Source organism: Mchenga conophoros, linkage group LG6 (assembly GCF_057382185.1).
Source record: "Mchenga conophoros isolate Kocher_MC1m ecotype Shallow Benthic linkage group LG6, M_conophoros_male_GT1.1, whole genome shotgun sequence".
NCBI classification, from domain to species: domain Eukaryota; kingdom Metazoa; phylum Chordata; class Actinopteri; order Cichliformes; family Cichlidae; genus Mchenga; species Mchenga conophoros.
In genome coordinates this window covers 40313822-40458000 of record NC_140531.1, presented here as the reverse complement: position 1 = coordinate 40458000, position 144179 = coordinate 40313822, and the positions used below count along the sequence as shown (strand labels likewise).

Here is a 144179-nt window from a genome sequence, read left to right as displayed (position 1 = left end):
GTGATTTGGGACTGTAAGTGGAGGCTGCTGCACTCTGCATACTTTTTTTTTTTTTTGCACTTTCAGCACCAATCCAGTCCGTTTCTGGCTTTGCCTGTTCTTTGTAATCCTTTGCTGGTGGGGAAGTCTACTGTATTTCTCTCTTTTTTCATGCACAAAGCGCATATTTGCATTCTATGACATTATGCTAATTTCATAGCAAGCCACAGCTCAATGTTCAATACACAAAAACAGAATTTGTCAGAGAAGCCAGCACTGGGTCTTTCTGTTGCACAGTTTGAAGGCTCCATGCCGTGAGCGAGAGAGAGATAGACAGAGTGGGCATTCATCCTCTCAACATCCACAGCCTTAATTAGAAGCCTAATTACACAGGGAAATGGAAAGCCAGGGGAGAAAAGAAGGAGGGATGGAAGAGGCAGAGAGAGGAAAGATGGCGAGGAGGTGGTGGTGGCGGGGGTTCATGCTTCAGAATGGCAGTGCTGAAGCACGCCCTCTAACTCCCCCAGCACCGCCGCCGCCACACTTTTCATCTGCACCATGTGACCTGCAAGGGGACCAAAAACATAACAGCTGCAGAGGCTGCTGAGGCGGGCCCCCATGCCTGAGTCAACCTTCTCGGTTCCCAGTTCTACCTCCAAAATACCTCCGCCGCAGACTTTGATGCTGCTAAATGCTCTCGGTGTGTCGCAGGTGTTCTGAGATGCATATTGCAGCTTCATTTTATCAGGAATTTCTTATTGCTTACTTTATGTGGACGCAGTCAGATTCCTGAGTGAATTCAACTGTTTAAAAATGTTTTAAAATGTTTTTGTTTGTTTCTTTGTTTATTTCAGTTTTTATTATAATATGGAGAATATTTTTCTCAGGACAAGATTTCTGAAGATCAGAACCCAAACACAACAGTGTATGAAGGCAGCGATCTCACAGTCATGTAGACCCCCAAAGTCTACATGACTGTGAGGTGAAAGTCTAAATATCAATCACATTATGATTGACATACAAACTGTATGTGCAAAATCCAAGTCTGGAGAGGATCAGCAAAAGAGAACAGGCATCAAAGACACTGGACACGGCACTGATGCACTGATGCAACCCAGCCAGTGCAGAGTTTGAAATGCACTAGCTGAGTTGCAAAGCTGCTTGCAAAGACACCAGCTGAAGCAGCTTAACTGATGTAGAGGGTTATAAGCTGAGCCACTGGTTTTTGCAAGCTGACTCAAATCAGCTGATCTGCATTTTCAGTCTTAATGTGTCTAAGGTTTTGATGAGAACCTTTCAAACCACTAAACCCCAGCAGAAATTTCTGTTTGTGGAGGCCACAGAATTGCAAAATACATCTGCCACAACCTTTAGTGAACATTTTTCATGGGAACTATTTTCCCCCGTATAAAATCTTAGTGTCAAAACTGTCCAGAAAGGGAAGTCTGGACTTTCTGGTCTAAAATATTTCAAAAACCACTCCTTCAGTGTTATGTGCACCACATCCTCCCTCAGCTTTAAAGAAGAATCACATATACCCCAAATCCAACCTGACAGTGCAAATAGTTTCAATTAGAGTTTTAAAGTTTTAAGATGTCAGCCTTTTAATTTTTTTAAATCACAAAACCAATGGGTAGCTCCAAAACCTCAGCGAGAAATTTATAGACTAACCTTCCCCCTCCCTCCGTGAATCGCTACCTTATCATGACGGAGAGGTTTGTGTGTCCCAGGGATCCCAGGGGCTATGTTGTTGGGGGGGCTTTTTGCTCCCTGGTAGGGTCTCCCATGGCAAATTGGTCCTGGGTGAGGGACCAGACAAAGAGCAATTCAAAAACCTCTATGTGTGAAAGACCTAGTGGACAGTTCACCCAGCCTGGGATAGGGTTACCAGGGAGGAGCCAGGCCCAGGGAGGGTGCTCGAGGGTGAGTGCCTGGTGGCCTGGCTGGGCACAGCCCGAAAAAGGGACGTGGGCCTACCCTCCTTGCAGGAGGCACTGTAGGGATCGTGTGAAATGTGTGCTGGACAGCGACCAATCAAACCAATCCTCAACGACCAAGACTAGCCATTGGAACATGGAACGTCACCTCTCTGGTGGGGAAGCTGCCTTACTGAGTGCGTGAGGTGGGGAAGGCACCAGACGGGTACAGTTGGGTTTACCTCAACGCACAGCTTGGGCTCTGGAACCAGTCTTGTGCGGGATCTCCAGGCGTATGTTCTGGACACTTGGGTGAAGAGAAGAGTTGAGCTGTCAACTGATCACCATCTGGTGGTGAGCTGTCTGCGAGATCCTCAACTCTCACCCACCGGTACATGTTCCGTAGAGGAAGCAGAGTGTAAGGCCACTGAGGCAGCTAAACAACTCCCTGGTGGCAGGGCTCCTCGTGTGGATGAAGTTCTCTCTGAGTTCCTGAAGGCTATGGATGCTGTCTTGACTGACACACCTCTACCATTTTGCGTGGAGATCAGAGGCGGTACCTCTGGATTGGCAGACCGGGGTGGTGGTTCCCATCTTCAAGAAAGTTATCTATACAAAGTTATCAAAAAAGTCCCTGTGATGCAAAATTCTCTGACAAGAACTATTCCACAACAGTAGAACAAAGGTTTTCTTTTACTGTGATGTTGTGGAAAGGCATTAGTGACAGGGGGTTATTGGGTGAAGCTGGTCTGGGATGGACACTTTGAACAATCTGCTGTATTTAGAACATTTTATCTTCTATCAGAGAGTTTGTTCTGACAAGGAAATGAAGCCATTACACTCAAGCAGACTTCACTGACAAAAACAGTAATTTTGCCTGACAAAACAGGGGCTGTTGTTCATCTGCTGCTGCCCATTTCAGTTTGTTAGTTTGTGTTATTATCTGGCTTTGGTGTTTTATTGGTTTTAGTTTGGATCAGAACCACAGACTTTACGTAACACAGACGTAGCTTAGAAGAGAAGTAAGCCAGATGTTTAAGTGTCTCACCTGCATTCATTTTATAGACCATAAGAGGGAGCTACCCATGAAAGGACTTCCTGCACTGTAGGATTCAATATGAAAACATCGTTCTAACTCGACCTCAATAAACTCTTCCCTGAGACGTTTATGGGCTCAGGCACTCATTTCAGGTCATATTCACATGGCTACCTCCATCTTTTATACCATCTGTGATGGTGAATTGCAAAAGTTACAGAAAGGAGATCAGCAACTTTTCAGCAGGGAGAGAGTGATTTCTTCATTGTTTTCATTCATTAAATAACTCTGTCAGCAACATTGTCTCCCGGTCATGATATTGTGGCAAAAAACTGAACCGTGGACAAAAAAAAAAGTCAGAATATAAATAAAGGAAGCAATTCATGCGTCTTTGTTTTTTAATCCAACATTTAAATTGAGAACTAATGCCATTACTCCGTTCTCCATTCTCAATTCCCGTTTTCTTACATACAAAGCCAACTGTGTTCATCTTTATGTAAATTCTGTCTCATTGGTTGCACGATGACGGTTTTCTGGACTTTCACAACCATCACCAGCAAGGTGTGAGACCTGTGATATGAGAAGTTTAGCTTCCTGTTAGAGCTCAGTAGAATGTCATCCATGTGGTGTTTCTTTTGTTGGTGTTTGCAAACAGATTCTTGAACACACAATTAATCTTTTATCACTAGAACCCTTACTTCAGTGTCTCGGTGAAGTTAAATCTTGGATGGCCTCTAACTTCCTTAACTTCAATGAGAACAAAACCGAAGTGATAATTTTTGGACCAAGCGGCTATCCCAGCACCTCTAATTTTAACCTGCACAGTCTTGAGCCTTTTGTCAAATCGCATGCCAGAAATTTGGGGGTTATATTTGACAGCAATTTCACCTTTGAAAAACAAATTAGCTCAGTCGTACAGCGGTTCTTCTTCAAACTGAGGCTTTTATCTAAGGTGAGATCATTTTTATCTTTTAAAAACTTTGAACGGGCGATTCATGATTTTATTACATCCCAGCTGGACTATTGTAACTCCTTATACAGCCAGACCTGCCTGACAAGGCTGCAGTTGGTCCAGAATGCTGCAGCTCATCTTCTGACACGTACTAAAAGATGTGAACACATTTCCCCGGTGCTCGCCTCTCTTCATTGGCTCCCTGTCCGCTTCAGAATTAACTTTAAAATTTTATTGTTGACTTACAAAGCCCTGAATGGACAGGCTCCCGGGTATTTGTCTGACCTCTTGCAGACTTATACCCCCCTTATATCTCTTAGATCAAGTGATCTTTTGCTTTTAGCCGTACCAAGGTCGAGGCTGGTTCACAGAGGCGATCGAGCATTTGCAGTCGTAGCACCTAAGCTGTGGAATAATTTACCCCTACACATCAGACAGGCTCCTACTGTCAATCTTTTTAAATCTTATCTTAAAACGCATTTTTATTTACTGGCTTTTAATACAGCATGAGAGTTATTTGTTAATTCATATTTGGTGTTTGCTATCAATACTCTAAGTTATTTTATTATGTATGCTGTACATATCTTGTACAGCACTTTGGTCAACGCTCCTGTTGTAATTAAATGTGCTATATAAATAATTAAACCATTAAACCATCTTGTTAAACCAGGTGTGGGGAACTCCAGGCCCCAAGGGCCGGTGTCCTGCAAGTTTCAGATGTGTCCTTGATCCAACACAGCTTATTTAAATGGCCAAATTACCTCCTCAACATGTCTTGTTCTCCAGAGGCCTGGTAATCATTTGATTCAGGTGTGTTGACCCAGAATGATGTCGAAAACGTGCAGGACACCGGCCATTGGGGCCTGGAGTTCCCCACCCCTGTGTTAGTCTAACAAGGACGTCCAGGCACACTGATCCAGCAGTGAAACTATGTCCCAGTATTGGCATGACTTTTATTTTGGAGCCAGTTTGCTACATAGATTAGACACTGAGAAAATACCACCGGCTAACAGTCACTGGAGTCACTGCTGGAGCAGCGCAGTGCCTCTGTCCTTCCTTAAAGGCCAGAAAGCCCCTTGAGATTAAAATGTCTTTTTCAAAGAGGCACACCATTACAATGTTACAAACTGTATCAATATCTCAAAATGTCACTTGTTTTTTTTCCTGCAAACAAACTACTGTTCAAAGTATCTACTCATACTACAACATGCATATGAAGCATTTGCTGTATGTTTCTAATTGTGTACAATGGTGCACGTACAGGAAATGACAGGCCACAGCAGATGAGAGAGTGTAAATAGCTGCATGTTTCCCATACATGACTGCAAAGAGCAGAAAGACTCTTCTTAAACTGGTTGACCCAGCGGGCTCCTGATCCTGCACTAGCTACTGCTGACATGTCCTTGAACAAGACGCTATACTCCTGCTAACTCCTGCTCAGCGGATGACCCTGCACTTTGACCTCAGGGTACCAAAAACAGCACAGCTACATCCAAAAAGCATGTTCCACTATACCACATGAAAACACCGCAGTAGTGTGAATATTTCAATAATACATCAGCAGAAAGGTGAAGAGGCTGCTGTTTGTTTTCACGCTGCGCTCTCACACTTCCCATTAGTGTAAATAAAAAGGTGGCAATAGCTCGAACTAGCAGATGAAAACATGAATGTTTTGCTCGACTTTTTTTCCCGCCACTCCACCTGCTGTCCTGCATCTCGAAATCATCGAGGCTAAGGGGATAATCAGGGCTGAGGTATGTGGTAGGTGGGGGTTGTCCATCCATCTTATGGATATATACTGTATATATCCCAGTCACCTTCTGCAGCCAGTAACGCCCACAGACCAGAAAGCAAAAGCCAGAGCCGGTCCTATGGAAGTCAAGCAGGTGAATCACAGAGAATGCATGTGTATAAGTGGTCATGTGGCGTGTGGACAGATGGATGGGCATATAGATTAGATGTGTGGGCTTTAAGTGTGTGTGAGTGTTTATGCATGTTCCTGATGGGCACGAGTGTTCGCCGAGTACCTTTGTTTTGTTTATATGGTCCATTTAAGTGTGTGTGTGCCTGTGTGTTCATCTTAATGCAGTGTGTGTGAAACAGCTGACAGGTTCAAATTTAAAACGTGACAGTGAGTGTGTGGGAGAAGAGATGAAGGCCAAGTGGCCTGCCAATCCAGGCAGCTGCCGTTCACACTCAAATCACAGAAATCACTCTTAACATGATCCATCTACTCCGAGAAAAATGCGTCCATCTCATGGATCGCCGTGGCTTCTTAAAGATTAGCTGCATATAGTGTTTGTATTAAAACTGCAAAACAGAAGAACATAATTCTGGTTTACATTACTACAACTCTTGTTTCCAGTCCAAAGAGGAAGATTAAATCATCCATTAAATCATTTTAGAATATAAGATGTTTATGTTTGTTTAGTATAAACCGAGGGCCGTGGGAGCAAATTTCAAATTCCTGTGTACGATCTGTGCATTTGGTTTTTGAGCCTTGAGCCTCGCTGTGCTGTATTCTGTATTTAACAGTTACTGAGTGTCTGGTTTTTTACCTTTTCCTGTTTTGTATCTTACTGTGGAACTCTGTAAAGTAGTGTTTGCTCTGATTGGTCTGATTGCTCCTAATGAACCAGCAAACCTTACCTTGAAAACTTTGTCTGGAAAACTTTAATCACAGATAAATGTAGTGGAGAAATTCAGCCTTAGGCGAGTCTCTGCATACTTAAAATACCTACAGATATTTAAAAATGAAACATTATGTTAATGAAAACATATAATGTTCAGTCCTTTTTTGAGCATCTGTGGTACCGTTATGGATTCGCTCACCACTTCCCTCCACTCGTTCTGATTTTACTAAATACAAACACTGACTTACTGATAGCACTTCATTATTTCTAATATAGACATCCAATAATATCATTGAAGTGAATTATTTTAATCATGTGGAGAAAAGCTAATATGCAACCGCCCTAAATGCCACTTAGGGTTAGACTATCCGGCCTTTGATGGAGTCAAATTTCCAGCTTGAATTAATGTTTCGGTCCACACCAGTCTGCAATGCCCACTATCGTAGCAGGGACATCCAACACCTGGCCCACGATCCAAAAGGGGCCCAGTAAATGGTCTGCTAGTTACAAAAACTGCAAACACTGAGGCCTTTTCATCCTGTTTTACAGCAGGAAGGTTTGCGCTGCAGGTCACTAAGAACGGATTATAACCTGAGGCTGTCCAGGTTATAATCCACCAGTTCTGAAGACCTGACATCACTAATGGCCTTCGCTACTTCACCAAAACTAAGGTTGGGTATTTTTTAAATGACACAAACCACCTGAATGTGGAAAATGTGGGATGTATTGGTGAAAGGGACATCTCAGGCTGTTCATCAGTTTTATGAAGATGAAGGTTTTCTGAATGTACTTTGCATTAAATTAAAGAGAAACAATTTGCAGCTCTGAGTTTCACATTCGTGGTATGCGATAGGTTTACCTGTCCAGCCTACTTAAGACCAAACTGGGTTGTTTTTGGTCCACAACCTAAAGTGAGTCTAACACCTCTGGATTAAAGAAACCATAGAGAGAACACTGAGGACGTGGAATAAATGAAGACATGCGTTATCTGACTCATGTTTGATTCTGGGCGAGTGTTTTGTTCTGTTGGGAACATGCCTTCTCCTTGGGATGTTTGTCTGCGGAACAAAACTGGGATTACACACGAGGGCTGATTTTAACTAGTCCTCTGTCTCCCGGTTTAATTACAGAGAAGCCCATAGGGACACAACTTCACACTGCGTTTACAACACTGGTAAAGATAAAGCAGCTTTTTCTGCAGTTCTGAAGAGCCTTGCTTACAGCTTCACAACAACTTAAAAGTTTATAACAGCAAATTAGGTAACTACAAGAAGCTAGTTTCAGGTCTTGAATACATGCAACAGTGCGTAAAACAGTGCATTTAACAGTTCACAGCGGTAGTTTTACAGCTCGATTCGCCCATGTGTCTTCGAGACACTTGCCCGCAAAGGCGCGTCGCTCCAGTCCTTGTAAACGTCTGTAATAGCAGCGGGTGGGCCGAGCTGGAACAGCTACAGCGGCAGCGTCATTAAGTTACAGAGGGGAGGGCGTGATATGATGCAATTTTATTCATTAGTGGTCTGATGGATGTTCAGCTGCCTGTGATTAGGAGGGGTAAACAGCAGCTGTTCGCTGGAGTGAAAGTTGTTCCGCCAGGGAAGGTCATAACTCTGTCCACACTGGGAAACCAGAGGCTGCAGCTCAGAGCAGGAAACAGCTGATTCACGGGCAGAAAGACGAGCGCAACTCCACGACTGAGCTCACGACCAGATTCCATCATTGAGTGATTTAGCAACCACAGCATGAGTTACTACAGCAGGTATTTTTATTTGATAAAAAATAAATAAAACTATAAAACGTTCGCTGTCAATCTGAACACTGCCTGCTGCAGCTGAGTCGACAGGTGTCGTTCTCTCTGCAAACAGCTTAAAGGTTTGGAACGAATCCTGATAAAACTTTGTTGGGATGCAGAGTGGGGTCGGAGCGTTCGCTATTGGAATGATCTCCCTCTTCACATTATCTACATCAGTGGTGGTTTTTAAATCCAGATTAAAAGCTCATTTTTATTCCCTTTGACTCAGTGGGTAACTGACACTGTTATTTTTTTGTTATCTATTTATTTTATTTATTATTCTTACTGTATTTTTTATATTTCTACTGTACAGCACTTTGGTCAGCCATGTGTTGATTTTTAAAGTGCTATATAAATAAATGACGGTATGGTGTGGATGCAAAGTGGGGTGGTGTTAAAATCAATGTCAACTTAATGATTTATTGGTCAAACATTGACAAAAAGCATCATGACCATTATTCTTAAGTGTGGTGTGTGTTATCAACATACAGCAAGCACCGTAGGAAGAATTACATCTGAAGGTCAAAGTGATAATAAAATAATCTATATATGATAATATAAAACATGTTGGTATGAAAGACTAATTTGACTATGACTTTGTTTTGTGCATTAAAGAAAGAGGTTTAAAAAGGTTTAAATATGTCATCTGAATACATTTACACAGTTTCTGAATAAGGAAAAATAAAGTTTTTAGCTGATATTTATTACTAAGCAAAGAACAAAGAATAAAAATAAAATTCTATTATTCCACGTACGGCCCAGAGAGTGAGCGGCTGTGGCGCCATTTTTAAAATAAATAAATAAAACCGTCTCTGGGCTGTGGCTGTAGTGAGAATGATGGAGAGCTGTGTGAAAGATGTGCATGTCATTTTTAACATTATACTTTTTTTTTATTTTGTCATTTTCCACTTCTAATGAGCTGGACTTGCAATTTTAAATAGTGCTTTTTTGGTAAATGGTACTCTTTTACACTCACATTGATTCATATAGTGCTTTAAAAACTTTTTACCAGCAGTCACTTAACATTGTGTGAAAAGAGCCACAGATAAACTTCAGATCTTAGAGCTAAATTAGTTTATTATGGAGACGAGATCCTGAGATCAGCTTGCTCCTTGGTTGTGATTATTAATTTTGATCCAGCCCTGGTGGAGTCAACACCTACAGCATCAGGAACCACTCTGAGGGACTAATTTAGGAGGGGCTCAGAGTAGAGCCTCCACACTGAAAGGAACCAGCTGAAGTGGTTCTGGCGTCTCTCTAGGACTCCCCCCTCCCCCCCTGCAGAGAGAGAGAGACAGGGCCTGGCATTTGTGCTGAACCTGCACAGACTCACATTTGAAGCAGAAACGGATGGATGGATTTAGTAATGGTTGAAGCATTTACTTTTTAAACCTAAAAGAATAAACTTTTTAACTGTATAACAACATCCATCTTTTATTTGTTGCTAAATTATTTTTTTAAAGTGCTAAAAAAAAATCATCCAGTTTCAACTGATTTCAACATAAAAGGAAAGCGCTGATGAAGGAGAACTTGAGTTCTTCCGACAGGTCTGCGGGTCTGATCAAAGCTCTCAGATCTCTGCAGTTCTGCAGGGATTTTGAGCTTCATCTGATGATAGAAAGGCTGAACTGTGCCCTAAAGTTCCCACACACGCTCACGTTGCAGCCCAAAGAAAAAGGTCTCTGACGGAGGTCCCGGAGGGAAGTCGGGCAGGTTGGTGGTTCAAGCAGACGGAGCAAGAGGCCGAGGATCTGATGCCTCTAAGGACGAAGCAGCAGATGGTTGATGAGGAAGCTGCTTGCCATGCATTAACAGTCATCCAGGTGCACAGACAGAGAAAAGAGGCAAGAGTGACGCCTTTCATTTCTTCTGCTCAGGCACTCAATGTATGCATAAGCAGTGCAGTCTGTTCAGAAGTCATTATATTCTTCTATTCATGAGTAGGCAGGAGCTGAGATACAGGATTACAGACTCTCTCAGGTTAGAAGAATATATTCATTGTGACAGAGACGGTATGGCTGCTCGGGTGAGGATACCGACAGCTTTACATGCAGGAAGAGCGCTTTCATGATCAAAAGAGCCAGAGCTTTTTCGATTAGCGTTTAGCCAAATGTCATTTTAGAAAAAGTAAAAAACAAGTGATTTTTTTTAAATCACACTGCTTATTTGTCCAAACAATAACCCAAACCGTATAAAACTGTATCATATCTATATGTTCCAGCTGTGCTTCTAGATGCAAATGCAATGCTTGTACAAACACTTGTGAAGGAACATGTCCTCCTAAAGAACCGACTGAAATTTAGGATGATTCCATTTCAACAAGTGACACTTTTTCCCTCCTAGATGTTCTATAATCAGATACAGCTGCATTAGCTGTAAGTACAAGACTATTGCACAGTGGGAGGGTTTAAAAAATAAAAAAAAAGACACTCAACCACAGAGTGCGAGGCAATGTAAATTTAGAGAGCGGGGTCGCCGACTTGTGAGGCACATCGTGCACAGAAGTCACAACAGTCAGCTGACTCTGTAGCTGCAGAGCTCCAAACCTCCTCTGGCATTAACATCAGAATAAAAACTGTGCACCAGGAGCTTCATAGCGTGGGTGTCCACAGTCGAGCAGCTGGTGTCGGTATAATGAGGCACAGTACTTTTGTTTATATACTGTATTTTGCATGCAAGAATTGCACTAGTTATTAAAAGGGTTACATTACTGCAGTGGCATGAAAATGTTAGTTTTCCGATGAAATGCAGTGGAGTGCAGGTTTAAGGATAAATGAATCTTTTTAGGTGCTTTTTTCAATTCAGGGCCAAACTAGACTGAATGTGTGTTTTCTGTGATAAGCTGACCAAGATGCTAGCTGTAGCTTAGCTTAAATGATTTGATATCAAGGATGCATTCCCAAGCTTTTCCAACTTTGCTACAGGAATGTCCTCCACACAGGAGTGACGTCACTCAATGTTCCAGCATCCGAGTTCTGAGACAAATGGAACACAACAACAATCTTCTACTAATGAATTTCCTGTCACTGATTAATTCATTAAGTTAGTCTAGCAACATGTTGTGTATTATAATGCAGTTTAACGTTTTCATTTTGAACCAAGCACGGCTGACTGTTTAGTCTAGCCTAATAATGAATCGTGTAATCTGCTACCAATTCATTTTCTGTCAAACGACGACTACTTTTAAATTTGCACTCCAGCTTATAAAAAAAGCATAAAGTTCAAGGTTTTAGTTAATTATGAGAAGAACACTCAAGTTCCTTCCTTTTTAAAAATTTAGACATAGAACTCATTACTGATCACTCTGATTGGATTTAATATTCTCACCTCAACGGCTGGCAGCAGATGGCCCCGCCCCTCCCTGAGCCTGGTTCTCCCGGAGGTTTCTTCCAGCTAAACAGGAGTTTTTTTCCCCCACTGTCGCCAAGGTGCTTGTTCATAGGAGGTTGTTTGAGTGTTGGGATTTTCTCTGGATTACTGTAGGGCCTTTATTTTACACTATAAAGCACATTGAGGCGACTGTTGTTGTGGTTTAGAGCTATATAAATAAAACTGGTTGAATTGAATCTTTTAACAAAATCTGTTGATCGACTGATCAAATCCTGCTAAGCAGGTAGCAGCTGCACTTACAGTATTGTGTAGATATTGACAGAAACTTGGGAGCCTATGACCTTAATCCATTATGTTTCTCTAAATTAGATGTTAGCAACTAACGTACAAACATACAGTGAACAGAAAACATCAACACCAGTGTTCACCAGAACACGATACTGGCTGCAGTCAGAACTGGAAGATTTTTGTGAATGGCATGTTCTGCAGAACAGAAGCATAAAAACAAGTTAAGCCAGACTCTGGCAAACACGCTTGCCACAGTCACAAAGGAACAGAACTGGTCAAAACATCTTAAGAAGTTCTCTGTAATCGCACGTCAAAACAAGGCTAGGGGAAAAAATTCAATTCAATTAGTAACACAAGCAACACACAAAAAAAGAGTTTCAAGAGAAAGAACTGGGACAATGTGGGATTTTAATTCATGCCAGCTGGGAGGGAACTTTTCCTATTTTCCACTGTGCGAAGGTTTCATTTGGCTCAATGGTTGTTTTTCAAAGGGCAAACAGCCATCCTGAAACCAGAATAGACGTGTGAAGACGCGATGTTTTGGGTTCAGTAAAGACTATGATACGTCACATCTGACAGCAAACCTGTCGCCGTCCTCGAGGTTACATAAAGGACATGCTGACCTTATTTTGTGGCTCAACAAAGACACACGAGCTGATTCCTACAGGCAGGATGACCAAAGCAATCATATTACCCTTTAATTTGTCAGATTTGTTTTTTCGCATTCATGGAGACACTCCACGGAGTCTATAAGCTGAAGATAAAAATAAAATCTTGTACACATACAGCAGGACTGGGTGCACAGGAACTCGTCTCTTATCAAGTAATTATCAAGTATAGAACAGAAGTTAATAAACTACATGTCAATGACTGTGGTATGGGGAAGTACTGCATGTTATTGAGATATACATTGCACACTGAAATGTGTGTTGCACTGTTTAAATATACTAGTCTGAGGAAAATGAGAAAAATGTGGGGATAAATACATTTCTGGCTCTGAGCTTTTTCTTTTTCCATGTGGGCACCTGCTGCCCTCCAGCATGACGGAGGACTGATGCTTTTAGCAACGAGAGGCTGTAACAAATTCAAGAGTGCAAGTTTAAAGGTAAAGTGTGTAAAATCTGGCTGTTGAATGCAGCCCTTAAATGAACTCAAGGCTCGACCTGCAGTTTGACTTTACTTTAAACCTTGATTTTATTAACCAACGACATCTCTACAAATATTTTTAGTCACGCTCTGTTGGCTTTAACTTCAGACTGTATATAACTGAGGATGACATGTCAAAAAACGCAGAGCTCAAATATGGCAGAAATGGGCACTGCCATCTTGCATTGGTGATAATGTATGATGCAATCGAGGCCCCGCCTCCTGCCCGGCACATATGTGAACACACACACGATTCAACTCCCTCACAGCCCATATTAAAGGTGTACTATTACCAAATATGAGTGCAACATTTCTTGCTTCACTTTTGTTGCATCAGATGTGATGCAAGTTATTTTTGAGAGCTTTACAACAGAGTCAGAAACAGCAACGTCCCTGATGATGGAGACAGAGAATCAACTTTCTCTGATCCAAAGAGCCCAAAACTTATATTGACCTTATAGACTGGGGTGTGCTTTTCCTGTGGGAGTTTCTTAATGGTTTAAGAGCATACGTGCAAAAAAGTAGGTTTGCAAAAATAATATTGCCTGTGCCTGTATTATATGCCAAGAACACATATTTGTGTGTTGATTGATTTTCAGAACAAATCTGTCCTGGTTTGAAAAGGGAAGCTGATTCTTTCTAACAGCCAGCAGGGGGCGACTGCTGGTGTTGCAAAAACAGGTCTGATTATACAGAAGTCTGTGAAAAGTCTGATCAGTTTCAGGTCTTATTGAATAAGGTGTTATGAATATTTTGGAAATGATGGTCCCATCCGTAGTAAAATATGTAATAAAAACATAATAAAAGTGTGTCTGTGGTGTTAGTGAAAAGTAGCAACCATGGTTTAAATAAAAGTCCTATTTAAATGAAACCAAGAAGAAAAAAAGAAGTTTGTGTGGAAACAAAAGTTGCAGCTTTGTGAAAACACTCGCTCCATCTGAAGCTAAAGGGAGAGGTGAGTTTATCACCACCACGACAAACACACATTAACGATGTAAACATTCAGCACTTTCACAAAAACTGCACTTCAAGCCTTTAAAGTTTATAGGAAACGCCTTGTTTAGCTTTTGTCATCCAGGCGGTTTTGAAGCAGTTGACCAAGTACACTTCTCCTTAATCAAAACAGGAAACTGCTAAGAGTCGAGAGTGTTGCACAAACGACGGAGTCTTTCATTTCAATTTCCCGCAAAAGAGAAAGCGAGTAAAGCCACCGAGAGCGCATGGGAGCTCAAATATGCAGAGCTCATAGTTTGAGGACTAGATCTAAATATAAGTTATGAATAAAATCTCTCATTAAAATATATTTAATTCTCCTATAAAACCAATAACGACGCTTGGTTTTCCGTCTCCCTGCAAACTGCCAAGAGCAATAATTCTATTTCACAATCCTCACCACCGCAGCCAGGCTAAAACATAAATTACTTTGACAAATATTTTTCCAACAACCTCAGTAGCCATATGTAGAACTGAGCTCCGGTGGCAGGGCAGGAGCATGACTTAATCGCTGATGGAGATTCCAACAGGGAGCAGAAACCCAGAGGACTTGGATGGACTAAGAATATACAGTGATCTCTCAGACCTCTTTGGGGTGAACTCTGCAGGGCAAGCCTTGCAGCTTACAACGCATAAAGCACAGGTGATACAGCCTCTTTTCATGTATGATATGCGATCAGACGACCGTACTCTGTACTAATCTTTTCTCTCTGCAGTCAAGTCGTCCTATTAAAAGCCCGGCTTGGTAACATGACCCATGTGGAGCAGTCATTTCAGTCACTCTTGTTATTCCAGCAGGCAGCTGTTGTATGTTCCTCCTCAGCTTGATTCCCCAAATCCGAAGCCCCCTCTTCCCACCTCTTCCCCACAGCCCCATGAGCTGGCATGCTGCGGGGTCGGCTTATTTTGTAAAGACAAACACTTAGGAGCTGATCTGTCGAGCGACAGGCAGACATGATTTGGCAAACAAAAGCGAGCGGCAGTAGCTCAGAGCCAGTTTAACAGACTCGTGTTGGGATTGTAAGTGACATTTACGCTGCCCTCTGGGATTGGTTGCGATCAAGGCGCTCGATAAGAGGTTTCCTGTGCTAGCCCAGCCTTATTCTTGATTTGATGCGGGAACCATTTGACCCTGCTTTTCAGAGCGTTACGTAGTACGTAGAAACTTTGAACCCGTGTGGCCTCATCCTCCCTTATTGTGTGAAACCCTGATTGAGAATGACACACCAGCTGGTCACCGCACTCGCACACGGGGAGATTATCATTGCTCCGACTCTGTCACACACTCACTCGTTCCCTTCGTACCCTTCAAAGTGGGCCTACTAGTAGCTCACACACACACAGTCCAGTTTTAGCTACCTATGTGATCGTATCTCCTTGTCTACAGCTTCTGTCAGAGCTCATAAAGAGAGAAGGAACCGGGCCAGAGTAAACACGGCACGGTTTAAGAGAGAGGCCAACCTTCAGCTTTGATGAAGAGGTGAGAACAACAACAAGTATCACTTTACTCATGCAGCTCAATAAACATGGAAAAATCTGTCTTGGTGGTGCATGAGGATTATAACAAATGTGCAAATGATTAGAAGCATTTTAAGGGGTTCAGTTACGGGGCAAAGGTGAAAAAATAGTTTGGGAAATATGACTATTCTCCTTCCTGCCAAGAGCTGGATGAGAAGACGGACGCCAAGGCACTATGTCCACACGATAAATATGAAGCAGCAGCCAGCGGTGATTAGCTCCAGCGGTTCATTCATGTGGAGGAGTTTCTGTGTTTCATACAAAAAATATCCCATTGACACAAGCTCGTCAGAATAAAAGAAGAGAAGAAGAACAAGAGCACGTCGAAGCAGCAAGCAACAACATATCCCAGAGTCCTGTTGGCCAGTCGACGTCAAACTGCTTTTCTCTGCGTCGACACAACAATCTGAGGTTATTAATATTTCACACAGGAAGAGTTTTTCCTGAAGGTTTGCTGCAGTTTTCCTGTTTCAAGAAACTGCATCAGTGTGTGTTTATATTTAGTTTAAACGATGTAAACATGATCATTTTACGCAGTAACTATTTTGTGTGATGCATGAAAATTATCGAATCTATTATCTGTACCATTAGTGATTTTGTTCACCTCTGACAGCGACTGATCTGCTTCTCTTTTTTTTACCCTCCTTTCATTGTAGCACCATCAAGGTCATTTCATTGTACTTTGAATGAATGGATGATTGAATGAATGCCTCACTGACATTCAGTAATCATGCATTTCTGCATCTACTCTGGGAAGCTAAACGCAAAGAAATTCTTCTCAGGCGAGAAGCCATTTAGTACCATTTGACTGTGTTTGAATTTAAAGTGTCACTGTCAATAAATGGCAAACAGAGCAAGCCCCGCCCCCCCCCCAGTAAATAAAAAAAATATAACAGGCTGAAAACCTTGAATCCCAATGAATGAATGAAGCTTCATGTTTTCCGGATGTGCCCGTCTCTTGAGCTTTGAGGACACGTTCTGCCATTCTGAACCCATAAAATGCCAAATCTTAGAAAATTTCCTAGAAACGTCTCTGTCGACCCAAGCATTAGTATATTTTATCACAATATATATTGTTATTGCTTAGTTTACAGCTAATAAAACATGTTTGCATGTTTGTGTATTAAAATATAATTCAATTGAATTGGAGTTCACTGCCTCTCCCGAGTATTTATGCGACTGCTGCATATTGTGTGCGGATTTGCTCCTTTTTCCTTTTAAAAGCATCACGTTCATGTCCGTCATTGTTCCACTTCATCAGCGTTTCCTTTTTGGCACCGCAGTTCGCCAGTGTTTGGAATAATAGGCATAATTATTCGAGTGCCATCTTTTCTCTGACATTATAAGTCATTTTGCTTTTTCTAATTCACCTGCAATTAGGGCCGCGTTGGAGCTCTTTATTTGTTCCTCATTTTGATGAAAGCACAATACATTTTAAATATACTGTACATGCAATTGCATTATGAAGGCCTGGTTTGCTGCAGCTGTAGGAGCTGATGTAACACTGGGCACAGACGCTGCAAACGCTGAACGCACACCACCAGAAGCCTTGAGGAAGAAAAAGAGGGATTAGATGAAGAAGACTTTTTTTATATCAGAGGCATGTATGCAATCGCTTCCTCTTTTAGCCCCCAACCCCCATCTAACACTCACACTGTGCTCCATCTACATGACAGAGGACTTCCCCTGAGGTGACCTCTGCAGCAAACTCATCACTAATGTGTTCTGACAATCAGCTCCAAGAAAGTGCTAACAGAACAATGTAATGGTTAAAACCAGCCCGGCTCTCATTCATACCTCAGCACTTTAACCTCAGCGCTCTAACCTGGCTGACTTTTGTGAGGACAAACAGAAGATGACATCGGACAAGCCGTGGCTGCGTGGGCTTGTGAGCCACAGATAAGTTCAGGGCGCTCTCATTGGTTTAAAAAGACTTTGTGGGAGGGGCATAATGATGAGAAAAATTGAGGTTGACCAGAAAACATGTTGAAACAACATCTGAAACTTGTGACTTGGAAGGATAAACGGAAGAAGATTGCATTTAAAAGAAAATTACAAACTTCTGATAAACTGTATAACAAAAGTGATCAGAGCCACAGACTGTATGTAAAAAAATATCTAGTCATCGCAACATCACTCTGATGGTCACCTGCCTCCATTATTAGAGTCAGAAGTGTTTTTCTTTATTTTTAAACACTTTTTTAATTTCTCAAGTGTGCAGCTGTAAATGCTTTCATACACTTGAGGATAAAAGCTGCAGCTTAAACACTAAACACTAGTTTAAACACTAGTGAATGATTTATTCATGCTTTCTAAAACTATACAGCTGGAAATCTTTAAGATTTTTGATGCAGGATTTTTTGTGTAAGAATAGATAAGATGAGGAAATCTGGTGCATTACACAAAAAAATGAACGGAAAGGGAAGCATGAACTCACACAAACAGGTCATTTTGTTGTCATGCAATCGAGGAAAGTTTAAATCTGCAGCACATTTCACTTTTTGTGCAACACAAAAGATTCTTGTAGAAGAATTACAGCAGAGGGAAGTAATGGAATCACCACCACACAGTCACCAAAATGTCTTTTCCCTCTGTTGTTAATTCTCTGCTTCTCTTTGACCTCTTCCCTTTACACTCTGTGGTGATGGAGGGAGCAAATGAGGCACAGACTTGCTACCCAGCTGCAGTGTTGACCCTCTGGGTAAGACAGGAAGGTCTCTGGCCTGTTACCCACATGCAGCACTACCAGGTTCGTGCCAAGCACAGAGCCGGGGGTGGGCCACGCTGACGTGCTGCCATTCACCCACTGGGACCAATCTTCAGCTTCTACGCTCGCCCTGGTTTGACTGTTGAAGCCACCTACGTCACTCGAACTCGGGTGCTATATTTAACCACGTGTCTTTCCTAAGGCATATCAGTCTGTGGGCCTTTTTTGACATTTGCAGCAACATCAGTTAAAGTTGTGCAGTCTCTAATATAATAAAGTGACGTATGCGTGAATGACTTTTATCTTTCGCAAATTAAGATATAAAAATGTGAAAAGGCCACTTCCAGGATTCAAATTCTGCTCTTTGTTTTAAGTGAGAACGCGGGCAGCTGAAATGCATAAATCCATCCATCTCTGCTGCACTGACCTGTCTACAAACCAACAAACAGCAATGAGATACCAGCACAGGGCAGGATGAGATGTGGAAGCTGACATCTTTGATATGCATCACACACAGCTGTTATCACAACTAAGCTAAGAAGAACATGTCATCAGTCTTAGGCCATGATTCAGCAGGTACCACCATTGTGCAGGCACAGGAAAAACGTGCAGACTACATGCATCAAACTTGACGCCTGACCTGTGTGTAACCTTTGCCTGATACACAGTTAAGACTGCAGTTAACTGATAAAACTGCTGAAATTACAGTGTCCATGCGCCTCAGGCGAACCACACAGACACTCATCAGGAAAGAGAGAAGCCAGGAGGAAACTTAGATGAACTCTGAAGAAACTCAAGTCAGGAAGTAAAAACACAGCAAGTCACGAAGAAAAATAAAAGAAGCCTTCAAAATAAAACAGGAAGTAAATGAAAGACAAAAATAAAGACAAAGGGAAACAAGGGAACAAAAGCTAGAATAACAACAAAGGAAAAACTAAACTCATGACAGATACTAGTGTAACAGTGTTTTTGTGATATTATTCCACTTGCCACAAATATCAGTGTAATGGGGAAACAGCGCCCCCCCTCTCGGTGTGGCTGGTTAGGTGTGGCTGGCTGCAGTAATCGCTGCCAGTCTGCCGTAGCCATACGAGAGGTGAGTTGTATTGTTCCGCACACAATATAGCTAAGTAGTACAGACACATAAAACATGTTTGATTAGCTGACGAGCACTGAGTGTAATAAGTGCTTAGTGGACACATGTCCAATACCAGTTTTATGTACTTTTCATTTGTTTATTAATGTGTGAAACTATATGCTAAAGCGGAATGCTAATAGGGTTGCCAACTCCCTGAAAAATAAATAAGGGACACCTCGTGGCCAGGGCCGGGCAACCCAGTTGTCTTCACCCTTCCCAGTGTGGTAGCTCTTTTTTTTGTGTGTGAAATTATTTTTTAACCATTTGACTTGAATTTGATTTAAGCAGATGCATATTCTTTGTGATATGACCATATAGGAAACAAATGATCATTTAGCCATTTATTTTTAGCTCAAAATGACAACATTAACACAATAAAACAGGTCTCTTTCTTAAACAGAAGCCTGTCATGCTTAACTTTTGAGAATATAAGTAAATCTTTCTTTAAAAGAACTCTGTCCTGCTTAACTTAAAATAATAGAAAATAATAGAAAGCAATAGAACGAAAATCATTCTTGTAACTGTGCACATTTAGTGCATTTAGTACAACTGGCTTCAGTTGAGGTATTATTTCAGCTTTTCTAATGCTAATCAGCTGCTCCTGTTTGTAAACCCACTTGTTCCCATGATTACGCATCTTAACTCATCATCATTATTCATCTATGTATTACTTTTATGTATTAGTCATCTATTTGTTGTAATCATCTATCCTTGCAGTCGTTTATTACACAAAATAAATTATATTATCACACTTCTGGCCACATAGCGCTGATATTCACTGCACATGCCCATATTAACCTTAACCAGAGGGTTTAAAAACAACAAACCAATGTTTACATACCATATCTGCTTCTGCCGTGGCCTGGTGGACAAGAAATTGGTTAAGGGTTCCCCGAGCTTTCACGCCCCTCATGTTCTTCATGTGCCCACCACTAGAAGCATGCCTATGGAAAAAGTGCGCCGGCACACAGTGCAGTGCGTTTTATAGGTGTTATCGTGCACTTTTCCAGCCAGGTGTTTTCCTTTTCCCAGTCCTCCCTGTACTTTTGCAGCCTTTTTTTCTTTTCTTTCTCTGAGCAACAAACATTGCTGCTCTAATGCTGGGCTCACACTGTGCGATTTTTGGCCCATTTTGAGAAGATTTTTGAGTCGTGCGACCGATTTGGTGATCGGCCCGATTTTGGCCTTCATCGTGCATCGTGTAGTATACGTGGGGTAACGAGAAGCGATTAACACCTCGAGCAGCTCCCGATCATCAATCGCTCGTGAGGGTGTCGCCACAGCCGCTCACACTGCACATGCGCAAACACGTAAACGTCGGTGAAAAAGACGGCGCAGCACGGCTGTGCAGCGTGTGATCTGGACACAAGCGATGGAGGCACAACTTGTAGAACTTTGGAAAGCTCATCCGAGCCTTTTCGATGTGGCATCACAAAATTATCACGACCACAACAACCGTGAAAATAGTTGGATTTACACTGCTGCTCATTCACAGCTGCCTGATCATGTTTTTCATTAGCAATTTAGCAAAGTTGATGGTGGTGGTGTGTCTGTGTGAGTGAGAGACAGAGAGCGACAGATTTTCTGTTATAACCTTCATTTTATGGACGCACAGTGTGAGCACTCAGGTCGCATCAGAGCATCGGGCGGTATAGTGTGAGACCTGCATCGTGACCTACCAACTTCTAACCCCTGCGAGTCAATCGTGCAGTTTGAGCAGGAGCTGAATAACGCGACTGAAAAAATCGCACAGTGTCTGCCCAGCTTTAGGTGTACTGTCGTCCGAGACTTGCACCGCAGTGTCGGCGTTTGTTCCCCTGTTGGCCATGCTTCTTGTTGTGGTCATCTGTTGTCTTCCGGTATTTTCTCCGCAAGCGACCTTTCCTCGACCAATGAGATGAGCGGTAATCTGAATTGTTATACTCGAATTGTCATAAGTGTGCTGTCAGCTCATTGGTCACAAAGCAGGAGAGGGGCTGGGAATTATGTTTTCAAACAAAGCGTTAATTCCATTAACATTTATAGACTACTTTTGATTCTCACTGTATTACGGGACAAAGTGCGTCCCTTATTAGCTCAATACGGGACGTGTACTTTTGTTTCGAAATACGGGACGATTCCGTATTTTAAGGGACGGTTGGCAACCCTAAATGCTAATGAGATGTTCTGCCGTAGTGTGCTGTGCGGAGTGGTGTATGGCGAGCCTGTGCACTGATAATACACCGTTGTTTCCATTCAGGAAATAAAGTGGCAACGATCGATCAGAGACTCCTTGTCTTTTTAAAAACACAACACAACGCAGAGTCGAGGAGTCTGTTTGGGCCGAACTGTTGCAGCGGGATGAAGCAGAAACCGGTTACACTGGTGCCGTGACCCCAGCTCCTGCAATCCTGCAACCGCAACGGGGGCCGTCTACTTCCTGGAAGGTGGAAAAGTCGCGGGAGACTGGCTTTGCTTAGTCCCGCCATTTTCTGCGTTCTTTAGAGACATCGGGGCGGGGCTCTGTGCTTTCTTTCTTTTTTTTGGAGAGTTAACAAAAAAAAAAAAAAAAAAAGGAGGGATACATTGCCATGGCAGATTTTCCCAGTTTTGGCAGGGGAAGGGGGGCAGTTGGTTTTACCCCTCTGCATTCATATGGCAGAGGCAGATCAAGGTTGCTGACAGCCCCAGTTTCCTCCACACCTAAGCCTGTCCTTGCTGAGTTAAATGAAAACCCTATTGTTGGGAACTGTGATGATCTACAAAATACTAGATCAGAAACCAGTCCCACAAAAGAGAACCTTTATGCAGAGATTGCAACGCAAATTGGGTTTTCTATTGGGGAAAGCATTGCCTCTTGTCTTGAATCTCGGCTGGGCTCTGGAGTGGGAAACAGTGTTGTTGGGTCTGCCAATAATGTGTTATCTGAACCCTCACTATTGAATGTGATTGTAAAGTCTGATGTTAAAGAACCTGTGTGTTTTAGAGGGGATGGCTGTGATACATGCAGTGTTCAGGAATGGGAGGAAATGATGATGACTTTTTTTAAGAGAAGAGGGGTACCAGTTGCTGAACAAGCTGATGATGTGCTAAGTAAACTGCTGGGGAGGGCACGAGAAATAGTCAAGGTGGGCATACGTAGTAAGCCATCTGTGTGTCTTGAGAGGGGCCCAGAGCCCATTTTTGAGATCTTAAAGCAGCACTTCAGTGACACTGCCTGTTCAAGCATGCCTTTAGCTGACTTTTATGCAACACTACCCAACTCAGGTGAAACACCGTTTGATTACTGGCTCAGGTTGAACAGAGCCATGGAGGTGACTGAAGACTGTCTGAAGAGACAAAATAAGTCCTTTGCATATCTGACAAAAGAGCTGACTGCTATGTTTATCCGCCACTGTCCAGACTCAGAACTGTCTCTTATTTTCAAGTGCAAGCCCCTGCAGCAGTGGACGGTTGCTGATGTGCACGAGAAATTGCTGGAGCATGGCAAGGACCGGAAGTGCACCCCTCAGTTTAGTGCAGTCAGTGCCTTGAGTTTTCAGCAACAGGAGGTGAGTCCTAATGTGCAGCAGGCGACAGGCAACAGTAAGTGTATTACACCATCACCAACCTCAACATCACTTACCGACCTTCATGCAAAACCACCTACTGATCGTCTTGATCATGTGATAGCCCTGTTAGAGAAAGTCCTGGAGGGACAGCCTCAACAAGCAAAGCTGCCTGCTAAGGATGATGTAAGGGCTCCCCGGAACCAAACACACAAAATTGTGCCTTGCGTGATTTGTGGTGACACTGAACACTCTACTAGGGCTGCCACAAACGATTATTTTGATAGTCGACTAGTCACCGATTATTTTTGTGATTAGTCGACTAATCAGATCATCATCCATTAGACGTAAAACTACAGCTTATTGCACCAGCAGCATCTGCTCTTATATAACTATCATTAGCTTACAGCTTTAAGTGTTTAAGGTCTGTGCTAACTAAAAATAAAGACAAGATGATAGTTTATTAAATTTTAATGAAATTTGCAGATTGTTTCGGTGAAGTTTAATAAACTCCTTGCTATCTAAAATATAACAGGACACTGGAGTATATTCTGGAGCATCTCACACTTCTGATAATCAGCTGTCTGCTTGACGTTTATTCAGCTGTGCAAAAACTATAACTTTAATCTCAGACAAACTGATTTACTCAGGAACAAATAAAATACTAAAAAAAAGCCAAACAATAACATTTTAAGTTATCTAAGTGACTCATATATATTTAACCTGAGTAGCGAAAGACGGCGGTGGGTTTGAAAACGATTTGCGGGGAGTCCGGTGTTCTCACGGCGCTAGTGACCTAGCCCCCGGCTCGCTAACGAGCTAGTGGGTAACAGATGTCTCCGAAAACGTCGGAGCGCTTTTGAAAATATGTGGTGTCCTGATAAACTGAGCAGATATTTGAGGTTTACACAGCTACATTCTCGCCTGAAAATATGTTAAACGTTTATTTTGTGACCCAGAAAGAATAATAAGAGTAACATTAAAACTAACTAGCTGCCGCCATTGTTGGAAACTGCGCTGGGCCGCGCTATGAATTCTGGGACACAGCTGCTTCTTCTTCTTCTTCTTCTTCTTCGGGGTTTAACGGTAGCTGACATCCTTGTACATGCAATGCTGCCATCTTCTGTTTCAGTCCGTTATTACACTCTTAAATCCTGCCACTTATTCCTGCGTCTTTTGTGATCTTACAAAGCTTCAAACGACGCGTCGACTATTAAATCAGTCGTCGACGATTTTGATAGTCGACGTAATCGTGACTAGTCGACAAATCGTGGCAGCCCTACACTCTACGTATCACCACTGTAGAGCCCATCGGCTATGTTTCATCTGCCATGCTGGCGACCACACACGGGCTCAATGCCCCAGGGCCGTGTCTGTCAGAGTGAGGGGGCCTGACTCAGCCACCCAGCAGCTGGGAAACTAGATGGCCTACATGTGGAGGGGGCAAGTGTTAGGCCTGAAATCGCCCCCAAAGAGGATGATTTTGATGATTTAGAATCTGTATTACACACTGTTTGTGAGGAGTGCCAGCTAGGCCGGAGACCCATTCTTCAGAACACACACAGACTAAAACAGCATGATGAGCTGTTCTATGAAAATGTGACCCTGGGTGGCAAAGTGTCTGTTAAAGCCATGCTTGACAGTGGCTCTATGGCCTGCACCCTCAGCACCAATATGATGCCCCAACTATTACATCATGCAGTGCTGCAGACCCCCACCTTGCAACCCACGGATGTCGTCCTGATTGGCTGTGGTGGTTCGAGGACAGTTCCATCAGGTGTGTGTGACATTACAGTGGAGATATATGGCTGTAAAGTTGTTGTGCCAATGTTGGTGATTGCAGGGCAGAATGAGGACCTCATTTTGGGCAGTAACCTAATGAGGTATCTGAGTAATCGCCTGAGGGAAGAGGGACATTTAGGAGAGGAATGCAGCAAGACTCTGAGTGCAGAAGAACAGCTTAATAAAAATCTGCTGAGTTCAATGTCAGGAGTGGTGGCCCCAGGGCATGTTGGTGATAAGATCGGAACTGTCAATCTAAAGAGAGCTGTAACATTAGAGCCCTTGACAGAACACCTTGTTTGGGGCAGGCTGCAGCTAATGAACAATGGGGAAGTGGGCAGTGCTGTCGTTGTAGAGCCCACCGGGTCAAGGTCTGGACCGAGGTCAGTTATGGTTGGGAGAACTGTAGCGCATCTAAACAGTGATGGGTGGCTCCCTGTGAAAGTGCTGAACCCCTTTGACAAGCCGATAACACTGAAACGGAACATGAAGTTGGCTGACGTGTCCCCCTGTGCAGCAGTGGAGAACTTCAGCCCCACTGGCTCCTACTTGCAACAGAACATGCAACGGTCTACTGGCCCAGCTTGGTGCCATGATGAGCAGAGTCTAGTCACTGATGTTTCCACTTTGCCAGATGTTTCACCCTCACAGGAGGTGACAAGTGGTTGTAGCCCCCTACATGCAGTGCTGCAAAATCTGGGGCTGTCTGATATCGACATTGATTCATGTGCAGTTTCGCCGGCTGGCAAAGAAAAACTGGTTGGCCTTATAGCCCAGTTTGAGTCTGAGTCTATCTTCTCGAGAGACAAGCTGGATTGTGGCAAGGCTAACGGCTGCCTACATCGAATTCGAGTTGTGGACGACAAGCCATTCCGGTTGCCATGCCGACGTGTGTCACCAACTCATTATGAAAAACTAAGACAGGCTCTGAATGACATGGAGGAACGAGAAATAATTCGGAAGTCTTGCAGTGAGTTTGCATCACCCCTGGTCTTAGTTTGGAAGAAATCCGGTGAGTTGAGAATCTGTAATGACTTTCGCTGGCTTAATGCTAGAACTGTCAAAGATGCTCACCCACTCCCACATCCGGCTGACGCACTGGCTGCTTTGGGAGGGAACGGATTGTTCTCCACAATGGACTTGACTTCGGGTTATTATAATGTGGAGGTGCATGAGGAGGACCGTAAGTACACGGGATTTACGTCTCCATTTGGATTGTACGAATATAATCGTATGCCACAAGGACTGTGCAATAGTCCAGCCACCTTCATGAGGATGATGCTAGGCATTTTTGGGGATCAGAACTTCCTCAGTGTGCTGTGTTATCTTGACGATGTTCTGGTTTTTGCCCCGACAGAAGAATTGGCACTGGAGCGCTTGCATATGGTGTTCCAGAGACTCCAGGTTCACAACCTTAAGTTGGCTCCAAAGAAGTGCCATTTTCTGAGACAGTCTGTGAAATTCCTGGGGCACATTGTAAATGCTGATGGGATACAGTCAGACCCTGACAAAATAGCATCCATTACATCCCTTACAGAGGCAGACCTTATGGAAGAGGGTTCGAGTGTCCCATCCCAACAGAAGGTCCGCTCATTTTTGGGGATGGTAATGTTCTACCAACAATTTATTGAGAACTGCTCATCCATCGCAAAACCTCTGTTTCGGCTGACATCTGGGGATAAAGGCCCTCGTGGTTCACGGCGAAAGCACCGGCTGGTGCGTAAAAAGCTGTGTGAGGAGGACTGGACGGATGAATGCAGGGCAGCTTTCAATGAGCTGAAGCAGGCCTTGTTGGATCGAGTGCTCCTGGCCCATCCTAATTTTGAGGAGCCCTTTTTGCTCTCTGTTGATGCCTCCAGCAGTGGCCTTGGTGCCGTGTTGTCGCAAGTTCCTTCTGGAGCTTCTACATCAAGACCGATCGCCTTTGCCAGTAAGACACTCAATCATGCACAGTCCAAGTACCCAGCGCATAGGCTGGAGTTCTTTGCATTGAAGTGGGCGGTGTGCGACAAGTTCCATCACTGGTTGAGGGGTCATCAGTTTACCGTATGGACGGATAATAACCCTCTCACCTACATACTTTCTAAGCCAAGACTGGATGCATGTGAGCAGAGGTGGATCGCAAAGCTAGCGCCTTTTCAGTTTGACATAGTAGCTCAATGTTTTTAAGAGCAGTGGAAGAGAAAGAGATTTATGACATAGTTAGAGGACTTAAGAACAAAACCAGTACAGACTGGAATGATATTGATATGGTAACGGTAAAGACAGTTATTGATGGTATCGTAAAACCATTAAAATATATATTCAACTTGTCGTTTCAAAAAGGAGTTTTTCCACAAAAAATGAAAGTTGCTAAAGTTATTCCCATTTACAAAACCGGTGAAAGACATCATTTTACAAACTATAGACCAGTGTCAATACTCTCCCAGTTCTCTAAGATACTGGAAAAACTCTTCATAAAAAGATTTGATAGTTTTGTGGAAAAATATGAATTAATGACAGATAGTCAGTATGGGTTCAGAAGCAACAGATCAACAGCTTTGGCACTGATAGATTTAATGGAAAAGATAACGGAATGTATGGATAATAAGAGGTATGCGCTCGGAGTTTTCTTAGATCTAAAGAAGGCGTTTGATACTGTAATTCATGAAATTCTATTAAAAAAACTGGAAAAGTACGGGTTTAGGGGAGTGGTTTTGGAATGGTTAAAAAGCTATGTAGGGAATAGGCAACAATATGTACAAATAAATGAATATAAATCTAATTTGATGGATATAGCTTGTGGAGTACCTCAAGGTTCAGTACTGGGTCCAAAAATGTTTATTATGTACTTAAATGATATCTGCAGAGTATCGGAGATTTTAAAGTTTGTAATATTTGCAGATGACACAAATATACTGTGTTCAGGTGTGGAGTTGCCACAGGTTTTGGGGATGATCACACAGGAATTAACGATATTAAAGAAGTGGTTTGATATAAATAAATTATCATTGAATCTAGATAAAACCAAATTTATGTTGTTTGGAAACCAAAAGAAAAACATCGAAGTAGAAATATGTGTTGACAATGTATATTTAGAAAGAGTAAATGAAATAAAATTTCTTGGGGTGATCATTGACCACAAGCTCTGTTGGAAGCCACACATTACTTATGTTCGGGGGAAATTGGCACGGGGCATTGCCATCCTGGGGAAAGCAAAGCATATGTTGGATCAGAAAGCACTGCACATTTTATACTGTGCTTTACTACTGCCATATATGAGCTACTGTGTAGAGGTCTGGGGAAACACATACAAAAGTAATACACAAACAATAACTATAATACAGAAAAGGGCCATTAGATTAATAAATAATGTAGGGTACAGGGACCATACAAATGCACTCTTTGTCAAAATGCAAGCTATTAAATTCCAAGACTTGGTGAAGCTTAAAACAGCGCAAATAATGTATAAAGTCAGAAATAAATTGCTTCCCAAAGAAATCTGTAAATTGTTCATAGAAAGAGAAGGTGGGTATAACTTAAGAGGGAAATGGAATTTAAAAATACAAAGTGCTAGAACAACTTTAAGAACTATGTCTATCTCAATTGCAGGAGTTAAATTATGGAACAGTCTAACAGAAGAAATAAAAGACAGTCAAAACATAAAACAGTTTAAAGTAAAATATAAAAACCTAATTTTAAATAAGTATAAGAATGAAGAAAACGGGGTTAACCCAGGACGGTAATGTTGCTGGTAATGGTGTTGCGGTTCTTTTTTGTTTTTTTGTTTTGTTTTGGTTTGTTGTTTTTCCATAACTTGTGTATCTGCAAATATACACATTCTGTATTTTTCATATGAAAGAAACTATACTGACTCTGAACCCTTCTCGCATGATGACCTAGTGGGACACCAGCGGCGTGATGATGTGCTATGCAGAGTGATCTCCTATGTGGAAAGGGGACGGAGACCCTCGAAGAGGGAGCGGGCAAGTGAACCGGTTGATACGAAGAGATTTCTAAGGGCTTGGGACAAGTTAACTGTGAGGGATGGTGTGCTGTATCGAGTCTCCAAGAATCCCGTCTCAAAGACAAAGACTTATCTGTATGTTGTTCCGCCAACCTTGCGGCTCGCTGTACTGAAAGGCGTCCACGATGAAGCCGGTCACCAGGGACAACAAAGAACACTTTATCTGGCCAGGCATAGATTCTACTGGCCTGGTATGGCCAAGCATGTGTCAGAGTATGTACGGTGCTGCAGAAGGTGTGTTGTTAGCAAGTCGCCTGAGCCAGAGGCGAGAGCACCTTTGGAGAATATCAGAACATCAGAGCCCCTTGAACTGGTCTGCATAGATTTTTGGTCTGCGGAGGATTCAGCGAACAAATCCGTGGATGTGCTTGTGGTCACAGACCACTTTACTAAGATGGCTCAGGCCTTTCTATGCCCCAATCAGTCTGCTAAGGCGGTGGCACACCAACTCTGGCATAACTACTTCTGCATCTACTGCTTTCCGAAACGCCTTCACTCTGATCAAGGAGCTAATTTTGAGAGTGTGCTCATTGCCGAGCTATTGAATGTGGCAGGTGTCCAGAAGTCCCACACGACCCCATACCATCCGATGGGAAACGGCTCCTGCGAGAGGATGAACCGTACCTTGGGCAACATGATTCGTGCATTACCCCAAGAGCCAAGCAAAGGTGGCCTGAGGCACTGAAAGCTCTCACATTCGCCTATAACTGCACAGTCCATGAGACAAATGGCTATGCGCCATTTCTGCTGATGTTTGGCAGAGTGCCAAGACTGCCGATCGATGTGATCTTTGGCTCTGTTATTGAGCACCAAGACATCATGAACTATGATCGATATGTCCAGACATTGAGGAGGGACCTCAAAGAAGCCATGGATTTGGCGCAGGAGGTGGCACGCAAAAATTTGAAGCGTCACACGGACCTCTACAACCGGAAAGTGCGGGGAGCCCCAGTAGCGATTGGTGATCGCGTCCTTTTGGCCAACAAAAAGGGACGTGGCAAAAGAAAACTTGCTGATCGCTGGGAGAGTGTTGTCTATACAGTTTTTGACAAAAATGATGAGAGTCACACCTTTAAGCTGATGGATGATTCCACAGGGCAAGTGAAAGTTGTGCATCGCAACCTGATAATGCCAGTGAACTTCCTCCCTCTCAGTGGTGTTTCAGTTCAGGATGATGGAGATGAGCTTTCTGAGTCTGGCTCGCTGATGGTTGGATGCGACGGAGAAGCTGTCTGCAACTCATCAGTGGGCACGGCTGAATACAGGACGAGAGCTTGGGTGTCTGACTTACCGTCTGCAGTGTCCAGCGACTCGCTGATGACAGAGGTTACTCAACCAGAAGGCAGCATGGTGGATCGAGAGCTTGCCTGTACCAGTGTTCCCCCTGTTGACACTGAGGAGCAGGTAGATGCCACCTCTGGTGGTCAACATTCTGACCTGCTTATGTCTGTGGCCCTAGTTGCAGCCTCCTCTGTTTCCGAGTTGGCAGCCATTACTGACAGTGACCAGGACAATGAAGCTACGATTGAGGGTCATGTCTCAACCACAGTTGTTCCACCCAACGCAGACCCGATTGATGTTAGCAGGATGGTGGGGACCCGTGCTAGATCGAGAGTGGGACGGTTACTTAAGCCTGTTTCCAGGTTGATTGAAATGATGCATCAGAGACCTGTTAAAGTGTAAATATTGTTGATAACTGTGAGTTGATTCTATTGTTGTTGAAGTGGGACTTTGATCTTTAGAATTGAAACTGATTATTTGTCGTTGATTTTTCTGTGTCGGAGTGGCGTACAGTTATGATGTGATGAAATATGTAACTGGCATATTTTGTTCTTTTTTGGAAGGGGTCTGGCCAACTTCTTCTTCTACTTCCTTTGGGGATAGTCCTCTGACTGAATTTTCTTTGTGACTGTACGACCTGGTATTCCTGAACAGATTTATCACATGTTGATAGCTATAGATTAGCTATTGGATTTTTTTATCTTGTTCTTTTTTTTGAGGATTATTGGGTTTTTGTCCTCTGTTTGTGTTATGGTGATTGGTGTACCTGATTTTTTTTTAAGGGTGTTTTTTTTGTTTGTGGTGTTTGTTTATTTGAATGTGCAAGTGGAATTCAGCAGGGGGGAATGTAACAGTGTTTATGTGGTATTATTCCACTTGCCACAAATATCAGTGTAATGGGGAAACAGCGCCCCCCCTCTCGGTGTGGCTGGTTAGGTGTGGCTGGCTGCAGTAATCGCTGCCAGTCTGCCGTAGCCATACGAGAGGTGAGTTGTATTGTTCCGCACACAATATAGCTAAGTAGTACAGACACATAAAACATGTTTGATTAGCTGACGAGCACTGAGTGTAATAAGTGCTTAGTGGACACATGTCCAACACCAGTTTTATGTACTTTTCATTTGTTTATTAATGTGTGAAACTATATGCTAAAGCGGAATGCTAATGAGATGTTCTGCCGTAGTGTGCTGTGCGGAGTGGTGTGTGGCGAGCCATTTGCACTGATACAACACAGTTGTTTCCATTCAGGTACATCACTTGTTGTTGCTGTTATTTTATTGTATATTAAAAATTGTAATATTGCTGCAGTAATCGCTGCCAGTCTGCCGTAGCCATACGAGAGTGTGCTGTGCGGAGTGGTGTGTGGCGAGCCATTTGCACTGATACAGCACCGTTGTTTCCATTCAGGAAATAAAGTGGCAACGATCGATCAGAGACTCCTTGTCTTTTTAAAAACACAACACAACGCAGAGTCGAGGAGTCTGTTTGGGCCGAACTGTTGCAGCGGGATGAAGCAGAAACCGGTTACACTAGGACGTGGGACAGAGGGAAGGGGTGAAAGTGCACTTGTGCCCCTATAATGCATACTGTGCAGCCAAACACAAAGACATGCTTATGGTACACACACATCAGGGAGCTTATTTCCTACTTCCAGCATGAAGAGAACGAATGCAGAATCACACCAGCAGGAGAGCCTCGTTCACATACAGCGATGAATGATTTAGCCTGCTGTAATTGGTGACCATGAGTTTATCGTATAAGCTGAAGAGGCAAAAAACAGAATCCACTCATAACACGTGCCTGGATCTTTTTACAATGCATCGCAGTCAATGCATCTGACCATCACCGATACCTGAGGCCATCCTCCATCAGCTCAACTGTAGCAGTGACCAGAACAGCTGACGAATTCAAATATCTAGCGCTGGCTAGAGAATTGGCTGTGTTAAAGGTTCCTACAGGTACATAACAAACACTAAAACTAGCTGATACACGACTCAATATAACACGGTGGGCGACGGCGGCGCAGCGTGGGCCGCCACAGCCATCGTACGAACACAGGTAAGAGAATGTGCTCTTTGTTTTCGCCTGTTGGAACCCACCCAGCACATCCTTTCATCTTTCATCCATCCATTTCTTTATAAAATCACTCTTGAACAAGCTCAAGAAGACAGCATCAGTTTCTATGGCAACACATAAGTGCCCAAAATTGCCCCTTTCACTCTGGGATTTCTCTGACACTTTGACAGCTGGCTGGTGTTTTTGATTATCTAAAAACATATTAGGAGGCCGGACGCGTGTTTGTGCGTGCGTTTCGTATGAGGCCTATTCTGAAGCACATCGGCTGTCAGCAGATAAACCCAGTTATTAGGCCTGAGTCCGCTTGTGTCACACTCCACATCAGATGAACTGCTACACACAGAAATTAGTCAACTGGCGTGCCACCTCCGTACCCCTCCAGGCAAGCATCTGCTAGCACATTTCTGATTAACAGTTAGAGATCAGGGAGGACTAAAACTGCAATAAAAATAGGCTAAAAGGGAGGGCGGGGCCATAAAAGATCATGATACTCGCTCCTCTCTTTGTTTGTGTTAAAGACCAGTCTCTCACGGGCCAACAAAAGCCCTCTGATGACAGAAAGGCAAACAAATAGCACTGTCAGGGGAGAGAGATGAAGACTGAAGTGATGTCTATCCAGCGCTGGTACCCCACTCACCAGTCATTCTGATAGAACTGTGAGTTCTTCTTGGAAGAGAGTGAAGTTTGACGTCCCTCCCATTGTCACGCTGACAATGGGGGTGAGGTCACATAAGAGCAGGAGGAAACAGCTGGAAAACACTGGAAGTAATGCAGTAAGAAAAGGGGAGCTAACACAGAGAGCTGTATGAAAAAAAGAGCTTCACTACACTAAAAGTGACTCATTCACACAGATTGGAACCTGTGAAATGACTGGTTGGGACAAACAACCACAAAAACACTTTCTTATCAGGGAGTGAGACACAAGGGGCAATCAGGTGGAAAACCCCCTAACCCACGATGGCAGGCTCACTTCGCGGCAGTGGGCTGGGGTTTCTGTCAAACGTGAAAGTACAATCTGACATTTTTCAGAGAGGGGAAGCCAGACGGTAATGGTGTCTACTAGTTGTTTGGTTTGCGAGACTTTCAAGATGTCACCGGAATGAAACTCCCGACATCTCGACCGTAGGCTCTGGGAGGCGTTGGAGCGAGGCGGCGTTCAAAGGAAGCAAACAGGTGCCGTTTACCTAAATGATGTCTCTCTTCACCAAGGTACAATACCCACAACGCATGTGTGCAGGCGTATCCTGTGACAAGGCCTGTCTTTGTGTTTAGAAAGGCAGCCCCCGACAATAGAGAGAGGGGAACTCCCTCTGAGTAAACTGAGGTTAGAAACATGAAACCTGCAGCAGGCAATTTCCATCAGCCGCGACCATCCTGTGATTGGCATCAAACGGGCACAGTGATTTACATATAGGTACTATACAACAACACAGTCTGAGGCCAGCTCATGAAACAGTCATGATATCTAATGTGTCATGTCGTTTGTGCTGAGTCCATGTACACAAAGTGAATCCAGTTTTAAATGGTGAAAAAGTCAACATCGGCAGGCTGGAGGTTTTTGTGCTGGAGCAGCAAGAACATGATACCAGGATTTCCAACTAAGACATAATGCAAAAATACTAAAGTACCATTTATGATACAACTGGGTAAAAAAAACGAAACTATTGAGAGGACTTCTTTATATAGATTAGAACAATGAAATACAACGTCATTAATAACGGAGAATAATAAAGTTCTGTCAGACTCAAAATCAAGCTCTTTATGATAACTCACACAGGACTGAGAGGACATGAGGGCAGTCTCGGTGAATCTGGTGAAAGGACATGAGAGTAGGAAATTACAACATATATATATAAAATGCAACAATTCTGTTTAGCCTTCATAAGAAAACTCTACAGTTGAAGAAATAAGCGTACACCCTAAAAGTTAAAAACTACTGCTAATCCATTATCTAGGAAAATAAAACAGTGAATATGTCACAGCGATGAGGAGCGCCAAGCAATTAATCATGTCATTATGATCCAACGTTTGGATGAAAAGCTCAGGTTCTGGCACTCGTGTGGTGTTACTTTGACACACACAATCAACTTTTGCACTGTTATTGACCAATGACAAGCGCCTACAGCAACAGCACGCCCTGAAAAACGTGCGCATTATGTCTTCTGAGGATAAGACACCCCGCCACTGTGGCAAAAATGTTTGGGAACAGCTCAAGAAAAAAAAAGATCCCAACATGCTTCTCAAATTCAAACACAATTTGATCAAAGCTTCACTGGTTAACGCAAAGAAACTAAACCTCGTGAATGTTACATAGCGGCAACTCGCAAAGAATTATTCTTAATATTTAAACCATCATCAATACAATCAATACAATCCAGTAGGACTGTATTAAACTGATGAGGACTTGTGACCTGACTGCTTGGACCTATTCTGCCTGTATAAAGGCAACCTACGTGCTATTAGACAGGTGGTTTTAATCTCGTGGTCAACTAATCTATTCCTGGCCTCAGAGCTCTTTATTCATCGGAAATATAAGTTTAAAAATCACATTTGACACACTGTTGGAGTCTTCAATCAGTTTCTTCGACAGCATGAACACAGGAGGTGTAGCTTACTTTATATGCCGTGCTGTAAATAGTCACTGCGTCTTCCTTTTAAAGTAATCAGGGGCCCTTTTTAAAAGTGAAACAAAATATTTATGACGACTGACAAACACGAACCAGCTCAAAGATGTGCAGGTTGTGATAGTTGGGCTGTGGTTGATCCGTATCAAACGGTGCTCGAGAAACAGCCTTGATGTCGCACACGTTTAGATGAAGCATGCCTAAAACATCATGCAAAAGCTACTGCGTCAAACAAACCATCACAGAAACTGTTTAGCCCCTTTTCCACTCATGAACTCGCCTCTTTCTCGTCAAAGCATCTGAAGATAAATTCACATCATAAACCTTCTTGACACGGCGTCTGCTTCTCACTTTCACAGTGTCAGTGTGAGGCAGCCACCATCTGAGTAAAGAATCACACCTCTGGTTTGTCACCACACAGATCATGCCGGCCGGCTCCTCTTCACATACAGGTCAGCTGTGCTTACTAGTGCTTTATGCTGGAAGTTTCTTTCCATTGAGTTACTGAAAAGGTGACAGATTGCCTTAAAGTGTGCAAAATACCCCAATATGCTGTGAAGGTTAAGCAAATGTATAACATACACAGCAGAGTGCAAACCTCTCGAAATGATAACAAAAAGGAGGCTTAGAGGGAACAGAGATATTTCTAAGTGAGAATTTAAAAGGGTGGGTAACAAATGACAACTCAAAATATAATACACAACTGCAGTGGGATTTAGAGCAGCCTCTGATTAGTCATTTAGATGTCTACTAAACATTTTATTGTCTGTTGGCTTCACAGGCCCAATAACCTAAGCTTATCAAACACAGCTTTCAGGATGAGCCAGCATCCTTTACTGCAGTCTATAAATCCAAGTATTTCTAACAACAAACCAACTGATAGATATTTAACAAGTGAGAGCAGTGGGTCCATATCGCCACTCTGTGCACCGCGGCTGTTCGAGGTGCCAGTTCAGAAACCTGAGGCGGAGAAACGCCATTTCCCCTGCGTGTTTTCCTGCCGCTGAACATACTTGGAAGGATAAGAGCTCGTTAATGCAGAGGTGAGATGAATGGCGGCACTGTGTACGCATGTGCACGGACAGGAGAGAGGGCCAGCAAGGCCCCGCGACCGGCTCGGTACAGCACAAAGGCGGGCTCAGTGCTGCAGCTGTCGCAAAAATGTATCCAGCAGACATCCAGCTGTGGTTCCCGACCTTTTCATCTAATGTACCTCCACAGTCAGCTTCATCATCCATGCCTCCGATGCTCTACTGTACTCGTTTAAACTGGTTTTATACCAGATCTGGACAACTATGATCCAGATCTACATGTCAGTCATTCATTTATTCTACCTGCTACTCTATTAAACAGTGATGTCATTCATTTTTATTTAACCATCACATTTAGCTACTTTGCACTGCTTGCAAACAGTTTAACCATTTGTTATATTTTTATCAACCTATTTTAACTAACATAATAAAGTTAATTAACCAATTTGACCAACTAGAAGAGTTCTTTTTATTTGTAAGGTAAAGACAATAACAAAGAGGAAACTGCAAGGATTAAACAACACCCGCAACAGCGAGTACCTGGCGACAGTGGGAAGGAAACTCCCATTTAAAAGGAAAAAGGTTAGCGAAAAAAGATACACTGTGATTTTATAATAGCAATAGTTTTAAGCTATCATAAAAAGATTAGCTGTAATAGCTATATAATGTTCAGCTTACAGTTATAATAATCACCTACAATGCAACCTAACAATTAAAACTATTTTACATATTTTTAGCAACTTCCACAAAAAGTCCAATCACACAACAATTTAAAATATTGACTCGTTAAGTTTATCTAACAATTTCATTCTAGAATACGTGACGAAGCTGAGCTTGATGCTGTTTTCATAGAGTAATCAATCACGTATCAACCACGTTGCTGCCCAGACACAGACCAACTCTATTTAACTAAGATGCAGTCAATAAACATTACGATTTTTAAAAGAGGATGTTCTGCAGAGTTCAGAAATAAAATAAAGAGAACCTATTTTTACACCGAAACAATGTGTTATGTGAAACCAATCGTGAATACGAGGCTCTCTAAAGGCACGCTCTGCTTACATAAGCCTTTAAAAAAGACTCAAACCCATCTATTCAGTACATATTTTGTATGAAAATCTGGGCATGAAATGGTTTACATATAGATTACAGCCATCATTTAAAGCTATAGCAATACCCTATTTAAACTGTGCAGAATTAGCTTATTTGGCTGAATGGATCAGAGCTCATGACAGTCAGGATCAGTTTCTTCTCTCCATCGCTTACAGTGTTATTGTAAGTCCGCCCCCTTTTGATTTTAATCAGTTGGTAATAAGGAAGTGATGCTAACGAACACGAACTAATGAACTATACCTGCGACATAAGGGAGCCATTTTTGAGATGAGAACTTTGACCTAACCTTCATAGTGTTTTTGCAAAAATTTGATGCTAACGAAACAAACAGAACAGATGCTAAAACAGTGAAGACCAGTGAGAGTCAGAACTGTAAATGCTCAAATTAACTCATTAAAATTTTATTCAAATAGCAAAAATTCACAACAGTCATCTCAAGGTGTTTCCTATTATAATGTAAAGAGAGAGGGAGCGAGTATGTCTGATGCAACAATCAGACATGCATGCTTCCTATTAGGAGACTATTAGCAGGCAACAGGAAGAGTGAGTGAGAGGTCAGGAGACAAACGCAGATCTCTTCCTCCTCACCTGAAGCCTCATCTCCTGAAATCAAGTTCAGGCTCTAAAATTACAACATGCAGCCGTCCTATCTGAGTACAGCTCAAGACAAGCTGGCTATAGCAACAGCAACAACTAGTCGCGAGCTAACGCTATGCCAGCTAATGTTAGGCCTGAATGTCCGATGTGCTTCGCTGAATTATTGACTCGTATCAGACTCCTTTCACTAGTTTTACACCCTCCAGAGTAAATACGCACGAATGCCTCACACCCGGCATTTTGACAGCTGAGGTAAACAGACTGACATCCTAGACTTACTACAGACGAACGGCCAGAGCGTTGAGGTGACTCAGGAGTAAAAATGTAAGATATTGCAAAAATATTTAACTGAAACTTATAAGTTTTTTTTTTAATTCCTGAAGTGTTGGTGTTAATAGAATACTTTAAAATATCCAGTGTACAGAAATGGTTTTTTTTCCAATAATAGTAGAATCCATCTGAAGCCATTATGGAGTACAGAGGGTTAACTGTCAAGAAAATGGATGTTACTTAGTTACACCAACTAATTAAGTAGTTACACTAATTAGCAAGTATCTGACTGTGTGTTTCACTCTTACAGTTTTTGCAGGTTTCAACAAGGCTTTCCAGAGTTAGCTGGCTACATAGCACATCACTGTCACATCCAAATATGACCCCTCTGGCAACAAAAACATTCCAACAAGGCTTCAAAATGCAGTAGGGTCCGTCTTTTACATACAGTCTATTACTGAAGCACATGTCCACGTTACAGTCTCACAGAGAACCTTTAAAAACAGACATTATCTATTATCTTTTTGTGTTTGTTTTTACTCTGTAACGCAACATAAATTCAGCTTTTCCCTCCATATCGCAGCATTCTGCCAACCTCCGTGATCATAGCTCTCCTGCTCCCCAGTGATAAAAGCTATAGGAGTGTTTTGCAGGTGGTTCGTGGAGAGCAAGCACATCTCAGCTGTGATGTCAGCAATGCAAAGCTACAAAAATATTTAACGAAGCAGCAGACAAGATAACGTCCTTAAAGTCCTGCATAATGTTACATAACATTTTTAACAATAAAAAGTTTTTCATATTCAGATATCACGTGACCCTTCGAACTGCACTGAGTCCTTCTTACCGAGAGCCTTTCATTCATGATTACAATAATTATGCTTCTTGCATAAGAAAATTAAAAACCAGACACCTTTAAAAATAAGCTTGTACTGGAGTTTAACAATATATATGTCTGTCTTGGTTGTCTTTTTATTTCACATCACAAACACCCTGTTCTTAACTGAGATTATGCAAATTTGCTGCTTGCCTCAGGGACCATTCTGGTGTCGAGTATCATGTGAACATGTCTGCATGTCTGGTGATTAGTTCGCAGAAACCCAACCAAAGGGTTTCCACACAAACGTTTGGTTTAATCTACGACCGGAATGAATTTTAATAGAAACAGAAAGAATTTTTCAGCCATGGTTATATTTCAGAATAACCATGAATGGATAATACTTGGAACTTATTCCAAGATTAGATTATGTTATCACTTTATTTCATGTTTCTGATGATGTTAGTCTAACGCTAACCTATAATACAATTATCGATAGTACCTCATTGCTTTCACATTATTAACAGCATACTGGGACTTTCATTCCTAACATTGTACTATAACTTTTTTTCTCCTGCCCCAAAATGCTCAGTTTCAGACAGTTTTGTTTCTATTCTTGACTCTGACGTCAGAGAGGGGGATATCCCTTAATGATCATGGCAAGCATGTGAGCACAGAAACCACACCCACCTTTCATTCTAATCTCGTGTGTATGAACGGCAGCCAATCAGATGAATGCCTGCTAAAACGGACCCTTCCTTTCAAAGGGGAGGAGCTTAAATGTCTTAGTTCAGACAGGGGATGAACTAAAGGCAGCAGCAAGGTCCACTTTAAGGCAGGTGAGGACTTTGAAATGTGAACCATGCAAATCTATTCTAGCAGAGTTGAAGAAGGAATATGGGGGTAAATGAGCAGAAAAAGGCACGTTAAATGTTTTCCAACTGTTCAGCCCCAAGTACACAATACTCAGATAATACTCGTGACCATTACCTGGTTGTTGCTTACATGATAGAAATCACCTCTTTATTATCAAACTCTTACAATATTACCAAGCTAACCCACAGTGCTACCATTTGTGTATCAGGTACACCGTGTGCAAAACCTGCATTTAAACTAACCACCTTCTTCTGAGGGTGCCCAACATGCAAGGCTTTTCTTTGCAAATTAGGTACTTATTGGGTTACTAAAACACATTTAAACCACCGGTTTCACCGAATAATTGGATTATGAGAATGTGAAATGGACCCCAAAGCAAAATATCACCTTGCTGCTTCTTTCAATTTCAGTTAATTTCAGGTTTTCCTGTCCATTGAGCCAACTCTCCCCTACACACCAGCCAGTGAGTGCTCCGATTACTGAGTTGTGATTTAAAGAAAGATTGATTAATACGCTTGCAGTGCTTTTAATGGTGAACCACAGTTAGGTCTGACATCATATGGACATGGATGTCATCTTATTTCAAAGATAACAACTGTGACGGTGACACACTCGGCTTCAACAACTGTCCTATAAGCAGACCAGTATAACTTCAAGGCCACTAACCATCACAGCTCCATTCATCACAGTACAGGAGAGACAGCAAAGGGCCGAGTGAGAGTTCACTCCTCCTCCCACATCTCCAGTTCAAGCTTGATGCCGCAGGAATGAAAGAAAAGCATTCAGTAACTTCCAGGCCACCCGACCATGCGTTCCTAATGTTTTAGAGCGCCGATGTGAGGAGTCTGAAGATCCCTGTGGGCGTATGTGACTAACTCACTTTCATAAAATATGTAAATTAGCAGTTTTCAGTCAAGCTTTTAACTAAAACAGCAAACTAAAGCATATCGACTGGTGTACGTCTAAGCTATGGCTCCAATAAAGGGGAATACGGAAGGTCAGCATAAAGCTGGATGGCTCAAAGTACTGGGGCTGAAGCGATGGCACGTTCATGCTAAAAATAAATATAGAGCAAGTGTAATTCAAAAGTTTCAAATCTGGATTTTAGAAGAAAAAAAAAATCAAAATTCTGGTTCCTGGAAAAAAAAAAAGTTGCCCATGACGCAGTTTACATGAAAGGCTGTAAAACAAACCCACACCCCTGACTGGTCACAAACACTAGATTCTCTATTTTGGTTGTAGCAAATCATTGAATTTAGGCCTTTTAGTTAATATACAAATAAATCTGAATGGGAGGGTTTGTTGGAGTAAAGGTCACAGAAACATTTAAAGCTTAGAAATATAGTGTTGAAAATCAGCTGGAATCACTTGCAGGGGTTAGTAAATCCATCCATGTCTCTATGTCGAATTCTACTTTAGTAAACATCAAACTGCCTTAACAGTGCTTATCTTTGAGGTAACACAGAGCTGCTATTGTAGCTTTTGGTTGATGATTGTACTATCCAATTTTAACCCAACACTGCAGGGAGCAGATGCTGCTCCACGGAAAAGAAGCAAGACTTGTACGGAGTGAGACGAGCCAGTGGCTCAGAAACAGCTTTTGTAGAAACTGAGAAAACTTATTGTCCCATTAGTTAGCCAGCTACAAGCATGATAATTCAAACCCCGTGTCAAAAATCAAGGTTCACACCAAATCCAGCCCTTTGCAAATTTTGACCAATTTTGGTTTTTAATTAAATTTGGCCCTAGTTGTAGCTGTGGTCTGCAGAGTGATTCTTTCACCGTGTGCGAGCTGCACTAAATGGACAGCTGAAAAACTGCTCAACTTGCAGCTAGCTCGATTTGCATCAAAATGAAAAGGTGATGCTGAGACAACTTTACTGGGTGGAAACAAAGACCTCTGTACCTTTATTTCCACAAGACAATTCCTGTGTTAAAAGAGCATAACTTGCATTGTTGCCAGCAGAGATATGGAGGCTTTTCCAGGGAACTGAGCTTCTGTTCACTGTGAACTAAAGACAGACATGCAGTTACAGCAACATGCTTCTGCGGGCTCAATCTTAAAGTTTTTTACGTGCAGCCGACTCCATGTCAGAAGGCAGATCTTTGCAGGCCAAATAACCCATATTGTATCTGCACACAGTCACCAGGGTGCAGTGTCAAAAATGTGTGGAACAGCTTGTAATATAAGCATTCTTGTTAATTTAATGCTGTTCCTGGTCATTTACCTGAGCCCCATGCCTGAGAGATAACAGATCATAATATACGAAGAACGTCTTCTTCTTAAGCCAAAAACATTTACAACTGTCTGTTGAAATCACAGTTTGTGCTTTAAATTGTACTTTTTTCTGACCACTGACATTTTTTCCACAGTTCTGCCTCCTGGTGGTGGGCTCAGTCGTCTTTACCTTTTCTGTTCAAACCAACTCTTCAGCCAGTCAGTATTCGACGTGTGGATAAGACGGATGCAATGTCTTTGTTGGACTGTGCACATGTCCATCTCCATAGCCTCAGTGGTTCAAATCTCATATCCTTCTAACCTCTGCACTGCCAAAAAGCTACACAAAGAAAAGCCAATCAAATGGAGAAGATGGCTGCTCCTCCCTAACCCTGGTTCTGCTGGAAGCGTCATCCTGTTAAAATGGAGATCTTCTTCCCCACAGCCTCCAAGCGCTGCTCATCTCCTTATCTGATCATTGTGGTTTTCTCTAGTATTAGGTATTAAGAGCTTTACCTTACAGAGTAAAGCACCTTGAGATGACTGGTTTTGTGAACCAGCTCTAAGTAAAACTGAACTGGACTAATCAGAGGTTTTAAAAACATATATCCGAATGTTTTCTACAACTAGTTAGGTGGTTATAAACATCACACGCAGTCGATCATACGAGTCCAAGGCCAACAGCTTCTTTGTTTGCTCCTCCAGTACAATGGCAGCTAATTCATGCAGCACTGTGAAAGGAGGCAGCACATCAAATGAAAAGATAGAGACACACTTAAATATATAAAACCCAAAAATGTCATTCAGGCACATCTGTAACTCATTTAGTTACAGATGTGTCAGACCTGTCTTCATAAATATTATGGGAAATCTGTTTTTTTGGTTTAAATTTTCAGTTGAGCTTCATCTCTATACGCCACTTAAAACGTCTTTCCTGATGTCATTTCCCTCTTTTCTTTTCTTGTTTTTTGTCACATGTATACAGTTACAGTGCTGGATGCTCATATTAAATATGGCCAAAGTTTCACATCAATAGATCAGCATATGCTGAACAGAGAGGAGCTGAAAAAGCAAAGTTAAACAAAAGATAAGTTGGGTTTTTTGAACTGGGAATCATGTGAACCTCCAGTTGAGCCTCGGAACAAGAACATGATGCTGGAAATGAGCAGAATGCGTCCTCTTTAACCAACATGCTGCTGTATTGTAACTGAACAGTATTTATTAACAGGACCAACTCTGCAATGAGAAAAGGATCCGATTTCCATTTCTGCCTTCCATCACCGCGCACGACACATGAAATTTCGATTTCACTGTCTAGGAAATTTTAAAACCGTTTTCAGTCAGCGAGTGTAATTTCTTTTAAAAGAATGCGACATGAAAGGTGCCACCGCAGACCACAGCCTACACACGACACCAAGGGGAAAATCCTATGTGCTCATGAAGAATGCAGTTTGAAAGAGTAGCTTTAATGATGACTCAGAAAGAAAAGTGAACACTTGAGCTGTTTGCGTTGTGTGTAAACAGCTTCTGTCCTCCCTTTGCAACCCCTCCCCTTAGTGTACACACAACACACACACCAAAGAAAAAAAATGGTGCTTTGCAGTCAGCATGTGTCTCGACTTCCTTCCTCCCTCTCAGGAACAGTTATCACGCCACAACAACAAACAATCGCACGCGGGAAATTAAATACAGCTGGTTGAGAAGTGAAGAAAGGCGCACAGCACGGCTGAAGATGTCCTAACCGCCGGGACCCTGAGATCCGGGTTTAACAGCACACATGAAACTCATTAACGCAAAAGTGACCTGTTAGTCTCACACTGAAGCTGCTTCATGTGCAAAAGCTGTGAATCTGGCGCATGTCAGCCATCACATATCAAAAGTGCCCCAAACTGAATCAAGCTTTCTAACTGCAAACCCTCCCGCAGGGACCATCGACAGGTGTGCATCCTCGCATCACACAACTCCGTACGCATATCATAACGTGAACTTACACAAACGCGTGGTAGATGAACGCCCAGGCTCTCGGTCTTTCCAGCACGTTGTACAGGTAGTTCTGAAGCCGCCGGTAGCGCACGTTTCTCCGGCCGCTCTGGGTGCTGTATAAGAGTGGCTTCCCCAGCAGGCTGAGCCGGGCTCCCTGCTTCCCCCTCGCGTTGTCGGACCCGGCAGCACCTGCGGCGCCGGGGGCCGACAGCAAGCCGTCTCCTGCGTTGTTCATCATCTTTCCGCCGGACTCCACATCCTTCAAGCCGTAGCCTTCGGTACGGTGCCCCGGCGAGGTCCTCATCCAGAGCCCGGTGCCGCCTTCGTCTCCGCTGTGGTTCCGGGGCATGGCATCACCAAAGCGGGCGTCAAGTGAGCGCAGGTCTTTTCAAGCATGCGTCTCCCGACGCCGGTAGTCCCGCCGTGCACGAACAACAAACTGCACGTGCGACGGGCACCCCACCAGAAGCCGAGCTGGGAGTGAGAGCAGCGCGCGGCGCACCGTGTGCCGTCACTCCTCTGACCGCCCTCTTTCTCGCTCCGCGTTTACACAACGGCTCCCGCGCGTGAAGGTATCCACGCCGCGTGTCCTGTGCTGGCTCGCACCAAAATCACAAGTTACAGATGTCACGAGGAGAGACGTCTCTCGCTTCACCGCCTGTTGCTTCCACGCACGCCTCTGCGTCCACGTGCACAGGCGCATCAGAGCTGCCCTCGCGCGACGGCTTTATCTTTATCACACTTTGTCGTCGCTGTGGCGATTGTGTCTCACTTTTACATGCTGTTTAAAGAAAGAAGCGTCCACTCTGAGTTGTTTTGTCTTCGCGCGCCAGGACAGCAGACATGCAAATGAGGAACCGTCGCTCCTCGTGTAATTCGATTTCCTGAAGAAGTTCAAAATTACACCCGGTTGTTGGTTTTTTAAAAGTCTATCAGGTAACACGGGTTCTGCAGAATTTTCCACTTTCTGTGCTGGAAAAGTAACCGCAGAGGAAGGCGCAGTGAACATCTGCAGAAAGTATTACGATTCTTTATTCTTTATTACACGTTTTTATGGTTTGTCTGATCACTCTGATCACACTGGCACAGTAAAAGCCTTTGAGTGTCACCCTTTTCTTTTCAAAGCTGCTCTGTCATCTGCTGTCCTGCTGTCACCGCAACCACGTGGCACCAGAGACGCATAATTTCTCGGCCGAAGTGCATTTTGAACCTGTCACGCCGTCTGTTGTGTATCTGTCTCGGTGCTGCACTGACATAACAGCCCGACATAAACTCAGAGACGATTCTAAACTGCGGGGGTCCTGAGGCTGAATGGAATCAACCCGGCCTGTTGTTTCCTTTGTGTCACTGCAGCCACGCTGAACACTGCTTTGGTTAGAAAATGTCATGTCAGTTATGCCTCGTGTGTGAACTTCCTCTTCTGTTCACAGTCACACAGGCTGAATATTCTTATAAGCTGGCCCCACCGTGAGTCCAAGAAGAGGCCCCCCCTCAGGAAACAGAGGAGAGAAAGGGGGAGCATATTTCTCCTATATTGGTTTCCATTTATTGGCTCCCTGTTAAATCCAGACTTGAATTCAAAATCTTGCTCCTCACATACAAGAATAATCAAGCCCTATCTTACTGTATCACCCCATTAGAGCACTTCGCTCTGGCACTGCAGGCTTACTTGTTGTTCCTAGAGTATTTAAAAGTAGAATGGGAGGCAGAGCCTTCAGTTTTCAGGCCCCTCTTCTGTGGAACCAGCTTCCAGTTTGGATTTGGAAGACAGACACTATCTCTAATGATAAGATTAGGCTTAAAACTTTCTTTTTTGCTAAAGCATATAGTTAGGGCTGAATCAGGTGACTCCCAAATCCCCCCTTAGTTATGCTGCAATAGCTGTAGGCTGCCGGGGGATTCCCATGATGCAAACAGTAATTCTTCTTTACACCTCTCTGCATTAATCTCTGACTCTCTTCCACAGCATGTCTTTTGTTCTGTCTTCCTCTGTCACCCCAACCAGTTGCAGCAGATGCGACCGTCTCCCACGTTGTTCTCTCCCTGAGCCTGGTTCTGCTGGAGGTTTCTTCCTGTTAAAAGGTAATTTTTCCTCCCACTGTCGCCAAAGTTCTTGCTCATGGGGGGTCATATGATTGTTGGGTTTCTCTCTGTATGTATTATTCTAAGGTCTACCCTACCATATAAAGCGCCTTGATGCGAGTGTTGTTGTGATTTGGTGCTGTGTCAATAAAATTGAATTGAATGAAATTTCTCAATATGAATGAGGTGTGAGTGTGTGTGTGCCAGTGGTAGGCGTCAGTCCCATCACAATTTAAGAAGGTCAGGGAGCACCAAAGTGCATCTTCTGCTGTTTTTGATCCATTGATTCTGCAGGAGCTGCTTTATCACCCTCAGAGCTCAACTCTGCTCTGTATTCCTACAAAACTACTCCATCTACTGGTGCATCGGGCAGTCTTTCTCAGTGATGGAAGAGTGGCACCAGCAGATTCCAGACACAACATCAGAAGAGTGCAGTCCTGGGAATGATGATTATGAAGCATTATGAAACAAGCGGCACTGAAAACGGCTTCATTTTGAGCTGCAAATGATTCTGGTTCTCATTCAGTTTGACATTTAAAAATAAAATTCGCATGAAGCTGTTTGCTCAGATGAGTTTCAGCTTACCGTTCCCATCTTCATGTTTCCTGGCACAAAAACCCCAAAGGGTGGGCATATATAAACTGGTTTAAATTAGAACAACCAATTTAATTAAGGGCTCAATGTTTTTAAAGTCTGAAATGTTTAGTTTTAACTGATAGGTGATTTTTTTAATTAAATGTTGCATTAAAAAGTTGAATAAAGACCTTTGTTTTGAGCCTTTTACTGGTTTTGACCACAGTCATAATGAAAACCCATCATCATTTAGCTTTTTTCATTACTCATCCTATGTCTTGATTACTATGTTTATGTGACTCATTTCCAGAGCTTCCTAATAGCAGCTCAGTTTCTGTATGAAATGTGTTGATCTGAAATGTACCGACCACCAGTGATAGGAAACATGAGTAGAGTCCTCCTCCAAAAATTATTTATTCATTTATTTTTAAATTCCAACTTCAAAGCCAAAATCTAAAGAATATTGCAGCATATTTTGGACCCATGATTGGATAGAAGTATGAGTATTACATCAGCCACAGTTTGAACAAAGCAATAAAAATGCTCTACTGTAAATCAATTTTAAAAAAAGAGTACATTTCAGATTTACTTTTTCCCATTTTGTTAACAGAAATATAACTTAAGCCAAATGTAACACCTGTGTAACCACGTTCAGTTACACCTCAGTGTAACTGGCTGGCTCAAACTACCCCTCAAAGGAAAGATTGTATGACAATTTCACATGACTCCAAAACCCTGATTATAGCCGTGTGAACTCTAAAATGAAGTGCTGGAAACAGACAAAACCCTAACATGGTCAGACTGTGCAGTAAGAAAGCACCTAGAAAGTTTAGAGAGGAAAGGACTAGTGTTAGGAGGGTCATAATCTAAGATTAAAGATGAGAAAATGCATGTTTGTAGGCTCAAAACCAGAAACATGTCACCTTAAAAGATCAGTATGAGAGCACACAGACTAAAAACCCACGCAATCACAAGTAAATGCAAAACTATTGTTTCCAGTGAAGCCACTTAAATAGAGAGAGGCCCAAATTACTCAGGTGTGTACTGCTTCCTGATGTCCTTCCATTGTCTGCTCATTGGCTCCTGAACCAGGAGGTCAAACCAGCCATACAAGCAGCAACAGAGTATTTCCATTAGATTTCACTTTAATAGTTATTTTTAAAGGTGATGTTTCCTTCCTTTTCCTGTCATATATATTATGATAGTGGATGATTATATTAAACAGATCCAAAGTTCCAAATATCCTGTCGGCCCCGCCCCTCCCTAAGCCTGGTTTTGCTGGAGGTTTCTTCCTGTTAAAAGGTCGTTTTTCCTTCCCGTTGTCACCAAAGTTCTTGCAGATAAGGAGTCATATGATTGTTAGGTTTTTCTCTTTGTGTATTATTGTAGGGTCTACCTTACAATATAAAGCGCCTTGAGGTGTTGTTGTGATGTTGGTGCTGTATAAATAAAACTGAATTGAATTGAAATAACGAGGTCAGTCTATATTTAGGTATATATATATATACCTATATATAGACTGTATAGACCTATATATAGCTCAAACCTATATATAGGTTTGAGCAACACCGAGCATTCTTCAGACTGCTCTAAACATTTGGAGAGTGAATGTGCCTCATCTGGTCATTACTGATCTCTGGCTGTGAGGAGAGCCAATCTACTTCCTGTTAACCCCATTGTATAGGAACTAACTTCCGCTCTAGCTGAGTGTTGAACAGGACAAAAAGAAATCCCACAGTTTATTAGACACTAGCATTCTGCTAATGTGTGTTTCTGTATCTCCATGCATGCAGAGGAGCAGGCGACTGTGGTGACTGAAAACGCTGCAGCTATAAAATTTCAGCTGCTGCTCGCTTCATGCCTCAAATAAAAATGGCAGAAGCTACAAATTGCTTTATGGTGGTATGATGTCCCTAAAACTCACAGAAAGGTATTTTTGGACAATAAAAAACAATTGTCTCAACCCTTCCATCAAAATGTATTTATTTATGGACTATTTCAGAGGAAGTACATTATTGTAAAAGTACTCTGCTGTGAGCACAAAAGCCCCACCCCCCTGCTGTAATTCCTTTTAGGAGGCGCAGTGAAAGATGGCTTTTAACAACTTGTTTCAGACAGAGGATGAAGTGTGGCACTGAAACAAGACCCAGAATGAGATAAATTAGCATTGTTTTGAACTGTGGGTCATACACAGCTACTCTGATAGAGTCCAAGAATAAAAATACGAGGCTGGAAATGGATAATCCTTTTATGCTGGTGTTCTCTTTTATAAAAATCTGCACCCTTTTTAATCCCACTTGAGAAGAAATAAGTTGTAACATGTTTTGCTGGAGGGAAAGCAGTGGTAAACTTACAACCCAAACTATCACTGGTCTCACGTCATCTCATCATGTGAGATGGTTTCTGGGTCCTGAACCTCATGCCGACAGACTCTCAGACTGTTTTTCCCGGCATCGCTCGGCTCACATGAGCCTTTCTTTTCCCAAAGGTTTTGTTTGTTTAATATTTTACTTGGGAAGCCCGTCTTCATGGATGATATTAAAAGTTAAGTTTGAAATGTTTGTATTCCACGTGAACTCATGGTTTCTTTTCCACCAATGCATGACCTTTGATTTTATTAGATAGATTAATCTTATTCCTGGGAGCAGCATGGAAATTTTATAGTGGCCTCTGACATGTGTGATCTACATGTGTCTTTTCCACGATGGTCTGTGTCCATGTTTTTTTTGTTATTCTCTTTTTATTAAACAACCTATATAAACACAAATAATCCAAAATAAACATATAATCAAGAACAGACGTAAATAATAAAAATAAATAAATAAATAAAAATAAGAAAAACAGACGGGTGTACCCTCTAGTGTGTATGTACTCGCACACACATATTCACTCACACACCCATATTCTTAAGCATACATACACATACCTACTTACATATGTGTTCACTTGTAGTCTCATACATACTAACATATACATATAAACACATAACGATTCAGAAATGTGGCATATATAGTTACAGAGATTCAAACAAGATCGGGTCTCCTTAACCGGATGTAGTGTTTCCATTTACCCCAAATTTCACTAAATATATCAAACTGGAGTCTTTTAATGAAGGTAATTCTTTCCATTTTAAACATCCCATGTACAGTCTCATGCCAATCACCCAGTGATGGAATTTTCACACTAAGCCATTTCTTGGTAATAATTTTACGGGCAGCCAAACTCAGGATACCATACAACTGCTTAGACATTTTATCTACATTTACTGAGTATAAATATCCAAACAAAAGTTCGTCCCAATTAAAGGGAAGCTGCATACCAAAAATAATCTGCAACTCAGAGTGGATCAATACCCAAAAAATGTTGATCCTTGGGCAAGACCAGAACAGATGAAAATGTTTTACTCCTTGGGCCCCACAATTTCTCCAGCAATTAGAGTGATTAAAATAATGTTTACTTTGTGCAGGGGTAATAAAAAACCTACAGATACTCTTCCAACCGTAACATCTCCATGTATTAGAACTAGAAATTCTCCACTGAAAAGCGCACTGCTCATACCAAATGTTATCTGATATTGCTATATTTGTTTCATTTTCCCATTTTTTTTTGATGTAGGTAGTATTCCACTTCTTAACCTCTTGTATACCCTTGTACAATCTTGAAATCACCTTAAGGCCTGTGTCAGCCTGATAAGCCTTGACAAATATACTCAGAACAGGTAAAGAAAAAAGATCTGTTCTCTTAGGTATAAAATTATATAGATGATGCCTAATTTGTAAGAACCTAAAAAAGTCCGTTTTACTTAACTGGTATTGATCTTTTATTGATTGGAAGTCCCTAAGAATTCCCTTATCGTAAAACATACAATATGCCGTTAAACCTTGTCCAGACCATTTTTTATATCTTACGTCTAATTCATTAGGTAAAAAATCACTGTCAAAAGCGCACCATCTTAAAATCCTAACCTCTTCAATCCAATCATTCTTATTAAGAAATTGTAACCAGAGTTTTAAAAGTTAAGTTTGAAATGTTTGTATTCCACGTGAACTCATGGTTTCTTTTCCACCAATGCATGACCTTTGACTTTATTAGATAGATTAATCTTATTCCTGGGAGCAGCATGGAAATTTTATAGTGGCCTCTGACATGTGTGATCTACATGTGTCTTTTCCACGATGGTCTGTGTCCATGTTTTATACAGGCAGGTTATGACCCCTGATGCTGCAGCACAGAGGGAGCCTGGGGGCCCGGCTGCCAGGGCAAGGGTGGTGGGCGGGTCAGTGTAGATTGCCTGCAGATGTTGTTTTTGGGGGATCCTGTGGTTACTTAACAACAAGTGGAGCATAAATCTCCCAAGCTCTGTGTTGTATAAGAAACAGCAGATCTTTTGGTTAGATGGATCGCAGTGGCAAGACTGTGATGGTGTTGTATGTAGCGCCACATGGTTGTCATGTGACTTTATTCACAAACAGAGCACTTAAGAACCTAAAATTGTCCTCCGTTCTCTCATCTCTGGTCTTTGAGACTTTACTTTGCAGAAGCCGTCTGTTTACAGATTCCACTGTACAACAACAACATTTCATTGTTAAAATTTTATTCACAGCATGTCTTTTGTCCCGCCTTCCTTCTCTCAACCCAACCGGTCACGGCAGATGGCCCTGCCCCTCCCTGAGCCTGGTTCTACCGGAGGTTTCTTCCTGTTCAAAGGGAGTTTTTCCTTCCCACTGTTGCCAAGGTGTTTGCTCATAGAAGGTCATAGGATTGTTGGGTTTTTATCTGTATGTATTATTTTAGGGTCTATCTTACAATATAAAGCACCTTGAGGCGGCTGTTGTTGTGATTTGGTGCTGTATAAATAAAACTGAATTGAAATGGTGTATTGAATTAGAAAAATACCACTTAGGTGAAGGAAAGCAGCCTTACATGTATGTCTATACTGTGTGTGCAAAAGAACATATCTTGGTCTGAAATTACGCCGGTGTTCCTCACAGGATCACTCGAGGCCAAGGTAAAGCCATCCAGACTAAGTACCTGGTTAAATAACATCACAACTTTAGGGATTTTTGCATTAAAAAAAGACTGAAAACTCATTACATAAGAACCTTTTAGAAAATCTTTCTGGTATATCATGTGGTCACAAACTGTATTTTATTTGCTAAAATATCTTGGTCGTTTGAGGTTATAGCGCTTTTTAAATAGTTGCTGCTCCCTTTCCAGAAGGCGTCATCACACTGGTTACCAGCGCATGTTTGATTTGGCAGACTTTATATTGGATGCCCTTCTTGACCCAAACAAAAGCATGAAATAACAAAAAAAAGGAAATAAGGACGACATAATCAGTGCAACACATATTGATAAAAACTGCAGTTTCTCTTGTGGCCACTCAATACTGACTTCTAAAGTGAGTCACTCTCCATAGACTCCCTTGTTGAAATAGCCAACTTTAGAGCAAAAATTATCATGCTTACTGCTTGCTACGCAAATTATTTTCCACTCCTTGATCAATTTATTCCTTAATGAGAACTGTTTAGGTATAAATATTACTATATTAATAATTATTAAGTAATATTACTATTACTCACCTGTTTAAACTTTATTAGCCACGTGTTTGTCTGAGTAACAGATAGGACACTAACTGTCTGCTAGGATTAACCTCAGCTAACTGAGCTCACCGAACTGGACATGTAGGCCATGTTGATTGCTGTAAGAGCTACTAGTATGGTCTGACTACTGTTTAGATTCCTAAGCTGTTATCTGCACAGACAAGTTAGTACGATGGCCACGGCGCATAAAAGTCTAGAATTTTGTTGTGCATGCTACTGTACATAGCACTAATTAGCGGGTATGTCCAGCAATAGACCCATAGAGTTGGTTAGCATTTGCTAACCAAACGAGCTAGCGTTAGCAGATAGCTCATCACCTTCTCAACTGAATAAAAGGGGGAAAAGCACATGTTGTTCTTTTATATTGTATCTAGAACTGATGAAAACACTTGTTTTTATGAACTGTAATAAATTTACTACGGTGGGAACAGTGATGGCCCTCTCTCTAAAATAATGCTGCTCTGCTCAGAGATGCACAGACTGAGAATAAATATTAGCTTTCCCACAAACAAGGCACCCTGGCCTTTTGACATCATGTCAAATCAGAAAATTAAAAAATAAGCATGAGAAACAATCAAGGAAAACATTGGTATTTTTTTCCACACATTCTTTTTTATTTGTAAATCATAAAAATGAAATTTTTTTATATATAAAACATACACATCATTTGAGCCACATCTGTTATACAAACAAGAAATGTTGCAGTGAATGCTTTACTTTTTTCTGATTTTCTTGTTTCAGTGGAACACAGAAGTTGTAAACAATCAGCAATTTTTTCTCCTGTTAATACTGACAAGGAAAAAAACCCTAAATAAATAAGGAAAAAAACAGCTTCACTGGACAATGAAAAGAAATCTGGAGTGAGGCGGGACTGAGCATGGCGGGCCGGGCACAGACGCAGAGTTCGAAGCACAGAGAAGTGTTCAGACGAGGACTTTCAGACCCATCGCCGTCCCACAGCACGGTCCCCTCGTCACCTAAAGTACTAATCGCTCCTTATTATAAGACTTGGCCCCTTTTCTCAGTGAACCAAATGAAAACCCCGGGCATAGTGCTGAGTATTTACAGGGTGCGACTTTCTGTGCATCTGAGTTTATTCTCCGTGTCGTCTGAAATCATTATGTTGAAACATAATTCATATTTTCATAGATCTGATTTGTACATATTTATTCATACATCGTCCCAGCCCCTCGGAGGTATACTATGATGTGGAATAACAGTAAGAGGGGCTGCGAGGTCTGCTCAGTACAGTACAGTACATCTTCCAGAGACATCAATGTAATCTTGGGATTCGGTTTGAGAGACATTCAGCACCGGACTGAAGGACGTGGACTGGACTGCAGTGGATTTGGATGTCTTTGCGTAATGGGAATGGCTTCAGTTTCTTGGTTTTATCTCTTTAATATTCAAGTACGAGCAAACTGTACAACTGCATGCAACATACAAGCGGCCCTACAGTATGTGGAGCTAACACGCGTATCTAGATTTTTTTTGTTTGTTTGTTTGTTTACAAAAATGTGCATGCAGCTTGGAACGGGTTCCAAAGTCATGCTGCCCCTCCCCCCTCCGGGTGGGAGGAGCCTGCAGGCCGGACGGAGGATGAGCGTTGGCGTCCCGACGGATCGATCTGATTGGCCCACATTCACCGAGATGCACGAGGAAAAAACTGTGACAATATTTGTTGTTCTGTTTGCCTCCGAACGTCGAGACGAAACGATGAAGAGAACCGGTGACGGGAGGATTGCTGCTTTTTGTCCTTTTTTTTGTTTTTGATTTTTTTAGCTATGTATTATTATTTTTTTCTTCAAAACGTTAAACTTTTTGTTGTAAAAAAATCAAGCTCTTGTGCTTGTGTTTAAATTTAAAAAGAAAAAAATGTTGAACTAAAGATTGGATAAAAACCTTTAACATGCCGGGAGGGAGGGAATGTGCCTCCCAAAAAATGTGAAAAATTAGACGCCCCTGTCTCGCTCTCACATAGGTGAACAAAGATTTACGTTTTCTTTTTTTTACATTGACATTGTACCCTTGTGATATTTCAAAGTGACATAAATTTTACTTATTGGTCAACCTCCTGGGAGGCCTAATATACAACTATACAAAGACGACTGGCCTGCACGCTTGCCAGCAAAACAACGCTAATCTCACATGTAAAAATCTAACCTGTTCCCCGCCCTCTTCCTGCATTACACTTGCAGACATTTAATAGCTTCTTTTTTTTTTTAATCTCTTGTATTTTATTTTTACTCTCCATGCACACACCAGACTGACAACATTATCATGAGCATTTTTAAAAACATCTTGTGCCAGTAGTAACGAAGGGAAAGAAATGAACAACAAAGCAAACACGCTGAAACGGTGCGGCTTCAGAGCAGCCATGGTAAACATATTGAAAAGAGGATCTTTCCACAGAGAGGGGGGGACCAGTAATGCGGCTCCGAGGTCTAGGCACCAGAAGAAGGCCCTGTGCTTCCAGACTGAGCACCCCGTCCCCCACACACGGCGGGGACGGGAATACCAGCAGTCTGTTGGGGTTCTGGAGGAGGCCACTGCAGGGAGCGCAGCGCCGCCTGCAGGAGCGGAGGGTGATTACCTCTTGTCTCGAGTCCATACATTCCGATGCTTTACATACATTTCTTTGCTATTGTTGATTCGGTTAAAAGCCACCCTGCTTCGTTTGGATTCTCTGGTACTGTCTGGACAGCTGCTGCACGGCTTCTTCAGCACACACAGAGAAAACACAGAGACTTTTCCTCGAATGGACATGAAACACTGAAATGCGACGCTCCCTACGACAGACAAAATTAACCGCGGCAGGAGTGATTGTCAGATTTCAACAAAGCTTTCTCGTGTTTCTGATTGTTGTTGTTCTACATTTCTGCCGTTAGTATTTCATTTCTCTCCGAGTTTTAGTTTTAGTTTTTTCTCGGTGGTGTAGAGCTGTTTGTCCACTAAGATCGGACCCCGGGCGGTCCGGACGAGCTGTCGAGAGACGACTGAGAAGCTCGTCGCGTCAGGGAGGCGAGTGTCGGATCCACCAGAGAGGATGGTGGGAACAGCTTGTACCAACCGATGACTGTGCTTGATAAGTCCAGCTCCTCCAATAAGATTTGTGCAACTCCCATGAAGCTTTTATGGTCCATGCGGCCATAGTCTCCCCATACAATCACCTGAAGGAAAAAATAATTTCACGTTGTCATGTTGCTCTGCTCGATTTCCGTCAGCATGAAGTAGGAGGGGGGGAAGCATTTAACTTTGTGATGAAGGGAAATAAATCTCCTGCTCACCTGTAACACTTTCCCCTGCGGGCTCTCCTCAAATAGCAGTGCTTGCTGGTACAGTGGGTCAAGTGTTTTCCGTGCAATCTTGGTTTTCTTTTTGGCTACGTACGCTCCATTATTCAGCAGATAGACTTTGACATATGGAGCTGACGGCAGAAACAGAGCAATAAAAAAAGCCATTAGTGGGAACACTATCGGCTCTCAGGGCTGGTTGTACGAACGCAAAGAACAGGTGAGCTTGAGTCGAGTGTATATACTGGATTATAATAACATGTGTGTGAGTGATGGAGGGATTAGTTGGTCTGTGGCGGCTTCAGTCAGGTTGGGCGCTTACCAGGGAGAGATTTGGATCCTGGCTTCTGTACAAGTCCTCGTGCTCTGATCACCTCCACCTCCAGCTGACCCTTTTTCTCCATCATACCGATCTGGATATCACCTAAAAAACACAGCACAAAAAATAAGAAAACAAAGAGCTCAACACCAACATCTACTACCGACAGGAGCGCAGACTTAATGCATAGGTAACACTCTCAGCCTGGCACAATTAAATTGATCATCATCAACAATAACAATAAAAAAGAACAAGATTAAGTACAAATAATCATAAGAAACAATAAAAATATAAAATTAATAGTTATAAGAACATGAAAACAGTCTCTCTTTCTCCCTCCCTATGTCCTGATTGTCGTGTGCACTCATGTGCTGAACATTGCTGCATTGTCCTACTGGAGGACTTAAATGCTCACATGGGCAATGACAGAATGATCTAGAGGAGTGTGAATGGGAGGGACTGGCTGCACCGCAGTTTCTCCAAATTGAACACGATGTTCAAGCATGAGGGTGTCCAAAAGTCCACGTGGCACCAGGACACCCTGCGTCGCAGGTCAGTGATTCATTTTTGCACTTCACCACCTGTTGGTGAGTTGCATCAGGTGGCAATGGAAGATGTTGGACAGTGAGGGTGAACTTGGCAAAGGCCAGAGTGTCAAGCTCTTCAGCTCTCACTTTGAGCAAAACTTTAACAGCATTCTGTGGAAAGCGGACCCTAGTGTGGCGGTAATCCCTGAATCAGATGAACAGCAGAGGTTAAAGGAGCCATCAAGCAGTGGGAGGGATTCTATCAAGCATGGTGAGCAGAGGCAGCTGACAGGTACCAACAGGCCAAGTGGATTGCAGCTCTTGCAGTACCAAAAAACTCAGGTATGGGAGGAGCTCAGCGAGGCCATTGAGCAGGACTTTTAGTCGACCTTGAAGGAAGTCCGGCAAATCGTCAGGTGACTCGAGTGGCGTGGACAGCTCCCTGCAAACACTTTTTATAGCAGGGATGCAACGCTGCTGACCTCAACTCAGGACATAGTTTGGTGGTGTGAGGAATACATCAAGGATCTTCTCAGCCCCACTGACAGACCTTCTGCAGTGGACACAGTGAATGGGGCGAATGAGATTTTCCCTGAATTTCTCAAGGCTATGTGGCCTGAGGATCTCGTGCTTGATTTTCGTAGATGATGTAGCTCCGCTGGCTTTATCAAGCAGTGACCTCCAACTTGCACTGGAGCAGTCTGTGGCCCAGTGTGAAATGAACCACGACATGCTGGAAAGATCACATTTCTCGGCTGACTCGGGAACGTCTTCCCACCTGAAGAAGTGGAGGAGAGGCTGGGAAGATGGAAGACTGGGATTGTCTGCTTAGATTGATGCCTCACGACCAAGAGAAGAGGATGAATGGCACAATCAACATTTAAAATAAAATACCAGAAATATCCAAAATATGTCAGAGAAATTCATGCTAGAAATACTCAAGACACACAAAAATACAAAGTAAAGTAGCAAAAACATTACAATACTAATAATGATTTCTGACATTTTCTGGCATTTTCTGATTCATTGTTAAATGCAAAAAAACCTTTACAACATCTATCCATGCATGCACAAATAAAGCTTTAAAAAATACCCCAAATAATTCAAAAGAAGAGAGAAGAGGTTTTGTACCGATGGCAGGAGTAGCCAGTGTTTGTCTTCCCACTAACTGAGCTGGTCCGAGTCCATCCAGGAAGTCACTGAATTGACTGCTGGCACCTAGATTCACTCCAGAAAAGATCAAGCTACCACAGAAAACACAAAACAGCCCATTATTAACTCTAAAAATCACCAACCTATATACAAATGTGTCATCAGTCTTGCTGATGGCCCCACTCAGTCAGCACATGTGGTGGATTCACTTTGCTGCCTCCAGGAGAATTTCACTTGCACTCATTATTTATAACAAGAAAAAATATCTACGTGATTGTCCAAGCGACAGAAAACACCCGGTCTTAATTTGACTCTGTCTGAGTTTTGGTTTTATCGTCGCCTCACACTCTCCACGCTGACTCATTTTTAAACTGCGTGCTCGTTATATTAGACTGTGTTTACTCTCAGTCGGCCAACACATACAGAAATACCCGCAGGCGGGAATGGATGTCTCCCTCAGAACATGCTGACATGCAGTCATTACTGTCACTCTAACTCATTTCATTCAGGACGTCTTTGTGACACAGAGAGTGCAGATGACGAGTAGCAGAGGGACGGGTTTACTGACTTCCCCTCAGAGTTGCAGCTGTTCATGCTGCCGTTGTTGGACTCTCTGCTGGGCTGCCGGCTCATGTTCCTCGTCAGCTCCACGGCCATGCCGGTCTCCGTGCTCCTCTGGATCGACGCTCCTTTCTCCTTCTTACTCTTCCCCTCTGGAGGTAAACGAGAGCGAGAGGAAGAATCATCAAGCAGACAATATTTTGATAACAGACTCCAGTGAAGGAATGGCTCTTTTCTTTAAAACCGATACCACAGGAAAGTTGTTAGGCTGAAGCTATAGATACTTACAACAATTAGGAGTTATACATTCCCCTCCCACAATTAAAACATGAACAAAGCAGAGGATATTTTTATTTATATGGCACCACTGCACGTTTTATATTGTTCATGGTTTGCGTTTGCAGATGGCCCCGCCCCTCTCTGAGCTTGGTTCTGTTGGAGGTCTCTTCCTGTTAAAAGGGAGTTCTTCCTTCCCGCTGTTGCCACGTGTTGCTCATATGGGGACATTTGATCATATTTGTTTCTATAACTAATATTGCAGTGTCTTTGACCTACAATATATACAAATAAAACTGAATTAAGAAGCACATGGTTAGGATGGATGGATTTGTGTCATTTGGCTTTAGGTATCATCTGCATAGCAATGAAAATGTATCCAGTGCTCTGTAATACTATTGAGGGGAAACATGTATAATGTAAAAATAGTGGTCCAAACATTGAGATCTGTGGAACGCTCCTCGTTTAAATCAACAAAACTAAATTTATGAGATATGTAGGATTCAAACAAAAACACCAGTGGTGCGTCTGAGTTTGTAATTTCGGATCAGTTGTGTGTGCTGTACTGAGGACGAGCAGGACAAGCACAGAGAGGAGTCCACTGTCAACGGCCATAAAACGATGATTTGTAACCTTCACTAGCTGTTTTAATGCTCCTCTAGATCATCATCCAGCTGCTTGACAACTACTCCTTTTCAAACAAATAATGGAATGATATTTTGTAATGATTGTGAAGGCACATGTTTGAAATGTTTGAAATAAAAATGAACTGAACTGAACTGAACTCTTTGGAGAATCTTTGAAATAAAAAGAAGGTTAGAAATTGGCCTATAATTAGCCAGATGGAGACAGATGGATCAAATAAGAGCTTTTTAGGTAATGGTTTAATTATAGTGCTCCTTAAAAACACAACACAACAAATGCACATCAAAATGACGTGAGAAAAGTTTGGAGACATTATCTTAATGTTTTTAAGTATAGATCGCATCCAAATATCCGGAGACTCAGACTCAGTTCACACTTTACACGAACATTTTAAGCCTTGAAGGAAATGTGCAGTCGTGCACTGCTCTTGCCTTTGTAAAGAAAACTGTAACTTGTTCTTGAAAGGTGCTACTGTTTTTAAATAAAGATATTATTATTCTTGGTAGTCCCTTATCATGAGTGATTACTCAAATGACCCCACAAAGTGATTCATCTAGAAGGTGGAAAATCCCAGAGTATCAGGATTCACACAAAGATTTTGCTGTTGTGGTTTTGGAGTTTGGTCTAACTTAGAATAATGTTTCTGCATTTTCAGAGGACAGAGTTCACTCAGTGGCCTAAACAGTAAACCATTCATATGTTAGACAAAGCTGAATATCACAAGATAGCCCACAGATCCAGTTCAGGACTGTTTGATCTCGCTGTCTGAACCACGGTCAAAGTTGCGCCCATGTTCTGTAGAATCTGTTCACCAGCAGTAAACAGGAAATTGTTGGGCAGAAAAACAGCCAAAAAACCCCACTGTGTGGCATCTCGGACAGGGGCGCGTCTGCCTTCTGACTCATGATGTTGAAAAACAACATTTCTGAGCCTCCCTTTATCCTGTGTCTAAAACCTCACAGTAAATAGTTTAGAAAATACAAGTGAGCCTCTCTTACCTGCATTCGGCATCATCCATCATGACCAAGAGAGACTTTTTTACATTAGGCTGATGTTCGTCCTTTCTCTACTTCCTCTCTCCCCTCTCTACATCAGTGGCAGTGGGCGAGCGACCCCCTGAAGGCCTAATATTCTCTAATAGCTTTTTATGCCCTCTACAATGAAGAGAAGTACAGCATTTGGCTTTCATCGTACATGCCCCGGTGGTGGAAGTGGATGCTGGGCTCGGACGAGCCACACTCTGTTGTGTGACCGCGAGCCGAGCTGTGGTTGTTTGTCTTTATGACGAGCGCTGGGCCAGCGACAGCAGCAGAAGTTTGTCTTTTACAGAACAAAAGGACACTTTCAATTTGCGGTGCTTGGGTACAGTCTGTACCTCGGGACAAAATGCAATGAATATTTCTGTATGGATGTGGTTGTTATTAGCTTAGCTGTAGCTTAAGGGTTCAAACCTGCATTCTCTAAGTCGAAGTGATCGCACACAGTAGTTTAACGGTGCAGCTGCTGTTTTAACCATATTTTCTTTAGAGAAAACCAACAAGAGAAATCACCTAGACTCCTGGGTTTGGTTAAATTAGATAATGTAATCAAGGTTTGCACTTTGCATGTCCTTTTGTAGGCAAAAATGAAGAATCTGGAAAAGTATAGAGTCATATGACTAAAACTTTTGGGGATCCCCAGACCTCTGCCTCCCTGCCCCCCAGCTCTTTTGGAAGGACACCGAGGCGTTTCCACCCACTAAGAGAATCCACACAGCACCGAAGCCCTGTGGCCCCTCCTGCAGGCAGCAGGCCCACAAGAGAGCGGGCCTGTGTAGCTCTTTTGGGAAGAGCCCAATAAATAATGACATAGAAGTCACAATCCAGCATGCACAGCATTCAGTTTGTCAGTGAGCAGCTCAACGTTAAAATCTCACAGCATAACTGCCCCCACAGGGACTTGTATTTAGAAGAACAAACTACTTTTCTTCACATTTAGCAGCTCAAAGAAAGAAGTAGGGGTGCAACGATACACAAAATTCACGGTTCGGTTCGATACTTTGGTGTCACGGTTTGATATTTTTTCGATACAAAAAAAATGTTCATGCATTTTTAATTTGTCATTTATTAAAATTATAAATATATATTTTAACTCAAAAGTACAGTTTTTAAATTTAACGCTAACCCTTGTGCGTGTTTTTTATTTTGACAGCAAATGCGCACCTGCGGACCACTTATGTGCAGCCCTGGTTATTTAGCTCGTCATATTGCAGCCACAGAAATTCTTTTGTCCATGAAACCATAAAGCTGCACTTTCTTTTTGCCTTATAGTCTGATTTGTCATAACTTCTCCGTTTTGTGGTAAGCTTTTCTTTGGCTGTCACTTCTTCACCCTGACCTGTCTTATTTGGCTCAGCAGAACTGAAATGCTTTTACACGCTCACTCACATAAGCTCAGCGATTCTCTGCGCGATCAACCTCTCACATGTTTAAGCTGCGGGAGATTTCACTTGTCATGTTTGCATAGTAAGCTAACGATTAATAAGACGATGTCAGAGGAATTGGTGCACAAATTATCATCACTCACAGATCAGTGCTGTCGCTCTCTATACACAGTTCGCACAATTGCAAAGTGAAAGCAAAAAAACAAGCGCAAATTCAAACGCGATTTCAATATGTCACATATTGACAGTGGCTCACCGATGCCAATGACATAATTACCCAGCTACATTTCCGAAAGAATGCAAAAGCATTGACATATATTTTTCCTACAATAGCCCGATGGGCAGGGCAGAGATAGATTTTGGTAGCCCGACTGAAAAAATCGCTAGCCCCAGGATGTCAGGCTAGCGATATTGCGAGCCCTGTATCTGATTGAGGAATCACTCATCTTTGGAAAAGAGAGTTTATTACAGAGAAATGGCTCTTTCCAAAATAAAAGCTATACTATCTGCTTCTTCTGGGCTATATTCTCAGCAGCATAAGGAGAATCATGTGCTAACAGCTGTCTAAATGACTCGGCTAAAGTTTGTAGCATGCTTGTTGTTTTTGTCTTTGCACTAGGATGATGTCGGCGTAAATGTGCAGTCATATTTGTTGTGTTCCCACTAGTGCTTTCAGGTTAATCTCGTTGAAATGACCTTAACGCCACAACACGGCAAATCTCCGTTAACGAGCTACCACCGATCGCCCCGTGCATGGGGCTAGACGGCCAACACGTTAACGAGCTAACTGCGCTAACACACTAGTTCCCACCCATGTAATTGAGCATTGCATGGCACATCCAACATACTGTTTTACTTTAGTCCATGACTCGCTTACCTTCAGGGTCATACGTCACATGAAAACCAAAATAATTCCAAACGCCAGATCTGAATGAGGGTGGGGGAGGTGCCCTGCGCTCTTCCTTCTGACTATGCTGTCTGTGTGGAGCACTCAGTGGATCTGCGCTCGACAGTGCAGCCTAGGCGGAGTAGTCGAACACGGATTCACTGAGCGCTCAACACAGACAGCATCGTCAGAAGGAAAGTTGATAAAATAAATTACAAATGTTGTATTGTTCGATACATATGCGTACCGAACCGAAAGCACTGTATCGAACGGTTCAATATCGATACGAATATCGTTGCACCCCTAGAAAGAAGGTATGAAGGAATCTGAGTAGTTTGCTTCTCATGCATCTATTATGCATGAGAAGCATGACAGTGCCGACCTGAGGACAATAAAATAAATTCACTTGAGAAAAATGAACCGTGTGATTCTTCCAAGGTGAGCACGGGTTTTTTAACTGGACTCAAATAATCTTGACAAAGATTTTAATGTTGCAAAGTTTGTGTCTGTCCTTCATATACAACCCACTGAACCAGCACAAGAAGGAAAATATTAAAGGAAACACTGAAAGACTTCAGCTTCTGCAACAAGTCGATTCTTTGTTGTCCTCGTTGAACCACTGACTGTGTGTTTGTGTCACTGTCCTGGAGTTTTGTGTTTTAGAATCACTAAAAATCCTCTGTTTTGGTTTTAGTTGTGACTTTTATTGTTTAGAATTATTGGTGTATTGCTTTCAGGTTTTTGAGCTCTTATTACCTCTGTAATGTGGTTTCTGTTAGTGTTTGAATTGTTTCTGTTCTTAACGTATGTGCTAAAGTTGGTCTAACCACCCCGGTGTCCTTTGGCATCTTAAGTCTCCGTTTCCTGTTTTATTTTGGTAGCTGGTTGCTACTTGTGTTTTGTATTTAATTTTACTTGCCTTGTTGTTTTAATTACTTTCAGCTCTGTCCAGTTTGCTTGGTTACCTCTGGAGTGAGTATTTACTCTTTTGGTACTCTACACCTATAAAATTAAAGGCGTCTTTTCAGTTTCTTTGAGTCTGTCTGCGTTTGGGTTTTGTCTCCACGCTTTTTGATTGCTTGCATCAAATTCACTAATTCCTTAGTTTAAGTCAAATTAAAGGCAAGAAGTTTGTCACTTGACAAATGCAGGCAAAGCACCAATGTGCTCTGACTTTCAGCCCAGTGTCATCAGAAAACTTGACCAGAAATCTGCCCCACTGAGAATTCGTGCAGCTGTCTGTGCACATGATAAAAAGCAGAGGAGAACGACTTAGCCTTGTGGGGAGCCAGAGTTTGAGATAATAGGATTGGGCATGCAGGCATTTCCAAAAGCCCACTGAACTCTGTCAGTTAAAAAAATGAAAAGCAACAATAAATGTGATCGGGTAATGTCGGGACTGCATCTCATTGAACGTGGAAGAAAAATCTGCAAATAAACCTCCCATGTAAGATTTTGGTTTTCAAGATTCTTATATGCGCTGTCTAGAATGAAGAGCTTTGCCCACTAGACAAGCAAACCGCAGTGAATCTAGTTTATCACCAATTAAGCACACGTCATGTTTTCAAAGATTTTCACGACAAAGGATGTAAGTGCAGCTGGTCTGAACTGGTTACTTCGGATTTTGGAACAGGCATTACAGTTGATGTTTTCCATATACTGGATATGTTGCCACCCTCTGCACACCTCTGAGAAAGTGCAGAAAGGATCTCAGTGAGCTGATTAGCACAGTAATGCAGTGTGTGTCCACAGAACCAGCGGGCTTTCTCATATTAACCCTCTTCAATCAGGTTGGGACTTCTTGCATTATTAAAATATCATTCTGAGGCGTGAGAGACTTCCTCGCTCATTAACATTCCTCAAGAAGTCAGATCTTGCAGATTACATCATGCATTTAATTAAACTTTACATATTGTACCTTTAATGGAAAAAAGAATGCAGGTTAGCAGAGGATGGAATCAGATTAGAGAAAGCTTTTGGAAAGTGACATACAGCAGATGGATGTTATGGATGTTAGGTATCTCCACCCTCTTTTCTAAATATTGTCATGTCTGCTTCCAAAAAACTAACATGGTCCAAAATCTTTAGTTTTAAGTTTTTTTTTTAAATACAGTCCTATGAAATTCCAGCAAATCCCTGAAACCGCCGACTCACCGGGGCCGCTGATCTGCGACGTGCTGCGGCTGCGACGGTTGCCAACGATGGCCACCACCCGCGCGCTGAGGCTGGAGCGTCTCTTCTTGCTGCCGCTGCCCACCGTGCCCAGCGCCGTGTCTGATTGGCTGCCGTCTGTGCGCTCCTGGGTGTAGATCTCTCCGCTCACGCTGGAACTCTTCAGCATGCTGCGGCCCATGGACGCTCGCATCTGCCGACTGGAGAGAGAAGGCGAAGCGTGACTTTGTGACCTGGTGTGTTTGATAGATGTTGTTATTAAGCTCTCTTTTACTTCGAGTGTACTGTACCTTTACTGTGGCACAACAACAAAAACAGCATGACTGATGGGAGGTGGGGATGACGAACATTGCTGAGGGAGCGTGTTTAATAAAAGAGCATCAAATAAAAGTCTGGAGTCCCAAAGAAAAGAAATGCAGTATAATCATCAACGTGTCACATGAGTCAAAACTCAAGCTTTACAAGCCAAACTTGACATCCTACAGTTTTAATGTCATTAAACATGTCGTTTAGCCTCATGTCTGCTCTGTTGACCAATCTGAGCACATTAAAATTAAGTTTTAAGACTAAAACTTAATTTCCAATTATAGTTTCAGTTAATTGTTTTTTTCTCCTGTCTAGTTTTTATTTGTCACATTTTTCCTTGTAAGTTAACTATAATAGGCTTTTAAGTGACATCTACATTCCTAATCATTTGACTCATATAAAGGAACTATATGTTTGGCCCTTTATGTTTTCTTCCCTATTTAGACACTTCTGAAATAATCGAAGCCAAATCATAAGTGGTTGGTAACAGAGCTGTGCTGTGAAACCCTCAAAAAAAGAGAATAAAAATGAAGTAGAATGTTCCAGCAGTTTATAGCTGAGCATATTATCTATTAAAGTTCAGTCTTCTTAAACAAGCCACTACACACGGACAGAACGTGTCCAGCAATCGATGCTGTCGCCTAGGGATTCGGAGGAGCTGTCGCATGTCCATCAGCTCAGAGGGGGCCAAAGTACTGCAAGAGAGTCCAGCTACGCTGCCCCTATCACCCAAACTCTCCGCTCCCTGTGGGTCCCTGACAGCTACAGCCCAGTGACCAAGAGGAGAAAGCGGGAGGGTGGTTTGAGGCCTCTCCACCTCTCCCTGCAGGGGAGTTAGAGAAGGGCGTGTAGAACAGGGGTAGGGTGGAAGGGGAGGATCCAGGTCTTGAGGGTGGAGGGGGTCCAGGCAGTCACAGCACAGGATGCATGCAAGGAGGGATCTGAGACATGCGAGGAGGATTACACAAACACAAACACATATAAACAGGCACAGGGGAAAAAAATCAGTCTAATCACATTTGCTGTTTTTGGCTAAAAGGCTTGTGATTTGTGTGTTTTTTCCAGCTCATTTTTAAAATGTCAGCAGGAAAATTTATGCATTTGTCTGTTTGTGTGGTTTTATTCTGAAATGTCAGCGTGTCTGACCACAAACGTCTATGCAAACAAATGCAGTAGAAGGCAGGACTCACAAAAGCTTAAATGAGCAGCAGCTCATCAATTATTAGGAATTAGGAAGGAGAACTACATCAAACATGTGGGGGAATTAAAGAGGAAGGATAGGTTAAAGGACAGCTGTAACAGAAAAAGATGTAAAGACTGTCTAATCTCCTCTGTATGCACTCAGTCACTTCCACAAGCCATCATCAAAGCGGCCTGGAGGAGACGTGAAAATATCCACTGAATGCTTGCATTAATATCCAGCTCTGAGTGAAAACTGACCCGCGGCCTGCAGTCGATGTGCATCAACTCGTTACTAATTCCTGCCCACCCTCTGTCTAAAAACACATTACAGGCTTTCTGACACTGACCAGCTTTTATAAATGTAGTCTGACTCCACTGTCTGCTTTTAAAATCCAACTCTGTGTTTGAACTGAATAAAATGCTGCTCAGTCCATTACACGCGTTCTTTGTTTCCAGCATGCAAACAACGGGATATGAAAATCTGAAAGCCTCACTGTAATACTAGACCTCTCTTGTTTTCGAACACTGAGGGACTCCCAACGGAAGGCTAAACAATGTCAAAATGGCTCCTGCATTACCCGGTAATGCATAACCAGTACACCGACTGTGCAGCATTACCACAATTAAGCCAAAAACCAGAGTTCCTCTACCAGCTACACAAGGCCTGATTTGAAAGTGAGTCGCTCCCCACGGACTGTTAAAATGTGCGACTGTGTGCAAAGAACTTGTGGTCTCTGCAATTAGATGGAGTCAGTCTGCTACCAGTTTACAGTTGAATGGGGTCAAGTTTGCAATTACATGGAATCTGTTTGTGATACGGAAATTAACTGTGATAAATCAGCAAAAGCTGCAAATCTGTTGTTATCTAGATGGCAACAGAGCAGAAATTCACATCAAGTGGTTGCATGTAAGCCAGAACCTCGAAGGTGTGAAACTGAAATATGGAAATACCTCCACAAATACTGACGGAGTTGCTGCAGGACAGGAATTTAACTGCAAAATGCACCACCACCACCACACCAGGTGGTTTTTATCTTTCAGTAATACATTCTTTTCTTCTTTTGCACATCTAATTTTTCCTCTCTGTAATTTTGAGTTTGAATGTGCAGCCCATGGGAAAAATAAGCGGACCCCTGTGTCTTAAATTAATATGCAAACCTCATTTTTTGAAGGATTAAAATTAGTGTGCTTCTGTGCTACACAGTAACTTCTTTTTTTCAGGTAATGCTCTTAACAGTGAGTCAGTGACATCAGTGTCACTGACTCACTGTTAAAGGCTGTTATTTACTTTAATATTCCAGTTTGATTAGGCAGATGTGTCAATGTGTGTTGAGTTTTTCACACATCAGTGAGGTGGGGATGCTGTACATCAGAATTTTCTCTCTCTGACTCATAGATCCCAGTTTGTTCATTTTGGCCCTGAAACTATTAAAGGTTGAATTAGTTTGTTTTCAAGTTGAGATTCTTATACTTACAGGGCTCGTTTCAAGCTAGCACCTCCTAAGATAAATCTTAAGGTTAAAAACTGCAACGATAAAGCGAGTTTGGTGTTGGACAAATGGGTCCATAACAAAATGATTGTAGGTAGAGGAGTAAAGAGCCTTTGGGATGAACAGAAGCACTGATGGAGAGCGAGGCTCGGCCTTCCTCACTAATGTGTCTGAATGGGAAAAAATCCCCACAAACAAGTCTTCCCAGAAGAGTGAAGGCTCAGAGAATCTGATTAATGCCTGCTGACGGAGCTAATGTGACTGTCCACATACTTTTGGCTCTGTGCATGTGACTGTGGTTGCTTTTGTTTTACTGGTGATAAACTAAATAAAGAAAATAATCTATTCCTAACATACAAGCCTCTGACATCCGAGTCCGAGCTGCTTTTAAAAAACCTGGTTTGGATTGATCTGTGTAAAGAACGCCCGTCCTTTTTTCTCTTTTCTCTCACACCTCAATACATTAGCCAGCTAATAAGCTGCACTACATCATCACCTGGCTCACTGTGGAGCAGTGAGATGGGGTCATTTGTCCTTGTCAGCAGTCTGTTACTGCTGCTGAAGTAAGTGTGTGTGTGTGTGTGTGTAGCTGTATATAAGGAGACTAAAAAAGTCTCTTTTGAAAGAGGTTCTATTTCACTTACTTCCAGCATATTTTTGCTCTTGGATTCAACTAGAGTAGCTCTGTATGACTCACAGTACCTCCTTCGTCCTCTGCAGGACCCCTCCTTCAGTTCATCCTCTGTCTGAAACATCCCATTTAAGCTCCCTTTTCCTCTGTTTTAGAAAACTTTCTTCCAATCGGCTGCAGAATTCAACAGCAGCTTGGTGGGACGTCTCTGTTCACACCCCGAGCTTTGTGATTAAGATGACCATATTAGGTTATCTGCTCTCTGTGACATCATACAAATCCAAGGGTAGAAAAAACAGCCTGTAATTGAGCTTTAAAGCAGCCTTAAGTCTGAACTTTTGGCTGACAGGAATTACTTACACAGTGACCTCATGACTTGAAACATTGGCCGCCGTTTTTAACAGAATGTAACTGACAGAAAGTAAGAAACGTTTTAAATATCTACTTTCAAAATAAATATTAAAGTGAGATCTGACAGACTCTTTCCCTCCTAGTACCCTCTTCCTAAAAAAAGGTTCCTTTCACTTTTTTTTAATCGGTTGTTTTTCCCCTCTATTTTTAGCCGTCTCAGGTCAACTGATGTTGATCCTTTTGGCTCAGCTTCTTATTTTCCCAAATGTGTAGTGTTAGTTCAGCTGGTGCTTAATTTTGAATTATGCAACTCGTGTTTGTGTTAGCGATTTATGTGGAACTCGTCTTGGTGCTGACTTTTGAATCCACCTATGGCTCAGGGAGGAATAATGATTAGCACCACAGATGGGACTAATGCTGTTAACGTGATTAAAAGTCATCAAGCTGTGTAACACAAAAGGACATTTTTTTAAATGTGTGTTTGCAGCACCCTAAGGTTATCTTAATCTTAATAACAGAGAAAAAACTTTTAGGTGGAGAAAAATATCTTAACATGTTGAGGCTGACTTGGAGTGCTTACCTGTTTTTATGGAAATGAATCAAAAGTATACTATTTGATTTAGCAGGCTAATAGCTTGAACAGTAACAGTTTTAAAAAAAGAAAGTCTGAGTTTAATTTTAAGTCCAGGCTCAGATCAAACATAAGCCCGCCGGGTTGATGGTTAAAGCAAACAAATCTGCTCACACACTGTTAAATTTTCTGTTCTCGACTTGGACTTTCAGGTGTTTACATCCACGCTCACCGCCGCTTCTGACGTTCAGCAACATGAAGTGGATAAGTTGACAGACACGGGGTATAAAATTCAGTGTTCAGGCTGCACATTTTTACAACTGGAGAATGTAAAAAATCACTTACAGCAACGTGAAATCTAGTTCAGGGATGTCTAAAACTTTGAACTCTGACCTTTCTGACAGCATTAAGAGGTTTATCTACACTTTTAATCTTGAGATATTTTGAGACATCTATAGATAGATGTTTAGATCTACAGATATCCTAGAAAAATAAGTGCCAAAGTGCTCATTGTGTCACAGTGATAAACAAACATGATAGAGAAATGCTGTTGTAATAAATGAACTCTTATAAATGTGTAAAATTACAGAAAATGTTTTGGTGATCCAAAAATGTTCCTTCACTTTTTTCAAAGCCACCCAGTGGGTGGAGTCTTTGCCGGACTGATCCTGGACCCCGGGCCTTATGTTTGTGATCTAGTTCTCCTAATTTGTTGTTAAAGCCACTGCAGATGGGTAACAGGAGTTACCCATAAATATGGAGATTTCACTGGAGGTTCCACATCTACATCTACAATAAACTATAATAAACCACCTCTATATAAACTGCTTATGTTTCCACCTTTAATAGCTTCTGACGGCCTTTCTTTGGACTTGAGAGGTCTATGTGGACCTAGTTGTGCAGTGAGCAGATGGACCGTTTGCCATCATGGGTGGATTCACCGTGTGACAACTCTTTACCTGGACTCTCTCGTGTCTCCTGCCACAGTGTGTCTCCTGTGCTTCAGCTCCTCGGAGAACTGCCTCTTTCCACCTTCGTTCTCCTCCTCCTCTCCATCCACCCCCCACGAGATCCTCCTGTCCTTCTTGTCCTCCTCTAATGACTTGGATCTGAGTTATGTGTGTTTGTGCGTTCATGTGTTTGCGTGCGTGTGGGTGGAAGAATCAGAGCATGCAGAAGGACACAAACATGCAACGGCAAGTGGCGTGCAAGAAAAGGAAAGACAGACTGTGATCAGCATGCACTTCTCCGACATCTGGGTTTAATTAGAGTATTAAAAATGATGGCTGTGGTGTTAAAAAGCAGCCTTTACAGTCACAACTGACCTGAGTCGTCCCCCGGGCCGTTCTGATTGGATAGACATGTAGCTGGTGCTACTGAGGCGGGAGGCACTGCTGGCACGGGAGATCGCCGACACGTCGCTCATATCGCTGTCTGAAGATCTGGCCGACATGTTGTCGCTGCTGCGCCTCTGTTCTGCATACATCTAAAGATGGAGGTAAAGTGAAGGAGGGTGGGAAGCTCAGTACATTTGTTCAAACTGAGGACGAATAAATAACAAATACATTGTTTATAAAGTCCAGAAGGAAGAGGTGAGCAGCGAATACAAACACTCACCTCCCGTTTGGTCTTGAGGTTTGTCTCAGGGTCATGGGAGGCTGAAGGCCGGTAGGAATGTACTTTCATCTGCAGCTGTCGGGCTCGCTCCTCCACTGCGAGGGCTGAGGCACAACATTTTTAAAAAGACAAAGGATATGGATAAAAGCATGTCACTGAGAAAAAAGCAAAACCCATGAAGAAAAATAAAATACACGTGTTTTAATTGGATAGTGTTTCCTGTGGATGCAGGACATGGGTTCTGACACTAGGTGGAGCATTATGTGCACTGGAAACTCCATCAGGAAGACTCAAAGACACTTTAGATCTGCACTGAAAAAGTATAAATTTCAATTTCCAATCCAGGTCTTCTGGGAATGCCGGATTTGGATTTATGGTTAGGTGAAATCCTACTTTAGTGTTTAAAAATTTATCTTTGCAGAGAAAACCAGTGAATGTGAACCAGAAGGACACACATATACTGTAATAGCACTGGAAAGTGAGGAAAACTGACATAGGCTAAAGTTTTAGAGGGACTAAAACCAAATTCCCTGAAGTTAATGCTTTCAATCAAACAGCTGTTAAACTTATTTTACATTTTAGAGTTGCACAAAAAATAAATTCCCACCTGAGCGCATATTCCTAAACGCCACAACTGTGAGAACACCAACAACCCGGAGCTCTTTGGAAAAAGAGCCACTTGAGAGAATTTGGAAATATACTAAGACTCTTGGCGCCATCAGCAGGCAAGTGAGTGCTGAGAAATCTACCAGACAGTGACTGATGTTTTAAAGTCTGATAAAGTCTTAAAATCTAGCTAATTTCATGCAGCAGAAATTAAACTTAAGAATAATACTGTCATGGTCGTGGGTCAGGATAAAGACAAGCTGTGGAAGAGAGCCAGAGATTAATAATAACTCATAATTAAATGCAGAGAGGTGTATAAAAACACAGTGAGTGAAAAAGAAACACTCAGTGCATCATGGGAATCCCCCAACGCCTACACTTATTGCAGTGCACATAAAGGAGGAGTCAGGGTCACCTGATTCAGCCTTATCTGTATACTTTATCAAAAAAGGAAAAGTAGAGATAGTGTCTGTCTCCTGAATCCAAACTGGAAGCTGGTTCCACAGAAGAGGGGCCTGAAAACTGAAGGCTCTGCCTCCCATTCTACTTTTAAATACTCTAGGAACAACAAGTAGGCCTGCAGTGCGAGAGCGAAGTGCTCTAATGGGCTGATATGGTTCTACAAGGTCATAAGATAAGACGGGACCTTTTAAATTTGATTCTGGATTTAACAGGAAGCCAAAGAAGTGAAGACAACATGTGGGGAAATATGCTCTCTCTTTCTAGTCCCTGACATTACTTGTAGGTTTTAGCTTGTTTGGTTTAGCTGTGTCTCCCAGGTGTCTCCACTCTTACTCACCCTTCTATGAATATATTGTCTCACTCTCCCCTTGTCCTTTGTTCAGTTGTCCCTTTTTGCTGTTTGTATCCTCGTTCTGTGTCCTTGAGGACGTTCTAGAGTTTTCTGGTAACTTATTCCCTGCAGTAGCTCTGTTTGGCATATGCTCTGGATTATTTTAGACTTTGCTATTTCCTGCATCGACGCCATTAAAGGCTGATTGTTTGATACTGTATTTAAGTCCGCAACTCACTTTTTCGCAACCACCTTTTCTCTAGTTAAATAACAGAATTTATCATTTTTAAATACATCTTTACCTTTTAGGAAATAAGGTATGAGTTGAATGTATGAGTTTTCCACAAATGTTTCAAAATAAAAGTCTTTTTAAGACATGTAATGTTTAGTCCAGTGAAACCCTGTGAAGGTTTTAATTTTAAACCACCAGGAAATGTTGAGTTTGTATAAATAGTGAAATGCAGTAATGTTAATAAAACAAGTGAAAGTGGATCAAAAATACTAAAATAAGACTGACTGAATTATACAATCACTATCTGATTATTATATCAAACAGACATAAAAAGACATTTTTTCTTCAGCAGTTAATGCAAATAAAAGTTTCACATTCAGTCTGACTTTATGAACTCTCTTACATGTAATAGCTAAATCGGTTTCATTAACGGTGCAGTGTTGTCCCTGCACACTCTGCTCTACACCTACAGTTCTAAACAGTATGAAAACTCCACAGTTTTCATACTGTTTATATTGTTTTTTTCAATCAAAGGAGTGCTGAGCAGACAGAAATCTTGATGCACTTACTTTATGCTGACAGCTTCCTGAACTGCTTTCAGGGATTTTTGATAGGTTTGTTGTTTTGCCCTGAACTGTGTGTTTCAGGCTCTTTTTTTGAGAGTTTAAAAAATAAATTAACCCTTTTGACCCCAGAGGTCATTAAAACACAAACAACAAGAGCCAGTGCAACTGACTAAACTATGACTGAATTTTTTTCCTGCTGAGTCAAATCTGGAAGAATTACAGCTGCGAATTGTTAAAACAGGATTTTTTTAAATGAATGTGGCTGAACGTTTCACTCCAGCCTGGTGATTGTGATGTGGAGACTCATTATATGCATTTCCACATCCTAATCCTTCACTGTTGTGCTGCTGTTGGTGACAGAAATTGGAGATATTGTCTTTCAGGTGAAATTTAATAGCGCCGGGCTTGAGGGGTTAAAGAGTGACCATTTGTCATGCTTCAGTTCTGCTGTTTGAAGTGACCCAACACTGCAGTTGATCATTTTTACAGTCCTTCAAATGGCATCATGTAATTTTCAAATCTCACTCCTGGTGAGAAGGACACAGAGATTTATTGTACGCTAAACGTCCTAATCCGACAGATGAAAGACAAAATTCAGGCCAAAAAAACCTTAAAGGCACTGAAGCTGTGGGCATAGAGTCAAACATGAGCGCAGCCTACATAAGTGCATATGAGTTTTATCTACTCAGCACTCCTCTGCACTGACAATTTAAAGGCTGTTAACCCTTTTCAACCTGGAGGTCCCAGTACCTGGCTATAAAACACAATATGTGAGCATAATTAGAGGGTTTAACTTTTAAGGGTGCAGCATTGAAGCTGGTAGAGCTGCAATCCAGAATTTTAAAACAGGTTCAGTCACTACAGTTACTCATTATTATAAGGCTCTCTAATTTTAGCCCGTTCTAATCATAGGGTGTCAGTAAGTGCTACTCATCAAAACTGCTGTCAGTCAAAGAACAATACAAGGTGTGCTTTGGCCTTCATGCACTTTTCATTTGTCAATAAGCTCGGTTACTGTTGTGAAGGGGCGTGTTTTCCTAAATTTCAGGGTGTGAAGCAGACATCTGACAAACGCCACTATAATACACACTGAGGTGACGGCGCAGGGCTGTTGTTCTGATGTCACTGGTCCAGTAATGGGACAAACCTGATGCATTTAAAAATCCTTTTAGTTATTCACTTTGACAACAGTTTGATGCGAATGATTACAACTATCAAACTGTAGCGATACATGTTTTTTCTTATGAATTTTTCTCCACACACAACGCACCTTGCTCTATACTGCTGCTTTTAGCGGGGAGCTGAGGGAGCTGCCTGCCCCTGCGACCTGATGAGGGAGTCCCCGCTGGGGAAGTCGGGCTGCCATAAGGGTGTGCTCTGCAGGACATGAACACACAAGGAGGTGCGAAAATTAGTTATACATACATATAATGATAAAGAGATTAATCTCTCATTCAAGTGAGACCCAACACTCAGTCACAGAAGCAACAAACTGGGGTCAATGGTAAAGGTCAAAGGTCAAGATAGGAGAGAAACTGATCAGAATCATCAATGAAGCTGCAGGAGAAGCAAAGGAAGATTCACCGAGTGTGTCTGAGTATTTCTACAGATCCCCAAAATACTTCAAATACTTTATGTACAGACAATTTATAAAAATATCACATCACTTGTGAGCAACATATCATAAAGATCATACTGGGATATGGCTGATATAGGTAGTATCTGTGCACTCAGTGTAACAGAGAGGAAACCAGGTGAGGGGAGGCGGGGCTCTGGCAACAGCATGCACCTGTCCAGCCGTGGTGAGTTAGGACAAGACCCTGACAGGACTGTCTGGCCAAAGGGCCTCAGAGGGCCTCCTCTCCCTCTACTGCCCCTCAGGATAGAGGTGGGCTGGATGCGACTGCCATCAGCAAATAAAAAGGAATAAAAACAGAAAGATAGCAACTCAAAACAACACAAACAGTCTGTTTCAGTGGTGGATGGTCATATTAATCATGGTCTAATCGGCCCACCTGCAGTTTTTTTTTGTTTTTAATCTAAAGGGGCAGCCAATCAGAAAAAGTCAGCTTACAGAAGGCGGGGCTTAACATATTACAATTATGAAATGTAAAGAAAATCCTAATATAATACAAGAAAACAATCAAAAACTTGACCAGAGTTAAATTTATCTGTTTTGTTCTTCAAGGCCGTGTCATCATGCACCTCTGAACCGCTTTCAGCACTGCCTCTATCTTCAGCTCTATTTTCAGATCACTGATCTCTAATTTCACCGTAGAGTTTAGATGGAGAGCATCATCTTCTGGGTCAAACTGACTGTACTTTAATGTTTAAGATGATTAAAAAACAAACAAACTACACCCTCCCAAATAGCCTTCTATCTTCAGCAGAGAAGTCAGCAGGGTCCGAGCCAGAATCATGTTCACTGTTTTTTGAATTTTCCTGACTTGTGCATTGTGCAAGGTCTTTGAGAGAAAAGTTTGGCTCTTTTTTGTGATGTGTGCCTGAAGCAATCCAGAGGTGTGCAAGTACACAACACTGAAGGGAAGATTGGACAAACATAACTTTGCACAGAGAATAAAAAGTCAGTTTGGCTTCTCGATTATTAAAAAAAGGCTTTTTTTCTTGCTTAATTCCAAACATATAAAACACAGAAACCCAGTTTTTGTCAGCGAAGCTCCATTTACTGTACAAAACAAATCACAAATATGGATCAATGTGTTTATATCTAAGGTCTTTCTGAGGATTTCTTAGATTTGAACAAGAAAAAAAAATTCCACACATGACCAAAAGGAACAGATGGTTAAATATGATCCCTCTGGGGAAAAAGGAAGGGATTAGGGTAATGAGGTGGAAACACAGGTAAATGAATGAATGAATGAGCTTACCTGTCCCCCTCCAGGCTTTTTCTGCTGCCCTTTGGACAGTTTGGACCTGGAGAACTGTTAGACTGCCTGTGTTGGCACACAGCGGCCACAGAGAGAGAGGAAGAAAAACAAACACGATGTGGAAAATGGCGATGCAGAGAATGGCCCAACTGAGCTCTGGGCAAGAAATACTATAAAAAGGTTCAAACTCAGTCTTTCTATTGGTTTATGGAAGCTGCATAGCTGCAAAAGTGCTTTCAAGCCAGAGAAGTGAAGAAATTCAGAAGAGAGAAGCAGGTGCAGCACAACAAAGGAGAGATTATACAGCCTTAGACAACAAATATTTACAGGAAAAGGGTTGGAAGCGGTGCTGATCACAAGATCTACGATGTACATATCACTACAGGACAAGCTTCAGGCTACAGGATAGGCTTTCAAGTGAGAGTTCAGGGACGTATGAGCAGGCAAGCAGAACCGCAGCGTGTCAGGGGTCGGCACAGGGGGGTGGACCCGGTGTACCTGTCTTCCTCAGGGGCCACATGTTCTACTAAGATCCTGGGGCTTGGGGGAGTCGTTCGGGGCAAAGAGTTGGAACACCTGGAGGGGTGGGAAGGTGGGAGGGAGGAGGAGCATCCCAGTGGGAGAGAGGTTGTTAGTGAGGAAAGGGACAGTGAAGGCTGCTTTCAACTTCATGGCACAACATCAGGTAAAAGCTCCACAGAGACACGTTTCTGTGAGCAAACAAACTGACACGGTGGTAAAAATACCAGAAGAACTAGAATTATAATAACACAGTTTTTGTTGCATCTGTAAAATTAAACCTTCCTCACAGACTACAGAGGATCAAACATGGTGTCACCAGCTGTTACATCCCTATATGTTCCTAACAAGAGCTCGGTCAGCAGTTATACCAGCAATCAGACTCCACCAGGGCTCATGATAATCGGTGCGGACAGAATTTCTATGTGCAGTGAAGATGACAGCGATTGTCAGCTTTTTGTGATTCTGCTTTTTGCGGCTATGTGGACCTGCTCAATGGATTTCCAGCTTACAATGGGGCAGTTTGCAGCTGTGTTTGAAGAAGCTGGGATAAGAAATAGCATCGCCAAGTCTGAGGCCAGGATTCTCCAATGGGAAACGGTGGATTACTGGCTCAGGTAGAGACGTACAGAAAGGGATGAGTGTGAAGGTGAAGCTGTTGATTTACTGGCCGATCTCTCTCCTTATCCTCACCTTATTATTTGCAAATAAATAAATAATAAATGCACAGTATCCATGTTGCCATTTTTTCTGTTTACTGACTGCAGGGTGGAATCAATCTTAGTATATGACTCTTGGGAAGAAACTGAATAAGCATATCTGCAAATAATATCTGAGAGAAGCTGCACTCAGTTACGCTTGCTGGGACCTTTGTGGTTTATAATCTTATCTGTTCCTGTTTAACTCCTTCATGTGTCTTGGAGGTTAAACGAACTGAGATATGCAAACAACTAGATAGTTTGAGTTGGGTTATTTTTTTTAAATGAGGGTGTATAATGGCAAATTTACTCATGTATGAAAGGGGCACATGATGTGAAGGGAAGTGGAGACATGCAGCATCCTAACACCCAAAAAGTTGAATGACTCCATCAGAAAAAGAGTGCAGATAGAGGTGATGGTGTGCATGTTCTTCTGATACCTGTCTCTGTCAGTAGAGTGAAAGTCTGGTCTCAGACACGTGGTGCTGGCGCTCCTCACTCTGTCCAACGACGGCTGCAGGTCACTGCACCGCCACAACAGGGCAGCAGAGAGAGAAACAGAGATGCACAGGGACAGAGGATGCGAGGAGGAGGCGAGGTGATGAAGATGTTGACAACAGAAGGATGATGAGTGGGAAGGGGAACAAGAGATACAGCAGAAATAGTCAAAAGAAAGATAACAAAATAAGGTAAAGAGTGAAGATGGGAGACCACCACAGAGGGAGAAGGAGAAAGGATGAGGCGAGCAAGTAAAAAAAGGGAGGGTTGATAAGAGAAAGAGGGACAAAGAAAATCCAGAGAAAATCAGAAGAAAGGTAACAAGAAGTGAGAGACAAAGAGAGAAGAAGGGAGGCCATGAGACAGCGCATTAAAACGGTAATGGCTCTGATGCTGTGTTTCCATTTATCACCGCCAGTCACTCCTCGCGGCCTCGCAGAGTGAGACCACTCAGATGAGAGGTTGTCATGGGAACCAGGTCTACATGGGAGAAGGGACGATTCGTGTGTCTGGGAGTGAGCGAGGAGAGCAGAGCTCCGCTGCATGTCTGTGCTGTGTCACATCATGCTGCTGACAACAGCTACTATCAACAGATGGCCGGCTCGTTGCCATCGCATGACGTCGCACACGACACTTTGAGGCCAAACGCCTGACACGGGCGGCAACAAGAGCTTAAGAGTAACACCCTGCTTTTACCAGCACACGCTCCAAAGGGAAAAAGAAGCAGTTCTGGGTGGCAAGAGGACCAATGGTGGGAGGACATGTGAAGTGGGTGTGTTCTTACCTAACCGTGACCTCATCAGTGAACCTGAGCACACGGTGTGTGAGGATGCTACGAGGCAAGGCGCTGCCCCCCTCCTGCCTGTGGGGCGGCTTGCTCTTTAGGCATGCGGGGAGGGTGGAGCTGTGTGCCAGAAACCCCGCCCACAGTGGGTGGGGAAAGACCCGCATGCAAAGAGAGGCAAAGGAAAACAAAAATGACACACACAACTGAGAGAAACAAGCCAAATAAGTGCAGGAAGGGGAAACAACATGAAATTAACAAATGAAGTAGAACATTTACATGGCAACATAAAGCAGGGTAGCTTTAATGCATCCTGTCCACAGCTTATGTAACAGCTCGATTAAAAGGCTTCCTGCAGCATTGTGCCCACGAGATGAGCTACATGCAGTCTGTGACTTCAGAGAGCCGAGTGTAGAGATTGTTCTCTGGTGGATTGGCCCCGCACACATACGTACAGGAAGATTACATGTAACACCAATTACGTAACACAATCTAAAGCTACAGAGGCGACATGTGGCGAGGAAACCGAGCTGCAGCAGATCTATAGGATGTACGCGCTGTTATCAGAGCAGAACAGACAAAAATGGAGGGAACTGCTCCTACATGAAATGTCCACATAAAACCCATCGTGTCCCCCAAAGACCTTCATGAAGCAAGTCTCACTATTTCCCCCGCACTGGTTACCTGGGCATGTCCCCAATCAACTGTAATGAATCTGCTTAAAGAGCTATACCTTTACTACCATCTTTGCTGCACTCAGATTGTAAGTGAGGATTTTTGAATGCTTCCCCCCTGTTTTTCAAACTTTTGGGGCTAAGCTACACCAAGTTATACAGAGTGGAATACATTTTAGCTTTTAAATTTTGGAAAGAAACTGAAATAGCATATTTCAAAAAATATACGAGCGTTTACTGTTCTGTGAAAGCAGTCAGAAGCAGGAAAAAGGGAAAGTAAGCAGATACTACATACATACACTCTCTGATTCCATCATCAGCATCTGAAAAATGATGTTACTTCGTGTGTTTTAGCCCATCAGCTGCAAAGCATCCTCAGGTTTCATTTAACCAGCAGTCATCATCAGGGTACTCTGGGAACTTCAACCCAAGCCAAGCTACAGCTGTTCACATCATTCAGGTTTTTTCATGAGACTCGATGGAGACAAACATCAGGTTCCTTTAAATAAGACTAAAACCACTTGTTCTGCTCTTTAGTTAAAGTTGGTCACTAGTGGACATTATGAGCAACCCTTCATACTAATACACAACAGGCAACAAGCCCTTGCTAGTACGCACTTAAATGGCACTGCCCCCAAGTTTAACCTGGTAAGCGGACACTTTGTGAGGCAAACAATGGTTTTGCATAAGATTACTACAAGTTGTGAAAGTTCTTAACATTAAGCAATCTCCATTCTCCACATTTCTACTTTCTTTTGTTTGTAAGCCTCCTAAGGGTCTACAGACAGGCTAACAGCCCATCTCGGCTTCATTTAGCCACAGCACTTTTAAACTAAATGCTAATGCAAGTGCTTACAATGTCAACAGCATGCCAGCGCTCTAATTAGCATGGAGGAAGACAGAAATCGAGTTAAAATGCTATTTAAATGTTCAGTGGTCTGCACTGTTACCTCGCAGTAAAAGGGGTCGAACCCAGGACGGGACTTTCTGTGTAGAATTTAAGTGGGTTTTCTTTGGGAGCTTCAGTTTCTCCATCCATCCAAAAAGTAGACGGATTAATGCTGCCTGTCTTGGTCTAGGACACTCTAGCAAAAGAGTGTTAATCTCGAGAGTTTCCTTTCTTGGTTAAATAAAAGTAACAACAGTAATTAAAAGTTTAGCAAGTTCAGTTTGTTTCTGCAGTCCGTCCAAACCATCGAGTAAGGGGAAGTCGCAAATAGCTAAACTGGTGTTACAATCATGCTTTTGTGTCCCTAAATGGATCCTTGGCCCTAAAAGTTTTGGTCACCCGTTGGTCAGCCCAAGCTGTTTTCACACATGAATATCTCCAGACTCACTGTTTGGTTCAGGTGAACTGAAAGTGTGCAGAGTAGGTGAGCTCTGCTAGACCCTCACACGCAGCGTTACTAGAAACTGCAATTACTCCAATTGTGTTTCTTTTATGATTTGTAGTTGATGGGCTACACGTGTAAGATTAGCAGTGTGCTCATGTAAAAGATTGTGTAATGCAGATGGGAAAGCAACACATCTCACTGAAGCGGCACCATGACAAAGCAACTTGGCACACACTCCGACCACAGCACGCACAATCAGCACAGCGGCCTGGGAGACATATGGGCATTTATTGCATTGAGAGATCACTGCCACGAATAAATGGCCCACCAACTCCACAAATGAGTCTGGGAAAGCTGGACAGGCACAGAGAAGGGTTTGCAGGACTGCCTTTAATGCTAAAAGCTTACCTGTAAATGTCTTTATGGATACCGTTTACTAACAGGGGCATTTTGGGGGGGAGGGTGTTGCTGTATCTACCTATGCTCCTGGTTGTATGAGCGGAGGTCATGCACGTAAAGGAAGACAAGAAAAAAAGTGGAAAGACAATCCATAACTGCTGTTATGTAGAGAAGACATCCAAGGCAAAAAAAAAAAACGAAATAAAAGAAATTATTCACAAAGCTTTGCCTTCTTTGAGGTCAGGTGCCGAGCGGGGCTCAAATCCCCGCATACACTGTTATGAGACAGTTGAATTTATGTGTGCTACAACTACTCGTCACACTTTTGTCTTCATGCATGTGCAGAAAAACAGAAATAACAGACACAACCATAACCAGCATGTTCCTTTTGCATTAAAAAGGCCAACTTTAAGAGTTAAGATGGAGTTGTTAAAGTATAGTGAAAATGGAAATGATGACAGCTACTCTTTTTCTTTTTACCTGTTTGTGTGCAGGCACTCGGCACTCCCGCCCCGGATAGACCTGTGCATCTCCAGGACCTCACTGTCATTGGCATGACGATGGGTGAACAAATGAAAAACAACACAAAAGAAGAGGATGGCAACTCAGACAGGTAAAGTGAAGTTATGAATGACAGAAACCAGGAAATCATAATTCTGAGATTTCAATCAAGTCTCCGTTCAACAGCAGAGAATCCCATATGGAAAAGACTTAGAATAAACCTGTGCATACACTCCTGTAGTAAATGTTCATGTTTTACATACAACTCTTAAGAAAGTGGCATGCAACGCCACTACAGTGTGCACTTTCTATTTTGAGTCCAAAAGTGCATCTGCAATGAAAAGGGGGCTGTGCACTGTCTATGATGGCTTAACAGTAGAAAAGCTCTACACCGTCCACATTCAGTGGCTGCAGTAGGAAGAATAAAACACTGACCAACTCCCACTCTGTGGGCAGGTTTCACATGGGCGCTGGTGAGATCGTTCAGAATGAATCTGGAGTCTGCAGCTCCGAAATGGAAATTTCCATCATGTTTTTGGTGCAAGGTTGTGCAAACATAAATGCAGTTTTACATTTTATGTGTTTGGACTGTAGTAAAAACGTTTCTGTGAGTCATTATCATCAACAGCAGCAGCACATAGTATGGCAGCCGCCATTGTGACGAGGCACGAAGCACAGCGACCAGCTGCTTCCTCTCCACACGTGACAGTGTGTCATTTCCTTTCAGATGCACTGTTGACACTGTTGATGTATTTGTGGAAACTAAAATAATCTGTGTCTTTGCTTGAATAAGCTTGATTCCTGTTCACTGAGGTTCGTTCCTGAACTGCAGCAACTTTTTGCACAGCATTGCTCTGCTCATGCTCTGCATGGTTTGAATACATCGTCAGCACAGCGGCAGAAACAGCGGCATGTTCTTATCAAGCAGGGCTGTCACGTGTTCTGTTAAATTCTCTTTAGCTTAGAAGAGTTTAGTATTACGTGTCGTAAAAGGCTCAACAACGTTTGTTGTTGTTGTATTTTCACAATTTGCCGCGATCAGCGTGAGACTATTCGGTGTAAATAACTGTCTATGTAAACAGCCACACTCGCACACATTTAATGTGCACTTGATTTAATTTCCTACAATTATATTGCATGAAGAAACTGCAAAAAAGGCCACTTTTATGAGTAAACAGATTTAAAGATATAAAGGAGACAATAACTGCACTGCTGTAATCTGAAACTAAAGCATCCAGCATCTAATTCACTCAATTATACACAGAGCAAAGTGGTGGAATCTGCCCAAATCCAAATCCTTAATCCTAAATTTGCATCATGTGGGGCAAAAAATTCTAAGAAGAGGAAGGAAAAAAAAGAAACTCTCCAAAAACCCAAGTCGTTCATAAACACCTCCACATGCAAGGAAACCCAAGATGCACACGAGGATTCCCAGAAACTGCTTCACAGCAAAAAGACCATCTGACCATGAAAGACACAATCTGGCGACTCAGAAGTAAAATACCAGTGCTGTGCGTGCGATACAGCAGGAAGTAAAACTTGAATCAGTGTAAAAACTGAGAAAATAAAGAAATTATTTGTACATAACTCTAACCCAGAACCACGGCACCAGCAGTACACGGGTGTGTTTTAACAGTCGAGTGGACGTACAATATGTGTAAACACAGCTTAGACTTCCTAAGTGTTCCTTTCTGTTGCTCTACATATCTAACAAATCTTTTTAATTAATGCAAAGAAGAACAGAGGTCCAGTATTCTTACAGATGCAAGTGCAGCACATGCCATGTTCTGTGTGAAGGAACCCGAAACTTTAAAATACACATAAAACTTCAACATTTACCACAAGTTCTTTTTCTATTTCTTTTCCATATGGGTAGTTTCACTCTGTTAGTAGTATTAGTAGAAAATAGTTTGGCAAGATCACATTACACACACATAAACAAAAACAATATTCAGCCTTTGAGAAATATATATAATTGTGTCAAAGCCCCAGAAGTTCATGTTTGATGATGGCCAGTTTCGCTGTTAGAGAATCAACCATTGATCTGACACATGTCAATCTTTCTTTTATTACAAGTAAAAAAGTCAACTAGAAGAGATTTTCACTGCCCCGCCCCTCATCCTGAAGATCCCAGGAGATTCCAACAGCAGGTTACCTGTCCTCAGAGTACTCGTAGTCCGAGTCACCTGAGCGTTGGTGCTCCAAGTGGGGCTCGTGGTAATGGGAGGGGGAGTGGGAGTGGTGGCGGTTCTGGTGGATCTCATCCAAACTCCTGATGATGAGAAAACATGTCATTTCTATATGTAATGTGAAAATGAGTGCAGTCATTAAAAGAAAGAAAAATGAAATAACTATAAAGTTGTGACTTTATCATGTTTATTCTCGCTTTACTGAGATCTGACTGAAGATTTGATGTAGAGACACGATGAGCAGGGGTAAGAAGTGAGATTGAAACGTTCTAGGTAAATGCTGCCTGCACTGCAAAGCAAGATTAATGTGTTGTTCGGGCATGTTGAGCCTAAAGTCAGAGTTTTCAGTACCAGGAAGGTGGATGCCTTTTAACCTGGCTAGATCACCATGGCAACTGCTGTGCTGAACACAAGCTAGAAGAGCGATTAGAGCACATTACAAAGTCAATCAGTCCATTTGTTGGTTATTTATCACCAAAAATTCAATGAGTAAAGATCCTTTCACACACAAGTGATTTGTCACTCTTCGTTTGGCTTCGGGACAGTATCAGAGCTGAGCGCACCGAATAGCTAAAAGTTTGAAGTTTCAGAGCTCTAAGATGTCGATTTGACATTTGAGATGAGCTGCAGCCTGAGCGTGCAAAGGGAAATAAATACATTAACTCAGGAATTTACACAGCTAATGATTTTCTGTCAGCTGTGCTCTGTTGTGGTGTTTTCTGGTTTACAGATTTGTTTAGCGTATCAGTTAAGGTCCCTGAGTCTTGGACCCAGAGGTTTGAGTTTGGCATGTTTTGGGGTTTTGTAGTTCTACGTTTTTTATTATTTTTGTTGATTATTGTTTTATGCTTCCGTATTCTGCATTGGTTATATTTAGCTCTCTGCTGCTTTATAGTTTTAGTTTTATGTGTTTTCCTGGACGTTTTCCTGGAGAGAGGATACATTACCCAAGTTCAAAGACAGTGTGATTAGACACTGATGTACAACTTTTATTATTGTGGGAAAAAAGCAGAAAAAATCTCCAGATCAACCACCCATGAAATGTGACCCATGTTGTGGAGACCCGGCACTCAATCAAACATTTTAGATTTGAACTTCTGCTGCACTGCCAGCTTCTCCCTGGGTTAATGAAATGTTAACAAGAGCTGAGGTGGTTTGTCTCTTCCAGCTGTTCCAATTATTGAAATATATAGACAGCATCATCAAAAGCATCCATATGTGGGTCTCCAAAGAAGTAAATTCATTAAATATTCCCCAAACTGGGATGGGATCTGTCAGAATGGTGAATACGATCTACTCTTTACATCTGGCCAGCTGTGACACACAGAGTCTGTCGTGTGCCTGGGTCATTTGACCCAGTGTGTTGTGTTCTTGTATTTTCAAGTCATTTTCTATTATGGTTCATGGTTAAGTCCACGTTGGTAGTCTTGAGTTTAATCTGCGGTGCCTAGGTTGTTCTGTTTAGCATCTCTGTTTTGCCCTCTGTGTCTCTCTCTGTGTGTCTGTGTGTATATATGTTGTGTGAGTTCTTGCGTCTTGTTTCCCTTGTTTCATTCTATGTCCCCCCTGCCCATGTTTATCCATGTTTCCCCAGTCTGCCATGTCTCTCTTGTCTCCCTCTTTGCCTTTCCTCCATTTCTGTGTCATGTTCATCCGTTTCCTGTTTTATTGTGAAGGTCTCCGGCTTCCATGTTCGGTGTGTCTAGTTCTGCTTCCCCTGTGGCGTCACGTTAATTCGTGTCAGCAGTGTTCCCCGTGTGTTTAGGTTTCACTTTTTAGTTTTGTGTCGCTTTTTCTCCCAGTAAATAAAGCTGTATTTTGGAGGTCCCGTCTCCGTGAGTCTGCATTTTGGGCCCTGTCCTGCCTGCGTTACACAGCTGTACTGTTTACAGTTTTACTGTTAAATCATTTGTTACACACAGCAGCCATGCTCAGGCTGAGCCCTGAGCTTCATTTTGGTTTTTTAAATCAATTTTTTTTCTTAATTTCTGCTTAAATTCAAATAGTGACAATAAAATACTAAATAAGCATTTTATATTTTATTATATGTTCATTTAGTAACTAAAAGAACCAGCAGGGAATCTGGTAACGTCACATCTCAGATGGTTTAGTGCAGCGGTCCCCCATCCCGGTACCGGGCCATGAGAGTTAAGGCTCGTGTGTGAAATTTATGGTTTTCAGGGTTTTTATCGTTATTTTTTTTAATCGTTGTTATCATTAACTCATTAACTTTTATCATTAACACTTTCCCAGGGCTTTTTCCTGTGTGTTATGAATAAATCTTCTTTTATTTGGTACTGGTACTGGTTTTATTTTGTATTTATCCTCACCAAATAACACAAACAGTTGGCTAAAAGTGCTTTAGAGAATAAGATAGAGACCCTACAATAACAGAGAGAAAGCACCAACAATCAGACGACACCCTGTGAGCAGCGACAGTAGGAAGGAAAAACTCCCTTTTAACAGGAAGAAACCAACAGAAAGAGGCTCAAAAGAGGGCAGCCATCTGCCGTGACCAGAACAATGCAGCAGCGGACTTGTCGAGCAGTAATCCTCGCAGCTGCAGTCCACAAATTAACAAGCAACGTCAAGCTTTTCTTTAGGGTTCCCCCACCTGCCAAATCATCACTCAGAGTTCAGCAGGTAAAACTCCCCGGTGTAACTCACCTTTGCATGGGCACGTGTGCAGGCCGAGACCGAGCTCTGCACGTGTCCTCTCTGTGAGGCGACACCGAGCGCGAGCGGTGCTGGACGGGTCGCTGCTGCTCGGGCACAGCCAACGTGCTGCCCCGCTCTCTCTCCCTGGAGTTACGCTCTGCGCCTGCACCCGCACACAGATCCAGTGTGGACACACAAACACGTGCAAAACAAGCAAAATACATGTTTCAAGATTCACAGATATAACATACACACAGGAGGGATACAAACACTCACACACATCCAGGCATTAGTTGTGTCCTTAGGTAAGGGTGCACCAGTTGTAATGAGTCAATACTACTCGCTACCGTTACAGGTGCCATTCACCTACAGACTGTAAAACATCACATCTGGATGTTTTACAGGCAAATAAGCAGCTTGCAAACGCAGTGTAGCTGGTCATGTGACTGTTTCTGCAAATGTGTCTGTCAGACCTGAGCTCAGCTTGTTTTAATCCCATGAAGTGGCTGATGAGATGACAGATCAGACATTTACAGTTACAAGCCTACAAAGCTATAGTAAGTCACATGATACAGAAAAAAATTCAGTAACAGAGCATTAGCCTCATTTAAAGCTGAGATCGGCAGTAATGTTTGAGTCTTACAGGAAAAAAACATCTCCTGTTGTGTGAGAGAAACCTACACTTCTCCACCTCCTCCTGGCTTTGTGATGGGAGACTCTGGCCAATCACAGGTCAAAGAGAAGCTACTCTAATTGGCCCTTCTACAAATTCATGGGAACTTCCCTTTACTAAGTGGCAGATATTCCTGAATTAAAAGTGGCTATTCCACCGACAGCAACTACGTACATTGCAAAGCAGCCCAAAAAAGGGACATTTAATGCACTAAAACACATCTCATCTCAGGAGCGAATGACAAACTATATTCAGCACCTCTCATTGCTCCCTGGATTGGTAAGATGCTAAGTTAAATTTTCTGTGATGGTCTTGATGTAGTTGGTTGTGGACGTAGCATGGATGGCCTTCTGGCTGCTGGAGCTGATGTATAGCCTATATATGTCTGATGGGGTGGAGTTAGGACAGTTATAGGAGAGAGGGGGCTGCAGGACATTTCATTAAGGAGTCAAAAAACGGTGACGCCATCCCTTAACTAGGCTGGCAGAAATCCTTGACGTTGCTTCTAACCCTAACCTAACTTTATATGGAATGGTTGAGTGGCGTGCCAAGACATTGCTCCCAATTTAGTGTGATCTCTTCACCCATTCGTTCATTTTCTTATACCACAGAAGGGTTGGGGCCAGTTCAAGCTAACATAGGGTGAAAGGAGGGGGGTGTATGGCTTCTGACCTCTTCACATTTGGGAACATGTGACATGCTACGATTTAAAAGTTTCATTAATGGTTAACGATACAGAAAATACTCTTGGCCACCAATGCAAAGATGTAAAACTGCAAACTTTACTTTGATTTAACCGCACGTGGGAATTACTGGAAATGGTATACAGCAATCTGACAAGATTCTGGGACAGGAGTGTAGAGCGCAGAGGCCAGTGGTCACTTTGCTCGTCCTCCTCTAATGGCTGATGAACACCCACTTGTGTTCTGCAGAGACACCGAGACATTGGCTCGGTGTTTTTTGGGGGCGGGGTTTGGTCTTTCTAGACGTCTGCCAACTCTAGCTTTAAATATGAACGACAGGATGTGAAACAGAACTGTGCAAAGTGAAGTGAGGCGAAGGTCTCAATCATGACTTGTATGGATCATTAAAGGTAGCAGCCAGTTGGGGAGCTTCTAAGAATACACAGGAAGCATCGCTGGTTGGATAAGTACAAAAAAACAACAACCTATGTATAAAAACTGACTCTCAAGATGCAGTTAGGTATACACTTGCACTGCAACTAAAATTAACACTTTTTTTTGGCCAATGAATGAATAGTTGAGTGAATGAATTCATCACCTGTGGTGCACGATTTAAGCTGTGGCTAAGAATTGTGGGTATTGTAGTACAGAGCTCTGTTATTTGAGGCAAAACAAAATAACAAGGAAAAGAAAAGAAAAGAAAATCATAGTAATGTTCAAATAGTATCCTGATCATACTTGTGGCATTTTAAAGGCTACCAAAAAAATTAAATAAAATTGCATTAATGTCTAAATCAATGCACACTGGAACTGAAGCGAGGGCAGAAACAGGCAGCCAGCAAAGCAGCTGTAGCTAAAATGTCTTCTATTGTCTGTGTTCAGTGTGCTTTCAGTGAAGTAAGGAGCAGGAATAGAAGCATGCAGGATTGCAGGAGACGTAGTGGAATGGCAGTGAACTACTGCAGCTCTGCAGTGCAGCATGCACTCAGTGCGTCGGTGTTTCTAAGACCCAGCAAAAGAGGAGAAAATGCTCATGCAGCCTCACGCAAAAATTCAGAATCTGCACCCCAGTAAGAAATGTGATGATTTGCAAAATACTTTCGGGTGTTTTTGCTGATTCAGCTTGAATTAATTATTTTAATTTAGGTTAAATTTTTAGAAATTTATAGAAGCAGACCCAAAAGGTTTCCACAGGACATGAAGGGAGGATGCACAAGGATGCTCTCTCACGCAGTGCTGGGCACCTACAGGCTACTACGAGGAAACGCTCAATAACCATGACCCCCACCCACCTTTAGTCACTACTATCAAACCATCATCAAACTCTGTATCAATGATGCGATGAGACCCTGCACACATACAAACGCACACGCAAAACACCCACACACAAGACAGGGTAAGGTTGAGAGATTCTCCCACGCTGAGAGGGACACTGGAGAAGGCTCAGAACAGGAAATGTTAGCCACCACGCTCAAACACTGTTGGTTAAAGGACACACAGCCTGCAAATAAATGAACACACATACTCTGTAGTTTCCTGCTGGGGCTGTCTCCATGGACGTGTCTCCGTGGGAGGTATGGAGAGGGCTGTGGCAGAGGTATAGAGGACACGTCATGTGTCTGGAGCTTATACCAGTGAGGAATGTCGTCTAGCAAGGCCGTCTCCAACTCTATGAGGATCTGAGGGGGACAGAAAGGGAGGTGGCACATGAGAAAAATGGAAAGTAGAAATCTTCACACGTGTGAAGACATTTAAAAGAAAATCAGTTTCATCCACTCAGAGAATGAAACTTTAGGCAATCATATTCAGTAAATATACAACAAGTTAAATCCTATGTTAGGCAGACTTAGCAAATTTTGGGTGATGGGTGTTTCTCACAGTTCCCCCTGTCATTCTCTCCGCAGACCGGTATTTGAGAAACATGTTTGCACCATTTAATTTTTAAAAACCATTTAAAAACTATAAAAACTGTTTTCACTTTCTTATTGCTTTTAGAGTAACAGTTCTTTTGAAGTTTATATTCTTTTATCTACTGTTTTCTTTAAGTTTGTATTGCTGTTTTGTGACTCCTGTAAGTAAAAAATCCTTTATGGATAAATTATGGTTGCTTGCTATCATCTTCATCTGTAATCAGAAGTGTCTTTAATTTAAAACATAGTAAAAATCCCAAGATTTCCAGTTGTGGGATATTGGGAAACATTTGGGAGCTAGCAGAATTATTTATGTAATTATATTATCTGGAACTATTGATGTAAATGATCAATACTTGTCTGAATGAAGTCAGTAAGACCAGATATCTCTCATTTCTTCTCCAAAACAGCTCTGGCCTGCTGTTTCAACCATCTATTTATGAGAGGCAGCCAATGAGAGGAAAGTCTACTTAAGAGCCAAGAGAGGAGGAGCTTAAGAGGGGAGGGGCTAAAACATTGCTTCGAACTGAAGAGCTGGACTGGGAGGCATTACAAGATAAATAACAATTTGATAGCATATTAGTTCATTTTGAATTTGATGGCAGCAAGACAAAAGTTGGGATGAGGGAACAAAAGGCTAGAAATGTGAGGGCAGGAACAGTTTGCAACTAATTAGGTTAAATGGTAACAGCTCAGTAACATGACTGGGTATAAACGTGCATCTTATAGAAGTACAGAGGTTCATCGTGTCCTTCTGCATTCTGATTCCAAAAGCTGCCAGACAGGACAGGATTTAAAACACGTGCACCACATCCTCTGGACTAAAGAAGAGTTCAAACACTGTCAATGCTCAACAGTATCTACACGTTTTAGAGCAATGTATGCTTTTCTTTATATGACATCTACACTGACATTCAGGGAAGACCTTCCATTTTGCATCTAGATGATGCCAAACTGTATCGATTCCAACAGCATAGATACCGCAGATACATGTAGTAGAAGAGTTTGTGTAGTGATTAGGCCTACCTGAGGTTCAGACTAACTAAAAACATCTGGAGCATCATGAAACCAAAGGTTCCACAAAGAAGAACCAGGACTGTTAAGCAGCTGGAGTCTTCTATCGGACAATAATGGGACAACATCCCTGTTCCTAAAGTGCAGCAAATCTAGCAACTGGTCTTCTCAGTTGATCTCCACCTTATTTTTTTAATTTTGAAAATGTAAAAAATACGCTATACAAACACAGGCCATTTACCATTTACATATGTTTCTTCTACTAAGGTTAAAATGTGGATTTAGGGAATTTGATGTGTCTATTACAAGTTTTACAGTTCAACCAATAAAATGGCTTTGATTGGACAGTGGCTGTCACGCACCTCGCCCAGGAATTCACTCTCCTCCTCCTGGACTCGAGGCTGGTCCCACACTGTGATCTCCAGCATGCGCTCTCTGAAGTCTCGCCGATGAACGTGGGAATAAATAAAGGTCTGGTTCCACTTGGGCTCAGCGCTCTTTTTCACCGTTTTAGTCCGTCGTTTACTCTTATCACTGGAAGAGAGAAGAAATCATGGATTCATTCAGTGTGCAAGAAGGAGAACAGTATGGTTTTTTTTTATTGTTCAAAATAAAAACTATAGATGAAGAAATACCCGTGAGATGCTCAATAAGTAAAAATGAACACAATGAGCTGACCTCCTATCAGGCAGGAAGTACATCTTGACGTAGGGGTTTCGAGGTCGTCCGTCTGGTCGGGGTGGCAGGTCTATGGCTTGAAGGACGTTGACAATCAGCTGATGGCCCACTTTGTCGTACCACAGCTTCACCTATAACAATGCATAAAGGCAGTTAGCATCCTTTTCAATCTATATCCAGTCAGATGAACCTCATTGTGTTTGTTCCTGATACTCACAGAGAGCTGTCCAGGCAGAACCAGAGGAAGGTCTCTGAGAGTGCTGGGACTAGTAGGGGACATCACGGATATAGATGGACGGTCCATCTTCTGGGACTCAAAGGAGCTGGAGCCTGCTGAGGGATCAACAGAATGAATAATAGGAAAAAACATTAACTGAAAGCACATTTTAAAATATAAAGCCTGTTAAGCTGGTGATATAAAAACTTACTAGATTCTAGAGGAGGGTGGGAGGACTCTGGGATTCTTGGGATGTCTCTGTAAAAAGCAGAAGAGTCACAGAGTGTATACAAATCTTCCCTTACTATATGTCATTCAGCTGGCATATATCTCTAAACAACAACAGTTTCTAACACAGTAGAAGAAGAACAAAACCAGTCAGTCATATTAACAGTGTGGGGAAAACAGCAGGTGGCCAAGGACTGAAGAACAGGTGGAAAAAAGGGGATGTCTTTCTTGGATCTGAAGGATTTCAGGGAAGATACATTGGGAAGGGGCTCCACTCTACTTACTGATGTGCTCTATACACTTTTCTCAAGAGGTGTTTGGACATAATTCGGTTCACAGAGCTTTTAGATAAAGGAGACACATCAAAAGTCCGTCAGAAGGAAAATCAAAGCCGTGGTACTTTAACAATGACCAGTACACATTAGTAACAACAAACGCACCCTATAGGTCTCGAAACAACAATCTCCACTTGAGGCTCAGCCTTGGACTCGAGAATGATGTTGTACACTTCTTTCTTGGTTGCTCCTGGCAACGACTTCCGGTTCCACTGCAACACCTCATCACCTGAAAACAAGATTAATGCTTCTTAAAGTCAAACTGAAAAATCAAATGTCCTCAGTGTGCAGTTAAGTGCAGCGCAACTTTTCTGCTGGGTGCTCCACACAAAAACCCGACGATGATCGGTCAAAGGCTGTATTCAGAAAATGGACATTGTCACCATAACATCACCCTTTGGTAAGAAAAGTCCTTTTGTGAAACTTCAAGCTTGTCTGACGCTGGATGACCGAGGGGTGGACACTTAAAACTTGTCAATCACACGATTAACCACAACCTGTTTCATCCTCGTTTCTGACTTTAATGGAGAAAATAATTTAATTTAATGTGACTTTAGTGTGGAAACAATTTTATCTCATCAATCTCCAGACTTAAAATAAGTGGTTGTCCAGCACATTAATGTGACTTATCGCCGCTTGCATCTTTCATGAATTATCATGAAAAGATCCAAGTTGTCAAATTAGACAAAAAAAAACACTTCTGAGAGTTTTCAGAGACTGGAAGGACTTTTTTGCACTTGATGAGGCACATTTCTGTCTTTTTATCTGCCCATTTTTACATGTTTGGTTTGGTATGCCAACCCACTATTTAGCCCACCATAAAGGTCACTGCTGCCTGGGTTTTCTTGTTGGCTCCTTCTTTTTTTCCTGACTAAACCCACAGTGACAAAGCATTTTAGGTGAGTTACGATGATTTCCGACCTGTAAATTGAAAACGGAGCTCTCAGAACCTCCTCAAATGTTTTTTCCCTCTCAGGAGTGATTTTAACACTATGTTCAAGCATAAATAAGGCCCTGGGTTAATACTTTCAGCAGCAGCTGAGTCGCTGTACAGTCAAAATTTACAGCCAGAAGTAGTCCCGTGACCTCAGCACTCCATACATTACTCCATTATTATTCAAATCATGACACAGCGTGGTCAGATAAGCAAAATGTAGCATGAATGATGACTGCTTTACTGCAGAACTGTACACATTGCCTGTTTATACATTCTGTGCTTCCTTATATATGCTCTAATATCACTTTAATCCCAACAGCTGACTGCGGTTGCTTACTTTTGCCCACATTCCTTTTTTTTCCTTTTTTAAAATGCTTTGAAAATTATTTATCAGTGTAAAACTGGCAAAACCAAACTCCTCAAAATAGCACTCCAGTAAAGGTCTGGTATAATGTGAATGCAGCACAAGCAGGCTGGTTGATTGCTTGAGTTCAAGTGGCAGCTCCCACAGACATTACACCAATAAAAACACCAGTATTATTACTATTCTGTAGGCCACCACAAGCTGCTACAAATGTTTAGCATTTTAGCATTTAACAATTTCAATGACAAGCACACTACTCATGCCTGCAAAGATGACAGGTACATACTGATGTCTATGCAAAGGTTGATCTCACATGCATTCCTAGATGAAAGCAATACTGTCTGCAGTTCTGCAGCTCCTGCAAAGGAACAACATGTTCTATTTTTTGTACCTGCACGTAGGTGTCCCACGACATCTGCCAGACTCCCTTTTTTAACTTTGGTGATGAAGGCCCCAAGTCTCCCTGTCTCCGTCATCTTCCCTCCTACCACCTGCACACAAAGATGAGACAGACGTACGATAAGATCAGATGTCACTCCGTCCTCTCCAACACTGCCTGTTGTCTCAGTGAGGACAGATCTTAATGTGAATGAATCCCTGCTTACTTTTAGTCCCAGGAGAGAGCCTGCCTCACGGGGCATGGCTGACCTCTTGCTCAGAGTGATCCGCCCAATCAGGTGGTCACCCTCTTTGGATGGCTGCCACGAAACTGGATGCTAAAGGGACAAAGACATGAGGATGTTTACAAAGCACATTATCAACTGTAAATACTGGTAATTTGGTCATGGGTCCCATGCAACATTAGACTTAATATAAGTGCAGCTATATGTGAGGAAAGGGATCAGGGCAGAGCTTCAGGAACAACCTGACTGGTGAAACTTACATGCCAAACTGCAGGATCTAGAGGATGACAGTCCCAGTCACCTGCAGGGAGAAAGAGTTCGAGAGGGAGGAATTAGTCATTTGTCTAAATTATGTTAAATGTAATTGTGCAGGTTGATTCCAAGCTACAAAAAACTCTTAGAAAGATGACTCAGTGATGCCATTAAAGACTGGGATCTGCTTTAATTCAAACAACATAACTAATGGGTTTATCATCCCATTTCTGTTTTATATGCCAGGGCCTGCCAAAGGCTTTCTTTGAGGTAGGTTTAATTTTAAAAAGCTAAAAATTCCATTTCGCCATCTATAAAAATGTAACTTAATTTACTAAAATGATCTGAATTCTCTTACTTAACAATACTTTAGACTCCCTGTTGAAGCTCCAAAGCTCTTATATTTTAGTATTTAGTTTCTGTTAGTTATATTTTTTATTGAATTTTTATTACATTTTGATTTAGTAGGCTTGCCTTCTCTATGTCATCCTGTATCTTGTCAAGTGTTTCTGTTGGTGATTATCTGCTGAGTTGCTTCCTGTTTTATTTTAACAGTCATCTGTCTCTGGCGTCTTGTGATTAGTTTACTTCCTCAGGCATTGTCTTGATTGTCTTCAGCTGTGTCTCATCGCCCTGCTGTGTCAACTTCCTTAATAATTACCCTCATGACTTGAAATAGTGCTGTTTTCCCTTTTCTTAGCGTCTCTTAACGCCGTAGTGATGGTGTGATGAAGGCCTGTGAACGTGTCGGATCTTTCCAGCCAATTGCTTCACCAGAAGGCAGATCACACAAAACCCTGTTTAACAGCTCATTTTGAACTAGTGACATCTGCTGGTCATTCGATGTGCTCCATAATCTCGTTGCAGACTGCTGATGATCATCAGAATCACCTCAGACCACAAAAAAATTCCCGCATCTTTTCAACCGCTCAAATCCGGTTCAAATGACATGAAGCAGTCACGTCATTTCAGAGAAAGGGTTCCTCGTTTATCTTTGGTCATGTGGTTTCTGAAGAAAACAATACAGGTGTTGGGATGGGCTTTATTTGGGCACGCCCCCTGTCCTTGACACAGGCCTCGGGGCTTAAGCATCAGACGAAACATCAAAATTATTTAGCCTGTGATCATTCCCTGTGTGCGTCCTCCCTTTGAGTCCATGTGGATTTAGTTTTGCTTTACGCTCCCATGTGTTTTTTGGACTTTGCAAACAGCTACAACAGCCTGTCTTCTGGATCTGTGTTTGGGTCCTTGGGACCTGCTAGCTGTGACTAAACTGTGCTCAGATGTTGTCTACTGTGGTTGTCGATTTAAAAAGGGAGGAGCTAAAACCCTGTGTTCCAACAGAGGATGACCTAAGTAGCTGCACCACACCCCAGTATAAGATAGATGAGGATTATTCTGAACCATGAATAATGCAAAGCTACTCTAGATTTTAAGAATACAAATATGGAGCTGGAAATGGGCAGCACAGTTTAGTGCTGCCCAACAGCAAGAAAACATCTGATGGCGATTTTAAAATCCTTTGAGTAACTTCAGTTTGAGGTACGTGGGCAGGCAGAATAATTCACGTGATGTTTTTTTGCAAAATGCCTGCAGGGGGGAGAGAAAAGAACTTTTTGGTGGAAAGAGTAGAAACCAAATGAAGCCTATACAATCATGGTTGATGGAGAAATCAGGAAAAAAAAGTCTGAATGACTTGAGCAACTTTAGTGATGCTAACTGGAACACTCGAGAGGAAAAATGCTGATGCCACCGTTTAGTGGATGAGCAAGCTGGGCAGATAGCTCTTTATTAACAGCTCTTTGTAGGTATCATTGTTTAAGACAAACACAGCATGTAAGTGAAAGAGGCTCCGCTCAACTGAAGATTGACCAAGTCCCTCTTACTGTCCTGAAGGCAGTCCTGGCTTACTCTCATTGGTAACTGACTGATATGGAAAAATCATCTGTTTAAGAGGAGCACGTGAGCATCCACGCTATCACCTGACCCTTCTTCAGCAGCTCTCTCCCTAGTCCTTCCAATCCACATCAGCGTTCTTTGGTATTTGTCTGTTTTAGTTTCCTGTTGTGTGGACTTTCACATTGTCATTTTCTCTGAGCCAGTTAGAGAAAACATATCAGCCTCAAAGCCACAGCATCCTATACTTTACTGGGCCTTCATGCAGCCACTGTCTGAAAAAAGCTTTTAGCTCTTCTGTCTTTGAGGCAGCTTTATGCCCGGGTGTCACGTCTATACTCACAGACGGAGCTGTGTGGCTGAGACGAGCATATTAAGGATCATCATACAGCCAATGACTGATATAACTCTCTGAAACATGAGCGTTTGGCTCATAGGGCTTGACCACACATAAAAGGTTTAATACCAGCAATGCTGTGGTAATTTGTTAATACAGTGCTTCAACATCAGAGTTGAATTGAATTTTATTATCATCATATTTATACGTGGATCCTAATGGTGATACACAAACCCATCTTATCTTTTTTATCACTTTTTGCAAAAATTTAACAAATGTTTCATTCATTATATTTTTGCATAAGTAAAATAACAGAATGTCACCTGAGCTTTTGAGGGCAAAGTTCAAATACGGCTTTAAACTACACCATATGACTTAGTAACTGTGTATATATGACAGAAAATAAGGAGAAACATATTAGAGCCAGGGTGGCACAGTGGTGCTACAGCACGGTCACTTAACTGGAAGAATGCTCTTGAATCAAACCTGCTGCTCAGCCTTTTTGCATCATTTGCTTTCAAGTTCTCTTGACATGCATGTTAGACTGCATTAGTGGCCATGTATTGCATGAACAATGAATAAAATGAATGGATGGACCCTGTTTTTTTAAGATATCTCCAGATCACAAGAGTTACCACTATATATTGTAAGGTAAAGGACATACAATAATAATAATAAAACAATTCAGCTCAACCTAAATGACTACACTAAACATATAATATATATATAATATATATATATATATATATATATATATATATATATATATATATATACATACGTATATAGAAAGAGAGTGAGAGAGAGAGAGAGAGAGACACACACACACAGTAAGACACGAGCCCTGGATTGGGAACGTGTCGGTTTTATTGAAATGACTGGTGACTCCAGTCATGTGAGATTTAGAGGAACATTCAAAAGAGACCTCCACTGAAAAAAGTTTACGCACATGGGTTAATCTATGTCTTGGAAGCAGAGCCTTCGTGCTTCCGTGATAATGCTTCTAAATAGCTGACAAATAAGTGCCTTCAAGAGGAGCTTGAAGATGAGTGCTGATTGGTGGGATTTGATGCAGTCTGTAGAACTTTTTAGTTACATCTCAGATCCATGTAATGACACCTAATTCCTTAAACCAAAAAGATCTCTGGCCATGTCTAATTTAAGATGACACCAGCATTAATCTGACAATGCAATGCCTTCCATCGCACAACGCATGCTACATATTATCCTGTGACTTTTTCTTATTGCCAGAGATGGTGAGAGTAAAAGGATACATCCTGTTTTGAGGCCCAGCTAGCTAAAGAGTGTTTAAAACAGCTAATAATCCCAATCCACACCATCTACACATTACCAGTCCCTGAGTTATAGTAAGCTGGATTAAAACATCTGGAACACCATCCTTCTGGGACTGACCAGTGAGAGATAAGCTGATGCAGTAACTCTGCCTCCTGAACCCAAACACTCTTGCGTGGGTTATTTTAGCACAGCCCTTGATTTCTGTTAGTGCGGGGAAATCCATAAGTGCCAAGAAGATAGCAGAAATCGTGTAGCGTGCAACTGCAACCAGGCTTGAATTTAGTCGGTGGGACATGGTTGGCTGTTGCAGCTGGCTGTTAGCAAAGCATTACATAGCCAGCGAGCCACTGACCTAATTCCACAAATCTGCTGGCCTAAATCACAGGGACTCTCCAAATAAATGAGAGCTGTCCTGAGAGCAGCAGGGTTTAGCCACAGCACAGAGGTGTAGATGACACACAGGGATAGTAATGCACTGCATGCTGGGTGGGCACTTTATCCTATCGCTTATCATATAGTTTCACAGTCCAAAACTAGAAAGTGTTGGTTTTAGAGTAATCTTGGGGGTCAAAATATATCTGGCTTTTCTCACATTGTTTGTAATTCCACTACCAATGCAGAATGCAGTGGAAAATATATCTATGAAGTGTGAGATTATGTTTTTATTTTCCCTTATATCTGATCAACAGTGGTTAAAAACTGTGGCAGATCTCTTGTCCGGTCTATTGATCTGTCTGTCCCCCAGAGTATTAGCAGCAGATCAGATTTCAATTAGTCATCAGATCTGCTGTGACTCTAATCTTGCTCAGAGCACGCCGGGCACACAGTGTCGGCATGGTTCTTGACAATGATGACAATACAGGAGAGACCACATTAAAGTCCTGTGTGTTTCATTTACACAGAATGAGGACTACATGAGGAAACAAAGTATGAACGTGTGGTCTAGATAAGACCAGCCAGAGATCATTAGCAAAATATAATGAGAAGACTCGTGAGTGAAAAAGAAGCCTCAACAAGTAAGGAAAAGTTTCTAATGTACAGAAATGGATGGTGGCTAACGGTGTAAGGAGAGGTTCAGCTTAGTAAGCACATCTGCCTGACTGACCTTTCTCGCTGACACTTTCCATGTCCACGTCCTCACAGCTGGTGTACTCGGGCGTGGAGCCGCCCTCCTCCTCTGAGCTGCTGATGGACATCTGCCTCTTGTTGACTCCGCGCTTGCCCTTGTATGACTGTGGAGGGGGTGGCCGCAAAGACTCCGACTGGTCCGAGCCCTGAGAGTCCTTCCTCAGCAGGTTATCCACCCCACCCTTCTCTCTTGATGTCCGCGTTCCGTCTTGGGGTCCATGCTCCAGGCGACTGTTGTTTGGACCCCAGTCTGAAGGCACAGGTCCCCCAAGTTGGGACCCTGATCTTCCCCCTCCACTGGCAGGGGGAGCCCCACCTACAACCCCCACGGTCCTATCTGCGGAGTAGGCCCTGTGATTCTCCATGAGGGCCTTGCGGTCTCCTTCCCCACCTCCACCCCTCCTGGCAAGACGGTTTTCCGGCACCTCTCCTGTGCTGCCTCCACCCCCACCCCCTTCACCAGGCCCCAGTCCGACCTCATTTATTGCAAGATCACTGTGTCGTCGCTCATGCCGCACCTTCGACACCTTGGCGTGCATGCGCATCTCCTGCTCCTCCTTCTGTGGTTTGACTGGGTATCTTGCCAAGTTGGGGTCACTGCGATAGCGGTTCTGAAACTCCTCCTCGCGCCGCTGCCGTTCCCTCTTCTCCTCATCCTCTGGACGCCTGCGGTGTGTTTCTGAACGACCCAGGTTTTCATCCCCGTCCTCGTAGTCCTGAGAGTGGATCTTTTCCAGCCGCCTTCCATCTCCTAACCGTCTCTCTCCTCTGTCTCCGGGACCCATCCGCTCGTCCAGAGATGACTGTGAATGCAACTTGTCTGCTGGTCTCCGGGCAGAACCACGTCCCATGCCTCCCTTACCGTTTTGTTCATGGAAAGAAACTGGCCTTTTCCTAAATGAGAAAAGAAATTAGGTTATTTTATAAAAGCAAATACAAACACAGGAGCATTCTTTGCATGCTTTTTGACAGAAATATTTTGTGCTTTTTATATATTCTTTCTTTTTTTATTTTCAAAATCTTCTTAGTTCAGTCACGAAGGGCTATCAACAGATTAAAAAACTACTAACCAGGATGAGACAGCTATGAATTCTTACCTAACACACCCAAAGAATTAAAACAAAGGGATTGAGTCAAAGACCTCTCAAGACCTGCCTGTGACCTACCTTCTTCTCTGGTTAAGCTACTGCAGACTCAGAGCTACATAGCGGATTAAAAAACACAACAAGGGCTTCAGCAAATTAATATACCATGAAAACTGAATCCTGCAGTACTGCTAGCTTTCACCAATTCCTATGTTAAAAATGAAAAGAGGCAAAGGTTGTAAATAAAGAGGAATCTCACTTTTCTCTTGGGGGTTCACTTTGAGAGCGAGAGCCAGGCATGGTGTCAGCACCCTTGAGAGCAGTGACACCGCCGGGCGGATGTGTCCCGTCTGGTGGCCCTGTGTTGGCGTTGGTGCTGGACGGTGGGGCTTGGGACCTGGAGCGGAGTAGCTTCCTGTCCCGTTGGGCCTCACCTCCCGTGGCTGGATTGTTTAAAGAGGTGCCCAGGCTCCCGGGCCGCACCCCTGACCCCGAAAACCATTCTCCTGATTTGGTGAGAATCTCCTGTTGCTTACGGCACTGGTTGCATACCCACATTACCTGGAAAGGTCGAAAGGGAAGAAGATTTTGGCAAACTCATTTCAAGTCACCTCTGAACATCCACCAGGTCACCAGCAACACATCTGGGCTTAGCACTGAAATGGGTTTTTTTTTTAGTTTGACGGATGGGCAACATGCTTAAAAGGTACATTTTCAGAAACTTTCTTAGCATCTAACTTTCCATAATTCCATAAAAATAGGTGGATTCTAACTTTATCCAAACCCTACCCCTAACTCCAGATGGGTTGTGGGTGACCTGCTTGATGTCAGGAGGCCAAATCTGCAGCATTAAAACATCTGTACAACGCAGGTGAACTTTAATGTGCTTTTAACTTTGCTGGAGCAGAATCAGTTTTTCATAGACATTAAGAGTCTTGCTTGTGTATCAACAAACACCCAACTCTAATATAAAAAAATGCCAGTCCCATACTTGCTTCTTTCCATCCTTTGCAAAAACAAATAAAATATTAAAGAGCACCATGATGTGATAAACTCTGCTGTTTGATCTATTTTCTGTAAACACAGCTTTTTGGAGGCTGTGGTCAGACGGTCCCGTAAAAGATCATGCTTTCCTCTAAAACAGCTCTAATTTTATCGATAATATTTTTATGATTTGAATTTAGAAGCATACCTCAGTTTGCTGATTAATTTAAAAGCAAGAACTGAAAGGGGGAAAAAAACAGACTAAGCGGGCTTCAGCGGCTCCACGTGGACATCATGATCTCATCTACAGAACTGTTACACCTTCATGGGTACTGCAGCGTTCTTCTTTATTAAGATGCATATTTTTCTGGATTGAAGAAGATAATATAACAAAAGATCTAATATAGGAGTTATAAGGCCAGACAATAATAGAGATACAGAGCACATAGAACTGTGATTTCTAACTGTGTCACATGAAAGTTCAAACATTTTTGCTCCATGAGGCCATCATTCTTACAACTGTTAAAACCAGCTACAAATTAAGAGTGACGATTACACCGATTTAAGATAAAAATGATTAAATCCCAGTCTTTATCATCTAAATCAAACCCACAGACAACATCAAATACTCACATGTAGCCATGGCTACAGAATATCACCTCACTTCAACAGCACGAAAAAAAACAGGATTTATCTCCCTCCGTATTTATAATCCCGCCGGTTTATTTTGCGAAGAATAAATCCACCGCAGAGAGGAAACACAGTGGTCCTTTGTATTACGTCGCAGAGCCTTGGCACAAAGTGAAAACAAAACACCTCTGGGACCTTTGGAAAGCCCCAAAATGTTACCCCTCCTTGACAGGCAGTGAGGTGTGCTGTTAGCAGTCAGTTTAGCAGTTAGCTCTCAGTGAGCCAAAGCACATTCATCATGGCCTGATTGAATCCTAGTTGGCGCATGTCCAGACTAATCTAAAGTAAATCAGCTGCCCGCACGGCCCACAGCTGTCGGGCAGCCGCCCAGCAACACACTACAGTCTCTTTCTCTCTGTGTCTTTCTCCACCTCAGCGGAGGGGCATCAGATTAGCAGTGCCCAGTAATCCCATCACCCTTATACAACTCATCATCATCTGACAATGCCAGCTCACAATTCATAGCTTTTAACCTATAGTGCACCATGCCTCCCCTCCTTAATGTGCATGATGTGTAACATTTAACCCAACAAACATCTGCCAAATGGCCAAATCTTATTATTTTGATACCAAATGTTAAACCAACTTTTAATTGTGATGGCACTGTGGCAATCTTTCTTCAGATCACCTACATCCCAGCTTTTTTTGGTAAGGCGCCAACTGTAATCTTTACTTTTTTCAACCAGAAATGAGCTGAAGTGCTTAAACTTACTCTGCACATGCCGGGTAAGATCGTCCCCGTCTGGGGAGCTGGATCATTTCACTGTGTTAGAAGTTTTGAACAAAAGTTAAACAAAACAACTGATGGTTTCTAAAAAATCCAATGCCAACCTGCAGGACCGTTCTGGTAGATGTTTACGTCTCTGAATAGAAACATCAGTGACTTCATCAAAAAATGCAAAAACGATGTTGGTCTATCTTAAAAAAATAAAAACCAAAAGCCATGGATGTGTCAGGATCCGAATGAGTGGATCTGGTATTTTCACATTGCCGTCCTGTTTGTCTGGGCGCAGCCCTGGTTCCTCACCTGCCCTACTCACCAGCGAGGCTATATTTAAGACCAGCGCAGCCATCTATTCTCCGGCCAGTTCGTCAGCTACCTCATGGTGGTAACCACGCCTCATTGTTTCTTGTTTTTGTGTTCATGCTCTGTAATTTCCTTGTGTCTCCAATTTCCTTGTCAAGTCCCTGCTTCACTCTCCTGCAGCTCAATTACCTGGACCCTGGTCTCCTTGAAGAATCTCTACACCCCGCCTTGGTTCCTTGGTATTCCCAATTTCTACCAATATTTCATTCTGAATTACAGCCAGGTAGCGCACCGCTAACTCACCTCACCTCCACCTTTTGTTACGCTAAAACAGTTGTTCACCTTTGCGCCCATTTCAGTCTACCCTGACACCTCACAGCCATTCAGTAAAGCGGTAGATCAGATTCTGGAGTTGGGGGTTATACTGTCAACATTCGGGGCCCCAAGGTAAGCTCTAACCCTGTGCCTTCTTGCATTGCCTTACTCCTATGATGTGAAATTATAATGTGGGTGACCAGGAGCTGTTAGCAGTCAATTGGCTCTAGAAGAATGGCGGGACCTGCTTGAAGGAACTGAGCAACCTTTCACTGTTTGGCCAGACCACAAAAATGTAACCTATCTAAGAACTGCTAAAAGACTTAACATCTGCCAAGCCCGTTAGTCTCTGCTCTTTGGTCACTTTAATTTCTCAGTCTCATATTGTCCAGGTTCCAGGAATATCAAGCCTGATGCCTTGTCCTGCCAGTTCCCCCTGTTGGGGAAACCTGCAGTCAGCTGAGACTGAAGAAGTCACTTGGATGAGTGACGAAACGTTTCTCCAACTGAAAATGTCCAGATGAACAGAATCAACCTTTTGAGATTTCCTTACCTGGATGATTGAACATGCATGAAGACAATGATTGTTATGATTGCTCCAACCACTGATACCCTCTCACAGATCATGGTCATCCATTCCACTAGATTTTGTCACCAGTTTACCTGCATCTTCCTGGAAAACAGTTATTTGTTCCATAATAGACAGATTTTCCAAATCAGCTCATTTGATTGCTCTAGATAAACTGCCTTTTGCCTAAGAGACTGCCAAGCTTCCTGTTGATCATGTTTTTTAGACTCCACAGCATTCCTATGAAGATTCACAGGTTTGGAAAGCTTTCTGCTCTGCACTGCCATGGTCAGCCTCCATTTTCTGAGTACCATCCTCAGTCCAATGGCCAAACCGAGAGGCTCTGGAATCAGCTCTCTGCTGCATCACTACACAAAACCCAGCAACCTGGTCTTCACATCTTCCTTGAGTAGAGTACGCACAGAACTCACTTACCTCATCTGCAACTGGTCTTTTGCCCTTTGAAGCCTCCCTAGGTTACTGACGTCTCCTGTTCCCATAAGTCGAGACTGACCTCGCGGTTTAATCTGGTCCAAGTCCAATGCATCTGGACTTGGACCAGGGAGGATCGTCAGTGCCGCTACACAGAACGATTAAGATCTAATGCCTGCTCCCAGGTATGAGCCAAAACAAAAGGTATGGCTCACTGCTATGACATTCCTCTGAAATCGCTTTCCCGTGAACTTGCTCCACGTTGCATCACTAAATATAAGAGATTGAATGTGTCCTCATTCCTGCGGCAGTTAGTTCTCGGACGCTCACTTGGTTGCCTTACCCAGAGCCTCACGACATCCACCTGTAAGTAAGCCCGCAGAATCAATATTCCTCTCTCCTCCTTGCATTAACTCCTCATTCTCAGAACTACAGACGCCCTCTTTCCCAGTGCCTCCATGTCAGAGACTCTGCACTACGTACCCTCTTCGTGTCATTTCTAATCTCTGTGTTCGCAATAAAGTTTACTAATATCTTATGGCTTTTCCGTTTGGTGTCTGCATTTGGGTCCACTCCCATGTTCTGGCCTCAGGCCCCCCTTGACAGGATGATCCATGACAAGGTCTCTGTGCATGGACCCCAGCCTTGACATCCGATCACCTGAAGACTTCAACGTGCACGCTAGACAGTCAAACAGGTGAAGACAGAATATAGACTTTTATTGGACCCCCTATCATGGCTCTCACATCCTGCCTCCATCGTTCTGTCTCCCTTGACAGTTGGAGCTTCTACATCAGTAATGCAGACCAGGACTGCCCTTACAATAATGGGCTAGGCCTTCTCCAGCTCATAAGAGTCGACTAACATTGAGATGGATGCACTACACGGCTGTGTTCTCAGCCCCTTCCACTTCCTCCATTCATTCTACATCATGACTGCTAAGCGCAAAAAGCCACAAACATCATTGTAAAGTCTGACACAGCAAAAACTGTTACTGTTAACATCACAAACGACAAACACAGATAAAAATGTCCCTGGATTGAGAGACTCAGTTCGTCCTGTTGTGGAGAGAGTTGGTTTTTTATCCTCAGTGGAAGTATACAGTCTTGCTTTTATTTTTGATTTCATTTTTCTTTTTTGAAAACACATTATTATTTTATAACCTAATGCATACCACAGTAAAATTTCAGTAAATCATGAAGGCATAAAAAAAATAGATACCACCCAACCCCAATCAGGACAGAGCATTTTCAGCACTTATTGAGCTTCATTCAGCACCATCTGCAGTGTGCGTTGCTTCGCAAGTTGTTGCCACTTTCATCCCCAAGCTTTATCCTGAAATTAGATCATCATACAGAAGACGTGTGTCAGTGTGCTCTGGATCCAGAGAGAGACATTTATCAAAGCACACCTCTGTGTATGCTTCAAACTTTGCACCATGGATGGGGGAGGGTAGTAAACAATAAAGAATTTATAGGAACACACGCACAAACAAACACACACACAAACACACACAAAGGGGATGTAATACATTTAATCCTTTACTGGAGTGATTGCACTCTGTGTTCCTAGATAGCCTGAAGCATGTCGTAAGGGGAATTAGTGTGTCAGTGTGTATATGCTGGTGTGTCATTGCATAGATATATACATACACCCGATAATGAGTGTGCGTGAGAGAGAAACAGCATGATGTGAGACCCTCCAATCAGCTCTCTCCGTCCATACGCAGCCCACTCTGGTGTCACCACGGGTTCATGTCGCAGCTTGACTGGATGCCGCGGAGTGAGGACGTGTCTGTGCAGATGTGCATTACAGGACTTGTATGTAGGACGCTTCTCAAACCTTCATGCCTGGAAGAGTGTGGCGTGGGCGACTGCCTGTAGGCGAGGTGTGTGTGTGTGTGCGTGTGTGTGTGTGTGTGTGTGTGTGTGTAGGCAGTGTTGTTGTTTCTGTCGTGTAATAATGTCAACCTCCTTCTGCCTAAAAATGTGCTTCTCCATGGTAACCAAATCACACAGACAAGCCAGTGAGGGAAAGGGCTACAAAGCTGTGTGTGTGTGTGTGTGTGTGTGTGTGTGTGTGTGTGTGTTTAGTGCTAAAAGGCAATAACAACAAAAATTAAAAAGATAAAATTGTCACCTGACAGATAACCTGACTGCAGCTTTGGCAGGATTCAAAAGAACGTGAACATGGTCTCATCTCTCCTGTTCATTTCTTCTGTTTCTTTCCTCTTTTAACCTTTAGTTCGGCTTTCCATCACATTTGTTTTATCCTTTCTTTCTTTTGCCTCCTTATTTACAACACTCATGTTTCTCTTTTTCTATTTCTTTCCTTGCTATTCATTGAATTTGATCTCTTTCCCATTCTAACCTTTCTTGGCTTCATTGGTTCTGCTCTTTTTATTTCCATTTTTATTCCCTTTTCCTGGTTTCCTTGTTCTTAGTTTTTATCCTCCCCTTTCATATTTCCTTTTCTTGATGTGTATCCCAATTTTTTCCTTATTTTCTTTCTACAAATGTCTTTTGTATTTTACCCTTCATACCTCCACCCAGCCCTCTGTTTTCCTTCCCTCTCTTCTCAAAGCTTTGACTTCTGTTTCCTCTTTCCTATTATTCCACAGCCCTTCTCTCATCTCATTGGTTTCTCCCCTCATTCCTCTTTCTCCCCTCTTCTTTTGCATTTTTCTTTTCCTTTCCAATTTCCATTCCTTATTTCTTATCAATAAATCTTTCTTCCCTCCTCCACCTTTCTCATCTTTCCTCTCTGTTGGTTTAATTTCCCCTCTTTCCCTTTCTCTTGGCTTTTCTCTTTCCATGTTCTTTCTTTTCTTTCTAATCTCTCCTCACTTTCTCGCCTGGCTGACACACCTGGCTGACTTGACAAATGAAGACACGGCACACCTGTCACTCTTATGTCTCTAATTCTCCACCCCCACCCTCTTCTTTTCCCACCCCCGGCGTCTGGGACGCCCATCTGCTGACAAAACGGGAAAGGCGTGCATCGCTGCAGCAGCTTGGCCGGCGGCGGCGGCGGCAGCAGCATTTGACGAGAACAGCATTCATTTAGGCCTGAACTGCGCGAACATCAGCTTTCCTTAAATGGGCAGAATAGATGGGAGCCTTGGGGATGGCAGATCAGTGGGGAGACGCAGTGGGCTTTCAGTGTGCGCAGCGACCCCGCCTTCAACACAAACACATGCCTCGACAGGATGACATACGAGGCGGTGCTGAGTGTAAACTGCCATCATTCACGGGGAATGGTAAATCGTGAATGGTGAGAAGAACGATGACCGGCGAAGACATAATGCTCCATTTCCACTAATAAGGCTGTAGATCAAGTCTGTAAGCAGGCCAGACCCACTCTGTGGTGAGGAAGACTGAAGGAAAAAGCAAAGGTGGCGTGGCTGTAAATCCACACCAGTTTTCCACTTCCGATCTTGAAATGCCTTTCTCACCACGCTCTACATCACCACGCTAAAAAGAGCTTTTAAAACCACATAAGATTAAGCAAAATTACACAATGTGGTCACGTTTCCTCTCACGCACGTTTGGGAAAAAAACCCAACATACATTTCTCACCAGTTTAACAACATTTTAAATGAAAAAGATGAAAGTGTTTTGTGCACTAAACGCAGCAGTGTCTGTGGACAAAGTGCATTTTTTAATTGCATTAGAGAAGACAGTGATGCAAACCAGTAGTGTAACAACGGGAATATTTTCTATGGCTGACATTGTTATTGGAGTGACCAAAAAACCTTGCATGTGCTCACCAAGCATTCCTGTTGTCCTCATTTCCAGTGCATATGTTTATTCTTCTACCGCACTAGCTTTGCTTGATTTACAGTTAAGAACAATCCTTGTTTGTCTCATACTTGGCCTCGGTGCAGCCCTTCAATTCCAGTTTAAGGCAACTTTCTACTGATTGGTTGGATCTTGCAAACTAAAGACCAGCGGGTTCCTGTGCTCACAGCCACAGCTGAACTAATGTTCTGCATTTGTAATCAGCTTATATACAACTTTGTTTAAGTAAAGGGAAAGATTATGGGTACGTAGCCAACACAGAAGTCCTTGTGTGCCTTCCTTGAAAAAACCCCCATCAACACAGAGCCTGACATTAATGGCGATGATGCTCTACGTATGTAAGAGAGGGGGGGAAATCAACAAAACAACATAAGAACCAAAAATCCTCCAAAAAGCCCACCGGAAGCACAGGTAATGGCTGCAGTTGGCAGTTGGTTTCACTTCACTTCACAAGTTCTTTGTGTGCATTTATTTTGTCTTCTCCACAGCACAGGCTAAGTTAGAGGTCCACCAACAACACAACTACAACATGTACACAATGGATCTACAAAGTTCTGCACAGCATTAATACACAACCCCACCGGTCCCTTCAGATGACCATATAAGGAGACCTGCTATCGCTGATGTCACACATCCAGAAGAGTAGAAAAAAACTTTTTCATGTTGGAGCCATTCTGAGATCTTAATTAAGCAAACATAGAGGAGAGAGAGATTTGGATTTCACATTTTGGATATGAAATGTAGCAAAATGTTTACTTTTTTCTGGCTCCTGTCAGTCGTTTATCTGATTTTCACATCATTCTTCTGATTAAACTCTGTTTGATCTGCTATTTTTCTCACAGTAAAGTCCAGCAAAGTTAACTCGATTTCTCTGTTGGTTGAAGATCTTATATCTCTGTGCTTGATTTATGAGGAGCGACCTCACTGCGTGAAACCCAACCATGTTTAATAGGAGCAGAAAATAGGAAAAGAACAAGAGGTCCTCTTTTAACCCTGAGGTTTGTTTAAAATCTGACTGCTTGCTGATTGCTCTTGTTTCTTGCCCAGTTGGACTCTTTGAACTCAGCAGTAGAAGCAGCCACACAAAGTGTGTCCAAGAAACTCTTTGAATTGTTTACGTGGGCCTTCACTTTCCAGCGAGGATGATAATAATAGGAGCTGAAACAAATCACTTTAAGCATTAAAGGCGCGTTTTCAGATTGTTGACACTGACGTATCCAGTCAAGGAAGTCATTAGAGCTGCACAGTGTGCATGATGGACATAGCCATCAGCTTTCAAATCCAGGATGTGTGTCAAACCTTCCTGCCTGATAAACTGTTTTATATCTAAAAAAAGGGTGTACAGATTTGTGTCGGTGTATCAGCAGGAAAAGAGAAAAGGCATAAACTGAGACAATTAAAGCAGGGAGAAAGCGCGCGTGTTACACAGGCTGCAGATTGAGTCGTGTATGAGAGGAGAGGAGTGAAGTGTGCAGAGAGAGCAGCAGGTTAGTCGCCTATACTGAGAAACATGATGGAGATTATGCAGTGCTTCCGCCCTTCTGGTAAAAAGCAGTGTGAGCACGACGCACTGAGAGACAAAGATTTAGCACTGGTAGTATCGGTGTGTAGGAGTTTGAATGTGTTAATAGTAGCTCGCAGGTCACGAACTCACTGAATGCTTACAAATATGTACGCACACAACAGCTGCAACCAGATCAGAGAAAAACGAACAATGAAGAGTGCATATAATAGTTTGGAAAAGCCTTAACGTGGCTCGAAATGCATTTTTCATTGGCACTGGAAGATGTCAGGTGTCTGTGTTAGGAGCCTGTCTGTTCTCCACTGGGAGGCAGTGCGCCTCTACAAAGCAGACAGATTGTCAGCAGTTAGTTCAGTTTCTGGAAGCCATCTGGAGCTGACATTAAACACACACAAACAAACACTCAGCCATTATCAAGCTATAGCACCAGCAAAAGCAGGGCAGCTTCAAAGAGAGGGCCATGAAACACACACCAGCTTCTTATCACACTGCAGAGCTCGCTGTGGTTTCCGTATCAACCTGGGGACTGTTTAAAACTAAGTCATCCTGCCTTTTTATTTCAAGTTTCAGACTATAATAATCATAGGTATCGTGTATCATGTCCTGCAGACAGATGGCTGTTTCTGCTGCACGTCTACAGCCCAGAGGTGCTCGAGAAGACTGGCCATTTTTAAGCGCCATAAGATTTATGATTTATAGTCCTATTTCCGCAGCTGTTGGGGTCACCTCTCTTGATTTCTATTCAGGCTTTAAACTGTAAAACAATGAATCCTCTTCAGTTCTATATGAGGAAGGTGCAACATCAAAAAACTGAAACTCACTGGCTTTGACTTTCTGAATTTCTCGGCAGTAACAACACTTTGGCAGCAGTTTGCAGTGACCAAGCATTAACAGGAAGTGGTAAGAGGACAAACTGGAACATACACATACATATAAATATATAAATATACCTGGGCCCTTCCCGTCTCCCCATGGCAAGGCTGGTCTGGTCTCAAACACACAGGCAGGGAAAGCATGCACAGGCATGAGTGTGCATTCATTATGCAGATAAAAGGTCTTTCTCGCATTCTTATATGCATGCCAGTTGAAATGCCAATCTCCCAGACCCCCTTTTTGTTTTATCTAAATATTTATTCCTCCCCTTCACAGCACAGCCATGCCTACAGCCATAGGAAGAGGGGTCAGGATGGCTCAGGATGGCTCAGGATGGCTCAGACGCCCCTGCAGACAGCCTATGTCATGGCTCATGCTCGCTCTGCCTGTCAGTTACTTTTCAGGGTCTGCGTTCATTCTCAGAATTAGAGTGCTAATACGGGGTCACCAGCCAGCTCCTCTAGGAACTCTTAAAACCGATGGCGGGTCTGAAATCCTCTTCTGAAACTGCGAATGAGCACAGACCCGTGTGTGGGAGGAGGGGACAATAGTTGTGACCCATGCAGCAAAATCCATGGATTGTCCAGCAAGTCTTACCCTGTCCTTCACTATGAGACACTTTGCAGGGGGAGGAGACAGACAATGGAAACAGAGTTAGTCAGGATTTATACGGAGAGAGTAACCGCTGAGGAGACAACAGTTCCAGGTGTCTCCACCCTGGATGGTACAGTAAAGGCTCAGAGAAATAACCAAACTATATGAACTTTCAGAGACTCCCTTTGTTCAGTTAAGTCAGTAATCCACAAGTGGATTTGTGCAAATACTGGCTACGTTCCAACCCAATAGCTTGCTCTCTTGCATCTGATACTGCTGTTTTCTTGTTTTTTAAATGACAGATGACACCAATGTGTAAGAAACTGAACTTATTTGGTTTTGCATCATATTTCCAGGATAGAAATCAGCTCCAGATCTAAACGCAGCCAGCATTTCCTTCCTTTACCTTCGAGTAGTACAGACGTCACGTTCACAGCACATAGAGAAAGCAGAAAAAAACAAAAGAAAAAAGGATGCTAACCACTTTGTCCTCCTTTGTGGCATGCAGTCCAGGTAGCAGGGAGAATCAAGAAAAGTGAGGAAGGGGTGGGTCGGAGTAGGAAAGGAGAGAAATAAATGATAAAATGAACGGAGAAGTAGAGGAGGTGAAGTTGGGACGTGGAAGAGCGGACAGATTGTGAGAAGAGAAGGGCAAATGCATGAGGAGAAAAAGGAGAAAGAGGATGTGGTGCAAACATCTGTTAGTTACATTCTGCAGAGTTATTTCACATACTTCATAATCAGAGTCTGAGGGCAGCGGAGACAACAGCACGCACATGTATGTGATTGCTGACACGTTAGGCTGCGGCGGCATGCAACGTGCTTGCTCGTGACCTGCGACAGGATCAGGATGTGCCATGCCTCCTACACTAAAAGCAACACAGAGAACTGTTTTGGTTTTTTGGACACGTCTTCCCTTTTAACCCATTTTCTGGATTTATGCACTGCAAACAATCTCAGGTCCTTTAAATCCAAAATATTTTGCTCATTAAACTAATAGAGTTAGCGCCCAGCGTCATGTAGAGGCTATAAGCTTTGTGGTTTGTGTGTCGCTGTGATGCCTTCTGCAGGGCACAGGGCAGCACTACACAGCTCTTTCAATCAGAATTAATTAATTATTACACTAAGCTGCTTATGAACAAGTAAACGTTTGTTTCCTGATAATTTCTCCCTAATTATTTTGTTTTTATAGTTTTGCAGAGCCCCTGTATGGCTGAGAATGGATCCTTGTCCTTTTGTCAAAAGAGTCTCTAGCTTTGAGGCTGTGAAATTATGTCCAGGAAAGTGCAACATACTGATGTCGTGTACAGCGTGATATTTTACCCAGACAGTTTTTGTAGTACAGTTTTAAAATTATCCCCCAGAAAACAGGTTTTTGATATTTACTTCATGTTGACTTTAAAATGGTTTATGGAGTATTTTTACGGCAATGTTCTAAAATTACATTTAGTACTCGTCTTTGTACTGTGGTATTTTTTTAATGACAAAAAGCCGGTTTCTAGCCAGCTCACTTTTAAAGTGTATGTAGTGCATTCATTAAAATGCACGTGATGAAGTGCATACAGTATATTTATAGAGCACTAAATGTAATTTTGAGGTACAAACTTCTGCCTGGAGGAAAATAAAGTGTTCTGCTCATGTGGAGTAAATGAGCAGTCTGTAGGCAGGAGAAAATTTTATGTGATGCAACAAATCTCACACTTTCCTAATGCTGTTATTTTGCATGACTGGACAAACGGGCCGGGACAGAGGCAAGCACTGCCGAGACCATGAGAGCGTCACTTCTGACACATCACTCCCACATAACACACACACACACACACGCTCGCTAATGCACATACACAAATAGAGAGAAGAAGTGGAGCACGACTTGCATGTTGCGTATTCCTTGTAAGGACTTATTAATGAAATTGTCTTGTGAATGCAGAAACTTTTAGTTTAAAATAAATAGAAAACAAATCTTAGAAAGAATCTTGAAAAATGGCGTATCAGCTTTAGGAGAGACGGACCAGAAAAATAAAGGGGAAAAATTATGTTCTAAAAATATCTATTAATGAACTGTAAATGAGCAGATTTTGTGTTTGATGTCTTCTAACCCCAGTTAATTAGGCAGGTTTATAGATTAATTGATTCATTATGTAAAAGTAGCACAAATACAGAAACAAACAAATGAACAAAAATCTCCAGCAAGAAGATCAAAGCAGTAAAGACATGAAGTTACATCTAAAATAATATTTAAAAGATTTTGCACCTTGAAATTTCACTTGTAAAATTTCTATTAAATTAAATGTATAACCATGAAGTTCTTCGAGAAGACCACATTGTCTGGTTTTATATGAAGTCCAAATAAGTTCGTATTTGTTGTATTTATAAATGATACTAGCCTCCTCTCTTTACTTCCGTGAAGCAGTGTGCCTGCTGTTAGAGTAATATTAATGGCTGTACCAGCAGGGATACTATCTTTAGCCCCTTTTTTGACTGGCCTTTTGAGTTCTACATACGTGTGGTGCCAGTGGGAGTCCAGGCCCAGCTGGGATGGGCGGATACTGAACAGATTGGGAACCAGCAGGCCAAGGGTGGAGGGCTCATGGTCAGGTAAGATAACCAGAAGGTGGGCCTCTCTCTTGGGTTGGAGGAGAGCCCAGAGAAAGCTTGGATGGAAGAGGGGCCGGGTCTTAAAATAGCACAAACATGCTTAGTTTATGGCTGGAAGGCACACTGATTCAACATGAATCCCATGAATGGAGATAACGTGGTGATACAGTCTGTGTCTTTAATTATAATAAGCTGCTTTTTAGCTTGTAGCCCAGGCTTGGTGCAGGTCAGTGCATTTAGTGCATTGCTGGCTTTAGTTTGGCATTTTATTTCTTTTTTAGACAAACGATATTACCCAGACAAGCTGTTTATCAGTTGACTCTTCACGTGGCACCACCAGAACCAGGGCACAAAGATATATATATATCTTTATATCTTTGGTACTGACATGCACGACTACACAGACTAAATTTTATCTTAAAAATTTATACTTTAGCCTAGAATTTAGTGTGATTGTGCCCAACATTTTGCTTTACTGTTGGTTTCACTCAATACTTGCAAACCTAATATTCCCATCGGCTCCTGTTTTGGAAGATTGGCTTGGCACGAGACATAGGTGCCAAGCCATTCTTCCAATACACTTTGTTCTCACCAAAGTGTGACAAGGAAACAAAAAAAGCAGACGTGACAAACACACAGAAGCAGAAGGAGCGATTGTGTATCGTATACAGCAGGAATGAGGTGAGTACGAGAGGACGAAGGAAAACATTCAGAGGCTTCTCACATTATTGGAGCGCAGAGAGACCCGCCCTCCACAGCGAGCGCAGAATTTGATCTGGCAGTAGGAGCAGAGGTGGCCGCAGCCATCTGCAAACTTAGTCTTGCGGCAGATGCCGCAGGTGGGCGCGTCGTCCTTCTGCTGGGTCTGCTGGCGCCGCGTCTCGGCCCCGATGCGACGCACTTCCTGTTTGTAGCTCTCAAACTGCTTGTGCAGTGTTCTGAAAGGAGAGAAGACAGAAGTGGAAGATTGCCCATTAGTGGTACATCATGAACTTTAGTTTGTTAAACTTCTTAACTCACCAGCTCTCTTCACAGAGATCTCGATGTCTAATTATCCATACACCAAACCAGAAGATGTTGAAGGATGTCTGAATAACTGAATAATTCTTAGAATAAATAAATCGTTCAGAAAAAGAAAGTGATGTTTCAGTTAAAGGAAAATAAGTGGCAATTAGAGCTCCACTTGAAAGGTCCCTTTAAGAAAAAAAAATATCATACACCCAATTAAGTGAAACTTCAGCTCAGTTTTGCGCTCTGTGGCTCACAGACTTCCTCCCTCCCTGCTTCCCAGGATGCCAGTGATGGAAATAACCCGAGTGTGAATTGCAAATCAGGCCATGTGAAAACACCCACAATGTTGTCTCCACAGAAGTGTCAAAGGAATACTGAATTAGCATAGCATGGCTCGCATATATGGGACCCAGACAGGGACTTTAATTACCTCGCTTAGTAAGAGATTTAAGACAGGAAGGAGATGGCTTCATTCACACATTTGCAGCCAATTTGTGTAACCAAACAAACTTTATTCAGGGCTCTCGCAACACACCGACGTTTTAGCTGAGCTATTTGTCAAAAACTGTGAAATTCACACTTCTGCACACTTGACAAAGTTGAAAATGACAAATGAATGAAACCCACAAATAAAGCGGGATAAGTGGAAAACCTGCTGGTCATCAGGGCGCTGAGCGCTCCACACTGATTTGTGTTTTCCACACAGGCATTACTTGGACAGCCCACTCAGCCACAACTTTAAGAGAAAAACATCAATAATTTCAATAATCTGACAGTTTAGTCCATGCTAACCAGCAAGCCCCGCCCCTGCTCATCTTCTGTTTTCCCATTGGCTGGGTCACAGGGCAAACTGCTGTTGTGGTGGTTTCGATATCATTCAGCTGGGTCTCCAGACAGCTTCTTATCCTGTGGTACAAAACTTCAACTGTAACCAAAGTATGTGTGGGAAACAGTGCTGAGGTAACAGAGCTGTGAGCTTAGAAACAGCACCCATCACAAGCACCCAGATCTCGAGGTAACTTAATAATAAATACATTTAAAAGACCTTCAAATACACTTAGTGTAGACTGGTTACCTGGGTCTATTGTAAGCAGACATCGCTTTCTGTATGTCAGCTGCTGGGCAGGAAACGGGTTGAAAACATAACACCTGATCTGTTGTCAACAGCTTTTCATGGTACAAATAATCAAAGAGATAACTATCCTCCAGCATGACCCAATCAAAGTCCAAGAATGTTGCTGTGCCTCAACACGATTCTTCTTTCTCTAAAAAGGTCTGTGTCAGTCTTAAGTAAAAGGCACTATATCCGGATGAAATGGTAAACAATTTCAGAAAAATTTCTAGTCGTCCTCAAATAAAGAAAAACAGAATGTTGAATAGAAACTGTCAAAGCCGCGGCCGTGATTTTCTTCACTGAAGACTTTCTGCTTGTCTGTGGCTCACAGTGCTGCTGCAGCAGACTGCCACCATGCACAGTTGGAGCGGGGAGGAGTCCGGCGGTCTGGGACACATCTCGGCCAATCAGCTCACACGAGAAATGGCTGAAACAGGCACAGGAGGGCTGAATGAAATCTGCTTTTATTCATTAATGTTGAGGTTAGATGACAAATCAATTGGTTAAATTATTCGTTAGATAATCATTTAGGTATGTTATGTTTAATCTGAAATTATAAATCCTATAAAAGAATATAAAATTAGCCTCTAAGTTAAGGGCTCAGCTCTTAATAAGTTACTTTATTTTCTCAGAGTGCATGATGACAATGATCCTGAGCTCTTAATCCATCACCATTATTGGCTGTGTGTGACTGAGGAAAACAGGATGAAGCCTTGAAGGTTCAATAGATAATGAGAGGAGGACGGATACAAACATCACATGCTTCCAATAGAAAGTGTCTGCGCATGTCTGCAAAAATACTCATATGCTCATGTATTTTACTTAAAAATGCTTCAATTTAAGCTTTAATTTATGGTTGAATGGACATTTTCCAAAATTAAACCCTAAGCTGTATTTCAGATGAAAAACCAACATGACGATTCCACGGCAGCAACGTCATAAACATGACCCCTGACCCCAAGAAGCTATCCATCCTGCCGACGTGAGTCCAGGGGCTGAGCAAAGCATGGGCGCAATGGGAACAGCTGTCAGAAACAGAGGGTACGCAGCAGGTTGTCATGGTAACGCAGCAGCATCAAGCGCTGGGTGTCAGCGGGTGTCGGTGCACCAGCTGTTCTGTTCTTAGAGATACAGTTTCATCAGCCTTTTTCTATCGTTTCCACACATTCAGCAGACGTGCACCGTTAAAGATGCACGACGCGGCTCATGATATATAAATAAATCTGTGCTCTCAGCCTAAATCATGAGCTCAGCTGAGGAGGCTCTCGTCCCCCTTGTCTCCAAGTTTATCCACATCAGTGACCGTTTTCTGATTGCACGTGCTACTATTAGCTAACAAACTGCAACTATTGTGGATTTTAATCTGAATTAATGAATGGGGACCTACTCTGCTCAGCTCCATATATTTACCTTTAGACTCTATTAAAGTAGCTTTGCATGATTTATATAGGAAATAATCTTTATGTATTTTATATTCGGGCTTGGTTTATCTGGTTGAACAAGCTGTTGAAGTTCCCCTTCATTTCAATCCAGATGTTTTCTGATTGGCTGCCTCTTACAAACAGAAGGTTTGAGCAGAAGGTGGGTGGCGCTTCTTTGTGCCTGAGATGACTATGTTAGGGACATCCCATCTCTGTGACCTCCCGCGGTAAAACACATTCCAGCCATGTATTCCAGCCCTAACCTTAACCAGCACTTTAATGACATGAAATAGTGTTTTCCAAAGCAATTTGAGGAAAATGAACAAACATGTGTGGATTGATTCCAAATGGTTCTCATGTTCCCTCATTTTTCCGATCTGGTCATTTAGGAACGTGCTGGGTGCCCGGAAGCGTAACATGTTGACGATTTGTCACCTAGCTTAAAATATTACACCTCGGGAGTGAGAACGTGCTGCCTGGGGTCAAGGTCGGATCCATCTCTTTGTCTCAATAAACAAAAACAGCCACACTGGATGATGCTGAAAACTCTCGGCTTGGAACTACGCTAACCAATGGGTGACATCATAGTGACATCTTTTATATACAGTCTGTGTTCGTGAGTGTGTGTTGCCAGATCCATCTCCCCTGACTCACACACTTTCCACCAATGCATAAGCTTAACCTTGACTTAGCTTCAGATACATGAGTCACCCTAACCACACCGATAAAAACATAATCACTACCGAAAGACACAGGAAGAGACGTCCTCTCAGGTGAGGACATGCTCTTTGTGTTCACTCTGCTGTGTGTTCATTGATTACATGCCTGTGCCTGCTGCGTCCCCGGGGGTCAGCCACCATGGCTGGGAACACAGGTTGTGAAGGAGAACCAAAGTATTTCAGAGGAGCTTTCAGAGTCACTTTTCCACTGGTAACAAAAATGATTTGTAATATTTGGATTCTTCCTAAATTTCTCTGCTGCACCAACTTTAACAGCTGCTGAATGTAGGACATCATTGCACACTTAACTTCAGTTACCCAAACTCTCTTTCAATAACCAATATATTAATAAAGATCACACACTGTTGTTCTGGGATATCAGACTTTTTTTTGTGAGAAAACGATGATAAATTTGAGCTTTGATTGTTGGTCTTGACTCACGGTAAGTGTGGCTATCTTAACTTAGCTTACCTTTGGTCCGCACAACACTTACCATTGCAGTAGGTGAGTCCAGCTTTGGCCCAAATGACCATCAACCAGAAGAGAACCAGTCTCAATACCACTTCTTTTTGGCTTCTTTTTAGCTTTGTTTTTGACTCCGTGTGTTCTGCTGCTGTTTCAGAAAGGTTAGATATTAAGTCATGTGGTTATCACTAGAACTACACGATTATAGGGTTAACTTTGATCTTAGCTGTTAAGAGAAATGCTACTGAGACCAAAGCAGAGGTAAAAGGGAGAGCGAATATTAAAAATACAAGACTGCTTGGACACAAGCACAGTGCGGCTCGATGAAGGACATACGTTTTCACCTAATAAGACAAATCATGGCTACTAAGAAAAAAGCTCCATGACTCAATAAGAACTCTTCAACAGTACCAACTGCTGGTCACATTTCTTAGCATTTAACAAATAATGTTGCAACACCACCTCAGAAAAATTACAGGAGCTCTCGAAATCATCGCTCGAGAAAAATCCGTCAGAAGGAATAAAGAGAGCAATGGTCACCTTCTGCAAAACCATCCCCTTGTTTTGGGGGTGTCTCAATGTTGCCTGTTTGGTGCACCTGTTGTCGCTTTCATTTGCAACAAAAGCAGGGTGCAATTGATTCACACATTGATACATCATGGCTTGACAGGCCGATATCCCTAAAGACCAACAGATACTGTGTATTGTATACACTACATTTTTAAGCAGTGTATAAGTTATATTCATTTCAACCCATTCATCTCCAAAAAGGGTGAAACTCTCCATGAATGTCCCAGCTGTAACCGAAGCCTGAAAAACCACAGTTGTAACAGGCCAGGTGTCAGTAGTACTAAGAACTGCAGCTATGCATCACCTCCAATGGGATGTGAAAGGGAAGTGACAAACAAGCAACTAAAAACTGTTAACAATGATAAAGAAAGTTAGTCTTTCTCACAGGATACTTTTGTCTGATAACCATACAAGGCCAGGCAACATTCTTATCAGTGGTCACCGTAAAACACAACTAAAACCATCTGCTAAAAACATTCAAAATAAGAGTTTAGCTATACCTTTGCCTGCAAAATTGATAGGTTTACCACCTGAAGTAGCTCTGGGTCTCAACACATGTCAAAGACAAAGGACAAGCATCTCTAAATGATCACCTTCAGAAAAATCCTTCACCATGACTCAATCTCCTGAAGAGAACTGGTACATGCTTCACAACTCCTCCACCAATCAGAATGCATAAAGAAACCTGTCATGTGAGACACTGTAGGTTAATCTGGAAGCGCCATTCAACATCCATCAAAAGCTAAATGTGGAACTTCTCCTCTCAGCAAACTTTATGGGATTTCTAGAAGCAGTAGCTAGCCAGACGGTTGCAGACTCCCCGTGAAAATAAGAGAACTTTTGAAGCCTAAGAGTCATCAAGGCCTTTTAGGCAACCTCTCACAATCTAATCACGCACACAGTCATTCTATTAGAATCACAGAAATCCTACTAGACACCGCCAAAAGCAATGAAATGGAAGTGAGGCCTCCCACTGATAATTGGACTGATGCTCTCGGAAGTGAGAAGCTGTATACCTCTGGAACAGATCACTTAAAGAATAAGATCAATTTCTTATATAAAACATGGGAAATCTTTTTTAACTACATGGAGAATCTCCCATCTCACATGTCTCAGTGTCTGCCAGCAGGGTCTCTCTAACTCCACAACACTAAGACTATAAATAGGATCACTTTCATAGCTGCCCTATTTATAGCCACTCAGTGCAGAGAGACAATGCGTCTGATCAGGACCAAAGTTTTACGAGATGACATTGCCTTCATACGGTGATGAAATTATTACATTATGGAAAAAAGTCACCTTTACATGCTGGTAGCATGTGGCCGTGGCAGACAGTGACCACAGGGGCCACAGTGGTGTGAACCAGCTGATCTGTGGCTGCCTCGTCTCCCTCGGTGATCACCGGGGGGCCGGCAGGGACAGAGAGCCAGATGCGGGTTAGCCGTGGCCTTGTCAAAACACGTGTGTGCAAATGAGCACACATGCACAAATATAAACAATGACACAGACAGAAACCCCACGTATACACATGCACGGGTTAGCCTTCGCCTCAGGCCTCGCATAAACTATTCAGCAAGTCCAAGAACTCCCTCCCTCCTCTTCCTCCTCCTCCTCTTGTTCCCTCTGCATCTCTCCCTCCTCTGTCTCTGCTCTCCTCACCAGTCACTGGTGTTGAGTTGTTAATTAGCGCCGCTATGAATACATGGCCCAAGGATGGGGAGGGGAAAGCTCTGTTTTGTGCGTATGTGTCTGTTGGCGTGTGTTTGTGTGTGTAGGGCAGTTCTATTTCTGTCCCATCAGCTGATTTCCAGTGACGCCTTGCAGAAGACTCTCTGCAGGAGGACGTTCAAGAAACTGGAAAGAAGGCCGTGTGTGCTTCAACTCTCAGTAAAGGTAAGCAGGAAGCGTTTGGTTTTATTTTCCCCCGCCCCTTTCATGACCCATGGTGTAGTTCTCAATACCCTGGATTTTACCAGCCAGCATAAAGACTGCTGCTAAGCTAAAGCTAAATCCTGTGAATTGTTCTTTTCTAAGAATTCTGGTTTTCTAGTACATCTTTAGAAGTAACTTTTAAAGGTACCACGTACATACATGACAAAATCCTACAAACCCTCACCTACTACATATGAAAGCTAGCAGTAAGCTGGTAGTGCTAGTTAGCTTCCAGATCATTGATAGCACCTTAAATAATTCAGACATACAAAAGTTATTTGGATGCAAGTAGAGTTCAAACTTGGAGAATATTACATTGCTTGCTGTATGCTGAATCTAATTCACGCAAAGATCAATTTTAAGTTCATATTCGTCTGAGATTATCAGACAAACCTGATACAGTGATGAAAAGCAAATGTGTCCATATTGATTAAACACTTCAACAGGTCATCAGCAGTCAGCTGATCCATTAATGATGCTGTGATGTTATGAAACTTCCACCATCCTCTTTCTCTTATACAATTCAGGGCCGTGACAAAACAGCCCTGAAACAGCCTCTGTAAAACAACATGAGTATATGGACTCAATCACGTATTTCAGTTCATATTGAATAAAACATTAAGTCTATTTATACATTTTAGTCAACCTAAGTTGTAGAAAAGAGGATCATCCATGATGGGCCAGCTAAAGATTTGTGATTGATAAGTCGTTAGACAATGAGAGTCATCCACTGCTCAACTGTAATATATGAGTTCAAAACAGCAACACAGTGATGGCAAAAACACTCGTCTCAAGGCTTCATAATGGGAAGCTACATCCATGCTTTTTACTATCTATGGTTCTACCCAAAGTGCAACGGTGCCCATCCTTGGAAGTGTTTCTGTTTATTTTTGTTTTATTAATTTACTTATATTCTAAGCATGCAATAGATTAAAGTTATGATTGTCTTGCCATTGTTTTAGATCAGGGGTGGGCAATCTCAGTCCACGAGGGCCGGTGTCCCTGCAGGTTTTAGATCTCACCTTGGGTCAACACACCTGAATCACATGATTAGTTCGTTACCAGGCCTCTGGAGAACTTCAGGACATGTTGAGGAGCTAATTTAGCCATTTAAATCAGCCGTGTTGGTTCGAGGACACATCTAAAACCTGCAGGGACACCGGCCCTCGTGGACTGAGATTGCCCACCCCTGTTTTAGATAGATGCATAGATACAGGAAAGATGGCGCTTGCATTCTTGCATTTGGAAGGACTTTGAAAAAGACACCACTCCCCAATCGACTGCGATTCAAATATCAATAGCTATCGAAGGCTTCTTATTTTCTTATTCCTAAGGTGGACAACAGAAGAAGCAGACAGGATTGAACACTGACTGGGACTTTTCAGAGATATGGCAGTTTTTTTAGTTCACTGGATCAATAATCCAAGCACAACAGAGGGCGTTGAAGCGAAAAATGTTTCTTCTGCTGCTGGAGCTGGAGACCAGGGAAGACAACAGACATGTTGACACATGCTGTGAGGAAGCAAAGAGAGGAGGGAGCTCGGGGATGGCGACAGAGTAATCAGAGGAGGTAAATGAAAGCAAGCAGACCCAGAAAGGGAGAAGAGACTGTGAGATAAAAAGAAAAGAAACAGGATGGCAGGAAGAAAAGGTGAGGAGTGTGTAACACACAGAATCCCATCTCAGAAAGACATGGATCGACAAACTGTCTACAGGGAGGAGGAGGAGGAGGAGGAGGAGGGGGAGAGAGAACAAGTGAAAAAGCAAAGGATGAACAAAAAGAGCCAAGACAGAAACAAGCGTGGGCCAGAGACCAGCGAAGGAGAGAAGCTGATGCATCCGGAGCCACTCTATAAATACCACTTGAGGAGTAGATGATGGAAAGAGGATGGAGACAGGATGATGGAAAGAGGAAGGGGAGGAAGAAGAGGGGGGAGACAGAAAAAGAATAGACAGATCCTCTCAGGCAACTGCAATCTATAAAAGCAAGAAGACTCTGCTTACAAATACTACTACTACTGCTACTACTGACTTGAAATAACCGATAGAAAATGTGTTAGAAATAACCTAAAAAAAAGTAAAGAACCAAAAGAGAAGAGCAAGAGATGGCTGCTAACCCAATGCAAACATCTTCTTTGCTTTCTTGTTTGCCTGCCATGATGTTCTCTATGACGACTTTTACATACTTGCCTCCATCAACTCTCAAAAGGCTATAAAATAGTACAAACGTCATAGCAGAAAAAAACACCCAGATGGCTGCTGTGTACCTCTATAGGGCAGACATTTCTTAAGCAGTCTGGTTGATCCTGCCTGGCTTGATGGAGTTTGATTCCCAGCTTTCATGCATACAGTCACATCCTCTCAGGCTGTTATATTTACACCAACCTGCTGGGTTAGTACACAATTTAAGAGCTGCAGTTCAAAAAACAAAATCTGGCTTCTGTAAAGGGAAACTCAGTTTCAGGGTGGAGAGAACCTTTCATTTTTCACCACACCAATCCTTTCAGTCCCAAATATATATATATATTTATTAGGGGTGCAACGATACACAAAATTCACGGTTCGGTTTGATTCGATACTTTGGTGTCACGGTTCGATATTTTTTCGATACAAAAAAATGTTCATGCTTTTTTAATGTCATTTATTAAAATTATAAATAGATATTTTAACTCAAAAGTACAGTTTTTAAATTTAATGTTGCTGAAACAACAAAGTAGTAAAAAACTACCTGATCGAGAAATCACTCATCTTTGGAAAAGAGAGTTTATTACAGAGAAATGGCTCTTTCCAAAATAAAAGCTATACTATACGCTTCTTCTGGGGTATATTCTCAGCAGAATATTAAACATATCAGGTCCCCATAAGGAGAATCCTGTGCTAACGGCTGTCTAAATGACTCGGGTAAAGTTTGTAGCATGCGTGCTTGTTGTTTTTGTCTGCTTCCACTTGTCTTTGCACTAGGATGATGTCGGAGTAAATGTGCAGTCATATTCGTTGCGTTCCCACTAGTGCTGTCAGCGTTAATCTGATATATATATATATATATATATATATATATATATATATACATATATATATATATGTATATACACACACATGTACATGTTCCCTCAGAACAACTACAAGGTAAGATTCAGAAATGTTAAATATACAAGAATTTTTCCTTCAGTGTTAAATTTGACACCTAGTATTGAATTAGTTTTAGGATAAATTATGAAAAATGGACGCTCGGCAGTTAGTGAATCATCCTGTTGCGTTTATTATTTTCAAAATACCACAGTTTTTTTTCCTTGGTTGTATCATTATTTGTTGTATGTTGTTGTATATTTTTTGTTTTGTTAGTTTTATCCACGACCTTAAAGGCCAGTCCGACAAAAATATTGTCGGACATTAAACCGGTCCGTGGCGCAAAAAAGGTTGGGCACCGCTGCTTCAACCAATAAGCACAACCGTGTTTATCTTCTTCTTCTGAAGTGCCCTAACAGCTCTGCACTGAAGAAGCAGCACTGCCCTGTCACTGATGGGTGTGAAGAGGGTAAAAGAACAGACCTGATGTTGTATTGTTCGCTGGAGGTTCAGTCTTGTGTAACTAGCACGTTGCTGTTCTTACTGCGCCATAATTACACAGGCCTCCTGCTACACAGCTTCAGCCTGGCTTCAGCCTTCAGGATCAAACTACAGCAGCCCCTCCCAGAGATAGTGCTTAGATGTTGATAGCTCTTTTATTGATGTTGTGAGTGTTTTAGCCATATTTATGGAGGAGAGTGCTTTTTTGGCATGGACTCCTGAGCGTCTCTCTTTCCTCCTCTACATGCATTTATATTTTCTCTTTTCCATTTATATCCCTCTAACATCCATCTTCCTCCATTTCCTTTATTTCTTTTCCTCCTATACCTCACTGTCTCATCTCGTTTGTGCTGTATGGGATTCCGCTCTGAAAGCGATCACAGTGGTCTCTTCCACATCGCTGTCTATATGCAGTTCACTTTGTGTTGTCCTCCTGATTGTTGAATACTGAGCCACGCACACATATGTAAATCACAAAGCCTCTGACCTCACTCAGCCTGCTGGTTGATGTGTAAGCCATAGCTCTAGTTGGGGGAGTAGTTGTGGAGTAATTACAGGCGACCTCTAATCCCCTCACTGTATCCCAGCAGTCTCCTCTCCGTTGCACGCCACCTCCTTTGTTATTTTCTTCTATTCATCCTGCTCTCCCAACCTCCACACACAATAAGCCACAAATGGAAAAAAATACACATCTGCACAACTCCTGGACTTAACCAACTTAAGCAGCAGCATTAACCATGGCCTGTAAAACTCCCATGATGTTATCCATTCTACGTTGAAGCAAAGTGTCCAGGCAAAATGGTAAAACATACAGTTCCACATGTAGCTGCTTAAAGCTAGATACGAAAGTGAGGCAATCCCCTTAGACTCCTGTGTTAAAGGAGAAATAACCATGTTGACATCCTGGGTTTTAGCATGCTCAAAGTATACTTTGGCCTGCAGACTGGAGCAGCTAGGATTCAAACCTTCCAAGCACTAGATCAGCAGTCCCCAGCATTTTTTTGCGCCACGGACCAGTTTATGGCTGACAACATTTGAACAGACCGGCCTCTCACATTCACACACTGGTGCAGGCAAACCACAGTTGTAGCCACAGCTGCCCTGGGGCAGACTGACAGAAGCGAGGCTGCCATATCGCGCCATCGGCACCTCCAGCACCAGTAGGCGGTAGGGTAAAGTGTCTTGCCCAAGGACACAACGACCAGGACAGAGAGAGCTGGGGGATCGAACCGGCAACCTTCCGGTTACAGACGAGCTTCCCAACCCCTGAACCACGGTTGCCCTAAACACGCAAAGTTGCTCCTCACTAGGGAAATATGGGGAACATCAAGTTCACAGGTGTGGTCAGCTGTTCGCGATGTAGCATGTTTGCAGACGTTGGCTCTGTTGCTTGGCGTGCTGTTTAAGTCAGCGTGCGGAGGTCGTTTATGTGCTGATCCCGTAGCCTGCTGTGTGTGTGGCCGCTCAGGATACACTCCCTTGGCTTCATTTGACCACAAACACAGACAGAGATGAAGGGAGAGCAATGTAGAGAGTCTGGTCAGCCCAAGCAGAATGCATTCTCATTAAACTTTAATGCTGCTGAGGTCTGGGAGCACTAACGGGGGCTACTCACTCAGGTCGCTCACTCTCAGCACACTCAGCCAGACACCGCGAGCCTCCACCTCCTCCCTTCCTCTGTGAGTCTGATAAGGCTGCACCTCCTTCTCTGCCACATTTTGTTCCCTGTGTCTCTGATGCTGTAGCTAATGATTAACCAGATATCAAGTGTGTGCAGCTGTATCAACACACAGACACGCGGCTGTTTCCCAAAGTGCACAAAAATAGTCAAGTGAGGCAGAAACCTTTTTAGATTTACTCCTAAGCTAAGCAGTGTTTATTTAATCATTACTATTTATTAGCACGATAATGTTGTTAATATACCGATACCGTGTAAATGTCTCCGCTCTTCTCAAAAAGATTACCAGCAGGTAGGGCTGGGCCATATTATACCGTTCACGGTAATACCGGTATAATGTTAGGCAACGATAGGAAAATGAAATATCGCGATAGAATGGGAGTAAAACGCGCATGCGCAGTGCCTTTGTTTTCATACGCACATGGCTGATTGTTGAGTGAAACTGATGAACCAGAATTGGTTTGTAAAAATGGTGCAACTTCCGTGATGTGGAACTGGTTTGGTGTTTGTCCGTCAGATACACAACAAAGCACATTTTTTTGCAGAACATGCAAGCGGCCGTTGTCATTGTCATATTTGTCGGACTAAGATGCTCTTAAATCTGGGAGTAATCTGGGTCCTAAACTCCGTATTTTTCAGGTCAAACAACACTGCAGCATCACTTAAGAGTTAAAAACTGTCTAAATTCTTTCATCTTTAATAAAACGATCAGCATTGCTGCTTTACCAGGTGTAACTATAAAGTTTAACTTCCAGGCATCCATGAAAACAAAAGTTATTACATTTAACGGAGTTAGAAGTTAGCAGGAAGCTAGCGGAAGTTAGCTCGCTAGTTTCGCTAGTTACCTAAGCATGATATTGCATGTTCTGACCGAGAGATTTCTGAAAAAAATCAAACGTACAGCTCTGCTATCACTTCCAACATAAATGAAGACAGGAAACTAAACAGCAGTGACGTTTGTAGGGTTACTGAAGTTGGGCTAGCTGGTATATAATGATGTGCTACGTGATCGCTAGCGACACAGCTATGTTAGCATAACATAAACAGTGAAGCTGGAGGACGAACACTAACACTTTTCCACTTATAAAAGTTAACGTGAAGGTTCTTCATGGTTAAAGACAAATGCAATCGCATGGCAGGATGCTGTAAACGGACCAAACTTCAGTCAGGAGAACAACTGAGATAATCCATCCACAATACGAGGTTAGTCATTAATATACTGCAACAACATGGGAATAGAACAGCTGCCAGAGAATTCAACATTAATGAATCAATGTTACAGAAGTGGAGGAAGCAAGAAGAATGAGTTGAATAAAGTTTGATTTCCTGACTGCTTTGTTTCACTTAATGTGCCTTATAATCCCGTGCACCTTATGGTCCGAAAAATGCGTACTGCACACTGCAGTTTAATGTTGCAAAGCACCTATTTTTAACTTCAGTGGATATTATATATGGTTATGCTCAGGATATGTCAGCCCATTTCTACTGGAAATGCCTTTTGGTTAAACTTTCAGCAAGGAATTTGCATTTGCACTGTTACATTTTTATAAAGCTTTAATGTACATAAAAACCAGCTTCTTGTTTAAGTGAAAATAAATGGAAGGTTGTCTTTTTGCGCTAGTAATGTTGTGGAGTCGTATTTTGTCTCGCATCAATTATATCGTCGGTTATATCGTTATCGCAAATTTTCAAATATATATCGTGATAAATATTTTTGGCCATATCGCCCTGCTCTACCAGCAGGTTTTGAACCCTCACTGCTCTTATGAGGCCACATGAGCCTTTGTGACTGATGAGAAAAGCTTGGACTGATCAGGTGGGGAAAGAAAATCTAATCTAATCTTTTACAAGCCAAACTGGGAAAACCATTCCACAGATGCTGTGTTTTTTGGCCTAGTTCATAACTTAGTTGTCACATCATTTACATACACTCTATTATTGAGAGCAGAACAGAGTAAAGTCAAATACTGTTGATGCTGAGAGTACTCACAATTATGGAAACATGACTCCAACTTTAGGCTGACTTTGTTCTGCATCTGTTTAGATGAAACATTTGTTTTCAGCTTTTTGTGCTGAATCCATAGGCTGTACATAAAAGATGGACATAACTAAGAGATCTGAAAAGGAACGAAGACTTTATGGTCTTAATCACTAGGTTCAAGTTTTGCCTTAAGATTGAAAACTCACTACAGTGGGAGTGTGTAGTTTCCTCATCGTGTGATTACAGATTTTAGTACATAAAGAAGAAAACAACAACAATTGATAACAGGATTTCACAAAGTAAAGGCTGATATCACAGTGGTAACATCTTGTGCTTATGTAGTCTACATTATTTAAATTCATGACCACCTAGGTCACTGACTATACTATACTCGTAGAAAAAGCATCACTTTCCCTTTGTTGTTAATTATCTGTTTGATTCCATATGTCTGATTCAGGGACACAGTGGGGGTGGAGCCTAAAGGTGCTTTTATGCCACCTGTCGCACGGCACGACAGTGGTTGACTCCATCAATTTTAAGATCAGTGTTTGCATTATACAGTCTTTAGTTTTAATTGTTTAACAAAATGCATGGACGGCATGGTGGCACGGTGCTTAGCACTGTTGCCTCACAGCGTGGGTTCTCTCCGGGTGCTCCAGCTTCCTCTCACAGTCCAAAGACATGCAGTTAGTGGGGATAAGTTAATTGGTGACTCTAAATTGCCCTTGTCTATGTGTCAGCCCTGTGACAGACTGGCGACCTGTCCAGGGTGTACCCTGCCTGTTGCCCTAAGACGGATGGATATTTTTGGAAAAAAAAGAAATGTAAATATCTGCATACACAGAGGGTTTAAAACTGACACTCCTTCACATAGTTTCATGGGGGAACCAGCAGTTCAAATAACTCAGTATCACAAAAATTATGATTATTCTTGACTAATACGGATTTTAAAGTATAACCAATACAAGCGTTAAAAAGGTGGAAAAGAGGCTGTAACAAATCTGGCTGAAGTTCAGATTCCAATGTTTTTAACCCTTTTTACAACCAAACAACCTTCCCCAAACTTTAGTTGTTGTTGTTTTTAACCATAACCACATTATTTCTCCTGAAAGTAATAATCAGAGAATATCTGATAATGGCAAAAGAAAAAGAAAACAATGTGCACATGGCAGAAGTGAGCGTTAAACAAAAACTGTCACTGAATGTCATCGGGAGTTGTAAGAATCCGTCACTGTGTTTGGTGAGCATTGTTTCTGGTGACAGAAAGCTTTCAATTGAATGAATGCTGCAGAAAAGCCTGAGAAATAGTATGCAGAAAATGTGTGAACAGGCCCGTCCACATACATTCTCTGGCTTTCAAACCTAGATTCTGGCCCATATTTACTGCATTGGACACACACATGCATACACACAGGTGCACTACGCTCTTTTTTTTCTCTTGCAAATTAAATGAAAATTAAGTAAAAAGATGACGGACGGAAGCTCAGAACCATGCACACAAACACACGCCGGGCTTCTATTCCCTCCAGGTGTTGCAGACACACCCGACTGCCTCGAAGTTCTTTTAATTAAGAGCAAAGTGTGACGATCCAATCCAGGAAACTCAAACACACACAGAAGCACATGGACTCACACTTGCTCCAGCTGTCTGGAAAGCGAGCGAACGCTCGCTGCAAAGCAACAGGACAAACTGTACAGTAACGCAGGCGTGCTGTCTTTGTTAGAGTGTCCTTTCCTTCTGCAAGCCATCTGGGTTTGTGGCTGTTTGTGTTTCGCTTCTCGTTATAAGGACAGCGGTACACATGCTGTCAGAACGTGTGCATCATGTGGAGGTGGGTGGGTGCCGATTTTGAGCGTACAATCTTGCATGAGTGCGAGTGTTTACCAGTGTAAAATAGGAAAAAATGGGCACACATGCTTCCCTGTGTGCATTCAAGTATCCGTGCTCACAGTTTGTCTGTGCGCCGGGACAAAGTGCAAACACTACACACTGTAATTAGTGCAATTTAACTTCAGGACAAAAATGAATCAGGTTAACAAGAAACAAAAAAGGTTCACAGCATCAACAGCAGCCAGTGAACTGAATACTTAAATATTTCAGGAACCACTTCCAAGTGTGTGCTATTTCCAGACCTGATCCATAATTCAGCATTAGCATTTTTCTCCCAGAAACCTTGAAACTCTTCAGTCTGATCTGAAAATGTTGCTTTTAATTTCAGCTGAAAGACAACAAGTTTTTTTCTTTACTCTGGAGACATTATTTGGTAAGGTGACATAATTGTAGCCGCTGCTGTCACGGCCCCGGGGTTTGTGTGGTTTTTGAGTTCTTAGTTAACATATATTTGAGTTTTAGTTTCTGTCTGGCTCATATCTGTTTGAAGATTCAATTTTCTGTTTGGTGAACTTTTAGTTTCTTCTGTTGATTTCTTTAATATTCTAGTAGACTGTTTTTTTTTATTTCTTGTTATATTTGTCAAGTTTTTGTTTGTTGTTATTACGTTAAGTGTTCTCTGAGGATGAAATTCACTTTTGTGATGTTGTGTTTGGTTCACATCGTGATCATTTTAGCAGTAGATGTAGTGGTACAGTCTCCCCAGTGATTCCCTCTTTCTGCCTCTGTCTCATCCATGCGCTTGTATTCATGGTTATCTAAGTGTGATTCTTGAATCTGTTGTTAGTTGTCTTTTGTTTATTTCCTATTTTACAATAAAAGCAGGGTTTCTTTCACAGGTTGAAACAGGGTTACTTCTTCCTTTTATAATTGGCTCCCTTGCCCTGATTGCCTGTCTCATGTCCCTCGTGCTGGTCAGTCCCCATGCAAACTTCAGCGTAAACGCAGTTTCTTCTCTTCATTTTATTTTAATTGTCCTTTTCATTTTTTCAGCTTTTAAACACAGAAACAGCATCACATTGAGTTTCGCCAGTCTACCGGATAAGTGGGTGGACAGCTAAGTCACAGAAAGTAAACGGCATTGGATCATAATATTTACCAGGAGCTTGTTTTTTCATATTTTAAAAGTTCTATAGTTGTAGTAACTCTGTGAGGTTTTTACGTGTAAATACTGGTTACCTGTAACAGATTGTTTACATACAGGAACTTGCAGAAAGGGGAGTGGTCTATTTTGAAAGAACTACGACAGAGTCAGGCAGGACTTCTCTGGTCTCGACCTCTCACCCTGTAACATCACAATCTATCTCTCACTGTTTATGTAAATATTAAATAAGAGGAAAACAATCAGTTCAATAAAGTAGAAACCAGACTCCACACATTAGAACAGATGCTAGAACCAAAGACCCAGCCTGTTTTTGACCTTGTCTCCCAGCTGTAGCTGACCTCTTGGACAGCAGCAGCCACATCAGACGGCACACAGGGCGGAGGGCGCCGCTGCCCTCTCCATGCACCCTGCAGCCTTACAGCATTGGGGAGCTCTGGTAAAGGGAGATTAGCTGTGTGTGTGTGTGTGTGTGTGTGTGTGTGTGTGTGTGTGTGTGTGTGTGTGTGTGTGTGTGTGTGTGTGTGTGTGTGTGGGAAACTTCCCATTCTTTCAGTCTCGCCCTTTCCTTCTCTTCCACCACTCTAATCCTTAAAACCTCTAAATCCTCCCTCCTCTCCCTCCTTCTGTCCCCCAAGTCCTTATTTCTTCTGCTGCCCATCTGGTTTCAAGGAACAATCTGCACCTTGTACAGATCAGAAAAAAGTTTAAAGTCCTGAAAACAAAACCAACGCAGATGTGCATGCTCATTGATTCAATGGGTACGACTGCTGATGGTGCTTTTACTTCTTTCCCTTAAGATCAACATAAGCGGAGGCCTCCATTAACATCGCCTACCACCCCTGTGCTGTGCATCCACCCTGTCTACAAACTCTGCTCTGAGCACATCAATATTTTAAACATTATTTCTATATTTACGTTTTGGGAACCTCAAAGCTCCCAGGGGTGGATGGAACATTGAGCAGAAAAAAGATTTCCTGTTGTGCTTAGAATTATTTGTTCCTGAGATTATGGTCACTGCTGCATACTGCATTTTGATCCTTCCCCTTTTGCACGACGGCTCCCCTGTACCAACCTTCCTCTGGATTAGGAAGTCAATGGAGATTTAGCCAAGTCAATGGAGGGAGTTTCTGAAGTCTACAATGCATTAGAGGAGGACAAAGCGTTTGTTGTAGCTGTGAATTAGTGAAGGAAAACCCAGGTGCTGACTTCTCACCGCCTGTGAGCTCAGAAGCAGGTGATCTGGCTCTGCGATGTTTCTTTCATGCTGGAGGTTAAACTCGTGACAGATAAAGTCCCATATCAGTATAACCTTATCGCTGCCAGCTGCTTGACTCTCAGGCAGTGCTGGCCAGGTGGAATGGTCTTGATGTACTAAGGTACTGAATGTCCTTTTGGCTGTAGGCTCTCACTGGTGTTGGAAAACATCTCTGGACATGAATGCATGAGGAATAAACCCTACACGTTCAACAGACAGTGTAGAAGCACACAAATAAAAATTTATCAAGGTCTTAAATCCTTAAATTACAAAAAAGCAAAAAACTTTTCAATTTAGTGCCCTGTTGGGTAGCTACGTCTCCTTTATACTCACTGATTTCTGCTTCATTCACAGACAGCAACATGTTTTCATCCCCAGACATTACGTGCTGTCACTCTATCAGGTACTAGTCACATCCAAGTAGAAAAATGAAGCCAACACGGAAGTGCCAAAGCTGCACTTCCTCTCATGGCCACTTGAATCTGAGAGACAATTATTTTTTCAATAATTCATCTGTTTGGATACTGGAGTGTGAAGCTTTGCCACTTTCATTGGCAGGCGTCCAGACACAGGCATCTGCCAGGCGTCACCTCTGCTAACTAGAGTGAAATTGCAGTATTTTATTTCTCTGTTACTTTCTGTGCAATAGCACCTGTGCAGCTTGCTACGTTTGCTACCAAGTTACCAAGTTTGCTAGTGTTAGCTGAAAACTTGAAACTCCACCCTCTAATCCAAATATGGTCACTTCTAGCAACATTAGCATTTTCTGTAGCCAAAACACTAATATTGAAGCTGCAAAATATCCTGAAACCAATGGGTGATGTCGCTACACCGTTCCTCACCATTACACACAAAACCTCCTTGGACAGCAGTCTTGACACACTGGCTATAACTGCGGTGAACACTGAGAGACAACAGTCACATTATATAGAGCGACAGTGGCTGCATGAGGAGGCTGGAGTCAGAAGGCTGCAGTTTGCCTCCTGCTGGGAGCGTTTTACTTTCATTTTCATTCTGATTAGTTTGCAGCTATGAGCGTAGAACTAAAGGCTCTTGGTTAGATGTAGAAACAGATGCGTTACTTCATTACTAAAACCGTGATTTTTTTGCGAGTGTCTCATGACAGTGACGTAAGCAAGTGCGACGTTCGTGACAACAGCTGTGTGCAGATCAACAATGGATCATATATCGAGTGCAGAGAGAGTATGAGCGTGCAGCGTTTAAAGCGTGGAAGTACTGACCTTACTTTGAGTTTGATTCCATAAAAAGTGACAAAAACATTAGTGTCCGCTGTGCGTGGGAAGAAAACTTCTTTTTACAGTGAAAAAAAACCCCTAAACCTCCGAACAAGCACTGAGTAGCTACGATGTAATGGGAAACTCACAGAGAAACTCGCGGATTCTTCCACTGACCGCGGCACACCTGCACCAGGTTAAACCTCCGCCTACCCCAGTCCTGCTTTACAGGTGAAAATAGAGCAACAGGACCGCTGAGTCTTTGACTTTATTTATTTTCTGCTGTGTTTTACTTGCATCTATTTGAAAGACTGAGTGTAAACACAAAAAATATTTTATTTTATGTGCTGGAATGTGCAGAAAATAGGTTTAAATGTTAAACTAATTTCTTCCAGTCAGAGAATGTTGCATATAATTAAATATTTGCTTGATGCATAAAGTTAAAAGATTAAAACTAATAAAACAAGTTTTAAAAAGAGACTTTTCCATCTGATTACATTTTGTATGATGGATTATGTAGAAAAAGTAGAATTGGGCTGAAAGATCTATCACTTTATTACCTATTCAGGTTGTAAATCGTGTTTTTAAAAAGTAACTACGTAACTAAGTAACTAAGTAATTAATTACTTTTGAAAATAAGTAATCAGTAAAGTAACAGGATTACTTTTTTGGGAAGTAATCAGTAATTAGTTACTGATTACTTTTTTCAAGTAACTTGACCAACACTGCCTATAATGAACTTTACCTTCCAGTAGCGCCATTATACGTTCAAAATGAGAAGATTCAAGTTGCCCAGTAATCCAGATGATAATTTTTAACCTTAGATTTTCGTCCTAACGCACTGACTGCTATTGAATTGGTTGCTTCAGATTGCAGATGAGCACAGTTGGGGAACATTTGCTGCATGCACATCTTGCTTGTTAACTCCATCCATCCATTCGCTTCCGCTTATCCTTTTCAGGGTCGCTGGAGCCTATCCCAGCTGTCATAGGGCAAAAGGCGGGGTACACCCTGGACAGGTCACCAGTCTGTCACAGAGCTAACACATAGGGACAGACAACCATTCACACTCACATTCACACCTAGTGGCAATTTGGATTATCCAATTAACCTATCCCCACAAGCTACATGTCTTTGGACGGTGGGAGGAAGCCGGAGTACCCGGAGAGAACCCACGCAAACACGGGGAGAACATGCAAACTCCACACAGAAAGACCCCGGCCTGATGGTGGAATTGAACTCAGGACCTGCTTGCTGTGAGGCAACAGTGCTAACCACCGTGCCACCGTGCTGCTTGTTAACTCATAATTCAAAACATATTGTGACAAGAAAACTTTTTTTTCCTCTAAAACAAAAGTCCAATTCCAGTAACTCTCTGCACTGAAGTATGGACTTAATCCTGGATTCTCATTCAGCTGTGACTATCCTAAATCTCTTGACCCCATTTGTGTGAGCGTGCATGAAGATGGTCATCGCCTACTGTTCAGTTGGAAAGCTCAAACTTACATACTTGTGTGTCCCTTGTTTTTATTGTTGTCCTGCTTGTAAAACATATGCTTGTCTCTTCATTTTTCCTGATTTCTTCTGTTCTATATAATTCAGCTTCTGTTTCTATGTGTACAGCTCTTCCATTCAAGTATGATCAAACTACACTGCCATCAATTTGCGTACCCCAGCAGGTATGCAAAAGATTGATTTACAGTTTAATTAAAGAGCTGAACAATTAAAGTTTATTTAAACAGGGACTTCAAAATACCTGGCCAAAGATCCCCAAGTGGCGAAACGTGCTTCTAGAAGGACTTTGACAACGAACCGCTGGGTTTAATGATGAAATGAAACCCGGTTTGAGTACGTTTCTGCTCAATAAAATATTAGTTCAGTCCTGTGTCTGGCTTCTATACTGTGCATAATAATCTTACACCATATAGTGGTAAATATCAAAGAGTGCCTCAGTAGCTAATGCCTGCACATTTCTCTAAAATCACATTACTCCTTTGGCCATGGTGTTCTGGTCCGGTTAATGATTAGCCAGATGATGAAGCCATTATTGACTGAACCTGCTGCCTGTGCCTCATGGAACATTAAATACATCACTTCCTCTCAAGGGGCCCAACGCTGGCCCTCACTCTGTTTCCCTTCAGTGAGGAAATGAAAACAGTCATTAGAATCAGAGAAGGACAGAGAAGCTAAAAGACAGCAGAATAAGGGTCCTCGCATGTTTCAGGAGCAAGTTATCACATACAGCCCTGACTCACAGTGTCTTAAAGATTGCTTGTGTTCAACCCCCGCCCCCCGATGCATCAAACTGCAATGCAACCCAGCTTTTGTAAAAGGCAGCTGGAGTACACCCAACCCTCTATAACGTCTCCCTATCATCTCATAGTGGGTTTGTTCAGTTTGAAGTGGTCCCCTTCTGTCATTTTCCCATAAAGCTTCTGTACAGCCAAGCATCCCCCAGACCAGCACTCTCTGTTCTTATTCTTCTCTCAGTTTTCTCTGACAGCCTGCTCGATCGACAAGCAGAGGGTTTACAAACGTCCAATATCATTATTATGTTGTTACAATTCTGTCTTTCCTAATCTGTATGTTATCTGGTTGTGGCCTGCTAAGAATGCCAACCACACCCCATCTTCTCCTCTCCGCCGAGGGGAGCACAGTCTTACACGCCGCCTCACCACCGGCCCTCTGCTGGGCTTATGAAAGCGGCTTGGTTCGCTCCAGGCCTGTGAGCTAGTGAGCTATAATGTCATTGTTTCTGCTGTTATTGTAAAGGATATCACACACACACACACACACACACACACACACACACACACACACACACACACACACACACACACACACTGTCCGCAGAAACCTACAGCGATAAAGCTCACACTCCAGCCTGCACGCGTGCGTAAAAAGGGAAATCTGAGCGGCGCTGGATGTGTAAACCGAAGGATGGGGTGCAGTCCCCATTGATGAAAACGAGTGGGTGAGGGCTGGATAATGCTATGATTCATCCCCTCCTCCCCTACCTCTCTCCCCATCAGCACTGTCACACCCCACCCTCACCACAGCCCCTTTCTACACCTGTTTGACCCGGGCCGTCTCCACTCACTGTGACCGTAAATTGTTTTAAATGTATCGATTGTTTTCAGCAGCATCCGGTCTTCTAATGCAACCACGATTCTTTTCGGAAACACCTCCCGAGCCCTGGGTGCTGTTATATCGGTGGCTGCATGTTTGGGAACACATCAACACCTCCACAAGTGCAAAATGACGGAATCGCAGAGGCTGGTGGTTACTGGATGTGATGGTTATAATGGAGAGCTCGGCTACAAGAGCAGCTTTCTGTGCCTTAGAACTTCCACAGAGGAGGAAGAAAATGTTGCCCTTACTTTAGCATGGCTTGTTCTTTCTCCTCTTCCTCCTTTTGCCGAGCCATCACTGCCATGATTATCTTCCTTTCCTCCTCGGTGAGGTGGCTAAGGTCCGGCAGATCTGGCATGGACGGTGGCACGGTGGGTGGGCGAGGGCCGCCCTGGGGCCCCACCGAGGCGGACATCTTTTCGACCAGCACCACCCCACCACCACCTCCTCCTCCTTCTCCTCGGCGTGTCGTTTCGGCTGACAGGTTCCCCGGAGTGTTCCCGAGCCACACCTCACGACATGGTCGGCGGGCGTAGTGAACGCGGTAGCGGCAGCCGCAGCTCCGGCGAGTAGTGCGCGCCGCTCATGGTTGGAGGCACCCTCGGCTGTGCTTTTGTTTGTCCTCTTTATGGGTGTTTCTGCCCCCACCACGCTCTCGTCGTCGTTCCCCCCCACCCCCCGCCTGCCCTCCTCTCCCCTCCACCGCCCGAATTCACACGGAGCCCATCTCCGTTTTTTCACGCCGGGAATTGAGTCGAGCTGAGGAGGGGGCCGTGGTTCTTCTTCGCTCGGCTGATCTGTGGAGCCTCCGCCGTCGTCGGACTGGAGCTGGATGTGGGGTTGGTATAGGCGGAGTCCGTGCTCTCTCTCTCTCTCTCTCTCTCTCTCTCTCTCTCTCTCTCTCTCTCTCTCTCAGTCAATGGGAATGCAGCCCACCGTCATCTCCCGTTTTTGCAGAGGCGCGCTTACTCATGTGAGAATGGGGTCCTTAACCATCCCAGGCGTCGCTCGGGCACGCGCATCTCAAACCCACACAAAGTTCAGGGAGCACAAAGCGTGTCGGTGTCTGACACTACCGGCTGCTTCCGGTCCCCTTTCAATGCTTTTGTATTTCGTCAACTCGAATAAATCACCGCCGGTTTAATGCACGATCACTTTCAGCACCACGGACAGCTGCTCAGTTCTCTGTGAGCAGTTTCCACACCTGAGCGATTCCACGTCGTGTTTATGCTGTATTTTTGAAACGCTCCAAACCACGAGAGCAGGTAACGAGCTTATTCTCCCGTATTCGGACCTGAGATTGCACCAAGCACAAGCGAGCACAAGCAGCTGCTGCACAAAACCTGATCTAACCATTCTTTGACGTCATTTGAATCGTGTGTCCTGATACAGACTTTAGACTGACCTCCGTACTTCACGCGCTTTACTTTAGGGCAATGGAAGCTGGGCAGGGGTCTCTGACATTTCCATTTAACCCACCTTTCCTCTAACATTATGTAGCTCATGGTTTTGTGTTATTCTTGAAAGAAAAGTGGTTTCTCTGGGTCATTTTAGCCTTAGACGCATCCATTTATTTCCCTTTTGTTTATTTCCCCCATCTTTGTTCGTTATATATAAGTAAATGTTGACTAACTGCCAGGCTGATTGGTGTTCAGTCGGTTTTAATATTGTAGTTTCTTTCGTTGCATCCTTCCTTGTTAAAGGTGTGTGCTTAAAATAATTTTAAAAAAAATTAAACTCATCTAGTTATTTACTGAATGTACAGAAAAACAAAAACATTTTGGACAACTTCATGTTCAAAATATCTGAGTGTTGTGTTAAAGAGATAATAACCAAAGTCAAACTAGGGTCAGATGAGGAATCAAACAAGAACCACATGTTTGTTTGTTTGTTTGTTTGTTTGTTTGTTTGTTTGTTTGTTTTGGTGCAGATGCCATACCAGCACAACCCCAAAGTCAGCTGCGTTATCTCCCAGAACTAAAAAAGAGATCTTCTGCTTGTTATGCAAATGTGTTAACCACCACACTACGGCTAGATTATACCTTCATATAACACCGCTTCATACCACAAGATGGTGCAGTGAGTCAGAATAACCTTTATTTAACCAGCCAAATCAATAAAATCAATAAAATCAATAAAAGCAATTAATATACAGCAGGACATATCCAAAAACAATTCAATAATCCCACTGTCAAAACACTGCCCCCTAGTGGGGAAAATTGTAGTTAAATTCTGCGAATTACAAATTAGGGGCTTGTCTGGGATTTGCTGTCTCACATCCACAAGGGTGAATTGCATCAGGCTACACAGAGCATGTTGGAAGTCACACACAGGAACAGCACAGAGGACGTGGCCAGTTTCCAAAATAAAACACTCTGTCCAGACCAAAAGATTAATTTTCATTTAGTTTTTAAATATTTTTTCATATTTTTTTGCTTTTCAGGATAGAAATTCTAATTGAATTCATTTCAGTTTTATATTAGTATTATAGTATCGGTTTTTATTAGTTATTTTGTTTTTATTATGATTACATGTGGAGTCTTTGACAAAAATGTGTATTTGATGTTATGGAACAAATACAGGACAGGTAATACAAGTTTATTATATTTAATATTTTGACCAAACAACTAAAGATTAAAACAGAACATGTTTTCCATGTTTTCCTTAAACGTTTTGTTTAATTTGACTTAGATTCATGTTTAGAAATATTATTTACAATAAATAAAACTTTTGCATTTTAATTTTCATAGTTGGACTAGTTTTAAATAACTTTTAAAAAGTGAAAAAAGCAATTAAAAATGTGATATGTGTTTTACCAGATTTAACTAATAATTAATAAATACAAGATTATCAGAGTTTTGTGCCTCATTAAAAACTCTAACTTTACTATTTCCATAAAGTATGCTCATCATACTTCATTTATGTGTCAGCCACTTCTGTGTTTAATTAGCCAGCTTGGTTTGCTCTGAGAATAATATTATTTTAAACGGTTCTTTACAGAGAGCGAAACACGACTGGACACCACATGACATTTATTGTAGTCTGGAGGGAAGTTTGGTCCAAAATAAGGCAGAAAATAATGAATATTTGGGTTTCTCAGTAATCTGTACAATATTTTTTGAATGAATACACAGATTTTTAGAAAGTCTTTCAGAAACATTTTTAGGTTTCGTGTCTTTTTGTGTTTTTCACAATAAGAAAAACCTGTGGATTCCAGGTATTAAGTGTAAACTTCAGAGATCTGTTTGTATGATATCAGAGAGTGAGATGCTGGCAGCTTCTGTCCATTATTAATCTCACTGTCTGTCCTGCTCTTTCGCTTCCTGGCTCATTTTGCATTCAGGTCCGGGCTCCCAGGTTACTTCGATCCGCAGCTGGTTCCGGTTTCTCCCGGATGACGTAATGATGCTGGGTGACAGGCTGTGTCCGTCCAGCAGATGGCATTAAACTCTCGGCTTTTGTTTATGCTGCCGCCCGGCCTCCGTCACGTGACGTCACCGGAGCGGTGACTGTACCGCGGTGACGTCAGCTTTCCGTGGTGCAAGATTTTGTCATCATTTAGGTCGTGACTAGGGACCCCAGCCCTGAGTGGCACAGTCGTGCTACAGTCTGCTGCAGAGTGTGAAAGTCTGCAGGAGGAAGCAGAGCTTTAAGCGACCTTTACTGTTTTTATTTAACGAACTCTGACAATCACACAGGAGTAAATATAACATCATGCACACATAATCCGGAGTTTGTTTTTATCATATTGCAGCCTCATGTTACAGGAGATGAAACTACACCTCAAACTTTTCACTCAGGAAGCTTCTACCAGGAAGTGGAAAAACCGGGTCCTCTGGGCGCCGAGTAGTGATGCCCTCTCGCCAAAAACATGCGCTAGATTAACCACACTGGATGAGAACATGTAGCACTTAGTACTAGTATTTTCATCTGACACGAAAATACTAGTACTAGTGCTATCCTTTGTACTCTGTAATATATGTTACTGTGCTAATGCAGATAAAGCTACTCAACAGAATATAAGTAGTTAACACCATCTCAAAGTGATCTACATTTAATACATATATCTTCCTATAGTACATATTCATAATTTAAAAATACAAAAAAGGAATTAATGATAAAAGTAAGGTGCTTTAACTATATTTTGATGCTAAAACTTTTGCTTAAATGGAATTAGCCCACCCCCCTCTTCATAACAGTCTCACATGACACATATAAGAGATGTACTGGTCTGTTCCCACTGAAAACTGTGTCATTCTACTTCTGTGTGTCTTCAAATATATCTTTGTGTCAGCCAATATTAATTTTAAATTGGTTTTTTTTTGTTTTTTGTTTTTATTGAATCTAAAAATAGACATGACCCCAGTATGAAGCCTGTCCCAGCTGTCACATGGTGAGGGCACAAACAAGCATCACCTCCACTTGTCAAAGACTTTGCAGAAACAGGAACAGACGATCTTTGTGAGCATACTGATATCTAGTGGACACTGACATACACTGCATGAGCAGAGAGGAGTGAATCACTTCGTAAGTCACTACATGATGTTTATGTCTGTGCAGGTTTTCATCAGTCGTGGTAACTGTAAGAGCTTGAAAATAAAAGGCAACTGGACTTTTTGTTTTAAGTCTGTGAAGCCGTTTCACCTCTCACACAAGTGGTTTCTCAAACTAACAGGTGAAGACCACAAAAAGACTTGCAGCAGTCAATCTTCAGACTGTCACCATGTTTCTGGTCACTTAAAGTGAGAGTAAGGAACTCTTCCTCAGCTCAGCGCTGATTTCAGGTTTATGGACAACAAAGCAAAGAAAAACATTAGAATTTAAAATATGTTTGTGTGTAATTACACATAGTCTGTATTAAGTGATTATTAATAATCGTATGATAAATATGATAAAGCTAAAGTAACATCAATCTCGTACGAATGTTAAATGTTAAGAGCTGATCCTGAATACTCACCATGTTTGCAGCACAGTGTAGCTCATTCGATGTATGCCATGGATAAGGGTAGGAGTGATTAGCGGCGTTAGTTATTAATTTATTGTAAATCTGTAGACATATGTTTATATTTAATACTTACAGACAGGAATTGCCCACAAAACATAATTTTCATTTTAATTATGGTCTATAATTAAGAATACGTTGATGCATTTGCCTCCAAACAATCAAAGTGTGTGTGTGTGTGTGTGTGTGTGTGTGATAATTAATAACTACATCGCTTAGCCTGGCGTTGGTTACATGAAAGATATACCTGCTCTAAGAATACTATGTAAGCAAAGAAAATATTGTCACCTGCTAGTTGTTTTTGTACAGTCCCTAAAAGTAGCACCAAAACTGCAGTGTGTCACATTAAGTTTAATTATGAGGCATGTGCATATTCTTTTTGCACAAAGGAAGAGCTGAAAGCTTTGTGCGCGTTTCTTGTGTTTAGGTTAGAAAATGACACGAAAAGGAAGGCAGATGTTTGTTCATTTGAGGAAATGAAAACAAGGACACAAAGAGCTCAGAGACACAAATGTTTATGGGAAGCGAGGTCTGCTCTCCTTCTGTGGAATAGCACAGCACAGTGGTCTAAGCATTTCAAGGATATTGGCTCCCTTATTAAAAGCATCATGTAACACCTTCAGCACTGTTAATGTAAGATTTGCTACATAAAATGCCATTTCTATTCATACAACATTGAAAATGTACCTTAATATTCAAATTGACTTTGCACAAACGCTTTTTCACTAATCTGCTTGACAGTGCCACCTAATGTATGAGTGAGGCACTGCAGGAGTAGACTCCGTGTCGCTGGTTTTTAGAAACTTTTTATTCCAATTTTAATAGCTTTGTTATTTTCTGAAACATTAAATCAGAATAAATATTTTCTGAGAAAAATAAAACCCAAATAGCAATCCCAAAAAAAAAAAAAAAGATTTAGGAGAGAAATATTTACAAATTCTCTTCCTGAATAGCTTTAGTAGACATCTGAGGACAGGAAGGGCACCTATTGGTTGTTTTTTTGGTACAGATCTGCTGAGAGTCTGTCTACTTGCTGATGACCTCTGTGTCTACATCTTCTGAGCGGGACACCACTTTCCCATCAACGATCTCCTCAATCACCACCTTTTTCCTCTGGGTTCTGACTGGTTTACCTGCGGAGCGAATAGGAACATAATTTAAACCTGTAGTATGTGTCATTTTACCAGGCAACAACACTGAGATAAATAAAAGCAGCAGTGACGTAAACTTACGTTCTTCTTTGACCTCGACGACCTTAACGGTTTTCCTGCATGAAAGCAAAAAAGTTAATTTTGGATTGCTACAAGTTTAAGGAAAAAAGTACTAAATGATGAACTTTTGGGTGCAGGAACTTTTAAAACTTTCCAAATGCGAGTCAGTGTCCACAAACTCCCACGTTAAAGTTTCCAGCTTTACAGCACAAATGAACATGTTTACAGCCTGGTATATAATAAAATAAGATAAAAAATAAAAGTCTTTACAGTCAATTTCCTCTTTTATGACATCTATATGGAGAGGGAATTTGTATAGCTCAGCTGGTTTGATGTTATTAAGGGTTAAAGTTTGCTTTATTTGGCCACAGAGTGCTGTATCCTCTTGCTTTCTGAGGATACTCGGGATACTGAAGTGAACCTGCCTTTCCTGTTTGTGCTTTTGAAACATTTTAATGTTTTAAGGATGCTTGGCATTCCCAAAACTTTGGTTTGCTTTAATAAAACAAACTATAACACAAAATTATGTTGTTGGGTCTTTTTTTAAATGCCCACAGCTTTAAGATTATGACACATTAGTTTTACTCATGTTTCCTTCTTCTGGCAGGAAGCGTTTTTACCACCATTTCTTCATCCAACCCTTTAACCTTTGAAAGCTGACAAGGAGTAACTCTTGAACTGTGCGGTTCGTATTATATTTCAGGCCTGCTTACAGAACAAAATGAATGGGAGTGCATCAGAAGTTAGTGAGGGTGGTCTTCGCCTATGCAGCTAACATTGGAAAAACCCAGGAACTATTCTACTGGTCGCCAAACCACGTCTTTACTGATTACAAAATTTTTATTCAATTTTTTTTGGATTAGCTGCAACTCCTGCTCCTCTCGTCAGCTTTGGCTGACTTTAAATGCATTGATGCCAGAGCACTAGCACATTAATACAGCCACTGGCACCAGTTTAAACCTCTGCTTTACTGCAAAAGTAGTTATTTACAGTGATAGATGTTTATTTATAAGTAACTTACTGTATATCCTCTCCATCCAGCAACCTTCTGTACTCTGCAATCTCCATCTCCAGCCTGGTCTTGATGTCGAGCAGCAGCTGGTACTCCATGGACTGCCTCTCGATGTCCACCCTCACCTCGCTGAGCTCCTTCTCCAAGCCGTCCACCATAGCCTGGAGCCGGGTAAGCTGCAGGCTGTAGCGGGACTCTGTCTCTGACAGTTGACCCTCCAAGGCAGATTTCTTCATGGGAGAGTAAACACACGAGGATAAAGGAGTGTGTGCCGAGTGCTAATTGCTTGTTTTGAAACTCGTATTTCCACTTGAGTCGCATAAGGCATAAAAAATGGTGACTGGCAGGTTGACTAACTGCGGTTTGTGGTGTGTTCAGGAAAATGCTGCAAATGTGTTGCTGGTATGTAGAGCCTTCCTTACCAGGCTGATCTGGGACTGTAGCTCGATCTGCAGGGCCTGCAGGGTCCTCTTGAGATCGTTGATCTCAGTCTTTGAGGACTGGAGGGTCTCTGTGCTGGAAGCCACCTGCTTGTTCAGCTCATCAAACTAAAAGGTATCAAAATGGACACAATAATGGTCACAAAGATATTCAAGCCATCGGGTGATCACATTTATTTTAGTGCAGTCATGAGATGATTCAGTTCAAAGTGCAGCCTCTTCTCCTCACCTTGACCTTATACCAGGCCTCCATCTCACGGCGGTTCTTTTCATTGATGCCCTCATACTGAGCTCTGATCTCATCCAAGACCTTGTTCAGGTCTTCCTGAGGCTTGGCGTCCACCTCCACATTCACAGAGCTGCCAGAAACCTGTCCACGCAGGGCTGCGAGCTCCTGAAACCATGACAACAGTAACAGGTAAGAGCATGAAATGCTAAGAGAGGAAAAAAACAGTTTGGGTCCTAAGGTGAAGAGCCAGTTAAAACCAGACTGTTACAGAAAGTACCAAAATTTATAAACACTGCATTCATGTAGCCTCACACTGATTCAGTTCATGACTCTGTGTGCTGCTGACTCGCTGTGTTTTCACTGTATCCCACTGTTGTTCTGTGTGGCCAAAGCATTTTTCTTTGAATGTGTTTTTTTATGCAGGTGGACATTTATGAGACTTTTGTCATCTAAGCAGACCTGGACTGTCATGTGAAAAGTCTTATCTTTTTTTATCAGCCTGAGGCTCTGAAGTCACATTAAAATGATC

General features: G+C 42.3%; 3 protein-coding genes across 28 annotated transcripts in view; all 3 read right to left on the bottom strand.

Moving 5' to 3' along the window:
- kcnq5b (potassium voltage-gated channel, KQT-like subfamily, member 5b) overlaps positions 1-44329 on the bottom strand; it is a 138984-nt gene extending 94655 nt beyond the window's left edge. For 4 of the 5 annotated variants that reach the window (XM_085278093.1, XM_085278095.1, XM_085278094.1 and 1 more), the window contains exon 1: positions 43635-44329. In XM_085278093.1, coding sequence (XP_085134219.1) covers positions 43635-43975 — 341 coding nt within the window. In that variant the 5' untranslated portion in view covers positions 43976-44329. Of the gene's footprint in view, positions 1-20269; positions 20515-43634 lie in introns of those variants that run through there. The other variant, XM_085278097.1, reaches the window with a different exon arrangement.
- Positions 44330-52476: 8147 nt separating this feature from the next.
- On the bottom strand, positions 52477-136781 carry rims1b (regulating synaptic membrane exocytosis 1b). Of its 22 annotated transcripts, none has more exons than XM_085278068.1 (35): positions 136005-136781; positions 113405-113618; positions 110089-110109; positions 99540-99841; positions 98173-99089; positions 93547-93587; positions 93269-93379; positions 93055-93154; positions 91468-91591; positions 91312-91368; positions 91011-91057; positions 90800-90924; positions 90583-90713; positions 90267-90438; positions 88506-88659; positions 88273-88329; positions 85634-85787; positions 82933-83049; positions 80757-80819; positions 80286-80363; positions 77870-77989; positions 77028-77111; positions 75869-75946; positions 75371-75436; positions 74272-74385; positions 73753-73859; positions 70286-70389; positions 69994-70154; positions 69628-69777; positions 64120-64337; positions 57744-57888; positions 57155-57267; positions 55500-55601; positions 55172-55311; positions 52477-55054 (listed from the first exon to the last, which is right to left on the bottom strand). In XM_085278068.1, exons 1-35 carry the CDS (start codon positions 136169-136171, stop codon positions 54836-54838), a joined length of 5073 nt encoding a protein of 1690 aa, XP_085134194.1. In that variant the 5' UTR covers positions 136172-136781; the 3' UTR covers positions 52477-54835. The 22 variants fall into 22 exon arrangements, with proteins under 22 accessions (XP_085134194.1, XP_085134195.1, XP_085134196.1 ...); XM_085278069.1 differs by having other exon boundaries at positions 90800-90915; XM_085278070.1 differs by having other exon boundaries at positions 90800-90912.
- Positions 136782-141257: 4476 nt separating this feature from the next.
- The window catches only part of LOC146573320 (keratin, type I cytoskeletal 19-like), a 4946-nt gene continuing 2024 nt past the window's right edge, over positions 141258-144179 (bottom strand). The window contains exons 4-8 of the mRNA XM_085278092.1: positions 143651-143815; positions 143404-143529; positions 142991-143211; positions 141991-142025; positions 141258-141891 (exon numbers count right to left, since the gene is read on the bottom strand). Of these exons, the coding sequence (XP_085134218.1) occupies positions 141785-141891; positions 141991-142025; positions 142991-143211; positions 143404-143529; positions 143651-143815 (654 nt within the window). The 3' untranslated portion in view covers positions 141258-141784. The remainder of the gene's footprint in view (positions 141892-141990; positions 142026-142990; positions 143212-143403; positions 143530-143650; positions 143816-144179) is intronic.

Excerpts from the sequence above, each read along its gene's own strand:
- rims1b (XM_085278068.1), bottom strand. The coding sequence starts at position 136,171 with ATGTCCGCCTCGGTGGGGCCCCAGGGCGGCCCTCGCCCACCCACCGTG. Across the intron at positions 113,619-136,004 it reads AAAGAACAAGCCATGCTAAA|AACACTGCACAAGCAGTTTG; the intron begins GTAAGGGCAACA and ends CTCTCCTTTCAG. Across the intron at positions 99,090-99,539 it reads AGTGAACCCCCAAGAGAAAA|GAAAAGGCCAGTTTCTTTCC; the intron begins GTGAGATTCCTC and ends TTTCTCATTTAG.